The sequence below is a fragment of the Talpa occidentalis genome, unplaced genomic scaffold (genome assembly GCF_014898055.3).
Source record: "Talpa occidentalis isolate TD23 unplaced genomic scaffold, MPIMG_talOcc4v2.1, whole genome shotgun sequence".
NCBI classification, from domain to species: Eukaryota; Metazoa; Chordata; class Mammalia; order Eulipotyphla; family Talpidae; genus Talpa; species Talpa occidentalis.
The window spans coordinates 101,873,808-101,998,966 of NW_026555331.1; the positions used below are offsets into that span (position 1 = coordinate 101,873,808).

The 125,159-nt window shown below is 36.4% G+C and overlaps 1 protein-coding gene and 1 pseudogene across 8 annotated transcripts; one reads left to right on the plus strand and one right to left on the minus strand.

The window, feature by feature from the left end:
* The first annotated feature begins 38,817 nt into the window (after positions 1–38,817).
* Positions 38,818–119,498, plus strand: PALS2 (protein associated with LIN7 2, MAGUK p55 family member). Of its 8 annotated transcripts, none has more exons than XM_037509300.2 (14): positions 56,165–56,203; positions 68,549–68,709; positions 82,723–82,841; positions 88,847–88,999; positions 94,537–94,686; positions 95,320–95,547; positions 103,940–103,981; positions 105,403–105,534; positions 108,184–108,283; positions 108,619–108,687; positions 110,172–110,333; positions 114,093–114,295; positions 115,164–115,292; positions 119,056–119,498. In XM_037509300.2, the coding sequence occupies exons 3-14, from the start codon at positions 82,725–82,727 to the stop codon at positions 119,230–119,232; spliced, it is 1,662 nt and encodes a 553-aa protein (XP_037365197.1). In that variant the 5' UTR covers positions 56,165–56,203; positions 68,549–68,709; positions 82,723–82,724; the 3' UTR covers positions 119,233–119,498. The 8 variants fall into 8 exon arrangements, with proteins under 8 accessions (XP_037365220.1, XP_037365230.1, XP_037365178.1 ...); XM_054692426.1 differs by lacking the exon at positions 68,549–68,709 and adding an exon at positions 64,045–64,112 and having other exon boundaries at positions 56,167–56,203; XM_037509310.2 differs by lacking the exon at positions 56,165–56,203 and adding an exon at positions 64,741–64,914.
* Positions 89,495–89,614, minus strand: LOC119251812 (U6 spliceosomal RNA; annotated as a pseudogene).
* Positions 119,499–125,159: the final 5,661 nt, after the last annotated feature.

Below are 125,159 nucleotides of genomic sequence, written 5' to 3' on the forward strand. Positions count from 1 at the left end.
TTTTATACCTTTTTGATGCTATTGTTTTCATGTTTTCTTTCAATTATCATACAGAAAAAACAGATAAATGACAAAGAGTAGAATAGTGTTATAGAGTTCTTATAAAATACGACCTGATCTTTTCATGTCCAAAAATGTATACCCTTATTAAAAAAAAAAACCTTCTGAAACTAAATATATTACTAATTGAGAGGGACATAAACACCAGAATAAACCAGTCTGTCTTCTTACTATATAAGATCCTAGAGTTTTAATAACCAGGTTCCAAAATTAAAAGAGACTATGAATTAATTGTTCAAGGATGGAATGGGCCACCTCAGGTATGATGACTTAATGAGAATGTTTAAAGACAGTAAGTCTTTTTCAACTTCTAGATTCTATCCTATTCATTAGTATGACCTGCACAAGTACTTAACTTCTTTGGGCCCTAGTTACTTCATCTGCAAAATAAGAGGATTAAACCAAACCAGGTGATCACAAAAGTGCCTTATAGTAATGTTCTCTGATTATTACATTATTAACTCTGGATAACAACAACAAAAAATAGCAAATGATAATTTCTTCCCTCAAACATGCACACTCTTCTTAAGAGAGCATTGTGCACAAAGGGCTTTGTCTCTTTCAAGGTTATATGCTAAATGCTTTCCCATTACAGATAATAAGTATGTCAAAATCTGTGAATATACTTTGACCTTCCATCTAATTTTTCTCTCTATTTTCTACAAATATTATGTATTTATTTTGAGCACAAATGTTATTTTTCCTTCTTTATTGCTCATTTTACCATTTAAACACCTTTGGTGTCTGGTAGCCCTTAACTATTTTCCAATTCAGAAAATCCTTCAGGGAAGGCAGGGAAGCACACTGCCTAGGTGGGACACTGATTTCTAGCAGCTGGAGGTAGAACATCCCCGTAATTCCTAGTGTCCCTTACTTGTTTACCAATTCCAGAAAATTCTTTATAAAGGGCCAAAATAACTGACTATAAAGAAACATATTTGATGCTAAATTTATAATAAATCAACTGAGTTTTAGTATAATATAAAAGCATAGCAAATATAAAATTTATAATAAAGTATAATAATAAAATATTTTAATCAAATGTAGACGCACTGAGTGTCTCACATGTAAGGTGGTGAAAATAAACAGTAAAAAAGGGGCAAACTAGACACTGTGTAATGGGGCATTTAGAGGAGTTATGATAGATAATACAAATACTCTGAGGGCCCTAAAGAGAAATATTGACCTAGAAACCGATTTGCCTAGGGGAGAGAGAATCTCCTAGGTAAATTGACAAATATATATGAACTATATCTGGAAAATACATGAGAGTACTATTATATATCATATATGATATATAATGCAATATGGATGATAGTAGTGGTAGCAGGAGCAATGGGCATTAGGAATTATAGTGCATTACTTAGACAATAGTCTGTACTACATTTCATAAGTATATTTCCAAAATATATAAGTATCATTAGTCATGAATATTTATGGGTATCTGCTATAAGGAAAGGGGTACAGCAAGAAACAGATTAGGGAGGTTATATTCTAGTGGGAATGCTATATTAGAGTTTACTGACCACTGCACCTAACAGTAAAAAGCACAGAGTATATGCTTCCATATTGTGATTATAATGTGGAATATTATCTATATTGGTCAGGCTTGATAAGGGAATGTCAATTCCCTGAATATTATAGAAGAAGGAACTTCTAGGAATTAGCTTGTCACAGTTCTGAGGAGCTGGGAAATGAAAGTCTCATGGTGGAATTGGAGTCACTAACCAGTCAGTCAGAGAAGCTCAGCCATGAAGGAGAGCTGAGGGGCCGTGGCAGGCAGTGATTGTGTGTGCTGGGTTCAGCCAGCCGTGGGGCTGGACGTGGGGCAGCTGGTAGTGAGCAAATGGGAGGAGCTGGACACAGACTAGGTGGAACTTACAGGTACCTCTACATCTGTCCCTTCTGCCTTGATATTGATGAGCAGCAGAGAAAATGGCCTCTCCATCATGTCTGCCTTCTAACCCATGTAGCTTAACCAGGTTGACACAGCACAAAACGCCATACCAGCCATCCAGACCACAACATGATGTATGACAGACCCTAAGCAGATCCTCATGTTTTCTGCCTCTGAGTATCTGTAACTTTGTATAGTGCCTCCACCTGTACAGGGGGCCTGTGACACGCTTTTGATCAGTAGAATACAGCAATGGTGATGGACATAACTGGGATTATGCTATAGAAGACTCGCCTTAACAGACTGGAGTGCGAGAGAGAGGCTCTCCTGCTGACCTTGAAGAAGCAAATGGCCATGTTGTGTACTGTGCAGAGAGAACATACTTGGAAGGGGCAGCATACCACAAGGAAAAATCAATCACAGGCATCTCAAATTCTCACTTCAGCTTCAAATTGCACCTTTTTTTCTTTCATCCTAGTACTGGCTTTCTCAACCTCAGTGTCAGTGACATTTCAGTTGGGGTAATTAGGTAGAGGAAGCTACCCTGTTTATTGTTGGAAGTTTAGCAGCATCTTGGGCTTCTACCTACTAAATACTGTCTCTCTCACTACTCTCAGCTGTAACAAGCAAAATAATAAATGTCTCCAGATATTGCTTGTTGGCCAAGTTGCTCTGGTTGAAAACCACTATTCTAGTGTAAGAGCTATTGTAGCACTGAGTATTGTGTAACCACAGAGAAGCCTTTGCAATGAGAAAAACAAGTCTTGGGTATAGTAATTCCCACACTAGAAAACCTTTTTTTCTAAACACCACCCCCAAAAATAAAACATGGTGTTTGCAGCTTTAGGTTCAAGGGATTGTTCATTTTGATCCCTAGCTGATAATGGAGAAAGTGCTTGTGTGAACACATTACAGGTGCAACTTGTTTGGAAAAGAAAACTATATTTTTAACAATGCATGTAAAAGCATTTACTCAGGAATTAAGTAAGACAGTGTAGATATAAGTGCTGTTCAAACAACTCCTTCTCTGTGGGAGAACTGATGAAAATACAGACCTTGGAAAACTTTATAAACCACTAAGTATACAATGGATCTTTCTGAAATGTTTGCTTAAACCCCAGAGTCTGTGCTCATCATGATATTTTGGCATAAGCTGCAGTGCTGAATAAAGCATCATGGCCCAGGTTATGTGTGTGATACTAGTGCTAATAGGAAATCCCATAAGTGGCATCAGTAAGTACAGAATTACGTGGAAACAGATACCTTAGATATAGTGTTGCTAACAAGACAAGTCCTTTAATAGTAGAATGTTTAAAAGTAAAGTTGTACAGAACATGAATGGATGAGTGAGTGAATTCATGCTACCAGTCTTTTTGAAAATACCAGGCACTGCTATCATTGCCAGAGATATTATATGTAAGGGGAAAGATTTAATGGCCAAGGTTACAGAAATGACTGACTCCTTATTTAATGGAAGAGACAGAAGATGAAGAAATAGGTGTGGAAATTGTTAGGATTGCATCATGCACAGGGCACTGTGGAGCAGAGAGAGAAAGCACCTAACTCAGCATGGAGATCAGTGAAGCTCCCCATTAGAAGTGAAGGATGCATTTGTATCCATCAAGTGAAAAAACTAGAAAATTGTGCTCTGAGCAGAAAGATGACATGAGTGTACTTGAGAACTGTGATTCAGGAATGACTGAAGGAGAAAACAGATGTCTCTATGTGAGATGGGGGGGGGCAGGAAGGAGGGGCCAGGTGATAACGATATATAAGAAATTTTAACAATATATTGAAGGAAGTGGAAACTACTCCAGAATTCATGTAAGTCTGTGCCATGTTCAAATTTCCATTTCCAGAGTAATGTCTCTGGGTGAAGACGTTACTCACAGGCATGAAAGTCATTCATCAAAGTGTGCCCACAGGCAGTAGGGATAGAGAAGAAAGGACAGAGAATCTAGTCAAGCCTCATCTTCTGGGGGCAGGTCTGTTAAGGCCTTTGGAGCCTGCCCCTCAAAAAAAGAAGATGGGAAATATTAGACTACTTGGATTCCGCTGGATGAAAGGTACATATAGAACACATTCCTGGAGCAAGATGGCAGCAAAGTGAAGTTGCTGGCCTCATCTCCTCCACAGATGCAAGGCTAGAGTGCTGCAGAGCAAAGCCAGTAACTCTAAAGGAAAAACCAGACCATTACTGCACATGCTGGTATGTCTGGAGAAGGGGACCCCAGTAAGCAAGCAGGTAGCCCCCCTGGGGCATGGATTACCATGTAAGGGTTTTGCCATTTCCACTCTGCTGCTTGAGGCCCTGTCCATGTATGTGGACAGTTAATTTATGACAAAGGAACCAGTGGGATGCAATGAGAAAGGAAAGTCTCTTCAACAGATGGTGCTGGGAAAACTGGACAGCCACCAGCAGAAGAATGAAACTAAGCCACTCTCACACACCATACACACAAAAAATCAACTTAATATGAGTTAAAAACTTGGATGTAAGACCAGAAACATAGAAAACATAGGCAAAACCATATATGTAATTTGTTTCAGGGTTGTCTATGGGGATTGGACTACAAATGGCAAGGAAAACAAAAGCAAAATAAATGTCTAAAAGATTTCTGTACAGTGAAGGAAACTATTATTATAATAAAAAGACACCCTACTGAAAATATTTGCACATCATACATCTGACAAGGGGCTAATATCCAAGATCTACAAAGATCTTACACAACTCAACGAAAAGAATACAAATAACTCAATCCAAAAAATGGGCAGAAGAGCTAAATAGACATTTCTCCAAAGAACACATACAGATGGCCAAGAGGTACATGAAAAAATGTTCAACATCACTTATCATCAGGAAAACGAAAATCAAAACCACAATCAGATACCACCTTACTCCAGTGAGAATGGCCCATATAAAACAAAACAAAACAAAACAAAAACAAAGATGAACAATGAATGTTGGTAAGGATGTTGTGAAACAGGAACCCTCATACACTGCTGATGGGAATGTTGACTGGTCCAGTCCTTACAGAAAACAGCATGGAGGTTCCTCAAAATATTAAAAATAAATCTAGGGCCTCCCCGGTGGTGCAGCGGTTGAGCACTGGGTTGTGAAGCTGCCGGCAGCCTCTGCAGCACTGGTTCGATCCCTGACTGCTGGGTGAGAGTCCCACATGGCGTGACAGACCTCTCCTGCCGCCCGCTGCTCCCCTCAGCAGTGTACTTCGGTCCCTCTGCCTGTTCTGCTCCCCACTCTGGCTCTGGTGAATTCTCGCACTCTCCCGCCCTTCTGACTGTACCCAGTGCTTGTATAAATAAATAAATCTTTAAAAAATTTTAAATTAAAAAATAAAAAAATTTAAAAAAATAAATTTATGTGATTCAGTAATTTTTCTCATAGGTATCTACCCAAAGAATGCAAGAACAGTAATTTGAAGGGATATATGCACGCCTATGTTCATGGCAGCATTAATACAATATCCAAGTGAAGGAAACAACTTAAATGATCACTGACAAAGCAGTGGATTAAGAAGATCTGTTGTACATACACAATGGAATACTGCTCAGCTATATATAAAAAGATAAACTGTTGCCACGCTAAGGGGTCATGCTAAGATAAATAAGTCAAAGGGAGAATGACAAATACCAGATGATTTCACTCATATATAGAATATAGAGAACTAAAACAAAGGTATTGCTAAAACTAAACCAAAACAAATCCTGGAAATATGACTGCAGAATTGAGGTTATGGGAGAGGGAGTTAAGGAACAAAGTGGGGAGAGAGCCCACTGGCTTAGGGTGAAGGACTCTGGGCACTTTGATGGTGATGGTGGTGTGGTCACTTGCATCTGAGGAGGTGTGAGCCTATTCCCCTAAATCATATGTAGTGTTATAAACCAATGTTACCTCAATAAAGAAAAAAACAAACATAGCACATTTCTAAATGTCTTACGTACTTCATGTCTGTGATATAGAGTATAAATTGACTACTCTCATATAAAATGATGTTGTTTGGGATACATATTCACTAAAAAGGGATTATCACAATTTGCAAAATCAGTCTGTGATTGTCAAATATTGCCCTTAGTATCTTTAAGGAGAATCAACAGTATAGATAAGCCTGTAAACTTCATTTCATCGTTCTCTCCTAAATCTGGTTTGTAGCTATCACTCAGTGTAGCAAACAATAAATAACTATACCATACATTTGTGCCAAATAAAAACTGCTTGATGCAATTACATTTCAAGTGGCAGAGCAATAACCCATAAATGAAGAAAGTAGCAAGATGCTCAAACTAGGTGTGTAAATACAAATTTGGAGGAATATATTTACTGGGATGTTAGGTGTTTTCCTATGATAAAAATGTTTAGGTATGTTATGCTACTGAGTTGGCACCAGTTTTTAATTTTTAGCAAAACTTTTTCCTCACAAATTTCAGGTCCAACAAATGGGCTGATTTTAAAGTGATGTAAAGTAGAGATAGACTATGATAACATTTATATAACTATAGCCCTCAAAAAGACTCAGGAATTTAGAATTAGTTTGTCCAGAAACCACTAGAACTATATTAATCAGCACCTAAATCATTTAAAATGAAATGCATGCTAGATCAAGTCTGAACTGGCAGAATTGCCCCAATTGTTTCTATTTTCAAATTATCTAGGCTGACTTAAAGTTTAAATACATTTTCAAGCTTAATTAAATGAAACACTTAAATTATACAAGCATTTAATACTTAGCTGGAAATTGAAAAACAGACACCATGAAATCCCTAGATAAAAAGAAAAATCAAGCAACATCTGCTAATCCCATTTCTCTATCACTTGGGAGGGATATGTTTATAAAGACCCAAGTTTTAAAATAACAAATGCCTCTGAAATGATTTTCTTCAACTTTTTGTGCAGTATTGCTGATCAGTGGAGGGCCTGAGATCCTCACAAATTATTGCCAAGGACTGTTTAGTGAAGGCATCAGGATGAGGTCACACCCAATACAGATGTTCAGTTATCACTTCTTGGAACTTGGATACTCTGGAGAGGTAGGAGAGAACCTAACTCTGATCTGGGCTATGCCAGGATCCAGAATGTTTACTATTTAAGTATGAATCCTTTAGTGATTCGTTTATGTAGATTTTCTCCTCGAAATTTAGCAATGCTCTTTCATAGTAATGAAAAAAGAAAGTGCTTTTAATAAGCTAGTGGAAAATTGTCACTATTTACCATGTGGTTGAGTATACACCTACTCCACACACAGTGCTGAGTGAGTTAATAAAGGGGATCACCCCTTACCCCAAAATGAAGCCTAAGAAACAGATCTCAAAAATTCTAAGAAGCGTTAAAAATCCTCTATCTTGGCATTTCATGGCATGCTTAAATACTCAATTTTAGCAGTGAATAAACTGAGACCCAGAGACATCCAATAATTTACCCATGGTCATGCAGTTAATTTAGTAGTGAGAACTAGAAATGCAATACAAATAAAAGGATATTATTCATTTTTTTTCCCTTACTCACTACAGACTGATGACCTATTTATCTCTAGGTGTCACTAGGTCTTTCCCTTTGCTGCATGTTACAGATATTCAATAAATAAGTGTGAAATTAATTTCTTAATTTATTCATTCGTTCATATAATCTGTATCTGAATACCTACTCTGACCAGGCATCAGATATATCACTATTTGTATTATTTTCTCTTTCAAATTAAATGTATTACAGTCACATATATGTGTTCACATCTTGAGTTAGAATAAATATTACTATATAAAATCACATCTTTAACCAATCTAGAATAAAGCTCTGCTTCCAGCAGGATTCTGTAGTGAAGATTCTTATAGAAGAGTTGAACCTTTTAATCCCAAAGCCTGTTTAGCCCACTATACAGTGCTACACATAACCACGAGATCCTTGACTGAGTAAGACCATCAGCTTATGCTGTTTCATGAGATTTCACTGTCTATGTTGTTGTTATTTACATGACCATAAATGTTCCCTGTAACTGCAAAAGAATTTAGCTCTTTCAAATTTGCTATCATGGTTAACACCGTGAACAACTCGCTGAATTCCCTGGTGAACATAAAATAGAATGCTTCTGCTTACTTTTATGTTATGTATGGTATTATGACCTCTCCATTATTTTTTTCCTTTATCTACCTTATCTTTTTAACTGGATAAATTTTTATCCCAACCCAGTTTCTGATTTCCAAAGATTAAACTGATTTTACACTTTCTCATCATACAAATTCCTGCTTAATCGAACACAGTTTTTAGTTCAAACATGGCTAGAGTTTTCATTTGGCATCAATGGACTTCATACTTCATGTGTGTGAGACTGCAGCAAAAAATTATAGGTCTTTTCCTTGAGTCATCCTTTGTACAGATAAACTCCCTGTGCAATCAAATGTAACCTAAAACATTCTTAAAAATAGTTCTAGATCTGTCAAGATGATATTAATCACTATATGTTTATTTCCTATTGGTCAGTAGTTCTCAAACTACTAAGCATGTATGAGAATCATCTAGAGAGCTTGTTGAAGCAGATTTCCAAGTGGAGGCAACTGAATTGAATGAATGGATAAACACACTGTGATATAAACATAAAATAGAATATCATTCAGCCTTTAAAAACGAAGGAAATTCTGACATAGCTACAACATGGATGAACCTTAAGGAGAGTATATTAATCGAAATAAATCAGTCACAAAAAGACAAATATAATTCCACTTATATGAGGTACCTAGCATAGTCGAACTCATAGAGACAGAGTAGTATAGACTTGCCAGAGACTGCAGGGAAAAGAAATGAGAAGTGTTAGTGGGCATAGAATTTTAGTTTTGCAAGATGAAAATGGCTTTGGATATTTGTTGCACACCAATGTAGATGTTCTTAACTCTGCTACACTATATGCTTTAAAAATGGTTAAGATGGGGGGGGGGCGGAGCAACATGGCAGCGTGGAGACGCTGCGAGTAAGATCTCCCATTAAAAAAAAGTTAATAGGGAGGAAAAGCGGCAGGTCCCAGTGAGAACTGGGACACGGAAGATAAACGGGTGACGCCAGCGAACTGCCCAAAGAAGAAAGTGGCCATAAAAGAGGACTAGAAGGGAGGGAAGCGCAGAACCCTGCTCCCCTCCCCCGCCCACAGAGGCGGCACTCTCCAACCGGCAGAGAGGAGGAAACAACAAACCAAAACGGCCCACAAGAACAAATGACACAGCAAGCGGGACTGGGAGTGGAAAGGAACTATTGCAGCCACCACACCCCGTGAACGGGAGCTGAGGCGAACCCTGCAGGATCCGCCGCGGCGGTGAGCGAACGGCTCCAGGCGCCATTAGAGAAGAACAAAGACCCCGGGAGACTCGCACACAGCCCGGGCTGCCGGTAAGCTGGCACGGAAAAGTGGCGCTCTTGGCGCTCTTGAAAAGCAAGTGCAGACCGGGATCGCAGCTGCCCAGGTCCCTGCGCCTGCGACCTAGGCTTGCGGGGAGACGACCTAGGCTTGCGGGGAGACGCGCGGAGGTCCTCACTGACGTGAAGGTCCCTCCCTGAGTGAGCAGGAACCAGGCGCCCAGGCACTGGAGCGGTGCAAAAGGCGCCATTCCCGCGCCACTGAACTGGGCTACAGCCCGCGTCCTGGAACTGAGGCTTTGAACTGAGACCCGGGGCACGAAAATTCGGGGCGTGGGTTCTCCACGACGGTGGGGCACAAGGCAGACACAGCACCCCAAAGCTGTTGAGGTGTACCCTACCATTCCCGCTCTGTTCCCTGTCCCACGGGGTGGGGGGAGGCGAAAAACAGCCCCCCAAGGACAATAGGAGAGATCTCTGGCGCCACCTAGCGACCAGGAAAAAAAAAGTCACTAACACCCCATAGAACAGGAAATTTCTTAAGACTGCTTGAAAAGGGCAGAAGGCTTCTGTAGGACCCAGTGGCCAGACGGGAAGTTATTCCACGCCAGGCCCCTTCCGACCAGCAGTCTGAGCCCACAGAGGGAGCAGGCACCCACGTCCGGGGCAGACCGGGTGCGCAGAAGAGTGTGCCTGAAACCGGAGGCGCAGGGACTGCATCCCGCTTCACCATTTGAGAACAGGGACATTTCTTCAGTAAAAACTGCCTAAAACCAGCAGAAAGCTCCCCCAGAAGACAGAGATGGCTCCTGGAAGAGCCAGAGGGGAGCGGAGAAGTTCACCCAAGATGTCAGTCAGTCCGAGCAACACAGTGTCCCAACGCATACGACAAATTAGAAAACAGACAGTAGGGAGTAGAAGAACAAGAACAGAAATAAAAAGAACCAAAACAGAAAAGGAAAGAGAAGTACGAAGGAAAAAGAATGAAGAAAGACTTCGGGAACTATCTGACTCCATGAGGAAAGGAAATATAAGAGTTATAGGAATCCCAGAAGGAGAGGAGAGAGATGTAGGAACAGAGAAAATATTCCAGGAGATAATTGAAGAGAACTTCCCAAATGCGAAGAAGGAGCTGAAAATTGATATACAAGAAGCAAGAAGAACACCAAACTTCCACGATGAAAGGAAAAGCACAGCAAGACACATAATAGTAAAGCTCCCAAGAATCCAGGACAAGGAAAAAATAATGAAGCTGACAAGAGGGAAGAAACAGATAACATTCAAAGGAAAGTCAATCAGGCTGACATCAGACTTCTCTGAAGAAACACTACGGGCAAGGAGAGAGTGGAGGGACATAGTCAACAGACTCCAAGAAAACAGATGCCAACCAAGAATACTCTATCCCGCAAAGCTCTCTTTCCTCCATGAAGAAAGAATATGGACCTTCCCAGACAAAGAGAAACTCCGGAATTTCATTACGAATAAACCCCCACTCCAAAAAATACTACAAGGAATCCTAAAGCCAGAACCTCAGAGGGACGAATAACAACGAAAGAAGACCAAAAAAAAAAAAAGTTATTAAAAGAATAAATAAAATCAAAGGAAAGACAAACATAATGGCAAATACAGATGCTAACATATCAATATTAACTCTAAATGTAAATGGACTAAACTCTTCAATAAAAAGACACAGAGTTGCAGCCTGGATTAAGAAACAAAACCCAACCTTTTGCTGTCTCCAGGAAACACATTTAGCTACAAAAGATAAAAATAGGCTCAAAGTCAAAGGATGGAAAACAATCCTACAAGCAAATGGGCCAAAAAAGAAAGCAGGAACAGCTATACTTATATCAGATTACACAGATTTCAAACTCAAAAAAATAAAAAGAGACCCCAATGGTCACTACATTATGATCAAGGGGACAATACTTCAAGAAGAAATAACACTCATTAACATATACTCACCAAACGAAAGAGCACCAAAATATATCAGACAACTGTTGTCTTCTCTGAAAACAGACATCAGAGAAAACACATACGTAGTGGGAGACTTCAACACACCACTATCAACAATGGATAGATCAACAAGACAAAAAATAAGTAAAGAAACTAAAGCTCTAAATAAGGACCTAGAGCATTTGGGCTTAACAGATATCTATAGAACACTAAACCCAAAAAAAACGGAGTACACATTTTTCTCAAGCGCACACGGATCATTCTCCAGGATCGATCACATACTGGGGCACAAGACAAACATCAACAGATACACCAAGATTGAAATCATACCAACCATCTTTTCTGACCACGAAGGCATCAAACTAGAAATAAATCATAAAAAGAAGGCAAGGAACTATCCTACCTCATGGAGATTAAAAGCCACACTACTGGAAGACCACTGGACTAACGAGGAGATCAAAGAAGAAATTAAAAAATTCTTTGAATTGAACGACAAGGAGGACACCAATATCCTAAATGTATGGGATGCAGCAAAAGCAGTAATAAGAGGAAAATATATAGCAATAGAAGCTCACATCAAAAAACAAGAAAGAACTCAAAGAAACAACCTAATCTCGAAGCTCAAAGATCTAGAAAAAGAACAACAAAAAAACCCCAAAACCAGTAGAAGAAAAGAAATAATAAAAACCAAAGCAGAAATAAATGAAATTGAAACTAAAAAAACAATCCAAAAGATCAATGAAACCAAGAGCTGGTTCTTTGAAAAAATAAATAAAATAGACAAACCCCTAGCCAGGCCCACAAAGGAAAAAAGGGAGAAAGCGCAAATACACAGGATCATAAATGAAAGAGGAGAAATCACAACGGACACAGCAGAAATCAAAAGAATAATCAGTAACTACTATGAACAGTTATATGGAAACAAGTTCAACAATCTAGAGGAGATGGACAAATTCCTACAACTCTACAATCACCCAAAGCTAGATAAAGAAGAAATAGAACACCTAAACAGACCAATTACAAGCAGCGAAATTGAAATGGTAATCAAAAACCTCCCCAAAAACAAAAGCCCAGGGCCTGATGGATTTACAAATGAATTCTACCAAACATTCAGAGACGAATTAGTGCCTATCCTTCACAAACTCTTCCAAAAAATTGAGAAGGAAGGGACAATACCAAACACGTTCTATGAAGCCAATATTACACTAATACCAAAACCGAATAAGGACAACACAAAAAAGGAAAACTACAGGCCAATCTCCCTAATGAACACTGATGCAAAAATCCTCAATAAAATTTTAGCTATCAGAATCCAACAATGTATCCATAAGATAATTCACCACGACCAAGTTGGATTCATTCCAGGGGCACAAGGATGGTTTAACATCCGAAAATCAATCAACGTTATCCAACACATCAACAAAAAGAAATATAAAAACCATATGATAATATCAATAGATGCTGAGAAAGCTTTCGACAATGTGCAACACCCATTCATGATAAAAGCCCTTGAAAATCTTGGGATACAAGGAACATACCTCAACATCATAAAGGCCATCTATGACAAGCCAACAGCCAGTATCATTCTCAATGGTGAAAAGCTGAAAGCAATTCCATTAAGATCTGGAACAAGACAAGGATGTCCACTCTCACCACTGCTTTTCAATATAATACTGGAAGTCCTAGCCAGAGCAATAAGACAAGAGAAAGACATCCAAGGAATCCAAATAGGAAAAGAAGAAGTCAAACTATCACTATTTGCAGATGATATGATAATATACATAGAGAACCCCAAAATCTCCACAGAAAAACTAATTCAACTCATCAATCAATTCAGTAAAGTGGCAGGATACAAAATCAACACGCGAAAGTCAGTAGCCTTCCTATACACAAACAATAAATCTGAAGAAGAAGAAATCAAAAAAAACACCCCTTTTATTATTGAAACAAAAAAAATCAAATATTTGGGAATAAATCTAACAAAAGAGGTAAAGGACCTATACAAAGAAAACTATAAAACACTGTTAAAAGAAATAGAAGAAGACACAAAGAAATGGAAAGACATCCCCTGCTCATGGATTGGAAGAATAAACATTATTAAAATGGCCATCCTACCAAAAGCAATATACAGATTCAATGCTATTCCAATCAAAATCTCAATGGCATTCTTCAAAGAAATAGAACAATTATTGATGAAATTCATATGGAATCACCAAAAACCCCGAATAGCCAAAGCTCTACTGAAAAAAAAAGAAGGAAATGGAGGCATCACACTCCCAGACTTCAAACTATACTACAAAGCCATAATCATCAAAACTGCATGGTATTGGAACAAGAACAGACATACAGACCAATGGAATCGAATAGAAAATCCAGAAATAAACCCACAGATTTATGGTCAACTAATCTTTGACAAAGGAGCAAAGACTATGCATTGGAGCAAAGAAAGTTTGTTCAATAAATGGTGCTGGGAAAACTGGGTCGCTACATGCAAAAGAATGAAGCTTGACCACTACCTCACACCATACACAAAAATCAACTCAAAATGGATTAAAGAACTAGACATAAGACCTGAAACCATAAAATACATAGAAGGAAATATAGGCGAAACACTACGGGATTTGCACATCAAAGACATCTTTACAGACACATCACCCAAAGCAGTGATAGTGAAGACAAAGATAAACAGCTGGGACTACATCAAATTAAAGAGCTTCTGCACAGCAAAAGAGACAATAACAAAAACAAAGAGAAACCCCACCAACTGGGAGAACATTTTTGCACCCAACACTAATGATAAAGGACTGATCACATAAATCTGCAAAGAGCTGATGAGACTCAGCAACAACAAAGAAAATAATCCAGTCAAAAAATGGGCAGAAGAGCTAAAAAGAAACTTCTCTGAAGAGGAAATGCAAATGGCCAACAGGCATATGAAAAAATGTTCAACATCACTTGTAATCAGGGAAATGCAAATCAAAACTACCATGAGATACCATCTCACACCAGTGAGAATGGCACATATTAAAAAAACTAGCAACAACAAATGTTGGCGAGGGTGTGGAGAAAAAGGAACTCTTCTGCACTGTTGGTGGGAGTGCAAACTGGTCCAACCACTATGGAGAGCTGTGTGGAGATTTCTGGACCTACTAAACATAGAGCTTCCATATGATCCAGCAATTCCACTCCTAGGTATTTACCCAAAGGACACAGAAACATCAATTCCAAAGAGCACCTGCACCCCTATGTTTATAGCAGCACTGTTTACAATAGCTAAGCTTTGGAAACAACCCAAATGCCCAAAAATAGATGACTGGATCAAGAAGATGTGGTACATATATACCATGGAATATTACTCAGCATTCAAAAAAGATAAACACATGCAATTTGCAGCAACATGGATGGCGCTGGAAGGGATCATGCTCAGCGAAATAAGCCAAAAAGAAAAAGAAAAATACCGGATGGTCTCACTCATAGCAGGAATCTAGAAAACTTAAATAAGGGACCAGGAAAATGAATATAAGAAAGTGAAAATCAAAATCAACAAAAAACTATGAACCAGAGACACTTTTTGGGGGGTGGGGGCGGGAGGGGAAGGATTGGGGTCAGAATGGGGCGTTTGCAATTGTATGGGGGAATATAAAAATAAAATTTAATATTAAAAAAAAAATGGTTAAGATGGTAAATTTAATGTTAAATAGACTTTACCACAATTAAACACACACACACAGTCAGACTCCTTACCAAGTTACTAACATAACAGATGTGAGGTGAAGCCTGAGAATTTGCATTTCTAACAAGTTTGAAAATAATTCCGATGCTGCTGGTATGAAGTCTACACTCTGAGAACCATTGTGATGAAGTAAGCTAGTGACAACTCCAGAATTTCTGTAAAAATGATGGTATGGGTAACACTGGTTGGAAGAAGAATGAGGGCATTTGCCTGTCTAGTTTTCATAACAAGTATACTGTCTTTATCAGCATGTTTATTTGAAGAAGATTTAATGGAAAAGCTGAAGACATGACTGCCAGCTGCCCACCCGAGTCCCTGCTGGGTGACACAGCTGTATCTAGCTCATTGTTCAGGTCATCTCACAAATCCTAGGTATATAAGGGAAAATTTAAGTCCTTAACATTTTTGTACTTAGCAGACACATTCTCCTTTCCTTGATGGTTTTTCCTTTAAATTGGAAAAAGAGCAAGTGGGCATTTTAAAAAACATATAATATGAAACAATCAAGAGAAGAGCTATATACTGAATACCTGTTGTAAACAACAGATATTTGTTGTTTTGTGCAAATTAAGTATGAAGCAAGAAGTTACATACCCCTATTTAAAATTCACTCTACTCCCCGGCATGTGGTAGAGCAGCAGTCTCATCAATTGTTGTTGAGTGTCAACTACTGCAAATACCTTGGAAAGATTTGGCCATATATGTCAAAAATCCGTATGTTTTCACCCAGTAATCTCACAGAGAGACCTCCTAGAGAAATAAAAGTTTAGAATATCAGAATTTTTTTTAAAGATAGATTTATTTATTTATTTATTTATTTATATAAGCACTGGGTACAGTGAGAAGCATGGGAGGGTGAGAGAATTCACCAGAGCCAGAGTGGGGAACAAAATAGGCAGACCGATGAAATACACTGCTGAGGGGAGCAGTGGGCGGTAGGATATCAGAATATTTATTACAACATAATATATACCAACACGACCTAGAAACAATCTAAATATGGAGGTGGAGCCCAGTGAGAGACTAGATTAATTACAGAGTAGCCAGACAACTGACCCTCCAGCTAGAAATAGTATCTGCTCTTGTGGAGCTGCCCCACAGCGTTTTGTTTTGTTTTTTTTTTTTAGATTTATTTTTATTTATGCAAACAAGACCTGGGGTGTAGGCCAGAGGTACAGGGGTGGGGGTGACAGGATTCACCAGAGACAGAGTGGGGAGCAGAATAGGCAGATCCACTGAAATGCACTGCTGAGGGGAGCAGTGGACAAGACAGGAAAGGTCTGCTGCACCATGTGATTTAGCTCCCTGGCAAGGGATTGAACTCTTGCTGCAGTGACTGTTGATAGTTTGATAGCCACCAGAGGGGAGCCCCCCTCCCCGGCCCCCACAACCTTTTCTTTGGGGACTTCAGATTCCTCTAGTCTGTTTGTTTCTGATAGTGCTACCAGTCAAGGGACCCTCCACAGCTTCTCTGACAAAAGGGAGTGTTCATGATTCATTCAGGGCCAGAGTCCTGGGGTTGGGGATAGGGGAAGGTATGAATGCTTGACAAGAAAAGACCTCTTAACTTGTGAGATTGCAAGCTGCTGTCAGAGCAATAAAAACTGGTACTAAGCCAACCAATAAACAAGCAACACCGAGGAAGGCAGAAGTGAGAGCAGAGAGCGGCGTTCTTGCCAATATTGTTTGGGTCCCTGGATCCCTATCCTGAAGCTAGTCAGACTGCCTTTGGACTTCCCAGTGATAGAAGTCAAATGCCTCACTTTCTTTCTTTTTTTTTTTTTAAAGATTTATTTATTTATTTATACAAGCACTGGGTACAGTCAGAAGCGGGAGGGTGAGAGAATCCACCAGAGCCAGAGTGGAGAGCAGAACAGGCAGACTGATGAAGTACACTGCTGAGGAGAGCAGCGGGCGGCAGGAGAGGTCTGCACACCATGTGGGACTCTCCTCCGGTGGCCAGGGATCGAACTAGCGCTGTAGAGGCTGCGGGCAGCTTTGCAACCCAGCGCTCAACCGCTGTGCCATGGGGGAGGCCCTGCTTCACTTTCTTTTTCTTAAATTCACAGCTAGAAAATTATTGATTCCTATGCAATCATAAAAACTATTTTATATGAATATTTAAGAATATGCAATATTTTAATTCAATTGAAATATATAAACATTTAAGGAACATTAAAGTGCTCATGAGGTGGTAGCATTATAGATAATCAAAATATTTCCTTTCGAAGATTCTACACTTAAAAAAAATTACCAGTATTTAAATTCCCTGGCTACTGAATATGCTAAAAGAAAATATCTATTGAATAAAATATAGGTGCATGGTTCATAGACCACATATAGGAATGTAAAATGGCATAGCCCTCACAGAGGGAAATTTGGCAATGTCTAACAAAATTTTATATGCTTTTACCTTTGACACAGCAACACTTCAGTTCTAAGAATCTATCCCATTTTTTGTTGTTTTTCTGTTTTTCTGTTCAGTAACAAAAATATATGGAGACAAATGTAGAAGCCTATTCATTATATCATAGTTATAAGAAGAAATGTTTGAAAACAATTATTTGAATAAACTAAGATACAGTCACACAGCTGAATTCTATGTAGATATAAGTAAAAAACAATAAGTAAGATCTTGAGATACTGCATTGCATGGAAATCTACAGCATACATAATTTAAGTGAAAAAAAGTAATGTGCAAAAGGGAAAGCAGTTTATATAGTGAATGCAAATCTTTGTGTGATATGGGAGTATGTATGTATATATAGATTTTTTTTTCTTTTTGGCAAAAAATAAATAGTGGAAGAATAAACCACAATGGTATTAATGATTAATCATCAAGAGAAATCAAAGTAAAAGCACAGAGAGATACACCTGCTACAACAGATAATATTAACAAGACAGAAATTATGAAGTGTTGGCAAAGATGAGGAACAAATGGAACTCTTAGACAGTGCTGGAAGAAGTGTAAATTGGAATATCCACTTTTAGAAACTCTTTGGCAATATCTACTAAAGTCTGAAACACACATACCACATAACCCAGCAATGCTACTGCTGAGAATATACCTACCAGAAATACATATGTGTATTAAAAGACACATACAGGATTGTTTTAAGAATCACTATTGGTTAAAGCCACAAACTAGAAACATTTCCATCTTCAGCAAGATGGATAAATAAATTATGGGAGACTGTGTATGTAACACAAAAGAATATGTTAACAATATGACAAAGAGTGAATACTTCTAACTATGTACGACATAGATGGATCTCATAAATATAGTATTGAGTGAAATAAGCATAACACAAAAGAATGCATACTATATCACTCTACTTATACATCGTTCTACATCTGCCAAAACTAAACTGTAGTGTCTGAAGTCAGGAGAGCATTTGTCTCTGGGGAGGCAGGCGAAGGGTACAAGGGCAATTTCAAGGCTGCTAGAAATATTTTATTTCTGAACCTCAGAAGTGGGTGCATGGCTATATCAGTTGATGAGAATTCATCAAGCTGTGCACTCATGATGTGAACACTTTGTATGTACTTTTAAAATTGTTTAAAGCATTGGAATGGAGGGAGAGTGCAGGATGGAAAAGAGGATGGGAAGCAGGACTTTTCTGAATCTACCTTGTTACATAGTTTTGACTTTGGAATCATGACATGCTTTCCAGATTCAAAAATAAATTCGCTAAAAGAAGAAAATACATACATGCATGTGCTAAATGGAAATAATTAAATCTGTTTGGCTAGGTATTAAGTTCTTACACATATGAATAATAACTATGTATATATGAATATATTTTTAAAGCACAGCATTTCAGGCAGGTAGTTTTTTAAGGATTTAACATAAGTCTCAAAATGGACAAAGCCAAGTCCTTTGAAATGCCAGAAAGATAATTCTAGATTTGGTCTAATAGCTTTGAAAAAAATCATGAATGCTAAAAGCTCAAAATCTCAAGCTGTAGGGAAACAAAGAAGGAAGGTAGAGAAATGAACAGCTGGAAAAGCACTCATTATCCAAAACAAGCAGATGTACTGCAGTTAGGCATGTACTAACCTAATGGCCTTTGGAATTGACAAAAATGTGTTTGAGAAGCTGAAACATCAAGGCAGGTGGCTCTGTGAGCTAAGCAGTAAACTAAATGCTCAGACACAGCCCCCAGCTGCTTAGCCTTAGGCTGAGTCACTTATTCAGCACTAATATTGACTACTGCAGGACTGTGCAGAATGGTGAGTGAAAAAGATAGTGAAGTCGTTCATAAATGTTTTCTATCATGAACTTTAGCTTCTTCCAGCTACCTTAGGCTGAAGATTTTCCCTAATGATCCTAACCTATTGGAGGGTGGGAAAAAATGGGAAGAAGCCTAAACTCCTGATATTGAGGAGAGGCAAGAAAGGTAATTATACAGATACATACAATAAGTAATCTGATTCTAATCTGTAGAGAATTTTGACCCTCAATGGCTCTTACAGCATAAATGGGGTCATCCTTAGTTTGGGGGGTACGACTCAAATCCAGGTGTGCACCTTACTAATTTGTAACTTCAGTCATGTTTCTTAATCAGCTTGGACCTCAATTTTCCTTGTGTGTAAAATGATAAGGAACTCTGTTGCTGTTTCTAAGACTAGATCCAAAAAAGGCACATGAAGTATTTAGCAAGCATTTGTATATAGCTTAAGACACACTAACATTACCTTGTTATAATGATATGTCAAATTTTCATTCACTACTAAACCACAAAAAAACTAAGTGGAATAGATTAAAAATTATTGATTATTATGTGCTAGATGCTTCACCAGGCATTTCAATAACATAAGATTTTAGTTCTTTTATTCTTTATAAAACTGCTATGAGGTTATGAATGAGGAAATGATGTTTCCTCATTCACTTAATGTGGAACTGAATAAATCACAAACAAGGATTTGAGCCCATAGTTCTCTGGCTCAAGAAGTTTCCTTTTGTGTCTACAAGAAAGAAATCATCAGGATAAAAAGGGAGCCAGATCAGGGGGATGGACTGTGACTGCCAAGGCAGCACTCACCAGTTATTCATAAATTAGTTCACATACACACACCCCTAAGAACCATGCAAAAGGGCTTACTCCCTCTCAGAATGGACAAAGACAGTTCTGTTTGGAGATGGGATAAAATGGAGCAAGTGTGGGCAAGTGGGAGAAAAGTGTCTGAGACAATGAGTGAGTGATAGAGGATATTTAATATAGAGAAAACATCATCAGCCACTATATAAATCCTCTGGGTGAAACTGAGGTCAGATTTTAAGGCGCCAAGGCAAAGAAGACTTAAGACTATATTCTAACCCAAAGCCAGGAGTGATAGAATAAAATACTAAAATTGTCCTGAAAAATGCAGGCAAGGGTAATCATTGCTGTAGATAGAAGTACAGGTGGGCTCACATTGATGTTGAGAAATTCAAGGCTGACTGGGGGTGACAGGTGGAGGAGGCATGGACTGGTGCCGTTCATATTGGGCAATGGGATGGAGAGTGAGAAAAATAAAAATGAAGCAGGGAGACATAACTGACTTTCATCTATAGAGCCCAGGACAGTGGCTATTGCCTACAATTCTGGTCTTAGGTAATTTAATAAAGAGTAGGTGTTGGTTCATAAAACTTTGAATGTATGTTCTGAATCACATTATTGAATGTATTTTTTACTATGGACCATGATGAAAATATTTCAAAATCTTCTGTTTTAGGGAATATAGATTCGCTAGAAAATTATATCCTTGTCAGTGGTAGTTAGGGAAGTGTGTTACGGTTGATTAGGAAAGACTTATGGTGTGTGTATGCCTCAGAGACCAACCTCACCTTGATAAAATCATCATATTTCAGGGCCTCTTCACCATTCACAGGTAAAGAAATTGTGCTGCCCATGAAGAGATGGCTAGCATTGTGGGTCTGACTCAGTTATTAATTTCCAAAGAGAAATACAGCTGCACAAACCTATTTTGATCATTCTCAACCGATAGGAAAAATCTGCCTGGGAAATTGCAGAGAATGTGGCTTGGCACACACTGAATCAGAGGAACGGTAATTAGTTTGATAATGTAAGTGGTAGTGACATCTGGATGTGAAAATTCTCTCTGGTAATAATAATTAATAACAGCTAGCATTTACTGAAAGCTTACTACATGTCAGGCATTGTACTCAACACTTTTATATCTCATTTAATCCCTACCCTATGAGATTTTTCACTGCCGAGATATACCTGCCAAACAGATGGCATGTTGATGTCAATTAGTCAGCCTACCCTGCTTCTGAACACATGCGCTGAACCTGCCAGCTCACTAGACTCTGCTCATCCCGCTTGCTAAGACTGTGTCTCCACCCCTGCTTGCTCCTAAAAGTACCTAAGTGCTGCTGGCAGGCTCATCAGCCACAGCATAACATGGAGATATTTCCAGAGAATCACTCTTACTTGATAGTAAACCATTTCACATATTTTCATGCGAAATAAACTAGGTATATTGTGACGCACAATGAACAATTCAAGTGAATGTTAAGGAGAAAATTCACTGTTGAGGTGAAAGGTCTTTCTTTAACAAGTCTTACTCTCATAGAGTCCTAGGCAACACAAAACAGCTGAGTAGACCTACATTTCCTGAATGATAATCACATATGGTCCACCTTCCTACTACACTGCCCAGTTCACCTTTATTGAAGTGGGTAATGTGAATTTCATGAGCTCCTATTAAAAAATAGCTCTTAAGGCCTAGTAGTAGATAGCTGATTTTATATATTAACATTTTTTCAAACTTGGAATGCATTCTCTTTCTCTGACAAAAACAGGATACAAATTTAGTACAGAAAGTTACTTAACATTTTAACAGGTCTAATATTTATTGAGGATCTGCTATGTACCTGGCAACTATTTTGAATTTGGGGGCAATGCTGTGAATTAGACAGTCAAAATCTTTGTCCTCAAAGATACTCTGCTTCTTCATTCCTGTAGATGGTAGCAATATAGAGATCTTCAAATACACAAAGAATTTTTTTTATCATATTGGAATGTTTCAAGGTGACTTTAATAGTATGTGATCAACATGATTTTATTCCCTTAAATTTTCATCTCTATTATAGTAGTTAGAAGCTACACAGTAATTTATTTTAGGGAAAATGCTATAAACTATCTAATAAACTTCCAATGTATTATTAGAGTTTAAAGTTGTTTTTAATTTTCTAATCTTATAACCATAATAAGATGATTATTTTTATAGACAAATTTTGGGGCATATTTCTGATCATTTCCTTTGGATGAATTGTTTTCATGTCAACATGGTCTTCTTTCTGGGTTAAAGATCATGCATATTTTAAGACTTTTGATGCGTTACCAAATTGTTCCCCAAGAAAGATTAATACCAGTATATACTCCCCAAAGCATTTTATGATAATGGCTCCATTTTCCCTCAACAATATTAGATATTTATTAACATTTTAATACCAATTTGAAGCTGAAAATTGGTTTCTTGTTCTAATATGCAGTTTTGATTTTTCATAAGGACAACTATTTGTGGCCTCTCTAGATCACCTTTTGTGAATTGCCTTTTCATGCCTATTTGGCTAATTTTCTATGGGTGTAGCAATTCTTTTCTCTCTTATTTGTAAGATTTTTTAAAACATGTAATGACTTTTTTATCTGCTGTATATGGTACAACTATTTTTTACAGCTTAAAACTTGCATTTTAATTTATTTACTGAGTTTTAACCTTGAGGAGTTAAAATATTATGTGGTAATATTTATCAATAATTTTAGTTTATAACTTGGCTCTGACTTGTGGCTTAGAAAGGTCTCTCTCACATCAACATCTTGACTCTTTCTCACTTCAAAGAATAACATTATAAATTGTGTTGGATACTTCTGAAGATTTCCTAGATTTGAGAGAAGTAATATGATCCTCCAGTTTTCAGACGAAGGAATTTAGGAGGGGTAGGGGCAGATGGAGAGACACAGTAGTGCTGTGAGGCGTACTTACTACCACTTTTTTCCCCCAGAAAGCAATTAGACTCTAATCCAGTGGTCCTGAATAGGATCCAAGAATTTGAATTTCTAACAAGTTCCAAGGTGAGGTTAGAGCCTACTCCAGTCTCTAACAATAGGTGTGAACACCAACATCCTTTAATATAACAACCAATTTGAATTGATTTATTTCATCCTTTCTAATCTAGTTACTTTTGCTAACTGGAAATAGTAAGATAAACTTAAGAGTGTAAGCAAATTTTCTCTAGTATAGCTGCCCTCACTCAGCAGTGACCACTCAAGAAGTAGCCAAATGAGGAAGATATTGTCCAGATGTTGGGTTGCCAGATCTCCATGACTCCCTGAACACCTGAGACACTTTTGAGATCAGTGGTCCAGTTCTGGTGCTGACTGAGTACTGGAAGAGTGTCCAGTCTTTTCTGCTTCAGTAACCACTTTGCAGATAACCTCTGTGATGAATAGGATGTCAAAACCTCTGTGCTAGAAAGTGCGTGTGTGTGTGTGTGTGTGTGTGTGTGTTTCTTTTTAAGTAACAAACCAAATTCCCACATCTGATATCTGTTTGTTTTAAAACTAAGGAGGGATGTCAGTTAATACCATCATGCCTCTCATCCCCATCTTCATACTTGTCTGAATGCAAGCCCTGAGGACTTGATCTTCAAACCACAGAGCTTTGTGCTTTCCTCTCTAAAGACTGCTGTTTTTCCTGACTGCTGGCTCCCAGTCATTTCTATTGTGCTTTCTGAAAGCCCTGAATTACTCCAAATATTCTCCTGTGTTTTTCTCCTCATCTGCGACCATTTGGGACTTATTCCCCACATGCTGGCACCCAAATCTGAGAGACCATGCCAGCTCAATGTCTCCCAATCCTGGCCATTCTTGTGATCATTGAGGATGTTGCCTAAATTCAAGTCCTAAGAATCTGTCCCTGGAAAAGACATTATGGTACAGAAATAAACACCCCACCGATTTAGTATCAGAGAGAACCATGCTTGACCCATATCCACTGCTTACTAACAGCTTGACATTGGAACAATAACTTGGCATTTCTGAGTTTCCTCCTCTTTAAAATGGGAGCTAGACTGATGTTACAGGCATGTTCTGAGATTAATAAATAGCAAGTGTGAGAGACTTCATGCATTGCTCTACCAAGTAGGTCTTCCACAAATTTTGCTTTCCTTCCCCTTTGTTCTTTGGTTATGGCCATTGTTTCTATGGCAAATAACCTCCCCTTTCCCCAACCTGTTCACCTAACAACTCCTAGCTATTCATTCCTTAAGTCCCACCTTAAGCATTTCTAACACTAAGTAATTTTCTCTGATGTATTTATATAATTGATCAGATGTCCTTTTTGGTGACTGCATGCCATATAAAATATGATCACATTCGTTATGACTCACATGATAATTACTTGTGTGTCTATTTCTGTACTGGACTCTGAGTTTGAGGATTGAGATTCACATGAGATTGCCTTACATAGCCAACACCTAGCAAATAGAACTATTTTAAGTATAGCTCTTCTAGACCTTAACACATTTTATATTAAATATATTAAAATGAACTCACATACCAAAATTAATATAATGGTTTTGCTATGGTATTTTAAAATTTTCCTTTTAAAATAATTTAGTTATAACACAGGCACTTCCCCAAAGAAGACATAGAGATGACCAACAGGCACATGAAAAATTCGCATCATTTATGATTAGGGAAATGCAAATCAAAACCACAATGAGGGGCCTCCGTGGTCGCCTGGGGGTTAAGTCTCAGCACTACTAGCACCAGAGCCTGAGTTTGATCCTGGGGCAGGGAGCTAACCCACATATGGCACAGCAGACCTCTCCTGTCTCGCACGCTGCTCCCACTGGCAGTGTATTTCAGTAGATCTGCCTGTTCTACTCCTTACTCTGTCTCTGGTGAATCCTTTCACTCCTTGCACCTCTGGCCTACACCACAGTTCTATGCAAAAATAAATAAATAAAATATAATAAAACACACACAATGAGATACTACCTAATACCCATGAGAATGGACCATATCAGAAAGACTAGAAACAAGAAATGTTGACCAGGGTATGGAGGAAAAGGAACCCTCATCCTCTGTTGGTGGGAGTGTTGATTGGTCCAGACTGTATGGAAAACAGTAAGAAGGTTTCTCAAAACATTAAAAAAGAGATCTGATATATCACCCAGTAACTGCATTCCTAATTATCTACCTGAATAATGCAAAACCATTTTATAAATAATACACATTTACCATTTTATAAATGATACACAGAATTGTTTCATGTAAACCACAAATAAAATTTAGCTACAAATTAATGGTTAAATCTCAAAGGCTATGATTTCCAAGCAATCATTAAGCAAACCCAAAGTTCTCCCAATGTGGGAATCCTAATCCAGAATTCTTTTAATATAGTGAAATACTAAATAACAATATTTTGTAGATATTTAATAAAATGTTTGTCATTTTAAGCCCATGCTTTTTTTTTTTTGTAGTTTAAAACAATAATGAAGTTTCTAAGATCTCAAATATTTTCATACCCCAGAAAAGCTTTTAGGCTATAAGGACTATTCTTATGGTATATATTTGACACAAAGTCTGTTGATACATAGGTAAATAAGTAATATGTATTCTGGTTATTTATTAAATAACTATGTGGTTTTATAAGATTGCCTGCTCTTTGCCACTACTTCTTTGCCTTTGTCAAGTGTCTGGCACTGTGCTCTCTGTGTGTGTATACACACACACATATATATATATATATATATATATATATATATATATATAACTTGACATTTGATATATATAGCACTTACATATATAACTATACATGTATACACTTAACTAATTCTCATGATTATCGCCATTTTTACAGGTGGAAAAATCTGATGCCCAAGGATATTAAGGAAGTTGCCCACTTAATTCATCAATGGCAAAGCCAAGATTGACCAGTTTGTCTGATTGTAAGACCATGTTTTAACACCATGCTATATAATCTTTTGTAAATCCTTTAGATAGTCTTATAGTTTCCTCACCCATAAACTAGAGATAATTATATACTTCTCAAATATATATATATATGTATATATATATATTTGAACAGGAAATGGAAAGTGTCATCACACTACTTGGAACATAGATGTTATTCAATAAACAATTTAAATAGTTTGTTAAGGATTGACCACAATTCCCTTGTGCTGTGACAGCAGTAGGTGAGTTTGGTATTATGTGTTCCCATAGCAGCTGGACTTTTGCTATTGCAGCATTTTCTCTACTGAATCTAATACAAAGTTCTGTTTAATTGTCTCCCTGACTGGACTGTGAGATCCACGAGGACAACAGCCAAGATTTCTTGGTCACCTTATACTTAAGTTCCCAGCATGCCACCTGACATATACATTAGGTGCCAAACATAGGTATTAATTGAATTGACTAACTTAGTGAGCACTTACCTGTTATAAATGACTCCACCGGGAAAGGAATAGAAATCAAGTCTTTTGCCAACAAGTAGCTGACACTTTAGTGGGGATAAAAAAAAATCATAGGACAATATTTCCAAAGCAATTTGTTGTTGAATTATTTATATAGTAATATCTTTTAAAGCCTTACCACTTTTTCAATCTATAGAATCTCATAAAGCTTTTAATATAAAAAAAAGTTGCCATAATTCCATTAATTTCCTTCTAGCACACTAAGATACCATTAAGATGTAAGAAGAGAATTTAAAAAATCAAGCCCCATCAATGACATGCAAATGATACTCATCCAATCAGTCATGTTTGCTATCACAAAGAAGTCCACATGATGACAAAATTTTTCATATATTGTATGAACATTACTATGGATACAGCATGGTTATTAAACATCTATCTGTGTAAAGTGTCCTTCTAGGTATGATGAAGAAAGAGGCTTTAATTAAAACAGGTACAGTCCCTACATGATGAGTCTAGCTCACTCCAATAATCCTTTTTATAAAAAAGTTCTTAATGCTTCAAGATTTAAATTTAAAGAATGATTTGATCAGTTGGATTGTATTCTATTAACACTTTCATTCATTTATCACTCGATTTTTAACTTTGTTTATAGCACCTTTTTCTCTAAATAATGTCATGTAGTAACACTTTTTAGTCTTTTGATTATAGTTTCTGTCTTGGTGTAATGATGTACTTTCTTTTAGTTCCTTATGTAGATTAATCTTTTAGATTTAAATGTTTAGGTCATCTAGAATTTATTATTTGGATGGTATTTTTAAAATTTCTTGCTAATTATCTTCACATAATTTTTTGAGTGACCCAAATGTTCTTCATTAGTTAGAAATAGTAACTTTTGCCTTCCCAAATTTCCATATATATGGATTTTTTTAATATTTTGTTCCATAAATATATTCTTTCTCCAATACTGTATTTAAGTTACATTGGCCTTATATTTCTGTTTCTTATATGGCACATTTTTGTTGTAGATGGAATATTTTCTTTTTCATATTTTTGGATATTTTCAATTTTAAAGGAGATATTTTCTTTTCCATTTTATTTTTGTCTTATTACTATATAAAAGGAAAATGAATTGCATTTTATAAGATTTGATAGACTATATTTCAAATATTTCTCTTTAATTCTACTAGTTTTTAAAGATTATTTCTTTGGTCATCTAGAGAGACAATTTGATCATCAGCAAATAATGATAAATCCAGTGTTATTACCATATCTCTTTCTTATCACACTGGCTAGAACTTCCAGATTAATGCTTAACAGTAGTAGATGTAATGGAAACTGTCTTTTTGAGAAGAAAGATAATGAAACTAAGAGTATTCTTAGTTCATAATTATGCACTAAAGATAATTAGCAAATCATCATTTGCTCTTCTACAACTATTGTGAAAATAAAAATAGTCAATAATTACTGTCTTTTCTGAGCAAGCAACTGTATCAGGTATTTTATAGGTTTAATTTGTACTTTTTATAACATCCTGAAATGAAGGCTATTATACCCATTTTGTACATGAGGAAAGGAAAGTTCTCATGTATTAATAACATATCCAAGGTAACTGAGCTTATAAGTGATAAATCCAGAAAAAATACCTTGAATTCTTCTAATTCTAAATTTCCTTCTTATCATATTACCTGTACTATCTAAGTGCCATAGACTTTATTCTGATATATACACATATAAATGATTCTCTCTGGGCAACTGGTGTAGATTATAATGATATATGTAAATACATTTTTAGTAAGTGTTATATACTTGTAAGAATTATATACTGACTTAGAATGAGATGAATTATAATCATCACTTCTTAATTAAAAAATTAGAATGAGTTAATCAAATAAATGTGCCCACAATATGACAGTATCTTCATAATGATTTACCTAACAGCACCATATCATCATACAGTGATTATATTGTGACTTAACATTTAATAATGCATAACTTCTCCCCCAAACAGATTGTCTATGAAGCAGAACTCTTTGTAGTAGAAATCCAACTTAAATTAGCTTAAGTTACAAAGGGTCTCTTGAATTTAAGTAACTAGAAAAGTCTAGAACTGACCTCAGACATGACTATTCTTCCTTTCCTGAGTTTCTCCAAGTGATTTGAGGAGAGGAAAAAAAAAATTACCTTTCTACCTGCTGTAGTGTACGGAAACCCAAAATTTTCTTGATTTAGGTAACATGCTTCTTGGATTAATCACTGTAGCTAAGGCTGGGCCTGGGTCACACGAGCATTCCTGTGATATGACAGTATGAGAAGGATGTCATGGTTAGCCACCCCCTCAGACAATGAGTAGTGAGAGAAATGTCTCCCCATAGAGTAGCTGCAATTATCAGCAGATAAGAAATAGAATATTGCATGATAAAGATAACAGGCATCCATCATAAGTTATATGGTCTTCCAAATCAACAAAGTTTCTTTCATTTAGTTGTATCTTTCACAGTAACCAGCAAAGCTAGTGGAGGGAAGACATCCAAACAATGCATAAATACAGAAAACATTATAAACACATAGAAATAATTACATAGATTCTCAGTCAGCCATGAAATTCCCTTGAAACAATCGAATTAGCATGTATGACTTGATTATGTTTTCTCCCTAAGGCAAAGAAATATGTGATCTATGATGAATTAAAATGGGTTCTTTGACACAGTTCAGTGTGCAGTTCAGTAGGTGCACTTGGATGTACACCTGTGGAAGGAAGGAGAAGATGGCAAGATTGGGCAGAGGGAGAAATTAATGTAGGATACAGTCAGAATAACAGCTGCAGCTAACCTCACAGGAACTCTGGAGCTAAAATGGCTTCTCAGACTTGCCATATTGGACTAAAGTGTGTGTGTACCTTAATAACCCCCTTACCTTCAGTCATTTGGATGTTGACCTCCTGGGAAATGGGTTGGGGTGTCTGAGCATGGCAAGCTCTCTGCAGCTGAGGTCATCCCCCAGGACTGACAGCTGGAGTCTTGGGCAACAACTCTTTCCTTGAAAGCAGATCTGGAAAGTATAAGTCGGCATCTGCTACATTCTCTAAGGAAGTTGAAGCTAACAGCAATGAGCGGGGAAAGCTAGAGTGATAACTTTTTTGCAATGTGCTGCTATAGATAACTTATATAAGTAGGGTTGGAAAAGGATTTCATTTAATCCTACTATTATTCTTTCCTGGTAGGGAAATGTATTTGCACATACTGAAGGTGATTTGATGGTCTCTATCCCTTTCTTACTTGGTAAGTACCTGAGCTACAATGTGTTGTCAGTTAAACAAGGACTCTACGCTACTAAATGAGCAAAGGAAACTGTTTTCTTACTCTTTTTTTAATGTTCTTTGCTATCTTATTTATTGTTTATTTCAGAAAAAGCTGTACTTTCTTATACTAAAGTTCTATGTAATCACAGCAAAAAAATATAGATAGCCTTTGTACAAATTCCATGTTGTTAAAATATACATATAACATGTGGTAAGTCTGAAGATCATGATGATGAATTTGAGTTAAATAATATGTTACGGAGAACCCTTAATTGTGGTGACTTATGCTATAATTTATTCCAGGTGAATTGATCTGAGACTTACAAAGCACTCTGTGTATGAAGTGTGGGAATGAGGAGGAGCTTTGCACTTGAGCTACCTTGAACACTTCACAGTTAGAGACTTGGTCAGGTTACTTTAAGCCCTCTTCCCTTGTTTCCTTGATTATAAAGTGGTGATGATAATTTAGACTCAAATGTGATATAAAAGACAGAACACTGCCTACTGCATAGGTGTGAGCTGAATAGATTGTTATTATTCACAATTACTCCCAAAGCAGGATTTTAAAAAGAACTTCTTTGTCTTTCACATTCATAAATGGACAATATTTTAATAAAAATGAAGTATCCGTACTCCCTAACATGAAGAGGGCATCACTTTAGAATGGGCCATTAACTTTTTGGTTTTTTTTTTAACAGCCAAGACTGCTCATTCTGACTGCCCCCTACACATTCATACACACCACTACTCATACTTACATCTTTGTTTCCAGTGCCCTGATCTGTCCTATCTTTCATTCACTTACATAAAAAAAATGTCTTAGGTACCTGCTCTGCACCCTCGTGACTTGGTTTTATCCTCATGACTGCTCTCCAGTCTTCTGGTCCTCCATCTGGCTGAGTTTTACTCTTTGCTGTTGTGCTTAATCACTATTTAGACCCTTTTTAAATTGATGAATGTCATAAAATTCCTCATAAAGACCTCCTCTGTACTCCAAGTCTTCATGCCTCTCTGCCTCTTCAATGAGCCCAGGACACTATACTCACACCATATATACTCACAGTTCAACATTTTCCCCACATTTTCATATCTCCTTTTAATCTTCTTTTGATACCAGAGTAAATGGGCTATTTTCTTTTTAGCTCATATATAAATGATGGAGATGGAATTTAGAGGCCAATTTTATTTTTAAAATGTATTTATTTGTCTTATATCACTGTTAATTTTTGAACAGTATTTAATTTCTCCCCTCCGGTGTAGTCCCCATAGTTTTCCCACCACCATAGTATCTATGATCCATCACCATAGTCCCTTGTGCTCTTCCCTCCCCTGTTTTGACCTCTCTACCTCCCCCTCCCCCTGCTTTATGCCTCAGATCTATGGTCAGCTTGCAAGTTTTGTCTTTTTCCCTGATCCTTTGTTTGGTTTACCTGTACTCCACCTATAAGTGAAACCATCCGATAGTTCTCTTTTTCTTTCTGACTTACTAGCATAATCCCTTCTAGCTCCATCCATGTTTCCTCAAATGGCATGAGTTCATCTTTTTTTACTCTCTGAGTAGTATTCCATTGTGCCTATATATAACATCTTCTTGATCCATTCGTCTCTGTGTTTGGGCACTTATGTTGTTTCCATATTTTAGCTATTGTAAATTTTATTGTAAATAAAATTGTAAACAGTGCTGTAATAAGTATAGAGGTGCAGATTTCCTTCCAGATTATTGTATTTGTGTTTTTTGGGTAGATTCTTAGGAATGGAATCGCTTGTTCATATGGTAGATCCATTTTTAGTGCTTTGAGGAAACTCCACACAGTTTTTCATAGTGGCTGGACCAGTTTGCATTCCCACCAGCAGTTTAAGAATGCTCCTTTTTCACCACATCCTCTTCAGCAATTGTTTCTGAGTTTTTAAATATGGGCCATTCTCACAGGGTGTGAGTGGTTTTGATTTGCAGTTCCCCAAAAATAAGTGATTATGAACTTTTTTCATATGTCTGTTGGGCATTCTTTGGAGAAATGTTTTTTAAGTTCTTCTGGCCATTTTTTGATTGGGCTATAAGTTTTGTTTTTGTTGAGTTGTGTAAGCTCTTTGTAGAACGTTGGTATCAGTCTCTTGTCAGATGTGGGGTGTGTAAATATTTTCTCCCATTCAGTAAGTTGTATCTTCATTTTGGTTCCTGTATCTTGCTTTATAGACCCTTCTTAGTTTGATGAAATCCCTTTGTTTTCCTTCTGGAGATGAATCTAGAGGCCAATTTTTTTTTTAAAGATTTATTTATTTATGCATACAAGAACTGGGGTACAGGCCAGAGGTGTGGGGGGCTAGAGGATTCACTGGAGACAGAGTGGGGAACAGAACAGGAAGACTGACTAAAATTCACTGCTGAGGGGAGCAGTGGGCAAGTCAGGAGAGGTCTGCTGTGCCATGTGGGTATCTCCCTGGCCAGGGATCAAACTCGTGCTGCAGTAGCTGCGTATAGCTTCATAGAATGGGTCTTAATCCCTTGTGCCACCAGGGAGGCCTTAGAGGCCAATTTTAAATGAGAGTCCCCAGAAATTAGACACACAGACTAGCTGCTCATGGAATACTCAAGTATTTAATTAGGGTCACTTCCTGAGATCTGTCCTGGAAAGACATATTCATATTATTTCACTTCATATTCAGGAACTTCATATTCAGGAACAAGAGTTCAATTTTAACTAGCAACACTTTTTTCACTTAATTTTCTTTAATTTTAGAAGTCTACCAACTAACAACTTTATCTGTATTAGTAAATGAGTCCCTGTGACAAGTGTGCTGAGTTCCACAGGGGTTACTGCACGCAGTACTCTGGATTCTTTATCTTCAAGCAAGAAAGGAGTGGGGCTGGATATGGTGATGAAAAGTATCAAGATAAATTTCAAAACCACAAGTGATGCTACTATATAGAAGAAAAAGAATAAAGAGTTAAATGAAATATTATAGGAATTCAATGGAAAGCAATAGCATCTGTTTGAAGTGGGACAGGAAAGGTTTAGTGGAAAAGGAGGATGTGACATGGGCATAAAAGCTTGGATTTTGACTAGCAGAGTGGGGGAATATGCTCCTGCAAAAAAATGGAGGATTTGAAATATAAAGGTACAAGATATGACTGATATGTTACACAAGGGAGTCTTGAAGGTCATTGTGAATGACCTTGTGAATGGCATCCCACAGGCAATGAGGAGGCAAGGATGGTGTGACTGACATCTGGCACTCAGGTACACATAGGACCAAGTAAGGAGACTATTTCTAGAAGAAATGAGTTAGAGAATCCATTTTGGGACATAGAGAAGGTGGATTTCAGGTGACCTGGGTGCAGGCCATATATGTTAAGGAGAGGGTAGAACAAGGTGAAGAGGAGTTAAGAGAGAAAGCAGAGAAATAGATACAGTAAGGAGCATCAGCCGTGAATTTTATTTTAGACATGTTAATTTGAACAGTAAATGGTTTATCCAGATGGAGATATTCAACAGGAAGTTGAAAACATGCCTCAGGGGAAAGTAGAACTATCCATGCAGATGTGGAAGCACTGAAGAGAAAGCCCTAAGGGTCAGTGAGATTCTTGAGAAAAACAGTGCTCTCTTCTTTCTATACCTTCTTGCTCCAAGATCTCTTCTTCATGAAACATTTTTATGTAGGAAATGGGAGATGATGCAACATGTTAAGAGGTAAGAAAAAATAATCAGGGAAGTTGAATGATTATGTAGTAGCAGGAAAGTTGTAGGAAGTTGAAGGTAGAGAGGAAGAGCTCCTCAAACACTACAGAGAAGTTGAATTGTATGAACACTAAGCAAAGACTCTCCCCTATGATTCCATTGTGTCTGGTTAAGATTCCTGACATAGCACTTACCACATGATATTTTTATTGTTTATAATTCTTTTCCACTCTGTAGGGGCAACTTGATATCACTATTTTATTCCCAACATTTATCACAAATAACTGAGTGAATGAATGCATAAATTTAAATGAAAATGTCAGTGGTGAGGTGAAGAGCAGTTTCAGGAGAGAGGTGGGTGGTGAAGCCAAATTCCAGTACCTAAAGTAAATGAATAGTAGTGAGGACAGTCAGGGAAATATACTGAGGTGTACACATGTCAGTTCTTGCAACTGCTGGTCTTAATTGTGGTGATAAAAAATGAGCTGCCATTGTATCGGGGAATGATCTTGCCAATAGCTAGGAGAAAGTCCTGCTAAGAAGAACATTTCTGTTTATTTTGAGGTTGTCTGTTGACCTAGTGGGACTTTAGAGAGATCTAGATTACAAGAAAAGCCTCCATAGCTATCGATGAAAGCAACAAGATTAAAACAATAACACACACAATTGACTGTGGTCTGAAGTCTTGTAAACTGGTGCCATTGGAATACTCAGAGAATTTGGAACAGGGATCTTTGAGCAGCCAGGTGAGACTAATCTGGAGAAGCTTTCGAAAGAAGATAAATTTAAGCTGTTTTGAAAGGGGACTATTCTAGCCAATTGGCAAAGAGTCTTAAAGCACAGGATTAGGTATTTAATTTGATTACTTGAGGTAATTTGGAGTCACCCCAATGTTCTGAGAAGACAGTATAAGAGTTGTTTGAAAAACAACTCATTTCAGTGGGTCTTCACTCTGGTAGCATATTAGAATTAACTGAAGAGTTATGAAAAATCCTGGTGCCCAGTCCATACCCCAAACAATTAAGTTAGAGGTGAGATCAAGTAGCGCAAATGCGTCCATGCGTGAGTGAGTGTGTGTGTGTGTGTGTGTGTGTGTTTTAAGTTCTCTGGATGAGCCCAGTCAAATAGAAGCACTGCTTAAGTTTAGGGTAAATTGCAAGCAAACAAGAGAAAGAGACTACAACAAGAAAGGCTAGCAAGGAGGCTGGAAAGTGGAGTCTGACCTAACCTCAGGAACAGGGATAGAAGGAGTGAAGCTAAAGAAAGTAGTCCAGAGGAAAGCTTGGTTGGACTTTGTGATGCACATCAGTTGCAATTTTTCATAAAGTTCTATAACAGAAGCATCACTGCTCTTATTATGATGGATTAGTTGGAAAATGAGCAGGTAGAACTTGGCAGTTCTAAAATTTGGTGAAATTTTCTATTTCTGGAATAGCAAATCAGATCAGAGAAGAAAACACTATCATATTAAAAGCCTGTAAATTTTTGTTTATATTTGGAGAAGGAAATAAGTCAGGGAGGGATGCTCCGAATTATGAATCAAGATTCAGACTTTAAATTGAGTGGGCTGGGCCTCCCCTGGTGGTGCAGCGGTTGAGCACTGGGCTGCGAAGCTGCCCGCAGCCTCTGCAGCGCTGGCTCAATCCCTGGCCTCTGGGGGGAGGGTCCCACATGGCACGCAGACCTCTCCTGCCGCCCGCTGCTCCCCTCAGCAGTGTACTTCTTTGTCAGTCTGCCTGTTCTGTTCCCAGCTCTGGCTCTGGTGAATTCTCTCACCCTCCTGCGCTTCTGACTGTACCCAGTGCTTGTATAAATAAAATAAAATCATAAAAAATAAAAAAAAATTTTGAAAAAAAATAAATTGAATGGGCTGTGGTAAAATGATGATCCTTTTAAGAGTATCCTTGAAGGAAATGTAAAGTCAGACCATTAAGGGCACTGAAGAGAAGGATTCCCCATTACATTCCATCACAACGTTCCTTTCCTGCTATGAAGAATTTGTAAGAGGTGTGGGAAATGGATGGGCAGGGTCTCAGGGGTGATGACCCCTCTGAAAGGTGATGATGAGAGGGCCGATGTTCTAGTCAGCTCACCTTACATTTACTCTGGTATGCCTGCAGGGTAAGTAAAGTATCAGGCATTTCTGCCCTCCTGCCATTAGATTAAATGCATGCCTGATGGCGGGCACCTGGAGTAGGGTGGGGGCATATGTGGGTGGGTTCACCTGGGCTGAGACTGGGCTTAGAAGGGCAGCGTCATGGGGACGTTAGGAGAGCGAAAGAGAATGAGAGCAGCACCAGCAGAGAAGCAGAGGCCATCAGAGAAGGTCGGAGAGTCCAGCTAGAGTGAAGATTTGCCTGGGAGGCCTACAAGCCTCCTGGCCACCCCCCAGTACCCCTGCCTGCTGTGTACCTGGTAAATCTCAATAAAACCCTGAAAAAGCCACCAAGGGCTCCAGGACTCCTCCTTACCCCGTTTGCTTGGATCATAGAGATCCTGCCCTATGCCATCCTGCCACGACAATGCCCCACCTTTAAAGCTTAAAGGATGGACAGAATATCATAAAGTGGCACTATTATTTATATAAGTGGTGGTTCATAATATAACCTGTATATGAGCATCTGCTAGAATAGAAACTCCCACTGCAAGAGAGCCTCCCCGGTGGCGCAGCGGTTGAGCGCTGGGTTGCGAAGCTGCCCCGGCCTCTGAGGCACCGGTTCGATCCCCGGCTGCTCCCGGGCCACTGGAGGAGGGTCCCACATGGCGTGCAGACCTCTCCTGCCACCCGCTGCTCCCCTCAGCAGTGTACTTCGGTCCTTCTGCCTGCTCTGCTTCCTGCTCTGGCTCTGGTGAATTCTCTCGCCCTCCCGCGCTTCTGACTGTACCCAGTGCATGTATAAACAAACAAACAAATAAATAAATAAAACATGCCTCTATTAAAAAAAAAAAGAAACTCCCACTGCAAGAACATCATGAAGAGAAAATAGGGATCAAATCCTTTTTCTGAGGATGAGGCTGAGTCTTAAACCATCATAAGCTTACTGCTGCAATTACTTAAGAGAACAAATCTGGAACTATAAATGAAAGATAATAGTTCCTATCGTCCTACTTCCAAATGCCAGGTTCCTGGTACATGAAGGGTTAATGGAAATGCCTGGGAAGTAACTAAGTCAGGGAGGTCCACATATGATCTGAAGGGTGCTGGCAGGATGGAAATTGAAGGGAGATGAGGTTGAGACTCCCCTGTCTTTCCCATTCCAAAACATCAGTTAACTTCATCCTGTCCGCAGAGAATGGGGATGGGACAGGAGGTTGTGACATTGTTTCCAAAAGACCCTTTTGGAAACAGAACACACCAAGAAATGATATTCCCTCCCTCTTCTGAGGAACTAAGGGTACATACGCTTAGGATAGGAAAGGGGGGTTGAGTCAGAAGGGAAAAGAGAAGAGTAGACAGGCCTGGATAGGATGCAGGAGGCATGAGTCATGGGGTATCCCGGTGGAAGCAGAAGAGCTTGGGAAGTAAGGAGGAGGAAAAGAAAGATCTGAAATGGACTGATACTTGAGAAGAAAAACCTCATCTTTCCACTTTGCCTCCTCCTTGCTCACTATTGTGCACACTGCCCACTCCACTTTACCCAACTTACCTGACTCCTGGGAGTGGGGTGCAACATGTGCCCAAAGTTGTGCTCCTTAGTACACTCAGGGCTCTTAAATGCTTCCACTTTCCCTTTGTCAGGTTTACTGTTCCAGGAAAGAAGATTCTAAATTAATACTCTACAAAGTCTCTCCTGCATGTTGGTTTGCAAAATTAATGATCCTAATGGAAAAGTAAATTAATCTTTGATGCTTGGTTGAGGCTAAGGAGAAAAATCTGTTTCAGGTATTGGGCTTCCTTAATTTATGTCATCCATAGTATTCTCTCCTTTCCATGCCAACCACATGGGAGGGAGGGCGGTGGACAATACTGTTTGAAATTTCAGTTATGAATCTAAAGGGCCAAAATGCATTCAATCTTTCTGCAAACATTCATCAAATGCTTCGTTTGTGCAGGGCTGTGCAACTATGTCCAAGAAAAGCCAGTGAGGATATCAGGAAATGATTTATCATACATCAAATTTTCCTTGCACTTTCTACATTCACGGTTTGAAAAGATTGCAGTAAACATTTTGTAAAATTTAAATAACATCTTCACAGTTTCTTCAATTTTAGGAAGAACAGAACAGCATTTCCCCTGTCAGAGATTTGAGGGTTCTCAGAGATCTTTTGGGATTAGGTAGATGTTCAGAGAATCTGAAGTTCTCTGATTGCATTGCTATGTTTTTCTAGTAAGAGCCTTGGCTGCACTGCATTTGCTTAGTTCCTTTCAACTGAAAAATTAAATCTGCTCTCCTGTCAAAATGTCTCATGTGCAGACCGGGACATTGATCAGCATACTCTGCAGAGTCGAAGTGGAATGGATGGTACAATCCCCTTTATGAAGTCTGGGAAAGCCAGATGTTTGGGAGGAGCTCTGAACAACTGGTGTCCGGGGAATGTCCAGCAAAGCCAGCTCTGGGAGTTCACGAGAGCCGGGCGCTATGAAAAAAAGCTGGCGCCCATTTCCGCGCGTGTGAATCACACTGCCCGGCTGGACCACCGGGAGAAAATTCACGAAGGACACAGCCGAACACGGTAGAACCTGACAGATACACATCAGAAGCAGGGGTGTGTGAAGGGGGAGGGGGAACCCCCAGAGGCTGTTCTCCGACGTCTGGCTATCCTTTGTGCGGGTGAGTAGGTTGTCTGAAGGGAAACTGCTGGAGAGGGCGGGCAGGGGTGCCTTTTCTGTCCCGTGGGTATCTGGCCCATCAGTAAAAGCTCAGCGGTACCGACAATTTCGGCCTAGAAGATCCGGTGCGGATCGGGTTTACCAGGCGCGCTGGCCGGCGGGCCCGGGGCCGGGGCGCGGGAGACCGGCGGGGAGACGCCGGGCGCCGGGGGCGCAGCCGGGCCCGGGGCGGCGGGCGCTCCGCGCGGGGCTCCACCTGGCCGGCGCGCCGCGGCGGGAGGGGCGGGGCCGGGCTTCCCGGAGGCGGCGGCGCCTCCTCGCGCCCGAGCGCGCTCCCCGGCGTCCGGCGCACGCGCGAGGCCGGGAGGGCGCGCGCCCCGGCGGCGGGGGCGGCGGGAGGAGGCGGCGGGGGAGGGCGGCCGCGGGAGCCCGGGCGCGCGCGGCGGTGGAGTCCTGGGCGCCGGCGACCCGAGCCGGGGCGGAGCGGGGCGCGAGGGAGGGAGGAGGGAGGGGGGCGGAGAGGAGCGAGAGCCGCCTTTCCGATTCCCAACTAGGCGCCCCGAGTTTGTAGATGGGGCTGCTCGGCGGCGCCCGCGGCTGAGGGGGAGCAGCGGCGGCGCGGGCGGAGGGGAGCGGCGGCGGCGCGGGGACGGCCGAGCTGCGAGTCGGTGAGTTGTCGGAGCCCCCACGCCGTTCGCGTAACGGTCTCGCCGCGCCCCGGGGCCGGCCGGGGGCGCCCTGTTGCTCGTCGCCGCGCGCCACGCGGGGACCCCGGCCCGCCCCGCCCCTCGGCACCTGGGCGCGGGCGGGGGCCGGGGCGGCGGGGCTGGGGAGGCTGCCCGGCGCGCCCTACCCGGCCGGCGCCGGAGGGGCGCGCTTCGCCGGGCTGCGGGGCTCCGGGGCTCCGGGGCTCGGGCGGGAGGGCGGGCCGGAGCGCGGCAACGTGTCTGGCCCATGCTGCCGGCCGCCGCGCCGCGCCTGCTGCGCCCCACGCGCTCTCCTGGCGCGGCCCAGCTGGGCAGGTGGGGCTGGGGGCCCGCTCTGGGCGCGGGGCGCCGCGCCGGCACCCTCGGCGGCGGGAGAGGTGGCGAAGCATGAATGGAGCGCCGCGCCGGGGGCGGTGTTGCCGTGACTGACACCTCCGGGGTCAGCCTCGGGAGGGGGCGATCCCGCCGGCGGCTGGCGTTCTCCCGTGCCCGGAGTTCTGGGCGGAGGAGGCTTTCTGCAACTCCTGCTGCGACTTCCGTGCCTCCAGACTCCAGTTGTTTGGGCAAAGTGGTTGTGGGCCGAGCACACGCTGCTCCGGAGGCGGTCGCAGTGCTTTCCAGTCCTGGGTACGTTTATCTGGAAATTAGGAGGGTGCCGGGGCCTTTTTTTTTTTGGGGGGGGGTGGTCAGGGGGAGAAGGCCTAGATGGAGTCCAGGGCGGGTGAGGGGTGGCAGGAGGGTAAGGGGTGGCAGGATGCGCATTGGTTTGGGATATTTTTTTCAGAAGGACTTAAAACACTTTATTGGGAGTTGATTCTCAATCTCACCAGTTTCTGGGATTACAAACTCGCGATTGCATCCAGCAAACTTCCATCATTTGGGGTATGCATTTGTGTTAGGGTGGTTTGGGTAGCAGGGGAGGAAGGTAATCGAAAACTGACAGGGAAGCTCAGAATATTCTCTGCATTACTTATAAACAGGCTGTAAAGGTCAAGCGAACCGTGTTTTAGACTCTTTCATACGCCTTTGGGAATTGTTGGAATTTTACTTTATGCTTCCTGAATGGGTCTTCTTGTAATAACCACTCCGAACATTTGAAGTGCCTTAAAATGTTCTTCATTTAGATTATGATTTAGCAGCCATTGCTTCCTTGTGAAATCTCTCAAATCAGCCTTAGGAAACTTAGGTATGTCGACTATTAGGTGAGGTAGCACTGCTGTCAATGCGGGACTGTTGCGGTACCAAGGTATAACAGCGGCTCTCTGTCCTAGCGCTTTTTTAAGGCATCCCCTGTGCAGTTATGGTAAGGTGTCAGGCCTGATTATAGTCATGTCTTCTGAGGCCTTTCTACGGTAAACAAAGAACTTTGTTGGTTTGTGTCATTTTGAGGTCATTTGTATCTGAAATCTGTCATGTACTTAGGTATATGTTTAAATATGTGTTTGCACAGTGTGTTACTCTTTAAGGGCCGTGTTTCTTTTATTTTAAACTAGGGTTACATAATATGCAGATGGTAACACTTTTAATTGCCCTGTTTTGTCCATATAGAGATTGCACACTAAATATCTACAGAAAAATATTCAAAGGGGTGTATGTGTTTGGGGGGGGGTGTTTCCTTCTGTGTGGCCCTTTCTAATTGATGCCATTCAATTCCCTTTTCACCTGGAGTTTCAAAATGAATTGTTGCATTCTAGATTAAATAAACATTAGAAAAAAGTAAGGTGCTTGATTGAGCAACTCTGGTAGAAACATTTTTTGTTCTCTAGGCCAACTGTTGGTTTTTATTTTTAAAAATGAATCATTTTTCTTAAATATTTGAGAGAGCACTTTGCTTTTTTTCCTGAGTCAGGCTGAAATTGTTCCAGGGGACTACACAGCTGCCACCCCCTTTTCCCCACCCCCCTCCCGTTTTTTAGCTTGTGATAACCGAAAGAAAGTCATAATTGTGAGACACTGTATGTTACCTTTTAATAAAAGCTGTTTTTAAATTGAAGTTGGGTATTTGCCATCTCTTAATATACTTTACCATTTAATAATGAATGGTTAGCAGAAGCAGAAGGCAACAGATGTTGTAATTAAATGTCTTTCACATTTTTGACATCCAACCTTTGTTATATGTGAGTAATATCTGCAAAGTATTTGCTAAGAGTTGCAAATAAAACAGGCATAGTATTAGACTAATTATAAAAATGTCAAGAAAATAAGTATTAAAGGAGAGGACCCATTTGTAATTTGAACTTAATGTATTATAATATCATAAATTACCTAGTACTAGGTAGTTTTTGAAAGAAAATTTTGCCGAGTAGATATTAGTTGGCAACACTGATAAAAATTTTCCAAGGTGGTTCATTTGGTAAGTGACTAAATTCATATTGAAACTCTACTTAAGGTAAGTGTAATTGACTGGCAAGGGATGTGCTGTTGTTTATTTCTGGAAGTATGTATACCTGCTCATTAGCTAAAACAAATACTGGGCTCTTTGAGAATACTGTTATTCCTAAAAAATTAATACTGAGAAAAATTATGGTGGTTTTGTTTTACCTGTGGGTTTTTTCCTTCCAAAAATCACCATCACATTTATGAATATAATAAAAGCCAACACGCGCAAGAGATTACAGATAGGGTGTTAGAATTGAATTAAAAATCTTATTTATTCTTTATGAGAAGCAGGTTCTGCTTAGCTTATTTTGGGCCAGTCTCAGAAGCTGCAATGCTTTTCCCATACTGTTATTTGAATGTGACCACTGGGGGGAGACTTGTGGCTTGACCATATTCTTTCTTCACATACACTGGCTGCTAATCATCCCTGGGCACTTTGCCAAACTGCTGGAAATGTGTTGAGCAGGATGCATTCTGAATTAAATCTTGATCAAGGTGTGTAATAACTTTTATTTCTTTAACTCACACCACACTCACAAAGTTCTTCTCTTTTATAGACTGTTATTAACAGTCTACTTTTTGGTCTGCTGTTAAGTGGGCTAACTAAGTATCTAACAGTGAAAGATGAGATTTGTGAAATACATTAAGGCTGTCAAAGATCGGACGTTACAGATGATAATCTCAGAAGCAACATAAGTTTTAATTACTTGTTTAGTATACATAGTTATTAGCTATCTGAAAAGATCTGGAGAGAATATCACACTTCTGTGAGGTGTACTATATCCAAACTTCTTTAAACAGATTGGTCTCCTGTTTTAATTAAGCTTTCAGAGGAAGATATATTTAAGCATCACTTGTATTTCATTTCAACAGAGAGGAAGTTCTTTATTATAGTAATAGAGAAAAGGTTAAAATTCAGAACTTTGTTGACAAGTAAGCTGTGTCTATTCTTTGGAGGAACAATAAAGTCAGAAGTCTGCTTTCCATTTTTTCTCTTCTGATGGTATTTAACCTTGTCAATATCCTCCAGTTCAGTAGTAGGAAAGAGTGTACAAAGACTGTTTTGTTTCTGGTATCTTAGAAAGAACTTAAGATTTTATGTCCGTAACTAAGACCACTGAACAGTCTTGATCGTAGTAGATTCATTTAGTGTAATAATAGGACAGAATTTAGAGTAGTTTTTGTACAATTAACATCATTTTGATGAAAAACATATTAATCCCTTAAAATGATTCTACTTATTGTGTTAATACTTTTAAAAATTGGACTGGTTTCTGTCATTCTGTCATCCCCCTTCTTTCCTTCAAGATCACTTTACTTTTGTCCTAAAATTCTTGAAAATATTATAGTAAAAGATTTTTTTTCATTCCTGGCTTACCTCAAAATTGTGTTAAATATTTGGAGATGATTGTTTCTAGTGTCCTAGCTGTTAAAGTTATCACTGGTGCAAGTAAAAATGAGAATTAAAGACTATGTGGAGATTTTTAAAATACAGCTCAAGTTATTTTCAAACCCTCTCCACTGCCTACTAGTTCCTGTACATGATCTGATCTCTGCTTAACAAAATTACATCTTTTCCTCTTAAATCTTTTGCAGGTTTACTACTTTTTTAAACATTCCCCTGGATGTTCCATCTATGCCTTCAGAAATGTCATGGCTTGTTCCTGACTCAGGGTTGGGTGGTTCTCTCTGCCTGGATTTCTCTTCCTGAAACACTGTGCGACTGGCTCCTTCCCATCCATTTCTGGTTTCAGATAAGATATTACCTTCTCAGACAAATATTATCTAAACCCCCCTTTTAGGATGACACCGTCTCATTTTCTTCTATCCCATTACCTTTATAGTTTTTTATTCCAAACTATCACTGTCTGAACATTTATTTTTATATTATATATACATATACATATAATATACTCATTAAAATTTAAGCCCCATGAAAACAGTGGTTTGGCCTTTTTTTTTGGCTTAGCATTATATATCAAAGACTTAGACCCGCACACATTAAATAAATATTCCTTTTAAAAAAACCTGAGGTTCCATTCTACCTGACATTTTGGTGCTAAAACATCTATAAAATAATAGAGGATAATTGTAGCAAGTAGGCCACTTTTTTATGTAAGTAACAGAAATCCATTTTATCTGGTGTAAGAGATAAGACTTAGTAAAGATGCAGGGAGTGGTTAATGGACTCCACAGGTTGAAACTTGAAGGCTCCAGCAGAAAACACTTCATTTCTTTATTTCTCATTGTGCATTTGCTCAATTTCTTCTCCTACTGCAAAAGACCATTTCCTGCCCTCTTCCTGGGAAATACGGTCACCAGCAGCTCGCGAGTTGTCCGATTGTTCAGGCCAGACAACAGGAAACATTCATCTAGCACCCATGACTTCCCTGCTCAACAATCTATGTTGCATTACTAGAACATAGTTGTACTTTCTCTAACCATATGAAATGAGATTAGAGAGACAAACCAATGATAATTGATATTCACGCTTGACCATCCACTTTCCCCATCCTCGTTTCCTTTCTTAAATTCTGCTGTTTTTGAAGTTGGAAGATCTGAAAAGCACTTTCCTGGGATATATAAAATTAATGACCTTTTTTCATGGAAGGAATTTATTGCTTGGGCTATGACAGTGGAATATATACATGAAGAAAAAACAAAAATAGCATGATGATAATGTAAAGAACTGAGAAAAATATTTAGTACCTGCAAATTAGTTAAAAAAAAAAAGGTCAGCCATAAAGTGGTCAAAGATCATGAACAGATAATTCACAGAAAAGGAAATTTAAATAGTTCTTAAGCACATATATAAAGATAATTAACTTTATAATAATGTAAACATCATACATTAAAATTAGGAGATACCATTTTCACAATAGAATGACAGATCACATATAGTTAATACTTTCAAAGAGGACAGAGAGTAACAGGTGTTCTCATTGCTAATAGAAATATAAAGCAGTCGATTTCGATGTGATTGAAATTTCTGATAAATAGAATACTTGGGAATATGCATAATAGATGTAGGTGGGGTTTTTTTGGTTTGTTTTTAAAAATTATTTATTTATTTATACTAGCACTGGGTACAGTCAGAAGTGTGAGAGGGTGAGAGAATTCACCAGAGCGGGGAGTAGAACAGGCAGACTGACAAAGCACACTGCTAAGGGGAGCAACGGGCGCTGCAGGAGAGGTCTGCGCATCATGTGGGACCCTTGCCGGTGGCCAGGGATCCAACCGGCGCTGCAGAGGCTGCGGGCAGCTTGATGTAGGTGGAGGCCTTGATGTAGGTGTTTGTGAGAGAGCAGGGAGTTAACATACAACTTACCTATCTGAATGCTCAGTTGTGTTGTTTTGGTTTTTGCTTTAGTCAGCAGACAAACCCTTGCTAGAGTAAAACCAGTAAATAGAGCCTCCCCTCCAAACTACTTAATTCCCCTTCCCAACTCACACATTTTCTGCCCCAGTATGCTAAAATTTATTTCTAAATCACTGAGATTTCATTATACTTTGTATCTTTCAGAGCCTACCACTTAGCTACTTAGTAGCACTTAAGATCAAGGTAAATGTACTTAATAGCTTTTTATAGAGCCACTTCATACTTTTTTATACTTTTGGAAATCTTTTATAAAAAGTGATTTTTAATTTCACTTGATCAATGTACTTAGAATATTAATTAGAATAAACAGTAAATAGTTTTTATATATATTACATAGTATTTATTACATAGTAATGGAACTTTTACATGGCTCCTTTGTTCTATAAGATATTTGTAGATCTTAGGTTGAATAAATGTTATGAAAGTGTGGGATGGGTAGCTGGAGGTACATGGGACATTTCTAGAAAAATCTGTGGAAAAGTATAAGGGAAAAAGAGAAGAGTAAGGGATAAAGGGAGGTTCTGTGCTAAAACTGAGAAGAGGCTATCCCTTGGAAGGAGTTTAAACCTAGAATAATGCTGACTTATTTGTACACATTGTTTGAGGATATAATGTATGCTATTTGATATCTTTGTTCTTTAGGTCATTTTGACCGTGAACTGACTCTGGCACAGAGGCGTCCCAGAATCCTTTAGAGTTATCCTGAACTGAAGGATTCAAGTTTAATATGTCTGGTGTGGGTCAGGAGCATGTTTATATTTTTTAAGTCCCCAAGAGTCAATATTTGTAAAATACTCTCTTTGATACCAAATTACCTAGCATAACTTTTAGAGTTCCTCCATCCGTTAGATAACTTTTACCCTAGAATTTGTCCATCACTGCATGGTTTCTATTAATACATTAGCCAGATTGACACCCCTACAAGCACCCCCATTGATTTCTGTCCTTTTGTTCACTTTCGTATTTTTCACTCCTTGCTGCCATGTTTCTTCTCTCCTTAAAACCGTTTGAGTTTGCTTCTCTCGTGAAGCTGTTGTTGGCTGACCTCATCCACAATTTATATTTTCTGTACAGGACGAATGATAACGTAGTACTTACATACCTGGCAGGTTCTCGACCTGTGGTTTATGTATTTTAACTCTTATGAGTCTTGCACATACATCCCTGGTTTAACTTTTGGATATCTTCTTTTTTACCTTTCAATACCTAGAGCTTTGAGTTTAATCATTGTTGGCAGTGTTGACAATGGCAACAATGTTATTGAATGTTTATTATGTTTCAGGAACTGCACTAAATGCTCTCCAAACATCTCATTTATTCATCAACAATTTTTAAAATAAAAGTAAAATTCTTATATGATCATATTGATTACATGTTGCTGCTGTAACAAATTGCCACAAACTTGATGGCTTAAAACAACAGAAATTTATTCTCTAAATTCTGGTGCTAGATATCTGAAATCAGTATCCTTAAACCAAAACCAAGGTGTCAGCAGGGCTATGCTGCCTGTGAAGAATGTGTGTGTGTGTGTGTGTGTGTGTGTGAGGGGGGGGGCTCCCAATACTTCTCTCTTAAAAGGCCACATGTGATGGTATTTAGGGTCTACCTAATGATCCAGGATAATCTTCCCATCACAAAATCCTCATTTAATCACATCTGTGAAGACCCTTTTTTCCAAATATGGTAACATTCAAAACTTTCAGAAATAGCACATGAATATCTTTTGGGTGACCATTTTTCAAACTATGACTATGATTCGTCAAATGCTGTAGTTAATGAGGCTGGTAAATGTCTTTTTGCCCATCCTTATCCCTTTCTTTCTAGTCAGTGTTTGTCGGCCATAGACAGTTTTTCTGTCTTCCTTTCACTTCCTGAGGGGTATTTACCTGTCATAACTGGAAGGGAGTTGTTATTGTCATCTCTCAGATGGAGACCACAGATGTTCCAGGCAATGTGCAGGACAAGCCCCCCAGCAAAGAATTGTCTTGTCCCAGATGCCCCTGTATTTGCAAAGGCAAATTAAATTTCAGGTGGAGAGATGACTATGTGAACTCAAAGATTCCTTCCAGCATAACCTAAAGATTTTATAATCTTTTTTTCTTATGCTTTTCCGCTAAAAATCTACAGAAGTAATTAGTTTTTGATAATAGAGCATTTTGTTTTTAATGAAGAAAACAACCATACTTGTAATATGTTCATAGTGGTCTGTTATCACTCATAGGAATTCTTCAGTTATTTTGAATAAGTGTGAATGTCTTCAAATGGACTTGTTTTTTACATTTAACATAGAATATAGTTTGTCTACAAACATGATATAATGTTTTATGGAAAATTTAACTATATTAATAATTATTTGCCTTTTCGCTTTATTATTATTTGCTCTTTCATTTATTACATCTGCTTCTATCTGGCACTTTGGTGTAATATGAAGGACTGAATTAAAGTTCATTAAACTTCATTGAAGTTGCTTATTTTAGAAATTAGAAGATGATCATGTATATTTTTAATATATTGATAAAGATATTCACTTTTTTAAAGTAGCAGTCTTTTGGAATAGGGAATAAATGAATAAAATTAAACCATGTTTTTTCCTCACCATTTCATCTTTTGTAACAGCTGAATAGTATTCCATCCAGTGTATACCTCACAATTTCTTTATCTGGTCACCTGTTGATGGGCATTTAGTTTGATTCCATGACTTGGCTATTATAAATAATGCTGCTATGAACATAGAAATACATAAATCTTTTCATATTAATGTTTTAATATTCTTTGGGTAAATACCTAGAGTTATTTTCTGGATCATATGTAATTCCACGTTAATTTTTTAAAGGAATTTCTATACCATTTTGCAGATAGGCTGTACCATATTGCCCTACTACCAACAGAGGATGTGTTTTCCTTTTTCTCTGCATCCTCACCAATATTTAATATTTCCACACTTTTTAATATAAACCATTCTCACAGGAGGGTGAGGTGACAGATCTCATTATGGTTTTGATTATAAGCGTTTACATTTTTTCGCATGCTTGTAGGCCATCTGAATGTTTTCTTTGGAAAAGCATCTGTTTGAGTTTTTTGTCCATTTTTTATTGGGTTTTGGTTTTGGGGGGTTGTTGAATCATGTTGTCACTTTTTTTTTTCTTTTTAAGATTTATTTATACAAGAACTGGGTTACAGGCCAGATGTACGGGAGGGTGAGAGGATTCACCAGAGACATAGTGGGGAGAAGAACAGGCAGACTGACAGAAATGCACTGCTGAGGGGAGCAGTGGGTGAGACAGGAGAGGTCTGCCACACCATGTGGGTATCTCCCCAGCTGGCTGGGATTGAACCTGTGCTGCAGAGGCTGCGGAGCTGCAGACAGCTTCACAGCGCTGCGCTCAACACCCTGCACCACCAGGGAGGCCCATGTTGTCAGTTCTTGACATATAGGAAATGAACACTTTGTCAGATGTGTAATGTGCAAATATTTTCTCCCAGTCACTAGGTTTCCTTTTTGTTTTTCCGGTGGTTTCTATCAAGGTACTAAATCCTTTTAGTTTGACTAGTCCCACTTGTTTATTTTTGCTTTTGTTTCCCTGGCTATTGAAGTTGTGTCCACAAATACATTGCTGCACTTGTAATCCAGGAGTACATCCCTTATATTTTCTTTACAGAAAGCTGGAATACCTTGTGCGGCATGTAGGCAAAGGAGTCACGGCATACATACTCTCACCATTTGGTTCTTAGAATCTAAAAAGTTATAATGGAAGTAAAGTTAAGGAGTTTGAGATTGTGAATGGACCCTTGACAATCCTTAACAGCTTTTAATTTTCACCCAGTTGAAACATTAAATGAAATATCTCATCATCAACATTTTATACAATTTGATTTGTTTTGAATTTGAAACTATAAAATTAGTTTCCATTTATCTCTACTTTCTTGAATGAAACTTTTCAGAATTTTGAATCTGAGGGGGAAAATGCTCATAAATCCTAACAGGCATTTATTAGACTTTATACAACTTTGTTTTTATTTAAAAGTTAGTAACTCCAACTTCTTGTTCCAACTGTTATTCTAGAGATAGCATAACTTGGATGTTTGAGATTAAAAAATAAGCTTTTAGTAACCTTTATTTAACTCAGCTTGCTATAGCCAAGTAGGTATTTATAGTTCTTTCCACCCATGATAATTTCATGCCAGTACTCATCAGAACATAACATAATGGAACACTTACTTGGCTCTGTCTCCTTCTCATCTCTTTTCCCTTCTTTCTAACAGACTCTGTGACTCTAGATTGGAGGCTAGAATTTGCTTTTTCTTTGCTTCTGTCTCATCTAGGAGTGTTCTGCAAATATCTTTTACTCCTACTTTTCAGTCTCTTTATTTCCTTTCTTTTTTATCTTCCAAACCTGCAGTTGTCTCCCAAAATAGCTCCAAAAGGAACAACTTATAATTTGTGACACTTAAGTAGGAATATTCACCAAGAAGTAAATCTCAGTGTAGGTAGATATCTGTGCTGGAATTTCACATAATAAAAGAGTTACTTTATATACTTACTTTAAGAAAGAAGTTGTGTATTTGTATCAGCCAAGCATTGTCCCATGATCATAGGCTGTGTTTAATATTTATTATTGAACAAATTAGAAAACAACACAAATTAGCATATAAATGGTGTTTCATCATGTGCAGCAGACTGTAAGTTCTAAAAGAGTTTAGGGGAAAAAAATCTCATCTATAGGGAGAGAGTTGTAACTCATTTTTATTGAATTAACTTTGAGATGATTCCTAAGATTTCTTTTAGCTCTAAAGCATTGATTTTAAAGAAGCAAGAAGTAGGTCATAAATTGATTAGGTATTGAATAGCCAAGAAAAAAAGCATACTGTTGGGTGGACAACATGAGTGAAGGCATTTGCATGGGAGTGAGAAGTGTGGTTTCATATATAGGGAGTAAAAAATCAATGAGAACAGAGCAGAGTTTGTATTAAGGAATAGAGCAATTAGGTTGAATAAATGGAAAGCTGGGTTTTAAAAAGAGAAATGTAAACATTTACACATGACAGAAACCATAAAATTTCCTAGTACAGTACTGTTATTAAGATGATATTTTAGCATGATCTGTGTGATAACTTTATTCTGAGCAGATTACAGTGAAGAAGAGAACAGTAGCAGGAGACCTGAAGTGATAATTTAAAGGTGAAACTCTGAGAACTTGAAAGACAGATGTGACAGGGATGGAGAATAAAAATGAATGTCTGGAAATTGAGAAATCACTGTGATCTACCAAATGACATATAGAGGTTATTTTGAAGTTTTCAGTGTATTCCCAGGAAAAGCCCAGTTCCTGGGCTTGGACATCTTTTTTCTAAAATAAGTACTGATTGTTTAAAAGATTCAATTAGATTCTTATTTTTTTTTTTTTACTAAATTGTATATTCCATAGATTTAACCAGATTGTTCTCAGTTACATTTGACTCCTTAAAGGATGAAAAAAATCTTTGGAGGCCTCTCACTTGGGTATTAATTAGTAGGTCAAATTTCATTCATCCTTACATTATGTACTGTTAACTCGAAAAAGAAGGGTATTTACAGAAATGGTGATGGATGAGCATGTGTGACTGTTGTGAGGGGAGGAGCAGAAGAACTATAAAAAAGTAAAAGGGGAGCTCAGAAAATCAAGATAGTTGTAGTAAAGAAAATAACAGGAATATAAAAAAACTATTAAAATAAATATTCTACTACGTGAGAAATACTTAAAATAATGTTAGAAGTTGTGGGGAGATATAAGTAAGTGACTTCATTTTTATTATCAGAAAGTATAAGTCATAGGTCATCCTTTCTGACCTGGGTCAATTGCTTGCTTTTTTTCTAGGTTTGACCAAATACTTATGTTTATGTTAATATGTTTTCTTCTAACAGTTCACAACACATTTGATTATTACTGTTTTATTTGTCGATAGTGTTCTTATCCTAAGGGTATATTTTAGGCACTCTGATTAGACAAATATTTCCACCCATCTTCTCTAGCGTGACTTGTTTCTAAGTCATATATCTTGTGTTTCCTTTCATTAATTTAATTCTTGAGGTTTCTTAAATTGGGTTAACATTGATTTACAACAATGTGTATGTTTTATGAGTATAGGTTCATATCTCCTCAGATGTGTGTTGCCATACCACATCGACCAGCAGAGTGCCAATAACTCTCCATCACAGTTCCCTTCACTCTTTGCCCAATCTAGGATCAGAGGGTTTGTTTTGGTTTAGTTTTGTCTGTTTCCTTTGCTTTATTTCTTTTGATTCCACATTATGAGTGAAAACATCTGGTATTTGTTTCTCCTTCTGACTTACCTTGCTTAGCATATGCCCCTTCATTTCCATCCATGTGGTCACAAATGTCAAAACTTTATCTTTTTATTTTTTTAATTGCTGAATAGCACTCCATTGTGTATATACACCTCATCTTCTTTACCCACATCAGCAAGTACTTAGGTTGTTTCTTTAGGTTGGCAATTGTATATAGTGCTGCAGTGAACATACAGGTACATCTGTCTTTTAAGGTTAGTATTTTTATATTCTTCCAGCAGATAACTAGGTATAGAATTGCTGAATCATGGTAGATCTAATTTTAATTTTTAAAGGAATCTTTGTACTGTTTTCCATAGAGGCTAAACTGATTTCATTCTTACCAACAGTGGAGTAGATTCCTTTTTCTCCACACCCTCACCAAAACTTGTTTCTGGTTTTTGATACGGGGCATTCTCACAAGTATGAGGTGATAATGCAGTGTGGTTTTGATTGGCTTTGCCTTAATAATTAGTGATGATAAGCATATTTTCCCTTGCCTTTTGATCATCTGTATATCTTCTTTGGAGAAGTGTCATTCAGATCTGTCCATTTTTTGATTGGGTTATTTTTGTTTTGTTGTTGAGTTGTATGAGTTCTTTCATATCTTGGATATTAACCCCATGTGGCATGTTTGTTGTGCAAATATTTTCTGCTTTTTAGGAGGAAGTCTTTTCACTTTATTGATAGCTTCTTTTGTTGTGCAGATGCAGAAGCTTTTTAATTTGATATAGTAATATTAATGTAATTTTTCCTTTTGTTTCCCTTGCTATTAGAGTTGAGACCCCAAATGCATCTCTAAGGCCAATGTTGAGGAGTCTGTCATCTATGATTTTTTCTATGTATTTCATGGTTTCCATCCAAGTTCTTAATCCGTTTTGCATTAATTTTTGTGTATATTGTTAGATAGTGGTCTAGTTTCATTCTTTTGCATGTTGCTGTTTACTTTTCCTGACAACATTTTGTTGAAGAGACTTTCCTTTCTCCTATATATGCTTTTGGCCCCTGTGTCATAAATTAAATTTCCATGTGTGTAGATTTATTTCTGGAATCTTAGTTCTAGTTCATAGATCTATATGCCTGTTCCCCCCCCATGCCATACAGTTTTGATTACTATCTCTTTGTAGCATAGTTTGACATTGAGGCACATGATTTCTCCATTCTTATTTATTGTTAGGATTGCTTTGGTTATTTGAGGTCCGTTTTGGTTCCTTTCAAATTTTAGTAATACTTGTTGTATTTCTCCATCTTTGGAATTTTGATAAGGATTGCATTGAATCTTTATATTGTGTTGGTTAGACAGTCATTTTAACAGTGTTAATTCTTCCAATCCATAAACATGGGGTATCTTTCTATTTCTTGTGTTTTCTCTGTAAAAAGCATCTTATATTTTTCATTGTACAAATCTTTCACCTACTTGAACTTTATTCCTGGTACTTAATTATTTTTGATGAGATTATAAAATGGATTGTTTTCTTGATTTCTATCTCTTCTATTTCATTTTGTGTGTAGAAATGCAAGGTGTTTTTTTTTTTAAATATTTATGTAGCCTGATTTATTGTTTTAATAGATTTTCAGTGTAGTCTTCTGTGTGTTTTATATATATTATATTGTCTGCAAATAATGATAGCTTTCTTTCTTTTCCAGTTTGGATTCCTTTAGTTTCTTCTTCTTGCCTAATTGCTCTGACCATGACTTCTGATACTATGTTTAACAAGATGTTCTTGTCTTGTTCCTGATCTTAAAGACTTTCAGTTTTTCACCTTTTGAGTATGAGGTTGGCTATATGTTTGTCATATGCTATGTTCCTTCTATCCCCATTTTGAGGGTTTTTATTATAAATGGATGTTGAATCTTGTGAAATGCTTTTTCTGCATCTATTGGGAAACATTTTTAATCCCTTTGTTGATGTGGTATATTACATTGTTTTGCAAATACTGAACCATCCTGCCTCCCTGGCATAATAAATCCCACTTAGTCGTCATGTATGAGCCTTTTAATATGTTGTTGAATTTGGTCTGCTGGGGTTTTATTGAGATATTTTTTATCTTCATCAGGCATATGGTTTTCACTTTTTTTGTGTGTGATGCCCTTGTCTGGTTCTGGTATTAAGCTAATGTAGACCTCATAAAATGTTTTTGGTAGCATCCTTCTAAAGTTTTTTGGGAAGAGTTTGTAAGAGTAGACTGGTAATCAGGGAAATGCAAATCAAAACTACAGTGAGATACCATCTTACAGCAGTGAAAATGGCACATATTAAAAAAACTAGCAACAGGGGGCCTCCCTGGTGGCGCAGCGGGTTGAGCGCAGTGCTGTGAAGTTGTCTGCAGCCTCCGTGGCGCCAGTTAGATTCCCGGTCTGCCAGGGAGATTCCCACATGGCGCGGCAGACCTCTGCTGTTTTGCCCATTGCTCCCCTCATTCCTTCTACCTGTTCTGCTCCCTGCTCTGTCTCTGGTGGATTCTCTCAACCTCCCATGCCTCTGGCCTGTACCCCAGTGCTTGTATAAATAAATCAATCTTTGGGAAAAAAAACTAGCAACAACAAATATTGGTGAGGTTGTGGAGAAAAAGGAACTCTCTTGCATTGCTGGTGGGAGTGCAAACTGGTCCAACCAGTTTCCTGTATGGAGATTTCTTGACCTACTAAAGATAGAGCTTCCATATGATCCAGCAATTCCACTCCTAGGTATTTACCCAAATGACACAGAAACATTAATTCCAAAGGGCACCTGCACCCCTATGTTTATTGCAGCACTATTTACAATAGCTAAACTATGGAAACAACCCAAATGCCCCAAAATAGATGACTGGATCAAGAAGATGTGGTACATATACACAATGGAATATTACTTAGCAATCAAAAAAGATAAACACACATGCAGTTTGCAGCAACATGGATGGAGCTAGAAGGGATCATGCTCAGTGAAATAAGTCAGAAAGAAAAAGAAAAATACTGAATGGTCTCACTCATAGCAGGAATTTAGAAAACCTAAATAAGGGACTAGGAAAAAGACTAATTAATACAAAGTAAAAATCAAAATCAACAAGCAACTATAAAACAGAGACACACTACGGGGGGGTGGGGGAGAGGCAGAGAAGCAGAAGGTTTAGGGTCAAAATAAGGGGGGGTTGCAATTGTATGGGGAATATAAGCAAAATGAAAATGCATACATTGTGCAAAAATGAAAAATGATGTAAGATTATATAAAACAAAAAAATAAAAAAAGACTATATTCTGCAAGTCAGTATAATAACTATATAAAAAAAGAGTAGATATAAGGTCTTCATTGAAAGTTTGTAGAAGGCACTAATGAAGCCATCTTGTTTTTTTGAGTCCAGGTTTTTTTCCTGAACTCAAGAACTAGCTCAGTAGTGGACTGAATATTGTTATTTGAATATGTTCTAATTTTTTAATTCAAGATTTTTTCTGACCATATGTCAACCCAGCTTGTTTTTCTATATACAAGATGTTTGAGTAAAATGCTCACTTTAAAGGGGGGAAATCTAGGAGTTCTTTTAGAATAACTTTATCTCTGCTTATAGTAACGACTGTCCTCCATATAACAACCACATAGAAAACAGTTTTGTAAGTGAAAAACATTGAAATTCTAGAATGAAACAGGAAAGTAATGATTTCTGTTTTGGCTTATGGGCATTGTTAGTTAAATAATTCACTGAAATGTAAAGATAAAAATTGATTAAAATTGAAAGGGGCATGTTTTCAATGAACAAGTTTATTTTTTCCTTAAACTTGTAGTTTTCCCTTAAAACTACAATTTGACATTTATGCTTTTTAGTAAAATAAATATTAATGGAGTATGCCTGTGGATACTATGTTATATAGAGAGCAAAATTACAGAGGCAAGTCCTCTGTAGTAGTCAGGATGTGGCGAATCCAAGGAGTGTGTGTGTAAAGACTTTGTCATCTTTGAGAGGCAAAGTTCTGCAATAAATGCAGGTTTTCTTTTTAGTAGATACTTCCTGACTATTTCTAGTACCCATCATTTATATCTTCATCTTCCATTTTTATCTGTGAAAGTATTTCATTAATAGATCTTTAAAATAATCTGCCTCATTGACAGATCATTTGTTAACAACATACTTTAGTTTACTAAGTGATGTATTCTTAAACTTCACTACAGAGCTATCCTACCCTACCATTTCATATACATTAAATGAATGTGATGTTTTGAGTCTTGACTCCTTCCGGTTTGTTGTCAGCAATGGAAAGGGTTGGTATTCCAGTTGCTGCGTCAGAATAAAAGGTGTCAGATCCATACTGCATGAGCATGCAACCAATAGCAGTAAGCCTGTTTTGATTTAGGAGATATTTTAGCCAAGAAATCCTTAAGTATTTGAAGAGAAAATTCTCCTAGTGTCTGGGAATTCCAGAGTAATGAAATACACTGTTTTTATCCTTGGTGCTCTGAACAATCCAGTTCATTATGGAAGGAATGATTTATGTTGACTAATAAGTAGGGCAGCTCTCCATTACTTATTTATGAAAAAAATATTTTAATTAAACTTTAAAAAGGTTAATGTTACATGATCAAGAGTTAAAATAATATAAATAAATGATTGTACAATGAATGTTAGAAGTTTCAGTTCCTGGTCTTCATATGGTTAATCACTTAACAACGGTTTCAAATATAGTTCTGTCAGTAAAGTATTTCTTACCAATTTGTACTTGACATTTTTGGCAACATTATATACTGCCATGGATACTTCTTACACTGACCTGGACATTACTTAATGTTTAGTGCCTCTGTTCTCTACCACAGCTTTTGGGGCAGCAAACATGCTCTGTCACATTTGAGATGCTTCTTGGGAAGGGAACTGAACTTATCCTGGGTGAGAGTATTGTAATTTTTTAAATCATGCCTTGTGTCTTAGAGAAACAAGTTACTTCTTAAATTTACACAGTAACTATTGACATTACTATACAAGAAAGAATATTTGAGCATACATATACTTCTCCAGGGAGACCCAGAGAAAATCACTTGGGAAGAACCGGGCTTACCTCTAATGTCTTAGATTACAACATTTATTTATTTGTCTTTATCCACTTTCCTTTATGACAGTGTTACTGTTTTGTGTTTTCAGTTACTCCTTTTTATTCCTCATCAGTGTTCTATAGTTCTTGAATTGTGAGCTCATGCTTGGCTGGGTTTTATTCAAGGAGTTCTGTGCAGTCTTGTTGGAGGGTGTATTCTTCCAGCAAAGATTTGGTAAGGCTTTTCTTTGGTACCTTTGTAATTTTTCTGTTTGGAGTTTTCTGATCTAGGAAGGAATATTTGAACCCTGAATTGTTTAAAGTAGTCCGGTGATTGGTGATAATTTCCCTTCTAATACGGAGCCCAAGCTAAGAAAGGTTAATCCATGGCCAGCGGCACATCTTTGCTAGTTCACTATTTAATAGTCTGGGAGTCCTTTAAGGTCATAGCTTTATATGGAGGGAGTAAGTAGTAAATCTCCATCTTGAACAGACTAAGACATAAACTGCTGTCTCTGAACTAGGTATTGAAATATACAAACACCCCAGAGCAGCCCCCTTCATGTTAGCTCATGGAGATTTTCTGGGGACTTGATTTTTATTTGAGAGGACTTTTTTTTTTTTTGTATTTTAATTAGCATTTCTAGCATTCATTTTGTAATGATGAAATTGTTTTCTGATTAGCTTCATTCATATGCTTTCTAAATTCTAGAATTTTCTAAAATTTCTGGTTTGCTACTCTGTTTCTCTTTTTTATAAAGTAACTTTTATGTCACTTAATTGGCACTTAGGAAGGAGGAAATGTGTATGCTTCATCTTCCATTTTTGACTAGAAACTTATCTAATAGTTTTTAGATCTAAGTCCATGAGAACTGATTGACCTGATGAAAAGTAAATCACTATAGTTCCCTTTTCACTTAAATGTGATTTTTAAGTTTGAACTTAAGAACATGATCGTTGGCTATTAAAGAGGTGAAGAGGCAGTGATGAAAGCCAGGCCCTTCTGTGCTGGGGAGTAATGTGGGGCTCTTACCGTAAAGTTGAAATGTACCAACATGGTCGAATAGAGAGATCTGGGTCATGTTCTTCCGTAAATACAACTATTAAAAAAATTGCTCAATGGAAGACTTAGAGGTTCACTGACATGTTTCAACACCTTCCCATGGAGGTCTTACACTAAGGTTGATGGCTTGCTGAGGTGAAGGAAGGAAGTGAAGAGGATCTCAGCCAACGTGGTGGATATTTGGGCCTGCAGAACAGACTGGGGTATGGCTACCCACTGCCCTAGCAGGTTTGGCAAATTTTACCAGAGGGACTTTTTGGAAAGGGAGTGCACACAGGATTGACCATTGTCCTTGGGAGTTCTGAGACTGGCACTGGCCAAGAAAACTCCTCCCACTTGCCTACCAGTGGAAAGAGAATAAAGAGACTCCAAGCAGAGCAGCTCCATGCTCAGTTGCCCCCTCAGTAAGCAATGGGCAGAACAGGTGGGAGAGATATCTCCCCACGCCCTTGGAAAGATTCAGCTGAGCAAGATACAACTCCTTGCAGCTTGGGTCCCTTGCCCAGTGGTGTTGATGGTGACCATTGCCAGGCAGGATGCCCCCTGCCTGGTGGTGCAGAGCAACTTGAGTCCCATGGCCTCTGCCCTGCAGACCATACCTAGCCCCCATTGCCAGGTGACTCAAGCATGATGGAATATGATCCATTGAAGAATGGAACAGCAAGAAAGTGGGGTGGGAAGTCAGGATAAAAGCAGCATTGAATGGAGCTTCCTTTAGAGGGAGGAGAGCCTGAAACAGCCCTCACTTCTTACCAAGACTGAGAACAAGTATAAGCCCCAGTCTCCCCTCCTGCAACCACCTACCTCCAAGGTAATTAAAGAAGAGAAACAAAAATAATTCCATAGCACCCTGATTGTAAGAAATGCAAATAAGGCAACACGCATACCTAGGAAGCAAGAAACTTCGGAACACAAGATGGGAAAGCAAAAGGAGAAAAACAGAAGTTTGGAGACATATAAAGGATGTCTCTAATAAAGACTTAAAAATAACAATATTAAAAGTGCTAAATGAGTTTCCAGAAGGCCAGTCAGATTCTGATAGGCAGGTCCAGGATCTTAGAAAGGCTATATAAGAACAAAAAAAGTTCATCACTACAGAGATTGATGTTAAAAGGAAACAAAGAGACTGGATGAAATGAAGACAGATATGGAAAGTGTTTTAAATAGAATTAAGCTGGCAGGAGAGAGATTTCAGAAATAGAAGACTAATGTACAGATCACCAGTTGGAAGAACAGAAACCAGATTTAAAGATAATGAAGAAATGCAATGAGAAATATGAGACTCAATTAGAAGAGGAAACATAAGGATAGTGGGAATTCCAGAAGGTGAAGGGAGCAGAGACCCTCTTCAAATAATAGTTGAGAACTTTTTGAACCTAAGGAAAGAAAAAAGCATGGATGTCTAAGAAGCAGAAAGAGCACCCCACCCAAATTTCTAAATTCAAAAAGAGTCTACACTAAAACGCTTTAAGTTATCAAAGAGAAATATTAAAGGTAGTTAGGGGAAAAAATAAGGTAACTTAAGAAGACATCCAAGTCAGGCTTTCATCATATTTTATCCAGTTACCTTCCAGGCAAGAAGGGAATGTAAGTGTTCACTATCCTAAAAGACAAGAATTGCCAGTCAAGAAGACTCTATCCTGTAAAATTAAATATGAAGGTGAAATAAATACTTTCTCAGACAAACTAATGGAGTTTACCACCACCATACCTGCCCTACAGTACATGTTGAACGGAATTCTTTTACAAGAAAAACCAAAATATAAAACCCTGAACAAGTAACAACAGGAATACACAATCAGAAGTATGAACATGATTATTATGAGTCAACAAAAAACAATAAAGGGGAGGAAGAAAAGGTCAGAATCTGTACAGTTAAATGTTAGTGAGTTGATACCAGCTTGTAAAGGCTACTTTTAGGCATAGTAAGTTTGTTATTACCCTTATGGTAACCACTAAGGAAAAACATGGAACAGAGGCACACAGAGGGAGAAACGAAGAAGCTGAGAGAATCACCAGCAAAAGAAATCCAATGAAAAGAAGCAAATGGAAAAGGAAACAACAGAAGGATAGAACAATTAAAAAACAAAAGCTTCACATATCAATCATCACCCTGTGAATGGTCTTAATTCACCAATTAAAAGGCACAGAATGACAAATAAGGTCAAACATTTTGGCCATCTTTACTTTGCTTACAAGAAACTCACTTAAAATCTAAAGAAAGAAAACAAACAAGCAAAAAAAAAAAAAAAAAACTAAGAACCTTAATACAAACACAAAATTAAATGAAAGAATGAAACAAGGTGCTTCAAGCCAATAACTCAGAGAAAATCAAGAACTGCTATTCTCAAATTTCAGCCATAAGGTTATCAGGTACTAAGATCATTACTACATAATGATCAAGGGAACAGCTCATCAAGAAAATGTAACTGTCATTAATATTTATACACCTAACACAGGCCACCTAGTTATTTAAAGCAACTATTAAGAGACCTAAAACAACATATTGACAAAAACACAGTTATTGTTGGAGACCTCACCACACCGCTTTAGCTAAAAAATAATCCTGACAGAAAGTTAACGAGAAAATAAAGGCTTTAAATGAAGCATTGAACCAGAAAGACTAAATAGACATTTACAGAACCTCCCATCAGAAAAGAAGTGAATACATTTTTTCCCAAGTGCACATGGAACATTCTCAAGAACAGATCATATGCTGGGACACAAACCATGTCTCAGAAAATATGTGAATATAAAAATTATATCAAGCATATTCTCAAATTATAGATATAAAGCTAGAAATTAACCCCCCCCAAAGAATCTCAGAATAAGCTAAAATGTGAAGAATAAATAACCATGATTTTGAATAACTCTTGGATCATGATGAAAACAAAGGAGAAATTTAAAATTATTTGGATACAATGAAAATAGATATGCTGCCAGATCCTTTGGGATGCTCTAAAAGAAATACTAAGAGAGAATTACATAACTCTGAAAGCTCACATCAAAAAAAGAAAACAAGAAAAATACCAAATAAAAATATAACTCTACAACTGAATAAATTAGATAAAGAAGAGCACTTGAATCCCAAAACCAGTGGAAGAAAGGAAATAATAAAAATAGAGCAGAAATAAATGGAATAGAAAACAAAAAGATAGTTCAAAAGATCAGTGAAACCAAGAGCTGAATCTTTGAACAAATAAAATTGACAGGCTGTTAGATAGGCTCACTCAGAAGAGAGAAAACCCAAATAAAAAGAATCAAAATTTAAAAAATTTTGAAATGACAGCAGATCCCACAGAAATACAAAGGATCATGAAATACTCACAAGAAACATAAGGCATATCAGCCATAGATGTATTTGGGGACACAATCCCAGTAGCAAAGGAAACAAAAGCAAAGATTAAACAAGTGGGACAGCATCAAACTCAAGCTTTTATGCTTCAGCAGAAACTCATCACAAAAACAAAAAGTTATCCTCATGACTGGGAGAAGATACTTACCCATCCTATGTCTGACAAAGGGTTAATTCCAAAAATATATAAAATACAGTCCAAAAACAAAAAAAAAAACAATAAAATAAAAAATGAGCAAAAGACCTTAATAGACACTTTCCCAAAGAAGACAATCATGACCTACAAGCAAATGAAAAAATGTTTAAAAAAAAAAGTTCAACGTCACTTATTATAAAGGGAGTGCAAATTAAAACCACAATGAGATCTATCTCACCCCATCAGAATGGCCTCCATCAAAAAGAATGGAAGCAAACATTGGTGAGGATATAGAGAAAAAGGAACACTCATCCACTGTTGGTGGTAGGAAGGCAGTTTGGTGCAGCCTTTCTGGAAAATGGATAGAAATTCCTTTTTAAAAAATTGTAAATACTATATGATCAGCAAATATCTCTGCTAGGCATTTACCCAAATGATATAAAAACACTAATAGAAGATGATGCACTCCTTTATTCATAGCAGCATTAGTCATAGAGCCAATCTTAGTGCCCAACAACAGATATTTGTATAAAGAAATTCTCAATGGAATACTGCTTGGCTATTACAAAAGATGATCTTTTGGGGACAAAGTGGGTGGACCTTGAGGTGATTGTGCTAAGTGACATAAGTCAGAAACTCATCACAAAAACAAAAAGAAAGAAAAAACAAAAAGAGAGAAAACCCAAATAAAAAGAATCAAAATTTAAAAAAATTTGAAATGACAGCAGATCCCACAGAAATACAAAGGATCATGAAATATTCACAAGAAACATAAGGCATATCAGCCATAGATGTATTTGGGGACAATAGATAGATGTATTAGATGGTTTCACTTATCTGTGAAATGTTAATAACCACAAGGCATATACTGGCTAAGCAAAATAGTTCTTAAACTGTAAAAAATACAGTTCTTAAACTGTAAAAAATACAGTTCTTAAACTGTAAAAAATATGCTGGTTACCAGAGGTAATGGGAGGGAGGTTACCAGAAGATAGGGAAAGGAGTAGGGGAGAGGGCACTGGCCCCTGAGGTTTGGTGAATGGTATGTGAAACATGGGCACATAGGGAAGAGTAAAAATGCAACCCAACTCCAAAATTATAGATATGTAAATTATGTCCAATTAATATAGCAAAAGATTAAGAACAGGAGAAATTGAAGGCAGAAATGACTGAAGACATTAAAGAATAGGAAAAAGACAGCAACAATCTTAGTTTGAAATAATAGGATGGTAAGCTGGTTGATGGTAGTGAGAATGAAAACAGAAGGGTTTGAGGGAATCCTCAATTCCTATCCATTTTTAGGAATCAAAATATTATATGTGAAATGCATTTAAGAACAGAAAAAAATCTATATAAATGCACAAATGTGTTCCCCAGAAAAAAAGACAATAAAAAATAAAGTCTGAATGCACAGAACAAATGACATTGCAATGATGAAAAACACAACTTTAAAATCACATTAATTGCTGTGTGTTTAGCATAATACCAAAAATTGGAGTTAAAAAATAAATACGATGTCAGTTCTGCTCTTGGCCCACTGATTCTATGGTGGAGATGGACATGTAAAAGAAAATACAGTCAATTTCTGTTATTTGTCATGTTCTATAAATGTTCTTTGGGAGCTGAATTAGTGAATACTGAACCATTGTTTCTAGGGAAGATGCAGGGTTAGGTTCCTATGTGCCTCTCATCATGTTTTCATTAACCAGTGAATATATAACCTTGTTTTATGTGTGTTTAAGGATACCTTAATACATTTGGTGATTCATAAACATTGAACAACCAACAGTACTGTAACTGCTGCCTGAAGGAAGCTCGTCTGACATATTCTCTCTAGGGTACATCATCAGCTTCTCTGTACTTAGGAACACTTGGTAGCACTTAAACACTATTCAAGGGCAATTTTAGACAGTAATTACCAAGAAAAAGAACAAAAATGTGAAAAACATGGCCTATATAGATCATGAAAAGGAAGGATACTCATTTTCAGTGTGAAGTTAGAACAAGAAGGCACTGTGTTAGATCTATGCTGGGGATACACATGGCAGGCACATTTTTTGCCCACATGTGACCAAAGACATACAGTATTGATTTGGGGGTTAAAAATAAATTTTAACAAGTAGATGAATTCACAAATAAGGATCCGAAAATAATGAGGTTTGACTACAGTAAGTGCTGTAATTTTAAATGTGCTAAGATGGGTCAGGAAAGATTTCATTTGAAACAATTAAGATAAAGTTACAGTAGCTGAACCAATGAATTTAGAAAATAGTAAATGACCCTGTATAGCTGGAATTGAAAGGGGCCCACTAAGTAGAAGGGACGTTTAAACAGCTGGAGGAGGCAGGTAGATGCAAGGCCCTTATTAAAAAATTTGGATTTTGTAAGTGATGGGAAATCAGTGAATGATACTACCCGCAGGAGAAACATTGAATTTGAATAGCTTATTCTAGTGGTGGTGTTGGGAATAGATAAAATAAGGAAAATAGAGATGCTAGAAGTTAGGGTGATATGATGAGCTTATGAACTAAGGCAGAGCCAGTGGCAATAGAGAAAAAAGGGAATATATTTGAAAGATAATGCAAGATATTAAGTTGAAAGGTCTTGGTAGCAGGAGGGAATAAAGGAGGGACTAAAGGACATTGGCCAGGAATGCCTGGGTGCCATTAGTTGAGATAGGAAACAAAGGAGACAAGACATATTTAGGAAATAATGTAATAAATTGTTGGCTTGTTGAGATTATGATTCAATGGAACATCTTTAAAGAGATTAGGCCAGAAAATATGAGCTCAAATCTCAAAAGTTAGAATGTTGCATTTATTGATAAATATCTGAATGCCTGCTGCTTATGAAAACACTGTGCCACCTGCTTAGAGGAGATAGAACAATGAGTGGATTTCTAGTGAGGGGAGGCAGACAAGCAGAGATACTTTCAGGTAGTACTATGAAAATAAAAGTAACGGAGAGAGGGTGATTGAGGGTGTGTGCAAAGGAGGGACCTGTTGAGATTGGGTGTTGGATTCACTTTCTGTTGAGATGACATTTATATTGAGAAAAAAATGAGATTAAAGGTATGCATGTGACTATCTGGGAAGATCATTTTGAGCAAAGAACAGAAATAAATAAATACGGGTAGAAACTGGGCATGTTTGAAGATCAGAAGGGAAGGTCACTGTGACTGGAGATGAGATGAGAAGGGGGAGAGAGTTGGAGAAGGAGAAATCTGGCATGTAGGATGTAAGGTCATAAAGGCTCTTGTAGGCCACAGTCAAGAGTTGGGATTTTTTTTTTTTTTAAGTATAGCAGGAAGCCTTTGGACAGTTTTAGCAGAAGAGTAACAAAATCTGTTTCATGTCTTAAAATAATCCCTCTAACACTCTGGATAATATTGTTGAGAACTAGTGTGAAGGTAAGGGTGGTGACTGTGGTAGAAGGACAGAGATGATGGTATGCATGATAACAATGAGGCATAAGAGAGTCCAATTTTGAGTCATTTAGATTGCTTTTTTTTTTTTTTTTCAGTCATCTCCATCGGAGCTGAATTTAAGAACCAGTTTGTCACTGGATCCATTATGAATTCTGGGTATTTTGTAAGGGCAAAATCTGTTAATGAAAATTATTCTAAAAGTCTAGTTTTCAGATGGATTCAAAATTTGAGAATACACATGGCAGTGATTTTATAGTCATGTTTTATGTTTATTTGCTTTTTAGCACGTAAAACACTTTCAGGCCATTCTACAGGCTCATTTTTATTTTCTTTAAAAATAAATGAGCCTTTGTCCTGCTAGGTTAATTAGTGATTAGGTCACTAAAATTTTATTCAGGGCTACTGCATTGTGAGAGCAAATTAGGAACATTATTTATTTGAGATATTTAAAGAAGAATCTCTAAAGATGTATTGATAGCTTTTCTGATGCTAAGCCCTGTACATTAGAATATTTTTTGGACACAGTGTAGTATGGAGCAGTAAGGTGAGGAAAGACTGGGGATTAGCAGACCAGTTAAGAGGTTTTTAAAATTGTGAAGGCAAGAGAAGATGAAAACTCTTAAACCAAATGTTAGAGGGTAGAAATTGTGATGAGGAGGTATATGAGACTTTTATAAAGCAGAATAAACAGATTTAAAGGAGAATTAGACACCTGGAATTTAGGGAAAAGGGAAAAGAATCAGATGCTTTTGAGATTTTAAGCTTTAGAAAAAGTGGGTGGTGATGTCATAATTAACATGAGAGTTAGAATTTACAGTACAGGAGTTGACTTGAGCAGGCTCAGTAGTATAAATGCAGAAGTATCAAATGAAGAAAAAATATTGAAGTTATGGAAGGATGACTGTGAGGTAGCAGCCTCATAGAGGAGGAGGGATGTATTTTCTCCTACAGTTTGAGAAAAAGAGGTAATTAATGGTGCTGATGTATTTAATTTTACAAGTAGAGGGAAATATCAGTACATCTTAAATGAAAACCTCCTTTCCTTTCTGACAAAATAATCTGCTGACTATTTAGAGTAATAAAATATTTGAAAAAGGAAAGTGGAAAGGACCCAAGAAGGGACAAAGTAATAGAATTATGAAGCAGTATTTGGGACTTTGCTGACAGTTTAAACATATTGAAAAATGACAGACCTGATCACCTCATGATTTTGTCTGGGGTTACCTGTGTTAAAATGAGTGCAGGTAAGAGACAGCTGGGTGACTAGAAAAATATTTGAATCACTAAATCTAATGTAAACTACACCATTTGTGTAATTTTATCAAGCCAAAGCATATAAAGAAAATTATGTTAAATCAAAAAAAGGATCATATTAAAAGAACTTATAAAACATTCTGCAATATTTCAAGCAATATTTTTATGTATATTTTAAAATTTTATGAAAGACAAATGATCATATTTTTAGTCCATATTTTACCAATATTCTTAAAACATGGTATCCAGATCAGCCCTTAACTAGAAAGCCTTCTTAGAAATTAATGGCTGGAAAGGATATTCAGTTGTGTCTGTTGTTTATCCTTGGCATGATGAAATTTGCAATGAGAAAAATACCAAATTAATACCAGTTTTCAGATTTCATTGCATCTACTTTTTTTAGCACTTTGAATGTATTGCATGTTATGTTCCTTACCTTTCTTACGAGAGTTTTTCCAATAAATACTGTTCATTTGAGATGTGCTATAATTCGCTGCTCTCACCAGTTAGCATCTCTTTGATTTTATAACCTGAAACTTGTTAATAATTATTAAGATTATTCTATGCTGGTTTTTCATCTGGATGCATAGGATGAAAGATTCTAATTGAACTACTGCATTCTATGCAAGGATTCCCTATGTAAGTTGGATCCTGTGTTCCCCTATTTTCTTACTTGACCTTTCTTGCCTGTAAAATGTGACTACATGGCATTATAACTTTGGGGAAGAGAATTTATTTCCCATTTCTACTTCATCAGAAATACATTTTTGTGCTTATTAAATGCAGTGCTTTCTACTTTCATGTAATTTTTGGCTCAAATCTTTTGAAGTCTGATATAATTAGAAGTGAGCAAAAACTTAAGTATTATATGAAATAAGAATAAAATATTCCAAACTGATAGTTAATTCTAGTAGCTTATAAAATATTTTTACTTTGAGAGATCTGTATCAATTTAGTGTAACATAATACTCTGATATGAATTGTATTTGGTTATAGGTCAGTGATATGAGCTCCAAAAATTGAGCTCCAGAGTAGAATTGATAATTTGTGAGGTAAGGAAAATAAATTTTTTAGGTTGACACTGGATAAACATGGCGGTTGGTAGAAGTAGTTTTATGATCAGTAAATAGGTTTGATTAAACATTCCCTTTTGTGTAAGTTAAATCCTAACACTAAAGAGAATATACATATCTACTATTTTGACCTTTTTAGCTCATACTTTTGGCATTTAGCTCCACATCAGTAAAATACATGCTTATGGTGCTGATTTTTAAGTTTTTGGTTTTAGAAAATGAGGATTTAGCATTTTTCCCACTATAACACCACTACATATATATCTGTCATGTACACTTGTGATCCCTCAATTCTTCCAACATAATTATATTTGATCGGTTAATTCATTTGTAAACACTCATTTTTCCTATTTCTGTATTTTTATTTTCTTGTAGTTAATAATTTTTTGCTTTATTTTCAATATATAGTAATTATCACTATTCAGTTACCCAAACTCTGCTAGCATTTAAAATTATAAGTAGATTTATTTAAATTTCTCAACTTCATTTTCTTGAAGATGCATTCTGGGAACTCTTGACTTTCCCAGTATGGATTCATTTCTTCTCCATATCTGGTACATTCTTGTCACCATATTCCTAGGAATTACCTTTGCTTTTCTCCTGGGTTGTATCTTCTAGTTTCTGTATTCCATATCCGTACTTTCTATACTTTGTTCTTTATTTCATGTTCAGAGGGTAGCATATCTTTTTTTTTATGTGAAAAAGTGTGTGATAGGTTAATTTTGTGAAATCTTACAAGCAAGTCTGAAAATTGTTTTGAACTACCCTCACACTTGATTGAGAATTTGGCAGGGTAAAAACTTTTAGACTGGAAATTTTTTTTTAATTTAAATTTTATTTTTATATTCCCCATACAATTACAACCCCCTTATTTTGACCCCAATCCCTCCTTTCCCCGCCCTCCACCCCCCCCCCATAGAGTGTCTCTGGTCCATAGATGTTTGTTGATTTTGATATTTTCTTTCTTATAATTATTCTTTTTCCTGGTCCCTTATTTAAGTTTTCTAGGTTCCTGCTATGAGTGAGACCATCCGGTATTTTTCTTTTTCTTTCTGGCTTATTTCGCTGAGCATGATCCCTTCCAGCGCCATCCATGTTGCTGCAAATTGCATGTGTTTCTCTTTTTTGAATGCTGAGTAATATTCCATGGTGTATATGTACCACATCTTCTTGATCCAGTCATCTATTTTTGGGCATTTGGGCTGTTTCCAAAGCTTAGCTATTGTAAACAGTGCTGCTATAAACACAGGGGTGCAGGTGCTCTTTGGAATTGATGTTTCTGTGTCCTTTGGGTAAATACCTAGGAGTGGAATCGCTGGATCATATGGAAGCTCTATGTTTAGTAGGTCAAGAAATCTAGACTGGAAATGTTTTTTAAGGCATTTCATCATCTTCTGTCTTATGATGTTGTCACCGAAAAGTTCAAAACCACTTTGGTTCCTAATTCTTGATGTGAGTGATTTTTTTTGTCTTTGTCTCTAGTGTTCTGAAATTTCACTATTATGTGTCTTGGTATGAGTCTATTTTTAATTTAACTTGTTCTGCTCTCAGCGCCCCATTTAGTTCAGCAATTCACAGTTTTCAGTTCTAGAAAATACTAAACTTTTCATTAGTGTTATTTCCCCCTCCATTTTGTTGCTGTTCTTTCCAGAACTACCCTCATTTAGATGCTCTCCATCAGCTTCTCTTAAATTTTTCTGTTTTTCATTTCTCTGCTTTTCATGGTATTCCCTCAAATTTATCTTATGTTATTTCTATTGAAATTTTTATTTCTGCTTTTGTGTTTATATTTTCAAGAGCACTTTTGTTTCCTCTAGAATTTTACTCTCCTACAGCAGTCTTACTCTGTTTTCATGCATACAGCATTATCTTATGTCTCCAAGAATTTTAATGACTAATTTTCTTCACCCTGAATAGTTCCATTATTTCAAGTAGATTTTTTTAACCTGTTTGATTATTTATTTTGATCTATCTTTCATGTTGTAGGCTTTTATCAGCCATCTCATTTCCCAGAGTTATTAGCTCGTTGTTGAGAATGGAGAACTAAAAATATGAAGGCTTCTTAGCCAAGTGACTGGATTGCTTAGGGCATTGATAAATATGTCTTTCCTCTTAGCCTGGTCCAATTCTCTGGAGAAGACTCCTCCACCTGGAAAGTAAAGACCATGCTAAAGGCCTGAATAATTGGAAGGGAGAAGCAGATGGAGGCATTCGTTGTCTTAGTATTCAATAATCACATTTCTCATATAATATCATTGTTCTTTGTTTGGAGGCATGCTTTACTCTCTTCAGAAAATCCTCCACTTTTCAATCCTATGTGTTGGAAGCTGAGGAACAAATATTACCATGCAAAGCATAAGGAGTTGAATTATTATGAAAAATCAAGCAAATAATCAGTAACGCCAACAAAGTTAAAGTACAGAAATGAGAAAAGTAAGTACAGTTTACTAACAGATCAGCTAATGAATACTGACCTGACATTGTCTGAGTCTCCATATTGTATTTCCTTTCACCTTAAGTACCTTACACTGCTAATTTATGAGCCTTTGGAAGACTTTGTGTACATGAAATGATTTTCTATTTTCTCCTCAGCTGATTTAGAGATTGGTCTCTTTGGGTCTGCTAAGTCAATTACTCTATGTTTTATAGCTTCCAGATTCATCTTTTCTCTCATTTGCAAATATATATTTCTCTCATATACAATCATATATTTCTCCCATTTGCAAATAAATGCCTTTAAAAATAAAATTACAAACACATCTTTATTGTATTTTAGAGGGGCTTTAGGTGAGAGCAAAATTAGATGACTTTAATTTATCTTTGTATGGAAATATTGATATTTATCCTTTTGAATGAAAATTTCACTTTGCTTTTGTATTTCTACTAATTTTTCTTTTAAGCTTGGCACTTCATTTTGTCAAATCCTAACATTCCAAAATTTTGGATTATTTTGGGGAAATAGTTTCTGCTAGAAAAGCAATCTTAATTTTTAATATTTAACTATAACTTAGGTGAAAGAATCTGTGATTAAGAGCACCCTTCAGCTTTCTCTTCCGAAAGAAGAGTGTTAGCTCAAAAAGCCACTGCAGCCATCCACATTTTGCTTTAATTTGAATTTTTCTTTAGATTTATTGAGTGTTAACACCAAGAAGTGAATTGGTTTCTTTGAGATACTGCTGCTATTACAAACTCAAGTTAATCCCAGAATGACATTAAATTTTACTTGCTCTGTGCCAGTTGTTGAATATACAGAACTTTGTCTCTTTAATTTGAACTGAAAGCTAGGTAATAAAAAGGAGAGAATAGTTCAGAATGTTAATATACACACAGTTGACTATTTACCAAATGTTTGTTAAGTACTTCTTTTATACTTGGAGCTATAAGAGAAAGCTTTTGTTTTTTGAGAGATTATAACTTAATACAGAAACAGGGAATACATATGACATGCCTAGTGAATGTTGGGAAACCGCTCTTTCCCTTTGTTTTATAAGAGTTCTTATTTAAAAACAATTGGGAAGTAGAAAAAGAAATTATGGATGTGTTCCCATTGGATCTTGGGTTCATTTATTAACTGTTGTCCCTTTCTTGAAATTACATAATGTATAGTGGCATAATTAGAATCTGCATCTATTATTACACTTCCTTCAGCATTTTCTAGCATTGTTTTTTTTAAGATTTTTTATTTATACAAGAACCGGCGTACAGGCCAGATGTGTGGGAGGGGGCGACTCTTCACCAGAGACAGAGTGGGGAACAGAACAGGCAGACTGACTGAAATACAATTACTGAGGGGAGCAGCAGGCGAGACAGGAGAGGTCTGCTTTGCCATGTGGGATTCTCGCTGGCTGGCCAGGATCGAACCCACACCGCAGAGCCTGCGGGCAGCTTCACAGCTCTATGCTCAACCACCTGCGCCACCAGGGAGGCCCATTTCTAACATTCTTGATAATTGCTTTTAACCTTAAAAGATTACTTTAAGCAAAGAAAGCAAGAGAAAAAAGAAGTAATTTGGAAAAAATATATATATATTTAATACTTCCATTTCTTTCCTTTCAAGTTTCAGTAAATACATTTGGTTCAATGGCTATTTACCTTTTGCACTCTAGGAAGATGGAGATAGTGAAATTGAGTGATGAGAACTATCATAATTCATTATTCATCTGTAGCGGCCAACATATCTAGACCTTTATAATGGCAGATAGTTTTTAATGGCCGTTTCTGAACATTAGTATTAATTTTATTTCTCTCATCCATTCTTACAAGCACCTATTTCAGTCTTCTGCTGTTTCTGAAGAAGTCATTAGTAGAAACATAGTTTCTTCCTCTTACTAAAATTTGCAACTGCTTCTAAGTTTCTCAAGGATATTTTTGTTTCCTTTGCTATGTCCAAATGGCATGGCTATAGGAATGATGAGAAATGATTGGTGTTGACCCATAGACATTTGTCTCTGTTCTCCTTCAGGACTAAACTCATAACAAAGTGTGTTGCATAGTGGCAAGTCTAGGACTAGAAACAGCTTTTCTCACACCCGTTACTCTCCATTGACCAAACTAGATTAAAGGAAAAGCAGAGATGAACACTGAAGTGACTAATCTGGATGGGAGGCAGTGAACAACTATCCTAATAATGAAACTAAAATAAGATAGCCTGTATATTTACAATGGTATGTAGGCACTATTCAATGATGGAGGAATTACAAAGAATAAGGGAATGTTAAGACTTGTACCCCTGATACTACTTGATGGCTTTGATTAAATTAGCATGTGTAGGTGTATATTTATATTAGCAGAAAAGTCTGAAAGAACTCTTATGAAACAGGCTCTTAAAGTAAAATATTAAGAAATTCTTCCTCTGTCACTTAGTATAAATTGAAAAGGTTGTCTGTGTTATCACTTCACAATTGTGGTATTGGTGATACTATGTCTAGTGAGGCACAGCTCTTTAGGATGTTCATTGTGGCGTGATTTGAAAAGATGGGAAAAACAAATAGCCTCAATGTTTCTTATCAGGAAAATGGCTAAATAGCCACTTTTCAATGAATAATCTACAAGAGTAAAAATAGTTTGGGTTTTATATGACCTACCATGAAAAATTCTCCAAAACATATTTTTCTGTGGGGGTTAAAAAGTCATAAAAATAGTATTATTTGATGTTTATGTTACTAGTATTCTAGTAGTGGTGGCATGAAGGCCCCTCAGCAAAGAAAGAAAAAAAAACTGGACAAAATTATTGAAAATTAAGGGCCACCGGAAATTGGACAAAGACACTTACAAATTGATCTTCCACAGCTGTTACAGTTTGGTGTAAAAACTGAGTTTGTGACATTCCCGGGCCTTTTCCCAGATAATCGCCCCAGACTTCCCTCCTCAGTAGGTGAGAACTGAAACTTTACCCCCTTGCAGCAAGCTGAGAAAAACAACAGGTTTGCTGCCAAAGAATTAGGAGGTGACTTGATTCAAGGAAGAGAAGAGTGAGAGGGGACACAAAAACCTGTGGTTTTGTTGGTGGAAATGGTCACTTTGGTTGGAAACATCTGGAGAAACCTTGCTGTTTTGCTTGCTCAAGGTTGTGTGTCTGTGAGTAGTGGGCCAGTTGGAAAATCTTAGACAAGAGCGAGCCATAGGTGGGCTCAGATGAACCTCAATGCAGCCCTGATTATTAATTGGGAGGTATTGATACACATGTGGAGCGGGGACCTGAGAGCACCTGGCAAAATGTTCAAACTGAGACTCACTAGAGAACTAGCTGCAATTTGGGATGCATTTCCCTAAGTAGACACAAATCAGTGGTGGATGGTGGAAGTCCTACTGGCTTGAGATGTCTGAGCACAGACTTTGCCCAAATCATTCCCTGACCACTAAGCTGTACAGACAGACCCAACCCCCAGGGAGCCAGGCTAAAGTATAAAAAAGTAAGACTTAAAAAACTGAATAGAGATGTCTTAACTGCTTATCATGGAAGGAAACAGATCTGCAACTTAAGTCCACGTTAGTGACTAAAAAACCCCAACAGCTCTGAAAAAGAAATGAATCCAGAATTACTTTAATATATTCAGAGTTCAACTTTCAACCCAACTTTCAACTTTCAACTTTCCATGAACATGGAAAAAAAAAGAAAAGAAAAACCAAGAAAGTTGTGATTCATCATCAGGAAAAACAGTCAATTTGTAAACCTCAGTGGGCTTGATGTTGGATTTAACAAAGACTTCAAATTTGCTATTTAAATATGTTTAAAGAATAGAAGACACTATGCTAATAACACTCACCACATAGGGAATTTTAATAGAGAAACAAATTAGAAAGGAAGCACCACATAGAAATTTTAGATTTGAAAAGTACAGTAATTGAGATGAAGGATTCATTTTGGATAGGCTCAAATCAGATTTGAGGAGGCAGAGAAAACATAAAAATAAAGTATTAAAGAAGAGAGACAAGGTAGGGGGAAAGATGTAAGGAAGAGTGTTATTTTTATTTTTTAACTTATAGACTCATGGGATGATGTCAGGTATTTCAATATACACCTAATAAGAGTCCCAGATAAAAAAGGAAGGAGCAAAAGAGATAGAAAAAAAAAATAGTTGAAGAAATGCATCAAATCATGCCAAGTTTGGTGGAAAATATAATTTATAAAGAAATAAGATAAAGTAAACACCCTACAACTCTACCACTAAGTGAAGCTATAAAAATCTAGGAATGACCAAATGCAGACTGAAAAATGAATAGTAGCAAGTGGACTGGATAATCAGATGTATAAGTACCATTGAAATAGGGTGAGTTGACCTTTTTTCTTTTTGCTTTGGTAACCCTCAGTGTAGCCCCAGATCCCAAAATGAACATCAGACTGGACAGAAAACTCCAGAAACCTTCTAGTTCTGACTTAGAGAGCAAGATGCTTAGCAAGAGTGCAGGATTTTTCTCTTCTGTGTTCTCTGGCACCCAGCTCCCAGAAAATCATTTGACAAAATCATTTGTTAGGAGCCTAATAAACTTCAAGGAAGGGAACCTTCCTCTTTAATTGCAGTTACTGTATTCCCTGCTTTTTCCTCTCTGTTTTCTCCAGCTGCTCAGGTCATGAGCACAGTTGTAGGAAGTACATGGCAGAGCAGCTTAAAGTTCCAGATTTCTGGCAGGAGAACAAATCAGGAGCAACCAGAGAATCAGAAGTACCAGGCAGATTGCTGAAAGGGAGGAGATCTGGAAAGAGATGCCTTAGGGTGAAGTTGCTTATGTACTCTTGGGCTGTGAGTGTATGGCTCTGGTCCTGACAGCATGCACAGGTGTTGAGAATAGAAATACCAAGAAAGCCCCACCTAAGTCCCAGTGTATTGATAATGTATGTGTGGGACAGATCCAGGTACACAACGTGAAAGTTGTCAACAGTTTAGTAGTTTTTCAAAAGTTAAACTCACTTACCATATTGACCCAACAATCCCCACTCTAGGTATTTAGCCAAGAGAAATGAATACTTAAGTTCACAAACAAAGACACAGATAGACATGGAAGACTGCATTAAAATGTCATTGGTACCTCAGAAGGTCAGAAATGGAGGCCAGAACTCAATGAGTCAGGTTCTTGCTGAAACAAAAAGGTATCAACATTCACCATAACTTTTCCGCAAGATACAAAATCACATAACATTAAAAGCATGCAGTCCAAGATTAATTGGCATATGAAGAACCAGGAAAATCTCAGCTCATGTGGGCGAAAGGTAACCAACAGACACCGGCATAGGTGTGGGCACCCTCTGACAAAGATTTAAAGCAGCAATTATAAATGTGCTACAACAAGTAAGGGTGTCCTCCGGAGTCCTGTAGGCTGACCCCCACTCTACCTCCCAGTCCTCTATCTGAAATTGAAGGAGGGAATAAGTATGTGAGTCCCCAGCCTGTTCTCAGACAGGCTTCTCCTTTGGATTTGTAAACAAAGAGCTGGGAAACCTCACAATAGCTAAATCAAAAGGAGGACTTTACTTTGAAGATGAATATATCAATGCAATTTTTTAGTTGGAAGAACAGAAGTGGTAGGAGTAGGTAGTACCAACCCTAGACATGTTAGGCATTGTGGTAAAGGGAATTTTGGGTTGTCAAAAGTCCTGTGGAACAGTATAGGCATTTGGTGGAGAATAGTCCTGTGCAAAAAGGCATTTTTGCTTCCCAAATGCCAGTTGTTTCCCTTTTTAAGGAACACTGCTGTAGTGTATTCATTCCTAATCAGAGTCCCCTTTTCTCCAGAGGGTTTCACCTTCCTGTAGTGTGTGTATGAAGAACCAGGCTTACCTCAGCCTTGGCTCTCTTTCCTTTTCAGGCCCCAGCATCATTGTCAGGACGACACCTCAGTATGTTTTTGAAAGAAGTCTGTGTTACTTAGGTTCAAAAGTGTGCTCTTGTGTATGTGGCTGCTGAAGTGGCCAGTTACTGATGTGCCCTTCTGGTTTGCCTTCACTTTTCCTCTTTGACTCCTGTCTTGGATTTTCTCTAGGAATGCTTTGGGAAGTACAGCTCACATTTTATTTTAAGACTAAGTATTGATCGTAAACTCATTAGTTTTAGTAGTATAACACTAGTTATTTGCACTGGTGTTTCTCCTAATTTCCGATCTTACCACTTTACCACCCTGATCAAAGAAAGTTAATATTTAACTGCTTTCCTGTACCTCTCACTGTTAATAATGCACTAAGTGGTATTGTTTTTGTGGTATTGTTGTCATGGATTAGCTACCATACCTTGTGAAAAAGATAGTATTGTCTGACTTTGGGAAACTCATTTACCCAGTTTTTCAAGACTAGTTCAGTGATGTTGAGGCATTTAACCACTATGCTTTATCACCTACCTCTTTAATTTCCTTCACAGTGTTCACACTGTGCTTTATGGATGTGTTTACAAGTTTGGTCTTTTCTACTAGATTATTTGGAGGAAAGATAGTGTCTCTGTTCTCGTGACCATGGCATATTCCTCCTGGCCTCTAAGCTCTGGATAGATACTGATTAAATTAGCTGAGTGCATTCAAAGTTTTACTTTTTCCTTTGATTCATTATAGCCAAATTAGAATTTCAAGTACTAGTTTGAGAGCTGAGGTATTGACAGCATATTTTCATTTTCTAGAAAATGATTTTTATTGACTTAACTAAAGTTTTAGATTAACTCTGCTGTCATGGTAAATCAGTTGTGTGATAATAGTTGTGTCATTTTAATCTTTAAGAAACCTGATTTGGTTCAAACCTGGTTTGAACCAAATTAAAATAGATCCTTTTTTCTACATCATTTCTTGGAAATGTATTTTTAAAAGAATTGTGCCACTATATTGCAAACACATTAGATGTACTCTAAGTGACTTTTTGTTACTTCTTTTAAATTATGCTTAAATCTTTGCAATTACACATAGAATGAGATTTTGTTTTTCATTTCCCGGATTCTGCAAATTATGTAACATGGTTCTTGAGAAATAATTGTTATTTTATCTATAACATATAAGATTAGAAATAGTTTTTAACATCGAGAAAACTTAATTTACCTGTCATATTTTCAATGGGGCATTCAGTTTGTTGAATTGAGTGGGAGTGAATATATCACCAAATGTGGTTACAAAAGTACTTTTAATATTAAAATGGTCTTTTGTTCTAATTTTTAGAAATAGTACATTTAATTAGAGTTCTAAAACTGGATAGAAATGCTTTTTTTAAGATTTTATTTATTTTTATTTTCATGTGAAAGAACTGGGGTACAGGCCAGAAGTGCGGAGAGTGAGAGGATTCACCAGAGTCAGAGTGGGGAGCAGAGCAGGCAGACTGACTGAAATACACTGCTGAGGGGAGCAGCGGGCAAGACAGGAGAGGTCTGCTGTGCCATGTGTGTAGCTCCCAGGCCGGGGATTGAGCTTGAGTTGAAGTGGCTGTAGATAGCTTCATAAGTGCTGAGACTTAAGCCCTTGTGCCATCAGAGTCACCCCTGGGTAGAAATGCTTTTGTTAAACAATTCTAGAAAACTTGAAACAGAATATAAGTGGGTAAATATAAATACAAATCATTTTATTAAATCTGTGTTACATATTGAACTATTTCATTGAAAGTCAGAATTATATTTATATGTAAGAAGTGTTACTATAAACATTTGCCATTTAGTAGACTGCGTATTGAAAGATACCACTTCTGTCTTTATGGCTTGTGACACAATTTTTGGAAAATTGATAGCTTTAAGATTACTGCTTTATAAACTACACTGCATTTTGCTGATTCCATGTATTATACAAACATTTCATTCATAATATGTAATTTCAAAACTCCTTAATTTTGAAAACAGAAAATGTTACATTTTTGCTGCTGGAACTTATCAAGAACTTCTGATGTACTAGCCTGTGGGCTTGTTGCTAGGAATACAGTTTTGAATGACACAGATAGGATTTCTGTACTCATCAGATTTAGAGTTTAGAAAGAAAATAGACATTAAACAAATTCCAAAATATTTACTTACAGGTTTATCAGAAGTATGGAATACTATGGAAATTTATGAGAAATTATTATAGTTGGGGCAGTCAGGGACATAGAAATTCTATTTTTGAAGGATGAGTATAAATTTAGGTACACAAAAGTGGTTGTGCATTTGTGATGGTAAGTGTGTTACCTGATGCCTGTCTCGCTTTCCAGTAGCCAATAAAAGGAAGCAGAGTTTAAGGAGGAGGAAAGTAGTTTAATTAGTCAACAAATTGAGGAGGGCAGCAGACTGGCATTTGAAAAAGCACTGTCCTGCTCTTTGGTAGAGGGCAGGGCTGTTCATCTAGAGTTACAAGGGGTTTGAAGGGAGGAAGTGGCAAGAAGTAGCTTGTCTATCCTTGTTGATGCAGGCATCTGGAGATTTTAGGGAGATTTATATTGGTGCCAGTTTGCTTTGCTATCACCTGGTGGTTAGCAATTTTGATGTTCTTTTTCCCTTGGAATGTAAGAAAATAAGGTCTGGTAGGACAGGAAGAGAGACATGTCCTTTTGTGACTGCATTGTTTCTCTTTCAAGTGGGGCAAGATTTTGCATCAGGACAGGGGAAAGATTGGTGTAGTCATAGTTACAAAGAGTGGTGCAGATGGAAGGCTTAAAGTCCATGAAATGTACATTTCAATAATTCCTTTAGAGTGATGGGAGGTTACTCTGGTAGTATGGGCAAGAGATGATGGTGGCTAGGATTCAGGAAGGGGTAATGGAAAGAAATTGTAGCAATCCTCAACTATTTAGGAGTTAGAATTTACTGTTTACTTTGTTCTAAGTTTTTATTCCTAACACTTTCAAACTTTATTTTTGCCCATTTTTTTTTCTTGTTGGCTAGTCCCTTTGTTTTGTGGATCTTTTTTTACCTTTATTAACACTTTGCTGCTGTTTTAATAGTGCTGTTTTAATAATTCTGAAGGGACGAAATATAAGCCTAAGTAGTCAATCTACCATAAGTAACTGAACCCTAGCCATGACATGCCACCATTAGCAAATTAAATCATGCCACCATTAGCTATTCGGTTTGAAGGTTTGTCTGTTGCTGTACAGTCCTCTGCAGAGCCTCTGACTTAGAGTGCTTTTACACTCACTAGCACATGTCCCTTGTTTACATTTATGCTTTTTTCCAAATGTATTGGCTTAGTTTTATATGTTTTCTCTCTTAAGTAAGAATTTTGAAATAACTTTACCAAAATATTCTGTTAGGATTCCTATTAGGATTTATTCCTTTTTAAAAGAATAATTTGAAGAGAGTTGGCATTTTATAGAACTGAATCTTTCCATCACAGAACATGGTTTCTTCACTTACTCATTTTAAATGCCCTTTAGTATAATTTTTAATTTCCTCATATCTGCCCTGAACATTTTAATCTTATCCTTATTCCTCACTTACAGATTTTGTTGCTGTTTGGAATGAAATCTCTCTTTTTCCCCAATGATAATTTCTAATTGGCTGTTACTGTTATTTAGGAAAACTTTTGGTTTTCTATATTGCTTTTATGTCTTGTCACCTAGTTACACTCTTTTATTTTCAATTGATTTCCTTCAGACTTGTAAGTAGTTATTTGTAATTTTTAATGTCATAGCTTACTACTTTGACTTTTTTGTTAAAGTTGATATTTCTCCTAATTAAGGATGACACAGTCTATAGATTCTGATCTAAAATGACTGGTTTCTTTTTATCCTTAGAAAAGTAAGATTTTCCATTAGGATTGGATTTTTAATTTTATTTATTTGAAGCATTGAAATGACATGGGATTTTTTTCTTATTTATATCAAATCACATCACAAATTTCTTAATATTGAGCCATCTTTACATTACCGGGATAAATTGTACTTGATATTAAATTGTTATTTTGAAAATTGTTAACTGGGTTTGCCAGTGTGTTTGAGATATATGCACATGTTTTCATAAGTGAGCTTAGCATATAATTTTCTTTTTTTAATTGAATTTTGAAAGCCACATTGGAGTTAGAAAGCTTTCAAGTCTTTTCTACATTTTGTCTTAAAAACATAAGAGACATTTTCTTGGAGGTTAGATAGAATTGATTCTTAAATAAATCCAAACCCTAATGCCTTTTTTAAGGGTGAATCTTTTAAAAGCTTTTCAGTTTCTTCTATTATGATCTATTTCCATTTTACCTCTTTCTTCTAAACTTTCATACTGACATTTTTTCTAGAAAATCATCTACATGACTACATTTTAAAATAAATATGTTCATTGTATTCTCTTCTTAATCTTCTCTGCTTGCCATTATTTTCTCATCTCATCTAGTGTTACTTGCCTTCTCCTTTATTAATAAGATTAGCTCCACCTATTTTGTCTATTTTGATCTTTTGAAAGAGTAGCTTACTGATCAAAACTATGAAATCTATGGGGTTTTCCATCTGATTGATTTCTACTTTCACTTTTATTTCTTTTTCTTATTTCAGGATTTCCCATTACCTTGTGAATTTTGGTCTTTTATGATCCATGGGCATTTTCTCAAATTTCCTCTCTCATTGTCTTTTTCTAATGGGAGAATTCTTCAGTTTAATCTCCCTGCATATTATAATTTAATGTTAGTTTTCTTTTTTTTTTTTTTAAAGATTTATTTATTTATTCATGAAAGCACTGGGTACAGTCAGAAGCACGGGAGGGTGAGAAAATTCACCAGAGCCAGAGTGGAGAGCAGAACAGGCAGAGTGAGGAAGTACACTGCTGAGGGGAGCAGCGGGAGGCAGGAGAGGTCTGCGTGCCATGTGGGACCCTGGCCTGGAGGCCAGGGATGGAACCGGCACTGCTGAGGCTGCGTGCAGCTTCGCAGCCCAGCGCTCAACTGCTGTGCCACCAGGGGAGGCCCAATGTTAATTTTCTTTTAACTCTCTTCTCTTTTACCCTAATTATCATTTCTTTGGAGGGCATTGCTTCTGTTTATTGATATTTGGTGACTCTCATTCATGTTGCCAGTTTTTTGTAAGTGGTAATTCTTGGTTTGTTCATATTTGTAATTGACTCTATCCTTTAGTAATTAAAGAGGAGTGAAATTTACAGGTAATTTACCTTCTGGTTTTGGGGATTTTGTTTTTTCTTCATGGAATCTCCAAGCAAATTGGTATATATCCCTTTTTCTTCAGCTTCTTTGGAGTCTTGCAAAAACGCCACTACAAAGCTTCCTATTTCAAATATTAAGCTTTTACTAATTAGAATTAGTTACCTTGTAAATTATCCATGTCTGAGTGATTATTTTAGATTTATGTTATAATATTTTACAGGGTTAATTCTCTCATTCTTTGTTGTAATTTTCTCTATTTTCCTGTTTTGTGATAATTTAGTTATAAAGAACTATGTTTTTAATCGTTCATTTTATTAGATAACTAATATATCAATTCAGACCAGTTCATTGGCTAGTTAGAGAAAATCATTCCTCCATGCTGTCCCATAGCATTCCAATAAATGAGGAGAGTGAAATTGTGCTAGCAGTGAAGATATTACCTTTTACTCTTTTTTTGTTTTTATGTCAGAGTATAGAATAAAAGTGCCAGGGGAGCTCCTTGCATGTCAGGGGGGTTATGTTTAATATTTTGACTTAATGGTTTAAGTGGAGCACCAGGGTTAGTTAATCCACCCAGGGCCTCATCCAACCTTGCCACTAATTCCTACTCAGCCATGTATTAAAGGGTAGATATGGACCATACCACTTCCCCTCACCCCAGTTCGCACCTTTAGGATTAATTAGCCTGGAACAGGGCAGGTGAATTGTGATGAGAACCACGGGAGGATTTTTAAGTAAGCTTTGACAGGGACATTAAGAATAACATCAAATTCAACTCCAGAAAAAACTATGACCAAGAGAAAACTAAATCTTATCTGATGTTCTGAAACTGCCATAGGAAAAGGGCAGAGAATGACAAACTTCAGTCTGGGCCTGCTGAACAAGCATACTGCTGTGTGTCTGACTCCATCATCACTGAGAATCCTTCAGGTCCATGATCGAGTCCTTCTCAGTGTGCTAGAATTGTCCTTAAAGCTCTTCAATTCAAGGAAGTACTTAAAATGTTTACTTTTCTGACTGAAAGAGAGGAGGTATGTTACCTGATGGTTTTTGGGTCAAGAGACTGGGTTAGGTCTCTGACTATTAACTGGTGTTGTCACTGAGAACTCCCACTTTATACTTGACTGATGTGGCCAGCTTAATCAGGGCCTTCTGATAGCTCAGGATCTCACTCTAGACACAGATGCCTTCTGGAAATTGGATAAATTGAAAGGGAGGCATACACCGTGGAATAGAGAAAAGAAACAGCAAAAGGAGATAAAAACTATGATCAAGCCAAATAAACTTTAAATTATGATATTAGATGATATAGGTGTCTTGCTTCACTGTGCCTATCCAGTTTTCACTGTACCATTTGTTGAAAGAGTGTTCTTTATTGAATTGTCTTGTCACCCTTGTCAAAAATCAATTGACTCTAAATTTATGGATTTATTTCTAAACTCATTTAGTTATATGTTTATCTTTATGCAATTAATAATTAATACTTTAGCTGGTTTTAGTAAGTTTAAGTGTGGGTCTACAGCTTTGTCCATTTTGAAGATTAATTGGCTATTCTGGGTTCCTTGGACTTCTCATATGAATTTAAGGATCAGTTTTATCAATCTCCGCAAAAACAGCAACAACAAAATGGCAACTGAGATTAGATATAGGATTGCCTTAAATCTGCAGATCTCTTTAGGAAGCATTGCGAGCTTAACTATATATATTAAGTGTTCCAACCCATGAATATGGACTTTTTTTCTATTTATTTAAATCTTATTTTCTTTCAATGAGGTTTTACAGTTGCAGTGTACAAGTCTTGTACTTCTTTTGTTATATTTATTCTTACTTTTTGATACTATTGTAAAAGGAATGGTTTTTTTAAATTTTATTTCCAGATTATTCTTTGGTAACAGAAATACAATTGATTTTTGTTTATTTGAACTTTATATCTTTCAACTTTACTGAACTCACTAGTTTGAGAAGATTTTTTTTTTACATTTTTAAGGATTTTCTATGTACAATATCATGTCATGTGCAAAAAAGAGAGACAGAGTGAGAAAGAAAAGAGTTCTACTTATTCCTTTCCAAACTAGAAACCCTTTATTTTTCCTGCCTACTTACTCTGTCTAGAATCTCTAATACAAATGTTACTAAGGAGTATAAGAGTGAACCTCCTTGTTTTGTTCATAGTCTTATGGAAAAGCATCCAGTCTTTTCACCATTAAAAGGATCTTAGTTGTTGGATTTTCATAGATGCTCATCATTCGGCTGAGGTTATTTCCTTTCAATGTCTAGTGTGCTTAATGTTTTTTATCATAAAAAGATACTGGATTTTGTCAAATACTTTTTCTATGTCTGTTGAGCTGTGGTTTTGGTTTTTGTTTATCAACACAGTATATGTATTATATTGATTTTCATATGTTGATCAACCCCACCCTTGTTTACCTGGATAAATTGCAGTTGGTCATTATATAATCCTTTTCATATATTTGTTGTTTTTCAGGATTTAGTATCACAGTCTTAGAGGAGTTGGGAAGTGTTTCCTTCCTCTTCCATTTTGTTTCGGAAGAGTTTGTGGTATCTTGATTTTAATTTTTTAATTTTCAATAGAATGCATCCATGAAGCCATCTGGTTCTGGGCTTGTGGGAAGTTTTTTGATTACTGTAATTCCTCTCTTTACTGTTAGAATTTTTTATTTTTTGAGTTGTTTTTAAATTTGAAAAATATAAAGTATGATGTTGTAAGTATATATCAGACTGTCTGATAAAGCCCAAAGTGCTCATGAAAATCTGTCAGGGAAAGGCAATTTGAAACTTAAACTATTTAACAATTCAGTTGTTTAAAATGTAATTTTTCAGAACTGTTGTTAGTCTTTTCATTTGCATTATTTTATCATTTTACTCCATAATGGCTTGAAATTTAAGAGTTTTTTTTTAATGTTGCTTTTATCTTAACAGCAATGCAGCAAGTGTTGGATAATCTTACGGAGCTGCCTTCATCTACAGGAGCAGAAGAAATAGACCTAATTTTCCTCAAGGGAATTATGGAGAATCCTATTGTAAAATCACTGGCTAAGGTATATTGTTTTATTCATAAGATTACTAAATTATTCTTAAAATTGTGTTTGTAGAGGTCTTTTCAGATATCACTGTTTTAGAACTTGGGAGATATGCCTTACTTTGGGTTAGTCAGCAAACAATACAGTGCTTATCACAGAATGAAAATCTTACCATATACAAAAATTACAGTACTTTTGCCTTTTCTATGCTGTCTTTTATTTTAATAAAAGATGGAATGCACTTAGTTTTGGCCTAACACAATATTTTAAGGAGATGATAACCGCATAGTAATGTAACAGGTTCTGTGAAAAAGATACTGGTCTTTATCTCTTTTCAGCAACAATAAGGTATTGATTTTCTTCTTTCACATTAAACTGTGTACCTGTTTTTCATTTATATTCTTGATTTCATATGTTTAATACTTTTTAAAAGTTTAGTCAGTCTGTTGTCTTCTAAAAAGTTAGTTTTCAATACAGATTCTTCTTTTTATTCAGAAACTTATTCTAGGGTCAGAAGATTAAAAAAAAAGAAAAGAAAAAGAAAAAACTTTGGCTGCTAAGTGGAAACTAATCTAATTGCAGATCACCCAGCTGGAATTGTTATTTTAGTCATTTTTGACATACTACTCTATAGTTTCCTTGAAATGGTCGTTAGCTGGTTTGATTGTCAGGATAATAACAGATTTACAAAATCAGATGGAAAGTGTTTCCTATGATCTATTGGGTTTTTTTGCAACTTGAATATGTTATGGCTAGGTTTTGATGTATAGTATTCTCTGAGATTCCTGGATCTGTGGCTTAGTGTCTTATCATTGATTTTGGAAAATTCTGTCATTTTTCCCTTTCTCACTTTCCTTCTCATATTTCTATTACGTGAAAACTGTACCTTCTATCATTGTATTAGGTATTCTGTTCCATTTGTTTCATCCCTTTTTCAGTATAGGAAATTTATTTTGCTGTATTTCCAGAATATTTTTCATGTGCATATTGACTATTGTACATATTTGGAGAAATAACTGTTCAAGTCCTTTGTACATTTTTGAATCAGCTTTTTGTAGTTATTGAATGTTAAGAATTCTCTGTTTGGGATATTAATCCCTTGTCAGATATATGATTTTTAATTATATCTCCTATTGTTTTGGTGGCCTTTTTTTATCTTGATACTGTCTTTTGGTGTACCTTTTTTTTTCAGTCTCATCTTTTTTTTTTTAAATTTTATATAACCAAGATGATGTACCATTTTTTAAAAAAAAATTTAATGAAGTCCCAACTTGCCTAATTAGTCTGGCCAGTCCCTTCAATGCTATGCTAAAAATAGCGATAGGCGTAGCATTCCTGTCTTGTTCCTAATCTTAGAAAAAAAGCCTTTAGTTTTTCACAGTTGAGTATGATGTTAGCTGTGGTTTGTCATCTATAGCCTTATGTTTAGGTATGATGCTTACCCATCTTACTGCATTTTCCTTTTTCATAAATCAATGTTGAATCTTACCAAGTGCTTTTTTCACACTTACTCATATAGTCATATGATTTTAATCCTTCATTTTGTTGTGATGTATCACAGTGCTACATTTGTATATTGTAAACTACTCTTGTATCCCTGAAATAAATCACACTTGATTATGGTGAATAATCTTTAATATATTGTTGAATTTGGTTTGCTAATAGTTGTTGAGGATTTTTGTGTGTATATCTCACGGAGATATTGATCTCCAATTTTCTTTTTGCGTGATAAATATATTTTTATATAATATATGCAGAAGCCAAATAGAAATTGCGGTCTCTATTCTTTCTGTCTCATTTCTCACTGCTAAAATTCTTCTTGTACCTATTTGTGGACTGTTGGTGTTTGTTATTTTAAGATCTCTAGAATGAAAGATGTGGTTTACTTGTGACCAAGCTGAACTTATTTCCCATTTATGTGACATTTTCAAAAAATATTTAGTGAGCTACTACTATTTATTTAGCAGTGTTCTAAGATGATAGAAACAAAGTTTGTGATATTTTTGTCCTTGATTTTTAGGGGAGAAAAGGTGAAGTCACTCATCATCATCAGAATATTATCATCGTGGTATAGCTTAGATAGGGAATTTGACGGTATAGTACTGCTAACACTACTAGATAATAATATTTGTCACTTTTGATATAGATCACACTTTCGTTTAATTTTTATTTATTTATTTATTTTGGTTTGCAAACATGATTAGCATGGTTGGTGAAAAAAACAGAAGTTCTGAAAAAAAAATTTTCTCTGCAGTTCATTTTTGTAAGTTTCAGCAGTAAGTAGGATTCTCAGAACTGAACATACAAGAAAGGCTAGGCCATACTTGTATCACTTCCAAGTCATCTACACAGCCAATCATGATACATTATTCCAAACACTTGGTGGCTGGTGTGATGTATTTTACTGACTTATGTAAGCTTTCTAATAATACTTTTTAAAGGAAACAAGACTCTTTTTTTTTCAAATAGCATATGATTCATCTGTCCCTTTGGATAGTTGTCAGTTTTTCCTTTGTCTTTTATTTTTGGTTTTATTAATTAAATTCAAGTTGTACTTGCCTCTTGAAAGTTAGTAAATAAATTTTATGTTTGGTGAATAGAGATTCCAATTTTTTCATAATACCTAGTGCTTACACAGCTATGTGCTAACAAATACGGACCTGTACTTGCTTTCTTAGGAAAAGTAAATTGGTCTTTGTTGAACCCAACTATTTTGAAATTGTTTTTTCATGTTCATTTAATTATAGCTGCAATTTCATTAGAAAAGCACACCACTTTGAGATTTCTGTGTTTTATGGTAAAATTCTTTCTGATCAGCAGGACAGTCTGTGAGAGTGATGGGAAAAAAAATTCATATTTTTTTTGTTTAATATAATAGTGCCCTCCTACTTGGCTGCTTCTCTCTTACCATTAGTCTTTCCTTTCCCACCGGTTTATACCCGGTTTGGCAATTATACAGTAAAGGAACATAGAAAAGGAAGGAAACTATTATATAGAGTTTTCAAGGCATTATTTCTTTTCCCTTACTTGTCCCAATGTCTTAAACCAAAGTCCACCAATGTGTAAAGTTTTTTTTAAATGTATCCTAATTGTGATATATAGGAATATGTTGACATAGTACCTGAAAATAGTAAAGCAATCATTATCTCTTTTCTGGAGATATGGGTGATCTTTATAATCATCATTTTAGAGCAAAGGGTGGTATAAGAGTATAGATAGTATTTGGAATCTTAGGCCTATAAATATCTGTGGGGATAGTTGTGGTGGAATGGAATTAACATGACTGGACTAGAAAAGTCACAGACACAGTAAGAAGCAAAAATTTAACTAGCAGTCATAACTTATCTTACATGTTTAACTGAGAATACTGCATCATGTATTAGATGAAACGTTTAACTGCAAGATGATAGGGTGACTGTTTAGTGATAGTTGAAGAAGCTTTAAGACTTCAAGCCTTTATATTGTAACACCTGACTTGCCACTACCAGTAGTGTGAACTCAAGTAATTCACTGTTTCATTTTGCATCATTGTCTGTAAAGTGAAGATGAGACTAAAATGCCTGTGTGAATACAGACACACATTCTCTCTTACACTGAACTGAGAATATAGTCCTTAACTCAATGTTAAGTTGCTTTCCTTTTTTATCTTAATCTTTCTTACACTACCAAAAGAGCATTAGAGTATTGCAAAGTTAACCATGCTAAATATTCACTGTTGGCAAATATTTGTATTGAAACAGTAATTCTAGTTTGTTTTATAGAAGTTAGTTATGTACTTTATTTTAGTTTTTTCCAGGGATGATCATCATTTCATGATACAAATTGAGTGTCCTTACTAGTTGATCTTTGTCACGTTTTTTTAATACTTTCAGAAAATTACAAATTTACCCATTCTCATTTTTCATGATAATTTCATGTTTCCTTAATTTTTTCCTTATCTAAGTCTAATAGAAATTCCTTTATCTTTTTAATCTATCTGACTTTTAACTTTTATCTTTGTTTTATAACAGTTGTATTCTTTATCAGTTTATGTGACTTAAATTACTTTTCCTTTTTCTTTAAAATGTTGCTTAACATATAACCTATTTTTCAACTTAAAAACTAATTTCACTCTTGTGAATCACCTAGAAAAAGCTACAATTAAACAAAACATATTTTTTTTTTAAATTACAATAAATATTCAAACTCTGAAGGACCCCACTCTGTGGTAGAAATAACATCTAAAGTATAGATATTGGGACTTCCCTGGTGGCGCAAGGGGTTTCAGCACCTCACTATGAAGCAATCCTCAGCCTCTGCAGCATGAGTTCGATCCCCAGCTGGCCAGAGAGCAACCCACATGGCGCAGTAGACCTCTCCTGACTCGCCCTCTTCTCCCCTCAGCAGTATACCTCGGTCAATCTGCCCGTCTTGTTCCCCACTGTCTCTGGTGAATCCTCTCATCCCCCGCATCTCTGGCCTGTGCCCCAGCTCTTGAATGCATAAACAAATAAATCTTTTTTTAAAAAATAAAGTATAGGTATCAGTTAAAGTTTGATACTGTTGCCACTTAAAATTTGGATTTTCTGGGCCTCCCCTGGCGACGCAGGCGGTTGAGCACGGCCCTGTGAAGCTGTCCGCAGCCTCTGCAGTGCAGATTTGATCCCGGCCGGCCGGCAAGAATCCCACATGGCACAGCAGACCTCTCCTATCTTGCCCGCTGCTCCCCTCAGCAGTGTATTTCAGTCAGTCTGCCTGTTCTGTTCCCCGCTCTGTCTCTGGTGAATCCTCTCACCCTCTCGCACGTCTGGCCTGTATCCTGGTTCTTGTATGCATGAATAAAATGAATCTTTAAAAAACAAAAAAGAAATTTGGATTTTCTAATCACTTACAGAACTGAATCTTCAAAATATTGTGTAAACTAAGTCATCTTATATCGTTTTATTTATAAATTAAATCTTAATTATATTTTACCTGTCTTCAAAAACTAGACACCAACCATTAATCAGAAAACAAGGGGCCTCCCGGGTGGCCTAGGGTTAGTTAAGTCTCAGCACTATCACCGTCAGGACCTGACTTCAATTCCCAGCCATGGAGCTAACCCACATATGGTGCAGCAGACCTCTCCGGTCTTGTCTGCTGTTCCCCTTAGCAGTGTATCTTAGTAAATCCACCTGTTCTCCCCATTCTGTCTCTGGTGAATCCTCTCACTCCCCCTCCAGCCCCTACCTCTGGGCTACAAAAAGAAAGAAAAGAACACCAAACATAGAACCTGCTTAGAGTTTATTCTCAGGTTGAATTTAAAACTACTTTACTCCTACTATTAAGGATAATTAAGGGCACTTATTTTCTGTGACAGTGTGACTGATGCATGGTACCTTTTCCATGAGAAATTGTGAGATCTGAATAAACAAAACCTCTTAAGATATAGAAACATGAGGAGAGCATGTTTATTTACAGCCCAGTTCAAGGACTACTTTCTCTGAATTGACCATTTGTGCTGATTTTTCCAAATTTGAAAATAGTAACTTTTGGTTTCTGAAATTCCCAAAGTGATATTTGTTATATTTTTAATGATAATGAATATAATGATTGGGTTTCTATTTTCATTTTACTTATCAGTTTTCAGATAGAATTGACACACAGCACTATTTAAGTTTAAGGTACAGCATAATAGGTTGACTAACATATTATGAAATGATTTTTTGATCAATTATTTTAACAATGCATTTAAATATCATCTAGAGTTTGAGCCTATACTAGAAAGTCACTAGGAAATTCTATTGGGTAGTGAATATAATGTTTTTTAATTGTAATGTCCTATTTAGTTTTTTAATAGCTTTGTTATAAAAATGAGTTTTACATGATTTTTAGGCTAGGAAGGGGCCAATTTATTATATTGTATGATATATTTATTATAAAATCAGTATGTTTCCTTTGATTAAAATAAAATTTGGTTTCAATGAATGGTACCTTAGACTTTCTTTATGAAAAAGAAACAATACCACACAATAAATGTTAATATTTATTAATATAATTTTCAGGCTCATGAGCGACTAGAAGATTCAAAATTAGAAGCTGTTAGTGACAATAACTTGGAATTAGTCAATGAAATTCTTGAAGATATCACTCCTCTAATGAATGTGGATGAAAATGTAGCAGAATTGGTTGGTATCCTCAAGGAGCCTCACTTCCAGGTAAGCTTACCCTATCACTCTTTCCCCCATATCCCCTGTATACCCAAAGTCTCCTCTTTTTTGTAATTAAGGCCCAGTTTAAGGTGATTTGAATTTTTTTAATTGTATTTTTTTTATTGCAATAACATTTATTTACAACACTGAATATGACTTGGGGATATAGGGTTCATACCTCTTCAGATGTACATTACCATACCATGCTCACCACCAAGCACTCATGATCCTCTAACACAGTCCATTAGGGCTCTTGTCCTCCTTTGCTCCCCCTTCTCATAACCTCAGTTCTGCAGTCAGATTTCTAGAATTTGTTTTGGTCTACTTTTGTCTGTTCCTTTATTTTATTTCATTATATTCCATGTGAGTGAAATCATTTGGTTTTTGTCTGTCTTCTTCTGACTTATTTCATTAACACAGTCTCCTCCAGCTCCATACATGTTGTCACAAATGACAAGATTTCATTTTTTATAGCTCAGTAGTATTCCATTGTGTATATACAACAACATGGAATGCTTCATGAATTTGTGTGTCAACTATAAGAATGGCTCCTTTGCTTTTTCCATATTAATCTTCTCTGTATTGTTCTAGTTTTAGTATATGTGCTGCCAAAGTGAACACAAGGTGATGTTTTTTAAGATTATTTAGTGCCATGTTTTATAAATATGTGAATTCTAGCTTAGGTATTTTCATGTCCTGATATGCTGATGATTAGTCAAACAAGACTAATACACATTATGTATAAATATTTCATAATGTTTGTCACAGAAATATGCCAAAATGGATTTTCCTTTGTATAATTAGAAAAAATTAAACAACCCTGACATTGATCAGACCACATGCTAGAGATGATTTTCTCCTTACTGTGATAACAGATTTTTCATCCGCATTATCAGTTTCCTAGCCTTTTAACTAACAAATAATACACATTTTTAGTATTGCTGCTAATATTGGGGTACAGTTAATGACCTGGGAACAGAATAGAGCTGTGTAAGGATAGAAACTGGTACAGCAAATACAGCATACTCTCCATAGGTACAAAAAATAAGTACAATTTAAGTATTAGTTTATGTGAGTGAAAATTTAATATTTTAACAAAGAAGAGTCAGTTTCAGAAGATAAGGGGAAAGATTTCACTACTGTACTATATTAATTAAGACAGTGTATTATTGAGCAACATTGGAACAATAGACTAATTGCAGAGAGTAGAAACCTAGTAATATATCCATACAATATGGCAACTTGATTTGTGACACAGGTGTTAGGGGGAAAGGATGTCCTAAAGCTAATTCCATACAGGCTTTGTGGACTCCACCCCCACCCCAGGCCAAAGCCAAAGACACTGGGAACTCCAAATCCCATCAGCACCAAAGGGAAGGTGGCTGGGACCTGAGGGTGGGGTTAAGCAGCCAGGTTGATATAAAGCCAGACACGTGGGCTTTGGAGGGGTTCCCTATTTTGGCTCTCCGCCAGCTCGCAGCGTCCTGCCAGCTCTGAGAGTGACTTTGGGTTTCCAGGTCGGCGGATCGCGTAGGACGCATTAAAGACTTTATTTCCCTATTTTCTCCCTGAGTTGTACATTTTCCTTATTTCCTTTTCCCTTGTAAATAAACCTTTGATTAACCTTTTGTGTGTGTCTGTAGTGGAGTATTCATAAGTCCCTTTTAAGCGTGCGGGTGAGGACCCACAGCCAGGCAACCCGTTCAGTATCGGGGCTGCCCTATAACACAGGTACTGGATTTTCATGGAGAAATTATGGACTATTTAATGAACAGTTCGGGCAGAAGAATGAAGTGTTCCCTGTTTTCTACTACAAATCTTAGTGTTGAAAACTAAGTGGAACACCCCTTTGTTTTTGTTTTTTTTTATTGCAGGAACATAGGTTTAAGACATCATGTAAGTCTCAGGTATACAGCATTATAATTTGTCATATGTCATTGCCATCCAAAGTCTGGTTTCCGTCTACTGCCATACAGTTGATTCCCTTTACCCAGTTTACCTACCATCTTACCCCTTCCCCTCCGGTAACCACCATTTTGTTTCTACTTTTAAGAATTATTATTTTTTTTTTTTGGTTGTTGTTGTTAGCTCTGTTTCTCTTCCACTTATGAGTGAAATCATATGGTATTTGTCTTTCTCCATCTGATTTATTTCACTTACTATACCCTCTAGGTCCATCCATGTTGTCCAAATGCAAAATTTCATCATCTTTTTAATAGCTGAGTAGTGTTCTATTATGCATATATACTACATCTTCTTTATCCATTAATTCATCAGTGGCCCCTTACTTTGTCTCCATAACTTGAAAATAGTGCTGCAGTGAAGATAGGGTTTTATATATATATCTTCAAGATAGATTTTTTGTATTCTTTGGGTGAATACCCAGAAATGAAATGGCAGTATCATCGTGTATTTACATTCTAAAATTTTGGGGAAATATACATACCTTTTCCTATAATGGATGAACCAGTTTACATCCCCACTAACTATGCTCAAGGGTTCCCTTTTCCCCAATATAAAATATAATAGAGAATGGAAAATCTCTTTAATAAATGGTAATGGGAAAAGGAGATAGCTACATTCAAACTAGACCACTATCTTATACTGTACATGCACATAAATTAATTCAAAATTGATTAAAGACCTGAAGGTAAGACCCCAAACCATGAAATACATAAAAGAAAGAATAGGTTGTAAGCTCACTGATGTTAGTCAATGACGTGTTTGGGGACTTGACTCCAGTAGCAAGGAAAACAAACACAAAAATAAGCAATGGGATACATCAAACTTTAAAGCTTCTGCACAAAAAATAGATCATCCTTAAACAAAAAGGCAACCTACTGAGGGGGAGAAGATATTTGCAAGCCATGTGTCACACAAGGGGGTAATATGTAAAAATATATAAACAACTCATACACCTCAGCAACAAAAAAGCAAATTGATCAAAAACGGATAGAGAATCTAAATAGGCACTTGTCCAAAGAAGATGTACAGATGGCCAAGAGACATGAAACAATGTTTTTCATCACTTATCACTAGAGAAATGCAAATCAAACCCACATTGAATTATCTAATAACTATAAGAATGGCTCCTTTGCTTTTTCTCAAACACTTTCTGTGAGTCTTCAAAATGTTAATGCAAAATATGATTTATAGTGAGATAGTTCCTGCATAAATCAGTCTTAGGTACCAAAATATGGACCACATATCAGAGATACCCCTTAGGGGGTTTTGGTTGAGGCCTTATGAGGCACACCAAAGCACTTAATTGTGAGGAAAATGGAAACCTTGGGTGGGGAGAGGGAGAGATACTAAACAGGGAAGGGTCAGATTGTGAGACAAGTGGTTAAGCTAAGGCAAGAAATTGTGGTGACAGTGTAGGGAGTGGGACATGTGATAGGAGAATTTGCAAGTTTTGAACAGCAATCCACAAGACTTGGTGATTGGGTACATGTGACAATGTGGGAAGATGATAATAGAATTTCAGACAAACAACTCGGCTTTCACTGGGGTGAGGAACACTCTAGGAAAACTGTTTTGGATGTGTTCCTATTAAGGTAATTGATCATGTTCAATTTGTGCTACCTCAGTAGCATCTGAGTAGAGCTTTCAGGTATGCTATATATTTTAATAAATATATGAAATTTACTAAACAAATCTACATAAAGCTTAATGAATATATAAAATTGAAATCTGGTGAGCAGTAGTACAAAAATTGAAATGATTACATTCTTAGTATCTGTGTCACTACTCTACTATATTTTAGTGCCTGTTCCACCCTATTTCTTCTGTGCATAAATATGCATATATATATATATATTTACTCACTGAGATCATTTTGCACAAGCTGTTTGGAAAGTTACCCTTTCTTTTCAGTTATTGAGTTCCACTTTCCCATCTCAGTGAACCTCTATCTCATGTAGTACATATACTGTAATCAGACGTCTTCTTTTGGCACCCAGATATTCTACACAAATGGCTTGTATATACAAGTTTCCACCCTGAGTCCATGTAGGTGGTATTTGGTTGGACTATCTCTTCTGCCTGATTGTGATAGTGATCTGCAGCCTGTTTTCCTGCAGAGTGTTCCACTCCCTGGATTTATCTGGTTGCTTCCCCACTGTGTTGTTTAGTTACTCCTTCTATGTCCTATAAACTATATGAAAAGTTAATGATTCAAGTTAATTATTTGAAATGAAAGTGAATTGTAAGTGATGTGATATAACATGAACTAAACTGCATCAGAAGATCTATAAATCCTTGGTTGAGCAACCACTATTCATATTGAGATTGATCCCTGGATTAAGGGCTAAACAATGTAATCCTTCCTTTGAAATTCTCTTTACTAGGAAATAATCTAGAGTGTTGTTATTCTAGTATTATACAACACTGTTCTCAACCTGCTCACGAACACATATAAATATTCCTTGACGGAATCAATATTTTCTTTAGAGGTTGCAAAATAACTTTTGTCAAATTCTCTCATTCTACACTTATTAACTAGTGTCTTTACATAAAGTAGTGCTTTGCTTCCATCCCGTTGGCTATTCAGTTACCCTATAATGCATTGCCTACTGAAAAGTCAGGGAAGTGCTTGGTCTGTCGCTCTCTGTCCCCATGCACCTCTGGCCTACACCCCAGTTCTTGTATGCATAAATAAATAATCTTTAAAAAACAGTTTTTCTTTAATATCTTACACATAATTTCATGAAATGACCAGAAATTAACAATTAAGGTCGGACATTTGTATTCTGAACCTGTTTACATTTGCTCTCTTCTATTTTGATTTGTTTCTGAACTTGTGTTCCATCTATTCAAATAAATTTTAGATTAGTTTTATGTTGAGTATAATGGTATAAATGAAAAACAGAAAATAATTAAAAAGTCCTGGAAAGGTAGAGCAAAGTTATCCATGAAGATATATATAGTAAATGTAGGAATATATTCAGAACTGTTATTGATTTGTTATTCCTCCCATCCCATGGATCTTATAACCTCATTGGTAATATAAAATATTCTATCACTGATATGTTACTGATATTTATCTTCTATTGGATGTCTTTTTAACAGATATTTTATATATATGTATATATTTGTACATGTATTATGGAATTGCTAACATAACTTTAGGGTAAAAATTAGGGTCTCAGGCTTTTAAGTTTGTGTGATAATTAATAAATTGGGATTGATAATAATTACTGACTGATGATGATGATGATGGTGATGACAGTGTTAACAGTGAAATCGAGTGCTTTTATTTTGTCCCACCTAGATGGGAATCGAGGTCTACTTTCCATTGAGCATGGCACTTAAAAGTCAAAACTCTACCAGTGTCTTTAAATCTTTTAAAACAAGAGGTATGATATTGTTTGATAATAAGTAAAACTATATTTCTATTTCTTAAAAATACATTGTATTTAACTCATACTTCAAAATTTAATAATGTATACTTTGGATATTTTTAGTACTCCACTGGGATAATTCAATCATTTTTAATAACTTATCAGCAATTAATAACCACAGGCTATTTTGAATCCTTGTAGTCACTCCTGGAAGCCCATGATATTGTGGCATCAAAGTGTTATGATTCACCTCCATCAAGCCCAGAAATGAATAATTCTATCAATAACCAGTTGTTGCCGGTAGATGCCATTCGTATTCTTGGTATTCACAAAAGAGCTGGGGAACCACTGGTGAGTAGATTAATCAATGCCTGCTTAACCCTGACATACTGTGGCTCAGTCACTCCTCTATCTCATTTTTTGTCTCTCATAATTGTATCATTATGAAACCTTATTTATATTCTATCAGTCTTTTTTGGGCCTGTATGTAAGTGCATAACTGATGTGCTCGCTACTTGATGTAACATACAAAATTAAACCAAAATGAACTGAAACTGGAAATTGAAACCGTGGTAATAGTCTCTAAGTAGTGAAGTTTACGATGCCTGCTAAAATCACTGTTTCTGGTTCCTAACTACAGGAACAGTGAAGTGAAAAAAAAAAGTCATAAGGAATACTATCAGAGTACATGTATATAACTTTTTTTGCTCCCTAGAGCTTCCATTTATACTGTGGAATGCAGCCTAATGTTTTGTTCATTTTTAAGGTTAATTTTGATGTTTAAACAGTTGCTCATATTTTAAATGGGATTAACATATTGAGACAGGAGACATCTGAAAAGTAAGAGAACATGAGAAAAGTAGAAATGGTTTACTCACCTGCTTATTATGAAAATTATTTTTTATATATACATATTCACGAATATCTAAGTTATCTTTCTAATAATATAAACTCAATGATAATTCTGTTCCTTATTTTCTTTAGGGTGTAACATTTAGGGTTGAAAATAATGATCTGGTAATTGCCCGAATCCTTCATGGAGGAATGATAGATCGACAGGGTCTGCTTCATGTGGGAGATATCATCAAAGAAGTCAATGGCCATGAGGTCGGAAACAATCCAAAGGAGTTACAAGAATTACTGAAAAGTATTAGTGGAAGTGTCACCCTAAAAATTTTACCCAGCTATAGAGACACCATTACCCCTCAGCAGGTTAGTAATAAAATTCTTGGCAATATTAAGAATACTTAAATTTCTTTAATCCTGTGGTACAGCCAATGGTTGCTATTCTTTTGTTAAACAGAGAAAATCCTGGCTTAATTGTTCTGAATTGCATTATTTCGTCATGGGTAGAGTTTTGAATTTGTCAATAATTAGCACCATCTTCTTTTACAAGGAAAGAAGTGAGGAACTCCTTGTGAACATTACAGTAACTTACTGCTAGGTATCAGAAAAACCATAAAGCTGTTTAGTCATTAGTTTATTAGACATTTTTGAAACCTGGTTTGTTTCAGGCCCTGTGAGAAAATAAGAATATAGTCCTTATCACCTTTTGCTAAGTGTTCATGTGATGGCCTAAAAAGAATGAAGTCAGGATGGGAGACATAAATACAGCTTGAAAAGAATCTTGACTCCTTGGTTTGTACATATTTGATCTGTATTTTGTAACTAATTTTTAAATAAAATAGATAACTAAACAGGAATGTTTTAATGAAAGTGATCATCTAGCCTTGTTATGTTGAGTGACTTTCAAAAAGAAAGATCTTGTTACCAGGTAACAGATTTTTGCAGGTGTGATGTGATTTGGGAAAGACAATGAAAGGTTAAGGTGGCTGTGTGGGCTCCAGTACCAAAGCTGCCTCTTAATAGCTTCTTTCTTTTTTTTCTCACCTATATAGTTAGGGAAACTTTTCCTTTCTGCAGGATTGTTCTGAGGATTAACTGAGTTAATTCATGTAAAGTCCTCACAGCAGCCCTTGCTGCAGAGTACTTAGCACATAGCTTTGTGACAGTGGTGATGATGTAGTGCGATGTGACAGGATTATAAAGAAAGAAAAGAATAAAGTGATTGCAGAGAAACCATGAGCCATTATCATAGTGTTGGAACTGAAGAAAGAGTTTTCAAGTCTAGATAACATAGAAATAAGAGATATTTATCACTGCCTTAGATTAATACCTTCTGTTGTTCAGGTATTTTCAGAAATTTGCAGTTTCATGTGTGAGTGAAACAAGTTTTTTACATAAGATGCTGTCAATGTATCTTATTTTTGTATGGTTAATATGAGAACTTAAAGCCTAGTTTTATTTTTTGTGTGTGTGCAATCCTTTTAAATAATGTGTTCATGTAACTACACCCAAGGGGGAGATCCTATTCATCTAAAACACAAAATTGTTTAAAATTATGTAAACAAATGTTAACAAAAAAAAAACCGAAAAGAAAAAAATGGTACCATGTTACATACCTGCCTTATATTGATCTTTGGAGGTTAGGATAGAATATTTAGTCATGAATTTAGTGTGTTAATTGAACTTCTGAAAAGAAGTAGACTTGTAATGAACTTTGGTTAAAATGAAAGTCTAGAGACCTCATCTTCAAGAAGAATCATGAAAGAAACGGTACTAGAAAGTAGACATTTCATAGCACTAACTGCCTCTCGGGCTACTATTAGTCTTCACTTGGGTTCACATTGTCTTTCACATTTTCATTTGGACCTAAATAGCCTAGAAAAGTAGAACTTAAGATTGTTCAGTTTTTTTGTATTATATGTTCTGATAACTGTGAATATTTTTTCGCTGTGTCCCAAACTCCAGAATTCTTACCAGCTTACCATGGCTGCCATGAACTTTTATTGCAAGATAAATGTTTCTAATATTAATAACTACAGTTTGATCCAAATTCTTTTGTAGATTCTATCCCTGGTGAACTGGTCTGAATGGCATGAAATGCAGTGATATTTAACTGCATGTTAAGCATGAGGTTTTCCCCATCCTATGGCTTCTCGAACTTTGGGTTTTAGAACTAAGAGAAGAGAGATTGAAGGGGGAAAGGATGGGAAGGATAAATCAGCTAACCCTGATGCTGTCTCAGACCTATCCTCTAGTAAAGAAGAAAAGAAATTGTAACATGAAGACTTCCAAAGGAGGGCTAGATCTTACCCAAATTGGGGTGTTTTTTAACCGTGAAAGGGGCAATTATTACTAATTATGCTAGAACAATAGGCATAACCAGGACTGTCCTGACAAACTAATCCTTTTATAAAGGGAAGCTGGAGAGCAGCAAGAACATTCCGTTTAACTCAGCTGTAACTAGAAGCTCTTCCATGTAGACCTGCTAGGCTTGTTTCAGCCCTCCCTCTGGACTGGTGTGAGAGCAGATGGAAGCAGGAGCTTACCTCCTTCCATCCAAAGCATGCTCTGTAGATCATCTTTATTAGAATCATTTGAGGTGTCTTTTTTTTTTTTTTTTTTTTTTTGTATCTAAAAGGGCAGCTTTATTATAAAAAGAGAAGGGAAGGAAAGGATACTTGTGCAAACACAAGTGGGAAGAAAGAGCTGCCCCTGAAAGGGACAGGTTGGTTAATGAAGGCCGCATGGTCGCAGGCGGCAGCCTTGGGAGGAGCTGCCTCTCTGCTGCTTTGCAGAGGGAGAAGGTTGGTGATGAGAAACACCTGCACAGTCACATGCTGGAGAGCTGCTGCTCAGGTGCTTTCTTAAAACCCAAAATCTTTCATGGGAGGTAAGGATCTATAGTTTCAAATTTGAATCCAAATTTAGAAGTTATAACCAATTCTGAAGTTCTTCAACTTGCAGATCAGATAGGTTCCCAAAGGTTGTTCATGATCCCATTTGTTTATTAAGGTCAAACTGATGTGAATTCTCTCCTACTCCTCTTTGAGGCCAGCATGACCCAGGTATCAAAACCATAAGAAAAAAATGACAGTTCCATTTCACTCAGGGATATATACACATGTAAAAATTCTCAACAAGAGGGCAGCAAATGAAAGTTAATGATGTATAAGGGAGATAATCTAACATGTACAAGTTGGCTTTATCCCATATATGCTAGACTGGTTTCATATTAGAAAATCTATATATGTTAATGGATAAAAATGTTAATGGTAAAGAAACTTTGGGGGTGACAGATACATTTGCTCTCTGGAATGTGTTAATGGAGTTAGGGATGCATATATTCGTCCATGTTTATCAAATTGTGTACTTCAAGTATATGCTATTTATATAAACTTTACCTCACAATTATCTTTCAAAAGCAAAAATAAAAATAGTGAAAGTACTGAGAAAACAATAAATATTGCAAATGGAATAGGTGATGTATATGCAAATGACAATAATTAGTAGGAGAAACTGAGTGGGTGAAATGACTAGAGAAACAGTTCTGCCAAGTCCTTACTTTAAATCAGAATATGACTAGTCATTTGTTTGGGAATGTGTGGACTGACTTGTGCAAATACTGATTACAAATCTTAAACCACAGAGATATCAACTCACTTTAACATATTAATCTTATTTTTAAGTAACTTTCTAAACTATTTTTTTAAAAAAAATTATGCATACAAGAACTGAAGTGTAGGCCAGAGGTATGGGGGGAGGAGTGAGAGGATTCACCAGAGACAGAGTGGGGAACAGAACAGGTGGATCTACTGAAATACGCTGCTGAGGGGGGCAGCAGGCTAGACAGGGGAGGTCTGCTGTGCCATGTGGGTTAACTCCCTGGCCAGGACCGAACTCATGTTGTAGTAACTGGCAATAGCTTGATATTGCTGAGACGTAACCCCTTGTGCCACCAGGGAGGCCTCTAAATTATTATTTTTAATACTTTATAGTTTGGGGGAGTTTTCTATGCAAAAATATTACTTTTAAAGAATAAGTTTTATTTTCTCCTTTCCAAACCTTTTACTTCTCTCATTTAGTTTTGCCTTCTTGTGCTTATGGAACTTTCAATAAAATGTTGACTAGAAGTGTAGGTAATGAGCATGCTTCTTTAGTTCTTTTTTTAACTAGGCAAAGACTTTTTTTTTTAAAGATTGATTGATTGATTGATTTATACATACATACATACAAGCACTGGGTACAGTCAGAAGTGCGGGAGGGTGAGAGAATTCACCAGAGGCAGAGCGGGGAGCAGAGCAGGCAGAGGGACCGAAGTACACTGCTGAGGGGAGCAGCGGGCAGCAGGAGAGGTCTGCGCGCCATGTGGGACCCTTCTCAGGTGGCCAGGGAGCAGCCGAGGATCAAACCGGCGCTGCAGAGGCTGCAGCTTCGCAACCCAGCACTCAACTGCTGCGCCACCAGGGAGGCCCTAGGCAGACTTTTTGATGCTTGTTTAAAACTTTATTCTGGCTTCTTTGGATCAGTTAATTGCTAACCAGTAATTGTGTATCAGCAGTTAAAAAGCAGTAATCAAGGACCTCAGAATTTAAATTACTAAAGATTTCTATATTTTATTACATACTAAGCAAAATTTTTAAGCAGTTAATATTAATGAAGTTTTATTATTTTTATAGAAGTGAAATCACTTCTGTTTGCCTCACTGTTGGACGTCTCATCAAAATGCTAAACAAGCTCACCCTCCTCCCCAATAGCCAGTGGTATTTTTCCATCCAGCCTCTGCAGTCTTCTTAAGTTTGTTAACACCAACCTGGTTTAAGATGCTGGGTGGCATTTCTGTCAGCTGCTTTGTCTCAGCATGGCTGGTAATGGTGAGAGTGTTTACTGCCAGAAATGTGTGAGTGTGAGATTTGTTAAAATGAATCACCATTCCCTGTTTTGCAAACAAGCTACCTCTTTAATAGGAGAGATACTGTTTATTCTTAGTTTCTTTAAGGGCAATTGAAGATTTTTATCATCTGTTATGACAGACATATATTATTTGTTACTGCATATATCATCTGCAGGAAGTTCCTTTATCTAGTGTATGAAGGTTGGCAAGTTTCCCTTGTTTTTTCATCTTGTTGAGGTGGAAACAGGCTTCATAGGAAAATGAGCTTGGCACTCAAGTGGTCTCAAGGCAGACCAGCTGAGGGTGCATGGAGTTACTGATTTTTTTAAAATTTCACATAGTTTTGATTACATCTAAAAATAGATACTCAATTCAGTTCAGTTCCTGACTTTAAAGAGGCACTTCTGACATGTAATTATTTAGAAGGTTTTTTTAATCAGATTAAGAAATCCTATTTCTAATTTGCTAATCTTTTTTTAAAATTATGAATAAGCATTGGATTTTATCACATTCTCTGTTAAGGTTTTTCTCTTTTAACCTGTTATTTGTTGTATTAGTTATTATGTATTAGTTATCATGACCATTTTGTTGTTTTCAGTTTGGGACTATTGCAAATAGTTACTAAGTTTCCATGGTAAATACCTAGGAATTGAAGGATTGGATCCTATGGTAGATATATATTGAAGTTATGGAGAAATTACTGAACTGTTTTCAAAAGGGGTTCTACCAGTTTACAATTTCCATAGCATTAGATAGAATTTCGGAAATTCCACATCTTTGCCAACATTTGGTGTGATTGGTTTATAATTGTAGCCATTCTAATAGGTGTGTCATGGATCTTACCATGATTTTGATTTGCGTTTCTCTTATCACAACTAAGAAAGCAGGCATCTTAATTTTGATGGTCTAGTTTACTATTTATTATTGTTTGGATCATACTTTTATTGTTCTGTGTAAAAATTCTCTATATAATCCAAGGCCATAAAGATTTCTTCTGGACGTTTTATAGCTTTATGCTTTATATGTAGCTCCATGAAATATTTATAAGTAATTTTTTGTAAAAAGTGCAAGGAATGGATCAAAGGATTTTTGTTGTTGTTGTTGTTTGCATATAGGTATCCAATTTTTTTAGCTCCATTTGTTGAAAAATGATTACTTTGATTGAATTTGGGAAAATTTTTGCTGTAATTTCTCCAAATATTTTTTCTATTTCTTCTCCTTTGGTGACTTCAATTACATGTATATTAGACTCCTTGAAGTTGTCCTATAACTAATAGTCTGTTCATTTACTTTATCTTTTTTTCTGCCTGTTTTCATGTTTCTGTTGCTGTGCCATCAAGTTTACTGATCTTCTACAGTGTCTAGTCTGCTGTTAATCACATCTGGTTTATTTTCTGTTTCCAATATTTTGGTTTTCATCTCTAGAAGTTTAAACTGAGTTTTTTTCTATCTGCCATTTTTCCATCTGGCATTCCCAATTCTTCCTCTAGCTTTTTGAACATAGGAATAGAATATGTATAGTTAAAAGTTTAATCTCCTTGTCTACTTCGTGCATCATATGTGACATTTCTGGGTCACTCTCACTTGCTAGATTTTTTCCCCCTTCATATTGAGGATTATATGTCCTCCTTATTTGCATGCCTGGTCATTTTTTATTAGCTGCCAGACATCAGGCATTTTACCTTGTTGGGTGCTGTATATATTTGTATTTCCAGAAATAATCGTAAGCTTTGTTCTAGGATACATTTAAGTTCCTTGGGAACTTTTTGATCCTTTTGGATCTTGATTTTTCAGCTTTGTTAGAGGCAGCCAAAGCTGGATTAAGTCTAGTGTATAACACGTGAGTTTTTAATGCCTCGTGAATTATGAAGTTTTTTTCACTCATCCTGTTATAACAAACTTCTTGACCTGTATGACCTCCTGATATTGTTCCTTATTATGCTTTCCGATGGCTCTTCATCTGTTGGTTATGTTCCTCAGACACATGTACTGATTAGTACTCTAAGACAGGAGGGAATCCTTTACAGTTCTCAAACCCTGTCTCTGTTCAGCTCTTCCCTCACTTATTACTCTGTTTTGTGCACTGCAGCCACCTTGACCTTCCTGGTCTCCTACCTCATCTTTTCAACTTGGAAGCCACCTGGCTCCATTTGATTCTCCTTTTCTGAGTAGCAAACTGGAAAGTCTGTAGTTAGCAGGGGCAATAGTATAATTCATTTTGTTTATTTCTGTTTTTTTAGGAGGGCCCAACCTTGTTATTTCATCTTACTTAGAAACAGGAAACACTTACATTACCATAAGAATTTACTTTTTGAATAGGTAAATCCAGTGATTTAGAATTCAAGAAATATAAATAGTGTTTATTGAAATCTCCCTCCTGATTATTTCTATCAACCTAGACCTCATCCCCCATGAGAAACCATGACCATGCTATTAGTTTATTTTTCCAGAATTTCTTAATTCCTATGCAAGTAAATAAGAATTGTATAGTCTTTCTCCCCTTCCACCTTCTGGTTTTTCACTTAGCCATGTATCTCAAGAATCTTGGGCACATAGGCTGCCTCTTGATATACAATCTATTCTCCTCCCCCCCCCCATTTAGTAACAGCTGCAGAGATTTACATAAATTTAGCATCATTTGTTTAAATAATTCCCTACTGTTAAATAAGTTGCATCCAATCTTTTGTTTTTAGTAATAAATCAGTGGTTCATAGTCTTTCTTATACTTACCTCATTTTGCATATGTCCAAGCAATATTGCTGTTGGATACATTCCCATAGGTGAATTACTAGGTCAGAGGATTTTGCCTTTGTAATTTTGACAGCTTGTGCCAAATTGTACTCATAAGGGGTTGGGTCATTTCTCCCACTAAACTATTAGGAAATGTCCATTGGTCCATAGTCCTATTTACAAAATGTTATCAAATATTTGTATTTCTGCTAATCTGATAGAAGAAAATGCTGTCATAATGTAGTTTTAACTTTGTTATTTCTATTTTGAGATTGAACTATATTCCTGTGCTTAAAAGCCCTTTATACTTCTTTTTCTTTCTTCTATGTACTTCAGATTGTTTGTCATTCACAAATTGAAATATTTTAGTAGATTGTGTTTAGTAATTTCTTAATGAAAAATGATCAGTATACATGCAGAGCCTATTAATGAAACACTTTTAAATGTACTGAAGATACATTTAAATACATTTAGATACAGTACTAAATCTAGTAAATCTCTAATGATTTTTAAGGTAATTACAAAATGTTTAGATCAAAGGTTGGGTTCATTGATTTTCTTTTCAGACATTTTCAAAGGTCATTGTAAATAAAATGAAATTAATCTGAGTTTTTGAGTATGAGAATAATGTTCCACAATTGATAACTGAAATTAAAATAAATCTTTCTAGAAGTCTTGTGCATTTGAGAGATTATGGTTTGTTTTACAAATAATGGCTTTTCTAGAACAATTTAATGAGAGTCAGGGGATGAATATTTGAAATTTGGACTATCTTGAAGAGTCTGAGCTTTATGATTGTAAAATATATTCTGTCTCATAAATAAGAATGATAAACATATTCAGGTTAGATTATGATGCGCTGTTACAATTCATTCACTGCAGCATTTTCAAGAAGGTATATCCAGGTATTTTTATATCTTTATATATCCATCCCTTTTTTCTGCCTCATCTCAAATACCTCTAGCTTTTTGCTTCTATGATTTATAATTTTCAGATTTACCTGTGAACAATTAGTTAGTGAGGTAGTTGTTTACCAAATGAATGAAGTGATGAAAATGGGCCAGTTGATTTGTTTTTGTTAATTTATTATAAATTTAAAATCTGGCTTTATTTATGCAATGAAAAATGTATTTTTAGAGTTGCATCAATATGGAGAGGCATCCAGCACACATCCGTCAGGTATGATGTCATTCCAGTGCCTTCTCTGGTACTGTTTTCTTTCTTACCAGCCAACTAAATTTATCTTGATTAAACTTAATCATTTTGGATTTTTCCCATATCCAAAACATTGAGTTGCATGTCATTGTCAAGTTAGCCAATTGTCCCATTTTAGCAATCTTAATATTGTTTGTATGCTTGCTTTTAGATACTTCTAAAATTATGTGCCAGAAAACAAATTATTGACTTACTGATTTTTTTTGGGGGGGGGGGCATTAATATTTAGTCTTTCCAAAGTTATTGAAAATGTTCAGACTGCTTTCTATCCGAATCATCTAATTGTACAAAACTAAAATTTTGCTATGTTTCCAAATTTATTTGTAAATCATTTTAATATGCATCCATCATATTTTATTTTACTGCACTAATATAATGTAGCTACTTGTGTTATAGAAGTAAGATAAATAAGTAGAAAAATAGTCTTTTTGACTAATAATTATGTGCTTCCCTGCTTGTTAAATTTTACCTGATGAGTGCTAAGTCAAATTTTTTGTAGATAAAAGTTGAATTTTTGGAACTATGCATGGAAAAGTCTGTTTCAAGAAAGTAATTGGTCTGGACTTGCCATCAAATACTGAAAAAAACTTACTTTAATGAGAATTCAAATCATAGTGAATAGGCAAAATATTCCAGTGGTAATCACCAGGCTTATATTAATAAAACAGATTTAAAGGATTTTTGTAGAGTTACATTTATTTAAATGGGAAAACAGTTTCAAGGCTTTTTCAGTATTTGTCCTATAATCAATTTAATGGTTATCCTTAAATTATGAATGAAAAAGGTAATCAGCAAGATGATTCCAAAAAATGTATTTTCTACACTAGTTCTTGGCCAGTGTGAATCTGTATGATTAAAAAAATATGTTACCAAGGATGAAAGTTGGGATTAAAATTTCTTTTAAGGTTAGTAAATATATTTGAAGTCTTGACTTCTATATGAATTTTTAATATATACTGTTGGTTTCAGGGCTCTTTCAAGAAGTCAATCTTATGTCAATCTTATGAAATATGTGCTTTAAATCAACTGCATATATTATTTCAAGACATTAATTCAAAAGTACCATTTATTTGCATAAAAGTTATGCAGTGTTGATTGAAAAATCGTGAAATAATTGGGAAATGTAAGAATGATGAAATAAAATGTCAAATTGTTGATATAAGATTTGAAATTAAAATAGAAATGAAATTTAACATAGTACTACTATTTCTTTTCTTACATCAAATTACTAATGCTCTAATAATTTGTTTTTTATTTAAGAAGATTTCTTGGTTGAACTACTATAAAGATATAGTCAATTATTAATATAATTAGAGTGGAAAAAATTTTCAAAAATATGGTGAAAATGATATATCTAGTATTCTTAATTGTGTTATGTGTTTTAGGTATTTGTGAAATGTCATTTTGATTATAATCCATACAATGATAACCTGATACCCTGCAAAGAAGCAGGATTGAAGTTTTCAAAAGGAGAGATTCTTCAGATTGTAAACAGAGAAGATCCAAACTGGTGGCAGGTTAGTATGCTTCTCAAAATTTCCTCAACTACTTTTTTATTTTCAATCTTAGATCTGGCCCAATATCTGAATATTCAGGAAGAAGGTATTAGCATTTGTTCCAATGCTTTTTCCTGCATGAACAGCTCGTGCTTCATGACTGCTAATTTTGTGGACAGAAGACCAAATTGAGAGGGAATTTGTGAGTAGCTATTAATAAATGCAGAATTAACTAGCCTATGGTACCTTCACTTTGGTTTAGGGATTAGACCAGTTGGTTCTCCTGTATGGGTGATTGTAGTAAAATATGCTTTGGGGTGAGAAGAACTCGCTTGGGGTCTTCTTTTCAATATTTGTTTTTTGTTTATTTTAACCAGGAATTTTTGTTTTGTTTTCACTATGAGTATAGTAGTCTATCGCTTGCCTCCTCTTTCTCTGTGTATCCATTCATGATAAAAATATGTTAAATTCTTTAATCTATTTGCTCACCTCTCAGTTTATGAGAAGTGAAGATTTACTTTATCAGCGTTGTTTGGTCTCAGATTGAAATCTGTGTGGATGGGGCCTCCCTGGTGGCTCAAGGAAGGGGTTAAGTCTCAGCACTATCAAGCTATCACCAGCCATTGCAACATGAGTTTGATCCCCAGCCAGGGAGCTATACACATGGTGCAGCAGACCTCTCCTGCTGCTCCCTTCAGCAGTGCATTTCAGTCAGTCTGCCTGTTCTGTTCCTCACTCTGTCTCTGGTGAGTCCTCTCACCCCCCACACCTCTCGCCTGCACCCCAGTTCTTGTATGCATAAATAAATAAAAATTAAAAAAAAAAGAAACCTGCGTGAATGGAAATGGGTGTGTTTCACTTTATTTTTCCCTCCTTTCATTTCCTAGAAGATATATATGTATCTTGATGATCCTTTTCTGCAATACAGCTTTCAGAAAGCTCCATCAGCAGTAATAAGTCTGTTTTTGTAAATGTTTATATCTGAATAACCACAGTATTCAGAACTGGAGAATCTGACAAATCAGAATGTCTATCCTTTAAATTGTTAGCGCAAATGAAAGTCTCATGGTGTGAGAGAAGAGGACCCAGAACCTAGTACTCAACTCTAAATGAGATAGTAGTAGCTCACATTAGCCATCAGTTATACTGACTTCTAAGGAGGAATGAATTACGGAATGAGAACAATCTTACTAATGTTTCCTCAGATTCAACATTATTATATATGGGTGTACTAGATGATGAAAGAACTAAGAAAGGGTAAATTTAACAGAATCTATGATTTGAAGAGGGTAACTGAATTTCTTGGAGCTCTCATCTAAAAAAAAAATCTGCTTTTTATGACTATTTCCTTTCTTTAATTTGTGTGGTTTTCTTTTTTTTTTTTGCTCTTTCTATAAATGCCTTCTCTTAGTTTTCTCTTTTAATACTTGTCACCACTATTTCAGTCTCTGCATTCTGTGGTCTGCTATTTTATTTTTCAGAATTTTAATTGCTAAAATAGATACCAGGTTTTCCTATGCTCGTTATTAGGATAAACACAGTAGCAGCCACTGTCCAACCATTTTTTTTTTTAATATCACTTCTTTGGATTTTATTTTAAAAGTTATGGTTTAGATACTAGTAAAATTTTACCTGTTGTAAACTTCACTACCCCTCAGGAAATTCAGATTCTTGGTAGCATGAATTAAACTCTCTATTCTTTCCCCAAATCTTTCTTTCATTATTCTTGGCCTCAGAATATACCAACAGAGCAGGATTAATGTTGATAGTAAATACTAAAGGATGTTAGATGAAATGCCCTCTTAACAGATAGGATAGCATTTATTCCTTTCCATTCTTTAAGTTTTATCAAAGTTTTATCTTAAAGTTTTAATAATTTATAGAACCTATATACCTTTATATTTTGGTCCTGATATTTCACTAGGAATTGACAAGGTGCCAGTTTACTCCTCAGTGCTTAAGTGTTTTCTCTTAGAAAACTAAGAGAAGGCATTTATAGAAAGAGCAAAAAAAGAAAACCACACAAATTAAAGAAAGGAAATAGTCATAGAAAGCAGATTTTTTTTTTAGATGAGAGCTCCAAGAAATTCAGTTACCTTCTTCAAATCACAGATTCTGTAAAATTTACCCTTTCTTAGTTCTTTCATCATCCAGTACACCCATATATAATAATGTTGAATCTGAGGAAACATTAGTAAGATTGTTCTCATTCTGTAATTCATTCCTCCTTAGAAATCAGTATAACTGATGGCTAATGGATTTAAATGTCAAGGTTAGTTTTAAAGAGAAAGTGTGATTTTTTTTTAAAGATTTATTTATTTATGCATACAAGAGCTCGGGTGTAGGCCAGAGGTGGGGAACAGGGGTGTTGTGAGAGAATTCACCAGAAACAGTGGGGAGCAGAACAGGCAGATAAACTGAAATATACTGCTGAGGGGAGCAGCAGGTGAGACAGGAGAGGCCTACTGCACCATGTGGGCCAGTCACACTGGGGAATCAAACTTGTGCTGCAGTGTGGTTGCCAATAGCTAGACAGTGCTGAGACTTACCCTTGCGCCACCAGGAAGGCCCGAAAGTGTGATTTTTTTTCCCTCTGTCTGACTACTGCTTGTCCTTCCTTCCTACAGTATGGTCTCAAATTTTGGTCAGTATTCATTAATCTAATTCTAGGCTAGCCACGTAAAAGAGGGTGGAAGCGCTGGCCTCATTCCAAGCCAGTTCCTGGAAGAGAAGAGAAAGGCATTTGTTAGAAGAGACTGGGACAATTCAGGTAATGACAGTTCAGCACAATAAATAATGAGTAGTACCTGTGGCCACCTTTCTTTGCCACTTTCATCTGAATTAGCAAATGAATTTATTTAAAATAATATCTAGAACTAATCCCTCCCATCATTTTACTGTGTTGCTCTCAAAAGTAAACTTTTTGATCCCTTTCTGCCCCCTGCTGGTATAGTAGCAGAGTTTTTGGCTTTGCTCATCCCTGCCCCTTGTGATGTATATGTAGACGGATTGGGAAGATGTGCTCTCACCCCTATAGAAGACTGCAGAGCGATTTATCAGATTGTGACATGCTGCTTAAGTTATGTTTGTCTTGTCATCCTTCAGGACCTTTTTGTGGAACCATAAGTAGCAAAAAAAAGAAAAAGATGATGTATCTCACAACCAGAAATGCAGGTATGTTTTAAATATCTTTTGAGAAGACCAAGTCAAATAGTGTCATACTGTTTATCAACGTGGGACAAGCTCTAAATGTGTAATTTTAAATGACTGTAATTCAGATTAGTACTGATTTGCAAGGGACTTGGCATATTAACACATAGTACAATATAATATATAGAAATTATTTAAATTTTGGTATATCATATAGACTATATTACCAGTGTGTTTTGTGACTATAGTTTACAATAAAACGAAGTTATGCTGATGTTAATGAAGGGGCAATGTTGTAATTGAAACTATTCAGAGAATTTTGTAATTTATATGTCATTTCTAAAGAGCAAAATGCCTATGTGAAGTTATTAAAAGAGCTATGACTAAGGGTAACTATATATTCTGCTATAATATTGTCCCTGACACTTCTGAAAAATTAGTACTGAACTAAACAAATCTCAGTCTGATCTGGTAAGATTCTATCTTAAATCTTTTAGATTTAAAAAAAAAGAGATAAATATGACAACTACCATAGCTATTCTTCTTAGTTATAGAAGTTGACAGAAGTAAAATGTAGTTCTTTGAATCAGAAGGCCCTAGAGGCTTACTCAAAGGAATTGACAATTTTAAAGGACCTTAAAAAACTACCTCTATATGGGTAATAAAGTAAATAACATACTTGTAAAGAAAATATTATAATGTCATAATAAGAGAAAATAGTCTCTTAATACTTGTTTAAACTGTGGAGAAATTGTACATCGAAAGATTTGCTGATATTAACCTAAAGAAGAATGTTACACTATAGACTGAGAACTATAATCACAGTAACAGGTGATATAATATTTCAGATCCATTTTGTCTTAATTATTACATATATATTCTTAAAGCCTTCTTGCAAAACAGACAATTTGTAATTTCCCCACTGACATAGACTATAACTTTGGAATGTATTTCTACTGAAAATAGTTTGGATCCAACTTTTTATTTTATACATAAATTCAGACTTTTAATATTTGAATGTCAGCATGCATTTTATGAATCCTACCTAATATTTATCCATTTATATCGTTGAAAGGCCATACTTTTTCCATAGAACTTATTTAAGCAATCAGACTTAACATATTGCTATATATTTGCTATATAGTTCTTAACTAGGAATTTGGTTATGCTAAAGGAATTATTTCTAGTGATAAACTGATAATAAAAAGGTTCTAGTAACTAGAATATCTGATAAGGAAAATACAAAGGCATTTCTCTAGCTTGATAGACACACTTTTAAGGGCAGATGGATAGAAGCAGATGTTTAAATCAGAATATAAAATAATTTTTGTACTTTGCCAAATTTATAAAAACAAATCTGTATGAAAACCAAATTTATTAAAATGTACAATTTAAGTGGTAATTAACTATCAAGATAACTGAGCCATCTCTGAACATAGTAACGGTAGATTTGTGTCCATATAAGAGATATGTGAATATGATGCTTTCCTATTTCCTTTTACATCTAGAATTTGACCGACATGAAATCCAGATCTATGAGGAGGTAGCCAAAATGCCTCCCTTCCAGAGAAAGACTTTAGTGTTAATAGGAGCTCAAGGAGTGGGCCGAAGAAGCTTGAAAAACAGATTCATAGTACTGAATCCTACTAGATTTGCAACCACTGTACCATGTAAGTTTTCTTTGCTATTTGATTGGCAGGAAAAGTATGGTGAGTGGCAGATGGAGATGGTTATTATTTTCATTCTCAAATAATTCTTGATTATGCCAGTGAAAATGAACAAGTAGAAGATATTGAAAAACTCCAGTGATTCCACAGCTGTCTTAAGACAGCACTCTGTAGCCCTGTCAGCTAACATTTGGTCGTAATTGTTTCTCTAGACATCACCCAGAATGTTAGTTAAATGAAAGCATTAAGAGTTCATGCACAAAATCAGCATTAATGTTCTGTTGTCGTATGCAACTAATATCTATCTGAAAAGTTGTATTTTTGGCAATTACAGGGTAAAGAAAAGGGGGAAACCTGCTGTATCTTTAGATACCCCTAATGTACCAATCCCGTGAATTGTGGTCTTACTTGTAGCTCTCAGTCCAGCAGGGTCATAAACCTGATTTTTGATACACATTAAGGTGATTGATCTTGGGCCTCCCTGGTGGCACAGGGGTTAAAGTCTCAGCACTATCAAGCTATCACCAGCCACTTTGGCATGAGTTCTTGGATCCCTGGCCAGGAAGATGACCCACATGGCACAGCAGACCTCTCTTGTCTCACCCGCTGCTTCCCTCAGCAGTGTATTTCAGTAGATCTGCCTGTTCTCCCCACTCTGTCTCTGGTGAATCCTATCAGTCCCCACATCTCTGGCCTAGACTCAGGTTCTTGAATGTATAAATAAGTAAAATAAATCTAAAAAAATAAAGGGGGTGATTGCTCTAAACTAAGGTCACCCTATCTCTTTCAGATTAACTTTAGTTTCTCTGTTTTCATTCCAGTATATTTTGGGGTCTAATGCTTAAATGAGAAGTAATCCTATTGCGAAAATTCTTAAAGTTTATTGGGAGGGTTACCAAGTCATTGCTTCCTCATGCTACTTATAATCCCTTAAGGGTAAACTTTGGATTTCTTCGTAGGCATCATGAATCACTAAATTCAGACAAAATCCTTGTGGAGTGGTTAAAAAAATAAAAACCTCATTGCGATCAAAGTACTTTAATATTGAAGTCTTCTTTATCATTTTTGTCAAATCAAATTACGCACAGTATTTCATCAAATCAAATTACACACAGTATATATCTTGAAGATATATAAGGAAAAAATAACACCCTCTCCCCCCCCATCTTCTCCTACATCAACTGTGGCCCACTTACCAGAAACAGTAGCTTCTCATTCTTTTTGGTATTATTTTGGTAGTCTTCCATATTTCTTAATAATGTCTTCATTCTGTTATTTCTTGCTTTATCCAAGTTAGTACTTATTAGTTAACTTCCTCACTATGCTCCCACTGTAACGATAACTCTAGTTCCAGAAAGAGACACTGTTTTTCCTTTCTACATATTTTATTTTTAGTAAAGATTCAAATTTGAAATTTTACATAGCAAGATTTATGTATAGCTGTACATCAGGTGAATTCCTCTTATTTGGTGTAGTTGTATTTTACTTGTCTTTAAATCATTTACATTTATATAGCAGCTAGTTTTTATTATGCCTCATAATAAACACAAAACCTGAACATTGGTAAAATGTGATATGTCTGCTTAATTTCTAATATGCAGTATTGTGCTGCACATTGTCAGGTTTATAAGTACAGAGAGAGGTCTTACAGGAAAGGAGAGGTAAATGCTGTCATTGTGTTAAATTGACTTAATTTTCTCTACAAAACTAAACTTAAAGACGTGGGGGCGAATAAGCTACCTTATGAGTGATACGTTCTCTTTAACAGTTAATCTTGAGTTTAGTTAACAAATAAAATCTGAGCTTTGTTGATTGTTTCCTCATTTTTTGAAGAGCTGCTAAAACTTAAAAGTTTGCCTGTTAATCACCAAGATTCTAAACAATTGCATTACTTGGTTGCTTAGCATATGAGCTTAAGGAGTCAGTTGTAGTCAAGTCACCCAGTTCTAATTTATCTTTTCTAGGAATAGAAAGGGTTTTATATATGTGACAATATAGTTGTTTGGGGTGTTTCTTTTAATTTGTTTGCTTAGTGTTCATCAGTACATGGAATTGTAATTAAAATTCTCTGTAAACTAAAGACATTTCTCCAAGAATTAAGATTCTCTCAACATGTTGAAGATGGTGGTAGATACAGTATGTCTGCCTGTACTTATTTCAAACAGCACATTGCCATATGCAATTCCATTCCACAGTAGAACTTAACAAAAAAAATAGTACTTTTCTAAAATTATGTATACAGACACTAAGCCAAGTTCTAGTATGATTTGAGGGAGCTTAAAATTGCCTTAGAAATTTTATTATGCCACCTCTAGTGAATAATTCCAGAAATTGTAGAGATCACACAGTTTTAAATATGAGAAGCTATCATAATGTCTTGAAGAATCTGAAGTAGCTTTATAAATGCTCTCCATGGTAGTCTGGGATGTTCACCCTCAGTGAAGAGCCAGGAAACACCAGGAGGGAGGGAAAGTCTCATTTGCATGTGGTCTTAGACCTTTATTATTGAGCTTGAATTTGAAGTCCATTTTGTTCTTTTAAGTTTTCTTGATGTGTCAGGCTTTTTAAGTCAAATGTCAACTTTTGAGTGGTATTACTTTCTAATTTTAATTTCATGTACTTAATGATTTGGCCAGATATTCTGCATGATTAGTTGATTAGTAGACATGAGATACTTTTTAATCTCTAACCTAGCCAAAAGCAGATTAAGGCTAAACTTGAAAATAACACATGTGCACATGCACACACACACACACAAACACACACACACACACTCTCTTCTTTGAAGCTAGTGACAACAAATTGGCAGAGATTGCCTAACTGCACCCTTGTGACAGTGTGAAAGCTGATTAAAGTTCATTCCTAACATGGCCCAGGTACAAAAGAGCTGTATGTCCCTAGAAGTATTCAGAGTTCTAAAGTACCAGACCAAAAGGATTCTAATTTTTTACTTGGATTATAGTCACTCTCTTTCTCAGAATGAATGGTCAGAATAGAAGTTAAAAGGTCATAGTAACAGTGAGATGGCTAACTCCACCACTGAGATGTGAAATAGAATAATTACACAATTATTTGGTTTTCTGACAAAGCAGGAGACCAAAAGAAAGTTTTGGTGTTGAAGTAAGATAAAGGTTAGAAAATTTGTGGGTAAAGCTATACTTGAGAAAACTGATAATACCAAGTAAAAATAGAACTTTGTTCACTTGTTGGGCGCTCAACTAGGAAATGGTAAAGTGTGAAGAAGGAATATAGTTGATATTTAAGCAGAAGGGGCATGCTGGTCAGCAGGAACATGCTGCACACTTATTAAGAACTTAAATTTAGGACTCTGCTTCTGTGTAAAATACATTTTGAGTTTCAAACTGACTATAAAGCACATCTCTCATTACATATTGTATATTGGATTCTACCTCTTAAAACATTCGTATAGATCAGAGGTCAGTGAACTTTCTTACTCAAAGAATACACAGTAAATATTTTAGGATTTGCAGGTCTTTTGGTTTCTGTCTCAACTATTTACTCTCAATACAACTACTCTGTAGCACAAATGAAAACAGACAGCATATAAACAAATGAGCACAACTGTGGTCCAATAAAACTTTTTTTTTTTTAAAAAAAGTGAAAGCTGACCAGATTTGATAATAAGCCATAGTTTCTGCCCCATGCACTAAATAGAAAAATCTTGCAGCTACCCTGTGTTTTTAAATCTTTTTTTTTTATACCCTGCATTGTCTTTGTACAAATTTTCAATGCTATTTTTAGTTACTTCACGGAAACCAAGGGAAGATGAAAAAGATGGTCAGGCATATAAATTTGTGTCACGATCAGAGATGGAAGCAGATATTAAAGCTGGAAAATATTTGGAACATGGGGAATATGAAGGAAATCTCTATGGAACCAAAATTGATTCTATTCTTGAAGTTGTCCAAACTGGACGAACTTGTATTTTGGATGTCAACCCACAGGTAAGCTTCATGGATTCCAAAGCTATTTTTTACATTTTATGTTTTTGGAATTGTTTTGTTTTCAGAGTGTTAAGGTAGCTTTTACTTATTGGTAAAGAGCACTTTATTATGCTTATATAGCTAGTTATATAAATCTCTGATTAATAGTATGTATTTGCATAAGGAGTATATAAATGTATGTAGTAGGAAATGGAAAATTTTTAATTTCAAAAAATTTCAACATAAAAGAATAAAAAATGAAGTTATGGCCCTTCCCATCTAACACACACACTTTATTCTCATTCTGTGGAACTCTGCTCTGTCCATCCTCCCTAGTAAACTCTAATAATATTAGTAAATAATACTTTTAAATAATACTGTTAACATTGTTTTGTGTGTATTTTTCTGTCATTTTAGTACAAGTAAAATGTAATGCATTTTTTAAATTTTCTTTGCATGAATGGAATAATTCAGATTCTTAAAACTTGTTTTCATTACTGTTTTTCTTAAAGATCTTTTCATGTCAGTTATTCTAGGGCTTTCTTTGTTCCTTATAATTGCTGCTTGATATTTCATAGTACAAAATACATTAATTTATGAAATTAACATGGTGTTTACATCATCCTTGATGATGTTTTGAACATTAAGTTTCGTACTTCCCGTTGTTCGAGAGGATCAAAGAATAAGACGACTGAGGTCAGAACAAAATTAATGGGTCACTATTGTAGGAAAATACTGGAACCAAAAAGATGAAAGGGGGAAAGTATTAAATTATATTCTATATTAAATTATATCCTAATCCTTAGGAAGAGAGCTGATAGAATTAAATTGTATCATAATTCAAATTCGAATCCTATATCAGTAGGTTTATAATTATTCTTCTGTGAAGGCCCTGAAAGTGCTGAGGACGTCCGAGTTCATGCCCTATGTTGTGTTCATTGCTGCTCCCGAACTGGAGACGTTACGTGCCATGCACAAGGCCGTCGTGGATGCCGGTATCACTACCAAGCTTTTGACAGTAAGCAGTTCTTCCCGTGCCAACAGTATTATTTTTCACTTAGAATGTTTCCTTTTCATTTTCTTTTGGATGTGTTTAATACTATCTAATCATATGTAGGAAATATGCTGCATAAGGTATTATAGAATAAAAATTCCACTCACCAGAAATAGTTGGGTTTACTTAAAAATCATTGTTCCACTTTATTTTATTTTATTTTATTTTTAAGATTTATTTATTTATTACACAAGCACTGGGTACAGTCAGAAGTGGGGGAGGGTGAGAGAATTCACCAGAGCCAGAGTGGGGAGCAGAACAGGCAGACTGATGAAACACACTGCTGAGGGGAGCAGCAGGCACAGCAGGAGAGATCTGAGCGCCATGTGGGACCCTCGCCAGAGTCCGGGGATCGAACCGGCGCTGCAGAGGCTGCAGGCAGCTTTGCAGCCCAGCGCTTCACTGCTGCGCCACCAGGGAGACCCTCCACTTTATTTTAAAACAAAAGTTTACTCTCCTTCTATATTAGAAATGAAACAGACCAGCATTAAAATATACACATCCAACCTCTTCATTTTACTAATGAGAAGATCGGGTCCAAGACAGTTGACAAGCAAGTTCATCATGTGATTTAATGCTGCTAGAATTGTTTTGTTTTTTTAGTTTGTATTTCATGTTTTCTCTTGTTTTTTCTCTTTTTTCATATTATGGGAGATTTTATTTTATTTTTTTTTAAAGATTTATTTATTTATTTATACAAGCACTGGGTACAGTCAGAAGTGCGGGAAGGTGAGAGAATTCACCAGAGCCAGAGCGGGGAGCAGAGCAGGCAGAAGGACCGAAGTACACTGCTGAGGGGAGCAGAGCAGGCAGGAGAGGTCTGCGCACCATGTGGGACCCTCCTCCGGTGGCCGGGGAGCAGCCGGGAATCGAACCAGCGCCGCAGAGGCCGCGGGCAGCTTCGCAACCCAGCGCTCAACCGCTGCGCCACCGGGGAGGCCCTGTCTTTTTTCCTCTTACATAGAAAATCTTCATTCCTGTGGACATTAACAAAATTTCTTTATATAAATACACAAACTAAACACATAAATATAAACTTTAAGTAACAGTATTAACAATATGATTGTTAAAGTCTTATGTTTCAGACTTCTAAAAATTGTTCTTTGAATATACCCACTAGGTAGTAAATTATTTTAAACTCACCAAAATGATTCCTTTCTGTGTGGTTAAGCTATTGACTTGAAACACGAGTTTGTTTCATTTGCTTTCGATATTTCAGTGTTGCTTTTTTAAATTTGGATTTAATTTTGTTGTAAATTCTATACATTTTCATAGTTCCAGAGTAAATCTTAAATACAAAAAAAATCTAGCTTTTCTCTACCTCTCCAGTCTTCGTCTCACCCATGTGAGTGGACATTTTTACTATTTTTTTATTATAATCAGTATTGTGTATATCCTCTCTTCCACATCTCTTACATAAAAGATAGCTTATAGACAATACTCTCCCTGTATTTTTTACTTACCAATATATTCTGAAGGTCACTGTAAACATTCTTTGTTTCTCCATCTGTATATTATACTCCATTATTATCTCAAGAGGTTATTTGATTTTAACCAATCAGTTTGCTAAAGACTATATATGACAGGGCCTCCCAGGTGGTGCAGGGGTTAAAGTCCCAGCACAATCAAGCTATCATAAGCCAGTGCAGCTCCAGTTTGATCTCAGGCCAGGGAGCTAACCCACATGGCTCAGCAGACCTCTCCTGTCTCACCTGCTGTTCCCCTCACCAGTGTGTTTCAGTAGATCTGCCTGTTCTGCTCCCCATTCTATCTCTGGTGAATCCTCTTACCCTCCACATCTATGGCCTATACCCCAGTTATTGTATGCATAAATAAATCTTTTTAAAAAAAGACTGTAAGAGGTAATAATGGTTGTTTTCAAGTTACATTGTGACTTGTTTGCACATCTACAATAAAAGATTTTTTTAGTTGTTTCAAACCTACAGAGAGTTTTCTGTGAAAGTATTCACTAAAATATTAGTGTCTCCCAGGCCTATCTGGGTACTCATTTCTTACTCTGCACTTTGAATTTCACACACATAATTTATATATGTTTGTCCAAACTCAGAGTTCTATCTTGCATAACCAGCAGCCTGTTTTATATCTCCTCTTGAAGATCTCACAGACTTCTTATTTTTTTTTAAGATTTATTTATTTATGCATACATGAGCTGGGGTGTGGGCTAGAGATGGGGGTATGTGAGAGGATTCACCAGAGACAGAGTGGGGAACAGAACAGGCAGATTGACTGAAATACGCTGCTGAGGGGAGCAGCGGGCGAGTCAGGAGAGGTTTGCTGCACCATATGGGTTGGCTTTCCTGGCTGGTGATCAAACTCATGCTGCAGTGGCTGTCGATAGCTTGATTGTGCTGAGACTTAACCCCTTGTGCCACCAGGGAGGCCCCCTCACAGATATCTTAAACCTAACTTGTACAAAGAGAATTTTACCCCCCAAAACCACCTTCTCCCCGCCATTCCTCCTCCTTCCCACCCCCCCCACACACACACTCTGAACCTTCTACAACCATACATTTATTCAAGCTAGGAGCATGAGCTATCATTGGTTCATTTATTTTCCTATCCAGCTCATCAGTCAACAATTCTAGATGATTATATCACTAAATATTTCCAGTCTAGTGTCATTTCCATATTCTCTGCCCCCGTAACAACCCAAAGATGTCTTGTCTTTCTGTTGCTTCTAGCCAGTGCTCATCTCAGCTTATTACCTCTTCTACCCCCATTGATCTTTCAGTATCTTTACACATCAGGATTATTCCTTTCCTAGATTTTTGCATTGCTATTTCCTCTGCCTGGAATGGTCTTTCTCCCACTAAAGTTCTCAGGTTAAATGTCATTCACTTAGTGTCTTTCTAATCTTTCTTATCTAAAGTAGATCTCCTAAAATTCTCCTGTCTGGTGTTTCTTTCAGTAGTATTACAACTTGCAAGTTTTTGTTTTTATTTGCCCTTTATCTGTCTCGTCCAAGGGTAGAAACCTCTTTTACTCATTGTTTTAGCCACAAATTATAAAACATAGTAACCACTTTAATAGGAACTCAATAAATATTTGTAGAGCTTGTAGAAGTATTGTGAAGTATTAAAACATTTGCAGCTTCCTGGAAAAAAGTTTTCCTTGCCCATGCAGAATTCATTACTTATTCTTTACATCATTCCAAAATGATAATTATTTTATGAAATAGAAATCATTCTAACTCAAAAAAAAAAGTGTATGTTTGCATGGTGAACATGTAAAATTAGTCCTCAAAATACATTTCTTAGATTCTCTTTCTCAGATAGGAAGTAAATTGGATTCAAGATGAACAGCCACTGCAAATTGGGTTCCATAATTTGCAGATTGCATAAGATAAAAATCTTTTGAAACAAGTAATATTGTTGACCCAAACCAATCACATGTGGATAGTTGTTTTATTACCTTAAATTCCACCCCACAACTGTCAACATTCTTTTAAGAATTTTATCTTAATGAAACAGAAAGTATGTAATATTCATAAATGCAAACTTACTGTATCTGGAAACTAGATGTGGCCATGATTTTTAATATTTCATATTTCTAAAATTCTATATAGATTCAATTTGGATGATTAATATCAGAATTACATACAATAAACAGCTGTTTGACCTGCTGTTTATGTTCACTTTGACTTGGTGTTTGAGCCCACATATATACATTGTTTTCATAAATACTTCCTTTCACAACTCTTCTACAGGACTCTGACTTGAAGAAAACAGTGGATGAAAGTGCACGGATTCAAAGAGCATACAACCACTATTTTGATTTGATCATCGTAAACGACAATCTAGACAAAGCCTTTGAGAAATTACAAACTGCCATTGAGAAACTGAGAATGGAACCACAGTGGGTCCCAATCAGCTGGGTTTACTGATGATTCGATAAGGTTAACAATTAAAATAAAACTTTTAAAAAGTAACTGCAACAAATAAGCCTTCTACTGAGAAAATACATGTACAGATAGAAGATAATCTGCCAAGTCTAGGCATTTTTATTGTGTAGAATGAAATGCCAGTATACTATTCTGATTTTTATATGAAATGTGCTTGGGAAGGTGTACTAATGTATAATTTATCTTAATTTTTCTAACTTTTTATGGATAATCTTTCTACTCATATCACAAAGAAATGCGTTGAAGCATTTTGTATATGTTTTGATTTAGTACCCTTGCCTTTTTCATCAGAGGAATTTTCAAATCATTCACTCTAGCATTGGTCTCACATTTTCACTGTGATAATGAATACTTGAAATAGTTTTGTAAAGCTGTCATTCAGCATTTAACTAGTGAAGGACCAGTTATTCTCATTAGGAGAAAACAGTAGTTATTGGCCTTCTTTCCTAATACAATTTCTTACAGAATCAGAATTTTAATGTTAGCACTATAGCTAGTCTGCTACACCCAAATCTGACATTCAGAGTCTGCTCCATGCTACATAGTTTCCTTATGTCAGAGATGTATGGCTATCCATACTAATTTTTACAGATACAGCTTTTCCCCCTTCATTTCTGTCTCTAGTGAAAAAATGAAGAGCATTACCTTGCACTCTCATTTGCTGCAGTTACAGGCTGATGCTAAGTTAATGTGTACACAGAAAGCAAGACCATGAGGGCTGCGAGAGTGCCTTATCCTATAAAAACTTACAGCAAAATTGATTTATTTTCACATGTAAAGTTTAACTGACAAAAATGAACATACTACTTTAGATACTTTTTATTAAGATATGGTCAGCAGATGTATAATGCCTTTTCAAATTTCGTGGTATTGCTTAAGAATGCCTCAAAGTTTGCAGTTGGAGAGTTTATGAACAGTGTGCTTTTTGAGCTATGATGTGATCTTAAGGTATCTGTTCAACTTCTATTGAGAACCAAATCCACTGAACAATTTACAAAATTTGGAAATAATTATCAGCTGTTTTATATATAGATAATATATACATTATATAATATGTACGATGTATAGGTTATATATAAAATAATGATTTTTTTAAATTTCCATTAGGAGATGCATTTTCTTAATGATTAGGAAAGCAGTTTTCCCTTAGATGCAATAACACAAAAATTTCCAAAATTCACCTCAGTTAACATCTCCCTTTAGGATTTCTTGGATGTTGTAAATTCTTGCTAAAATATCCTGAGATGCCACTCATCATTAAACTAAGCCAAATTTTATATTGTGGCTAGCTCTTCACATGAACAGTATACACACTTAAAGTGTTAGGTGTTTAAATTATGGTGGTCATCTCTTGTGGTGGGCACTGACAACTGGCTGCTGAATTTGTTTTCCCCTCACCTAAATGGTCACACTATACATCAGCCATGGGGATCATACTCTTTTGGTAATTTTTAAACCACACATCATATTCTTGGCTTCTCAGAGAGGCAACATGAATCAAAGCACAGTTCCAAAGTGATGCCCTATGATTAAGTGTTTCAACTCCCTGTATATTTTAAGAGAAGTTTCATTTTCACACTCTTGGGAAATGTGCTACAGTTTGCAGGCATCCTTCATGCTGTAGTGTGGAGCCTCTTTGAATGCCTTTGGGATTGTGGTAGCAGCATAAGAAAGTTATCCACAAAATATTTCAATCTTGGCACAATAGAAATGACATTGTACATCACATTTTTTTTAGCCTAGCATATGGTATAAAACTCCATATTATTTAGAAAATAGTCTATACTCAAAGGAATTGTCTTATAAGTGATATTCATGACTGACTATTTTGCGGTACATACCAGATCCCTCCTAATATAAAAGAAAATGGTGGCGTGTAGTTCATTGCAATCTAGGTGCCAGAACTGAAGAGAATAGACTGAGGAAAGGTCGTTGTATCTCTATCAAGAGTCATCGAACTTGAAATTCAAGTCCCATCTGAGTCTGCAGAAACTTGCAGAGTTCTGCTGTGGCAAGGAGTCCCAGAGGATGCTCCTGAGACAACTAGACTATAGTTGTGATCAAGGAAATATGAACTTCTCTTGTGGAAATGACCTAAGATGATTAACTTTACCAAAGAGAAAATGACCTAACATGATGTTGAACATTTGGTAATAGTTAAAATATACAGGTATGTGCTAATACATTAATATACCTGAGGATTCCTTGTGACAGGTAAGTATTCACATTCAGCACTGAGGACACGATGACAGTACAACTAAATATTACACTTTACTTTTAAATGTACAAATATCCATAATTGATGCCCCTGAATAAATCCTTTAATCATAACTAATACAATAGATATGATGTACCGGAATTTCACTTTCATTACACCCGTGCCTTGATTATAAAGTCTGTTTCTTTTTGATATTTGGGTAATATCAAATACCCAAAAAATAAGGATTTTGTTTGCTTTTGTCAACATTATATAATTTCTGAACTTTAGCTTTCTAAAATAAGTCGTATCGAAAACCTAGTATGATTATAGCACTAATTACTAAACCCTAGATCCTAGAATCTAGTAAATTTACTAATAATAGCTTATAAGGAAAAATTTTCTTTAAAATAACAAATTGGTTATTTAACACAAATTTAAAATACAATGCAAATTCACAGTGAAATAGATAGTGTGGTCTTAACAGATTATGGCCAAATACCAACTGCTTTGACCATAATATCTCCGTGACAATAAAAGAGCTTTGCTTTAAAAATTCATTAAGTTGCTATTTATTTTATGTGTAGCAAGTGTCATTATTGGAATAGATTTTTCAAGATAGTTAGCCATAGAATTAGGTACAATTCTATTTCTATGATCTCAGAAACAGAACTTCATTTCCAGAACTCAAGACTTGAGTGCCAATAATTTTGTAGTAATGAACATTTATACTAAATATGAAAAAATTAATCCTGAAGTTTGCTGTATATTATAGATAGCAGGTCACTTTTTAAATGTTTGGATCACTATATATTTTATGTATATATGTATGTATATGTACACACAGTGTATACATACACATATATAGCTGTGTAATATGTAAAGTTCTACCAAAATACATGTTTTTACCTAAACATATTCACCCATGTAATTACAACTAGGTTTCTTAAATTTTTAATTACTCCCAAATTACTAGAGATTGTGCAGCTTTTCACATGTTTTAAAAGGCTCTGGTTTTACCTTGAGGCAGATAGTAATCTCCATTATGAAAAATATATGAGGAATTAAGCTCAGAAAATTATAGTCTTATTTCCTTAAGAAAAAGAGGCAGAGTCAATGGAAACCTCTTGGGAAATACTTATTTAAACCTTCGAATGAATTTGTGCTATGGTTCTGACTTAGAGATTATGGTACCTAACCTTCTCTTGTTCCAGTGGATTGCTTTGAGAAATTGTGTAATAATATCTATAATGTATTTGGAGTTCTTGGGAAAAATTGAATATTTTAAGTAATAGGATTATTGTACATAGAGAATATTCGTAAACTTTTAAGCATACAATTCACTACTAATTTTAGCACTATCAGTTTTTATGTTCATCTACATGTATACCTGAGGAAGATAACAATTCTATAATTTTTTAAGGTAAGATTATATTTTTGTTAGCTTCAAACTGTATTCATGTTTTAATATTTCCCATAAATATATACTTTGGTTCATGGAATGATATAAGTACACAGTATCAGAAATGATTCCTTTATACATTGAAAGTGAAAGATCTAAGAATTTAAAAGCATATTTTGCACCACTTCTATAACACAGTGTACTATTTCCTTTAAAATAGTCTATTTTGATAAAAATATCGATGATGTACTTATACTAAGATTCTAATTATAGCCCATGGTGTGACCTTGCTAAGCTCTCCTTTTAATATTCTATTTGTTACTTAACGCTGACTTAATATTTGTCTTCACCTCAAATTACAGGAAGTAATTTGTAATTGATAGGCTAAACTGGAAAATCCTTATTAAGCTATATTATCTGTTCGTTATATGCAATTGCTCATATGGGTTTCCTTTAATTAAAGAGCTAAAAGTATACCTCTTTTGGAGGTAACCTAGTAAATGGTACATATCTTTTGGGAATCTTAAGTGCAAACCCTTAGCAAATCCTTGCTGCCTGTCAAACCATTCACAAATCAAAATTTAAGCAACCAGTGCCAGTGCTGCTCTCACATCAAAATACACTCTGATCTTTGCTCTTTAAAGCTTCTCTGCCTTACTCTTATACCTAAAATGTATCCACTACAGTCTTATTGTTTAACCTATAGTAATATTTTTAAAAGGCATCTGTTTATATGGAGAAGCATTCACAGTTGGGTCCAGTTAATGGATCTTGAGTCCAACATGGATGTTCTAATTTTGTTCTCCTGATTGCTTCATGGCTATTGGCTGGCAATGCAGCACTATGAGAAATCTGATTTGCTTCCACACACTAAACTCTGTCAGAAGTGACAGTTCTTTTTTCCCGTACTGTTTTTTACTGTTTTCCAGTTTCCATACAAACTGCTACCACAGAGCAGTTATCTGAGTGTATTGTTTTAAAAGTTAGAAGTCTTTACTGCAGTTCAGCAGCAAGCTAGGGCCAGAAACACATAAATGACAGGTCAGACTTTAAATATGAATTTCCATTCCTTGTACTGGTCAAGATAGCCTGGGGGCTAGAGAAAGGCTTATGCACTAAACTTCAAGAGGGAAAAACCATAGCCTTAAAAACACTCAGCTATAAATTACAAACATTAAATCAGAAGTCAATACCAGTTTCAATATGTGGTTTTTGATCTTGCTTTTAATGAGGAAAGGTGTGCAGTTAGTATCAAAGTGTGGTCCAGATAAGAAACAGTCTTTCAGATACCACCAGATTTGAGGGCTAGCTCACCTTCACCTATAATTGAAATACAAGGTAAATACTTTTCAGCTATCTGTCCTCTTAAAGAACTGCTGACTGACTCCTTTCCCTTCTTAAGGAAGTAGCTTTGATTCTTAAGTGGTATCTTGAACTCAGCTGTAAAAGAATGAGCACTAGGCTCAGTAACAAGCAAAATTTTCCACCTGTTGGGTTACGCTCTGTTAGAGACATGATGAGTATTTGGTGTAAAAAAAACCTTGCTTTGGGAGGTTATTTTTTCCATTTCATTTTGGCATATGAATAGAATTGTATGCTCCTCTTAGTCTCTAGTCTTTGAAGCAATTGTAAAAGACAGCTTATTTACAAATGGGAGAAAATGCTGGTTAGTAAACTTAAGCTGAACAAGCTTCAAAACTAAGTTTCTGATGAAAAAGTTTAAAAATAAAAATTGTTACTGTTTCCCAAGTATTTGTTACTAGCTCTTGTATAAAAGAAAAGAAACATTACTGCTGCCCTTGTATAAATAAAATTTGCAGTATAGTTACTGATTTTTCAAAAAGTTCCTATAAATTTTTCTTTCACGTATTTCCATATGCTGCCCCAAACAAGCTTCACTGAAATGTTCAATCTGTGAGATTACATACTCTTGATAAAATATTTTTTGTATATATGTTTACTACTGGAAGATGTATTTCGTGTATATGTAGAATTGAGGTTTAAATATACCGAGACTATCAGATTGGCTCTGGTAATTAAAAGCTAATCATCAGTGTTGGCCCCCCTCGCAACCCAGGGGCTGGCGGGCCCGCCTGTGCCGGGGCGCTCTCGTCACCCCTTGGAATCGCCTTTGGAGTGGTCCCCCCAGGGCTTCAGCGCGGGCCCTGCGTCATTGGCCCGTCTGGGCCGACCCACACCCCGGAGGTCCCTCCTGCCTCACAGGCGAGGCTGTTGACAATTCGGCCCGATGGCGGAGTCTTGACCCGGCATGCCGAGAACGAGGCAGCCGCCCAGACCAGGCCAACTCAG

What these genes read in the sequence shown, in the direction of transcription:
- PALS2 (XM_037509281.2), top strand. Translation starts at nt 56,131, where the DNA reads ATGCTTGGCTGGGTTTTATTCAAGGAGTTCTGTGCAGTCTTGTTGGAG. An exon ending in ATCCAGCACACATCCGTCAG is followed by an intron (nt 103,982 to 105,402) that starts GTATGATGTCAT and finishes TATGTGTTTTAG; the next exon opens with GTATTTGTGAAATGTCATTT. An exon ending in AAGAGACTGGGACAATTCAG is followed by an intron (nt 108,284 to 108,618) that starts GTAATGACAGTT and finishes GTCATCCTTCAG; the next exon opens with GACCTTTTTGTGGAACCATA.